The sequence below is a fragment of the Macaca fascicularis genome, chromosome 8 (genome assembly GCF_037993035.2).
Source record: "Macaca fascicularis isolate 582-1 chromosome 8, T2T-MFA8v1.1".
Classification (NCBI taxonomy): Eukaryota; Metazoa; Chordata; class Mammalia; order Primates; family Cercopithecidae; genus Macaca; species Macaca fascicularis.
The window spans coordinates 40932485-41076663 of NC_088382.1; the positions used below are offsets into that span (position 1 = coordinate 40932485).

General features: G+C 46.6%; 1 protein-coding gene, 1 long non-coding RNA gene and 1 other non-coding gene across 10 annotated transcripts; 2 read left to right on the forward strand and 1 right to left on the reverse strand.

Moving 5' to 3' along the window:
- Positions 1-15071: 15071 nt before the first annotated feature.
- LOC123575177 (uncharacterized) lies at positions 15072-64313 on the reverse strand. Of its 8 annotated transcripts, XR_012416354.1 has the most exons (6): positions 63965-64203; positions 41407-41484; positions 38660-38779; positions 24424-24518; positions 22128-22286; positions 15072-18017 (listed from the first exon to the last, which is right to left on the reverse strand). It is a non-coding gene; the product is annotated as an uncharacterized lncRNA (long non-coding RNA). The 8 variants fall into 8 exon arrangements; XR_012416355.1 differs by lacking the exon at positions 15072-18017 and having other exon boundaries at positions 20780-22286; positions 38660-38757; XR_010577248.2 differs by lacking the exon at positions 15072-18017 and having other exon boundaries at positions 20780-22286.
- Positions 64314-108931: 44618 nt separating this feature from the next.
- LOC123575360 (U6 spliceosomal RNA) lies at positions 108932-109039 on the forward strand. Its single transcript, XR_006700656.1, has one exon. It is a non-coding gene; the product is annotated as a U6 spliceosomal RNA (small nuclear RNA).
- Positions 109040-137321: 28282 nt separating this feature from the next.
- Positions 137322-141601, forward strand: ZNF703 (zinc finger protein 703). The gene is made up of 2 exons (XM_005563052.5): positions 137322-137759; positions 138683-141601. Exons 1-2 carry the CDS (start codon positions 137517-137519, stop codon positions 140213-140215), a joined length of 1776 nt encoding a protein of 591 aa, XP_005563109.1. The 5' UTR covers positions 137322-137516; the 3' UTR covers positions 140216-141601.
- The last annotated feature ends 2578 nt before the right edge of the window (positions 141602-144179 follow it).

The window sequence follows — 144179 nt, forward strand, 5'->3', positions numbered from 1 at the left end:
TGAGATCTTTAATTTTTCTTCACAGAGATTATTCCCCAGAGGAAGCAGCTTGCCAGTGAATGACAGCTTTTGTTTGCTCATGTTTTCCTCTCCTCCCAGAGTCAACTTTCAGAATATACCAGGATGTTCCCTCTCACTTGACTTTCTTTTCTTTTCTTTTCTTTTTCCCCACTGGAGGAGAGGGGAGGCTCCACAGCATATTATCCAAAGGCGAGGGGGGTGGGTTTTTTTGTCCAACAGTGAGAGAGGGGAGAGAGGGGCCATTGATCTTTTTGTGTTTTACGTTTTTACTTCTCATGCTGAGATGTAACGGCACTTCATACCTCCTCGGTCGCTGTTGTCTTCACAATGCACAGAACATGTGCCATGTCATCTCATCCTGCTCTTCCTACACAACCATTCCATGGGGCAATACTGGTTTTGGAATTGCCATTTTAGAAGTGAGCAAACAAGACTCAGATCAAGTGACCCAGCTCAAGTCTCATGGGCAGGAAGTGGACAAACCAAGGTCTGAACCAAAGTTAGTGGTTTTTCTACCAGGCTACAAAATGCAATGTTGCAGGGATCTGCCTGCCCCATGAGTGAGTCCTCTCCCCGTGATGGGTAGAGTTCTCAGTGTAGATTGCCTGGGGCAGAACACACTGAGAGTTGCATGGCAACTTTTACCCCATCCACCAACTACAGATCAAAGTCGCTGCAGGCCGGTCTATGAGACCAGGCGTCCAAAGCATCTAAGCCACTGCTCCCGACTCCTTCCACTTCCAGTGGTAAAAAGGACTCAAATAGACTCAATTCACAAACGTTCTATGGAATGCCCACTCAGGGCTAGAATATTGAAGGATTTGGTGCAAGGAAAAGATACCCTCCCTGCTCTTAAGGAGTTTACAGTCCAGATGAGGAGACAAAGCAAGCAGAGAACCCTAGATCATTACAACTGCTAAGAACCTTGGAGATCAGCCATCTAAACCCCGTGTTTAGCCGTAAGGATATGGGACAGTTCAGGAAACTGAGGAATGGATCAAGAGGGGCAATAGTAAACAGTGTTGCATTTCATGCTGAAGAGTACAATGGGGCGGTTGGCGCAGTGGCTTACATCTGTAATCCCAGCACCTATGGAGACCAAGGCGGGAGGATCACTTGAGCTCAGAAGATTGAGACCAGCCTGGGCAACATAAAGAGACTGTGTCTCTACAAAAAAGTGTTTTTTAAAAAATTAGCCAGGTGTGGTGGCGTACATCTGTAGTCCCAGCTACTTGGGAGTCTGACGGTTGAAGGATGGCTTGAGCCCAGGAGGTTGAGGCTGCAGTGAGCCGTAATCATGCCATTGCACTCCATCCTGGGCTACAGAGGGAGACCCTGTCTCAAAAGAAAAAAAAAAGAGTGTGGTGGGGTCTGCAAGCTGGTCAGAGAATGCTAATTGGTCCGGACACATTCTAGAAGAACATAAAATTTGGTCTCCATCTTGAAGCATATGTAGATGGACAGAAAGACAGGAGCCACAAAAGCAGAAGGAAGAAGGCAGACTAAAGTCTAGTGTGTCTGTGGGACAGTGAAGGGCTGGACTCGAGAGATAGGGAGGAGAGGAAAAAACCAAGGCTGAAAATTTGGATGAAGCCAGACCCTGGAGGATCTTCAGCAGTCAGGAGGAACATGCATGCAAAGCCAGAGAGAAGATACTTGATGGTCAGCGTTTCCGGGCTTACTGACCAGTGAAACCCTGGTCCTGTAATTCTCTAAGCTCCAGACCTACCAACCCATCTAAATTGACACCTCCGGAGGCTGGGGGCACACAGAGGTCCTACTGCACACTATGCTCTGAGTCTGGATTGAGTAGTGCTGCCGCGGGGTTCACCTAGAGCAGCACATTCAGGTCATCCGGCCTCCCACCCACCGTTCACCCTTTTCTCATTCCTGCAGCCACCACCTCCGTGTTTCTGTGAGCTCCTAAACCCCAGCCCCTCCTCCCTGGCTCTCCAGGAGGTCCCAGGCAAGGACTGGTTTGACCAAGCTGAAAGAGCAAAGGGTAAAAAAGCCAGGGAGGAGGAGGCTGCTCTGGGGTCAGTAGGATCTCACATTGGCAGACTGGGACATCAGAGAGGAGCCCCTTCCTGCAGGACAGCAGAGACACTCACAGTGAATGGGCATCTGGGGCCAAATTTCTCTAGTGCACGGCGACCCTAAGGGCACGAAAGCCGGAAGAGGACCCCACTGTGTCCCTGGCCTCCTGCTGCACTCCTGTGGCTTGAACATCTCCATCAACTGTTGCTCTTTTTTACCTTGTGCCTCACTTTACCCATTTTAGCCTAAAAACAAGAACGTCTGCCCTCTTCCTTCTTAACCAAGACTGAGATGAGGACAGGTCAGACCCTTCAGACCCATGGTTTCAGGGACCAGGTGTGGCAGCTGTTGCAGCTAAAACTCACAGTGACCGTAGTAATGTTGTCGTTTCTCTGCTTCCAAAAACAAAGCGTGTCTGTGTTCATTAACAGCGCTTTGTTCTTCTAGCAGTTCCAACCTGAACGAGAAGCACGACCTCCTGGGGTTACATCAGCAGCCTGGCCTTCCATCTTCCTCCTCTAAAGAAACATTCCTGCCACCCTGAGCATCAAGGCCTCGGGTTCCTAAAGCCCAAGATGCTTCTTCTCATTTACTTCCCTCGAGGAAGAAAGACCAGCCCATCCACCCTCATTTCCCACCCAAGGGCACCGCGAATGAAGCTTGCCCACCCAACCAGGCCACCGCCATTAATTTCTCTCTGCCCTGCTCTTACATTCTCCTCAAGGTTTTCAGTCCCCTAGAGAAGCTCCCTTCCCTCTTTTCTTTCCCCGTCTTTCTTTTTTCCTTCCTCCAGCCCCCATTTTCACCTCCCTCCACCATTGTTTGAGGTTAAGAAGCATGCTACGGTGTTCCATAAATTACTTGGCAAGAGTAGACAACAAAAACAAAATATAATTCAGATTACAGTCACCCTCCCACTGAAATGATAGTTTATTAAATAAATGGCGATGCTGCCTATCAACCTTGCTGGCAACTGGTCCTCTCATATTCATCATTCTGGGGATGATTTAGGATCCACCTGGGTCCTCCGAGAAGATTCTCCCATCATTTCCTTCCCATCTCTCTGGATCATGCTGCTGGGCTTGGCGCAGTTGACAAATTCCCCAAGTAATCCCTCAAAAGATTGGAGAAATGCTCCGAACGCTCCATTAAATTTATTTTCCATGCTTTAAGAGACCCAAAACTATGTCCAATAAATAAGTGTTCCCTGTGATTTACTGAAATGCTCCTCTGATTTAAAGTTATAGGGGGAAAAATATGGCGCCCCTGGGAGAGAAGGACCAGCCTCGCAAGTGAGACCAGATGTGAGATTTCTGCCCGGGGAGGGGAGAAGAGGGGGAAAAAACCAACCCAAGTGGTGGAGGTTTGAAAGTGACAATGTCTGAACCCAGGTTCTCGGCTTTAACATAAAAAGTCCCCAGTTGAACATTCTTTCTCACAAAATTTATTGTGGTTGTAGTTAGAGGGGGAACCATCAAAAGAGTAATTCTGGCCCTTGTTTTGCAGAGCTCTTTTGATAAATATGATACTTAGAAATATGCCTCCCACTAGACAGAAAAGCCATATAGTTAAAATGAAGTAATCTGTCAGTAAACTCGCTAGAATCAAAGCCAAAATGAAACCTGTAAAAGGAGAAAGGGGAAAAAAATCTCCACTTAGAAACGTTTGAGTCAAGCAGGGGAGAAGGTAGAGATTAAGAATTGTCCTTTATTCAGATATTTTTATCTACGGAGTTAAAAGCGGAGATTTATTTTTAAAAGGGGCTATTTATGTTCCAATCTCCAACAGATGGGTCTGTGTTCCTGCCTCGCTCATGCAGCTCAGGCTCAGCAAAAAAACAGCTTCTCTTCTCAGCTGAAACTTACCCAAAAGAAGGAGGAATAAAAACTTTGGGAAACAAATGTAACCTTTAGAGCTGCTTGGTAAATATTGGAACTGTTTACAATGGAGGCCCAGATGTGTCAAAACCGAGAAACAAACAGGAACCGGGAAAAGCAGATGTGAAGACTAAACATGTCTACATGTTAACCATGTATTGCATATGTGTGTGTGTGCACACGTGTCACTCATGTACTGATTCCCAAAGGACTGGATAACTTCTGCCAAGAAAATTTCCACTGGCTAAGAGACATCATCCATAGGTTATCCCAAATAGTCCTATCTTAGGAGTCCATTTCTCTGAGTCCCTCTTCACGTGATCAATCACTTGTTTAGAAAATCTTTCTCATGGTCAGTAACAGAAAATTTTTACAGTAGCGCCACTGGTGAAATTACCCTCAAAGCATTTCTTACACCAAAAGAAACCAAATGTCATGACTGCATCAGCGACTGGGCTAGCCACTCGGGAAACAGGTTCCCAAGCCTTCAAGAGCTGCCAAGCCATCCCAGAATAAAGCGCCGCTCCTCACCCAGCAGCAGGCTCTGGTCTGTGCAGCTTCCACAAGGCCTCGTCCCAGGAAAAGCCTCCCTGCTTCCCAGGGACTTCCCCATTCCTGTCCCCAAAACAACGCCCGAGGCTGCCAGCCTAGAGAAAGGGAAGTCCCCACCACCCCGTCCCAGGGTGGGAGGCAGGAAGACATTTACCCCCACCTGCCCGACAAAAAGATTAAGACCCACAGTGTGTATACAGCCTCGGGCCAATTACAGTTTTCAAATTCTCCACTCCCTCCACTGGCATTTGTCCTAGAGTGAAATGTGCCTAAAATGAACAGGAGAAAGGGGATAACAGAGGGGTGTCAGGGAAAGGGTCTTAAATATCAGATGACCCCAAATCTGATGCTGGTTCTGCCATAAAGTGTCTATGTGACCTGAGACCAGTGGCTTCACCAACCGGAACCCCAGTTTCTTCCATCTGTGGGAAGCGTTGAACCGAATGACCTCCTGTTTCTCAGACTCCCAGAGATGGTCCCTTTCTCAGGCCCCAGAGCCTCCCCCGCTCCACGGCACCCCTGCAGGTCTGGACAGAGCTGGAGGGTGTGGGGTTGGAACGGCACCTGTGTTTACAATGGTACAATCTGCAGTTTACTGTAATAAAATCATTTAATACATTCATAATTTTTTTGGCAAGGGGTTGTGTTTATGGTGAGCAAGACAGAGAGGGAATGATTGACTAGGGCTGATTAAAACGATAAATCAAAAACGAAGGCGGGAGGACACGAAGAGCACAAAGCCACAGGCAAATCCAATTTAAGTCTCAGGCTCGGTGTCTGTGTGGGAACAGCTTGGCCTGAGGATGAGCCGACCCTGGGGGTGGGGGCCCCGGGCCAGGGTGGGAGTGATGGGGCACAGAATCTGGCAACTCAAGCCAACAGGGTTTATCTTCACCCGTCTGAGAAATCAGGAAATGGTTTTCATTTCCTTGGGCCTCTATCTTCAAAAGGATTTAGGAGAGCTGGAGAATAAAGGAGAGTGTGTGTGTGTGTATGTGTGTGTCAGTCACATACGTGTGCATCCAGGTAGAATAATTTGAGCAAGACCTAGAGGGACTTTCCAGAATCAAAACTGTCTTTAAAGAAGAAAACTATCCTACAAATAAAGTATCTGAAACTCCACTGCTAGCAAGGATTAGCAAACACTTCTGACCTTGCAAATGCTGTCCTTCAGTAACTGAGTGCCTACTGCATGACAGGCACTGTGCTGGGGCAGAAACTATAACAGATTGTTCACTCGACAAATAATGAGCAAGTCCAAGCACTGTCCTAGGCCCCAGGGATAGAAGAATGAAAAAAGAATCTCCGACCGCATAGAACTGCTCTTGTGGGCATTTACCTGCTTGTGAATTAAGCACTATGTTTGCCCCAGAAAAGCAGGCTTCCAGTCAACAGTTGCCTATACAATAGTGTGATAAATGCTATAACCCAAAAGTGTACAAAGGGTCATTAATACTGAGAGGTTGAATTCTGATCCAGGTCTTTATTATTATTATTATTGAACCCTTCTCACTCTCTGACCTCACTGTTCCATCGTTCCACACCCTGCTTCCATACGGACCCATTGTTTAGCTCCCAAATATAAGTGAAAACATGAGGTATTTGTCTTTCTGTGTCTGAGTTGTTTTATGTGGTGTCCTCCAATCCCATCCATTTTGCTGCAGAAGACCTGAATTCATTCTTTTTTACACCTGAATACTATTCCATTGTGTATATCTACCACATTTCCTTTAATCATCCATTGATGGACACTCAGGTTGATTCCACAGCCTTGCTATCATGAATATTGTTGCGATAAACATACGCATGCAGGTATCTTTTTGATATACTGATTTCTTTTCCTTTGGGTAGAATCCCAGTAGTGGGATTGCTAAATTGAATGGTAGTTCTGTTTTCAGTTCTTTAAAAAATCTCCATAATGTTCTCCATAGTGGTTGTACTAATTTACATTCCCACCAACAGTGTATAAGGGTTCCCTTTTCTCCACATCCTCTCCAACATCTGTTTAGGGTTTTTTTTATTTCGTTTTGATCTGTTTTGTTTTTATCTTTTTAATAATCTGAGCTGGGGCTGGGCATGGTCATCCCAGTAATCCCAGCGCTTTGGGATGCCAAGGCAGGAGGATCCTTTGAGGTCAGGAGTTCGAGACCAGCCTGAGCAACACAGTGAGACCCCCATCTCCACAAAAACTAAAACATTAGCTGGGTGTGGTGGCATGCACCTGTGTGGTCCCAGCTACTTGGGAGGTTGAGGCAGGAAGATCGCTTGAGCCCAGGAATTTGAGGCTACAGTGAGCTATGATCACACTACTGCACCCCAGCCTGGGCAACAGAGCAAGACTCTGTCTCAAAATAATAATTGTAATAATAATAATGTGAGCTGGATCTTAAAGGGTGAGAAGAATCACCCTTTCACAGCCAGAAAAGGACAGTGCTCCAGACAGAGATCACCGCATTAGTGAAGGCATGGAGCTTTGGAAGGGCTTCTATTAGGAAGGGGAAGAATCCAAATGCCTAGGAAGGGCTAGGTATTACATTGCTTGTCTGGTTACCAGCTAATTCCTTGGTTAGTTATTTAACAGCTCTCTGAGAGCACGTCTTCAAAAAAAAAGAGGTCAGGAGCCTAGGATTTCGGAGGCTGTTGGGAGATGGGTTGGATAGAGAAGTCAAGACAAACTTCACTTACTTCATAACTTTGCATAGGATGGTGTGGTAGAAACAACTACTGACCACCAAAGATTCATGCTCCCACAACACCATGTTGAGTTGCTTCTTGGGAGCAGATGCCCAGTCTACAATTTTCACCACCCACACACACACCCCAGCCCATGCAGCTAGTGCAGTCCACATGACTGGGTCTCACTAATGGAACATGGGCATAAGGGTCATGCATCACGTCCAGGCCAACGTGGTGTTAGTCTCCAGTGTGCTGTCTCTCCACCCACAGAGAACGCGAAAGTATCCAATGTACTCCCTGGATACAGAACTCTCCATGAGACCTCAGAAGTCAGGTGTTAAAGATGGTGGCATCACAAAATGGCGGCAAGGAGCTCTTCAGGGAGCCACCTTGTAATCCCTGAGGAAGGAGTATAACCTCATGGTAAGGCAGCACCCTCAGCAGAGGGCAAGTTCTAGAGAAGGAAACACAGCTGTGAATCATCTGCAGAGAACAAACATGCAGCTATAGGCAAGGGAGTTTATGGAAGGAGCTTAAGGGAGCTGTATGGAAGATAGACCACAGCAGCCACCACAGTCCACAGTCCACAGTCCACATTGCTGCTGGGATTCATTCACTTAGTCTAAGTCATGCCACCTGGGAACAGCTCCTGCAGGATTTCAGTTCATCTCCTTTCCTAGAGAAATCAAACTCCAGTCCCAACTGTTACAATCCATACTCACCATCCCCCTCCTCTACTACCTATTCTAAATGCCCCTCAGCCCCCACATCTTTGAGGGGACTGAGCCCAGGGTCACCATGCCCTTCTCAGGATATGGCTGCTGTACTTGTCCATTTCCTATCAAAATTAGACAGGGGGATGCCACGAGACATCTTGGGGACTATCATATTCTTCCCTGGCCCCTGTCGTGTGTCAGCAGCCCTAGTGGCCTGATCATTGGGGTCAATTGCACCTGACAGATTGGTGATATCTGTCCTCGCTTTCTCATCTCTTGGCATAAGGAGCCTGAAGTGGCCAGGCATTGGTCATAGCTAGAGCGGACTGGGATTCTTGCATTGCTCCCCAGTTGAAGCACTCCCCATCTAGGAAGCAACACCTTTAGCCCCCCACATGACATTGAGAAGAAGAAATTCCCCACATGGGTCCAAGGGGATGGTGGTAAGCAGGGTCACTTTTACTTTCAGCCTTTAGTTTTTGGTCCAGTGTATCTTACCCGTTGGAGACACTGCAGAACAGTCATTAACGTAGGGTGCATACTGCATCCGGGAGAAGATAGTTTATCTTCACAGGGCAGTATTTCCACTAGCTCCTCAGCTACGCTTTCAAAAAGGGTGATTCTGGCCAGGTGACTCATGCTTGTAATCCCAGCACTTTGGGAGGCCGAGGCGGAAGGATCATCTGAGGTCAGGGGTTCAGGACCATCCTGGCCAACATAGTGAAACCCCATCTCTACTAAAAATACAAAAAATTAGCCAGGCATAGTGGCAGGTGCCTGTAATCCCAGCTACTCAGAGGAGGCTGAGGCAGGAAAATGGCTTGAACCCAGGAGTCGGAGGTTGCAGTGAGCTGAGATCACACCACTGCACTCCAGCCTGGCGACAGAGTAAGACTCTGTCTCAAAAAACTAAAAAAAAAAAAAAAAAAAAAAACCAACTTTTTCTTCACGTATCCTACAACTTCCACACATACTTCACTACATTTTTAAATAGAGGTGAAAAATTATAGAGCATTAATTAATGTTTGTTTTACAATCATGACTCTCAAGATTACTAAGCTAAATGTTTCCAGAGTTTCTGTGTCAGCTTTTTATAGTTTCTCTGTCTCCACTCTTAAGGTTGGTCACCTCTGACTGTGTCAGTGTGATCTGCTTATAGCAGCCTTTAATTTGCTGTTTCTAAATGCAATGGGCTTGGAAACTAAATATCCAGGCATGCTGGAATCGTGTGATAAATAATTGTAACTAGATTCAAGCAAGAGTCCCCTCCTTGAGAAATCTATGAACCTTTGGTGCATGTATTCATTCCACAGTAATTTATCAGGTACACATTATATGCCACTAGGTGCCGGGGCTATAGCAGGAAACAAAATAAACATAAAATCCCTTCCTTCATTGGGTTTACATTCTGTTGGGACCAGAGAAAATCAGAGGCATTTATTTTACATATGCAAAGGCCGTTTTTGGTCACTTACTAGTTCCCTACTGTGTTCCACAGGGGTGGGATTGGTAGATAGTTGAGTGCCCCACGGGTGATATGTTACTGCCCTACTGGCAGTAAATACGTGGTTTCTACAGTACTATTAATAACACAAAGCTGACTGGATGCAGTGGCTCACTCCTGTTAATCCCAGCACTTTGGGAGGCCAACATGGCGGAACCCTGTCTCTACTAAAAATACAAAAATTAGCTGGGCGTGGTGGCACATGCCTGTAGTCCCAGCTACTAGGGAGGCTGAGGCAGGAGAATCACTTGAACCCAGGAGGCAAAGGTTGCATTGAGCTGAGACTGCACCATTGCACTCCAGCCTGGGCAACAAAAGCAAAACTCCATCTCAAAAAAAAAGAAAATAGAATAACACGAAGCTGATAGACAGTTATTAGTTCTATAATTCCAACATATTGTGAATTAAACAGGCATTACTGGGCTGGGCTGGGAACTTCACTACCATCTATACCCTGTTTTCCACAGGCAAATGTATTCCAAGTTCCAGACAACTGACTTTCAAATGAACTTTTGGAACAGAACTCATTTGTAAGTTCCAGACTGCCTGTACTTCTCTATAAATGCACCAAACAGCCAGGGTATATTTGACCTAAGGGTTAGAAATGTGAATGTTGGGATACGAGTTATTTCCCCATTCACTAATGTGAATGCCTCAGGTGAGCCACCAACTCCCTCTGAATTTCAGTTCAGACCCTCATCTGGGTTTCACTAAGATTTTATTAAATAGACAGGAGTTCTGGTATTTTAAAAGTTTGAAGAACATTTTTTAAAAGAATCACTAAGTATTTCTCAAAGCCATGAATAAATAAGTGAATGAAATGAGTGAGTGGGGAAACTTTCCTGACATTATTCCCAACACACCTCAAGTGATATCCTGAAATGAAGAACATTTCCTGGAGGATTGCTTTCTCTTTTTCACTGTGGCTTCTGATCCAAACATTTGTGACAGAAACAGAATGAGTGTCGTCACTTCTGGCAATCCCAACGGAGAATCTGGGCTTTGGCAGGACCCGAAAGAAAAAGATGTTTTAGGGACTGGGCTCAGTGGCTCACACCTGTCATCCCAGCACTTTGGGAGGCTGAGGCGGGTGAATCACCTAGGGTCAGGAGTTCGAGACCAGCCTGACCAACATGATGAAACCCCATCTCTACTAAAACTACAAAAATTAGTTGGGTGTGGTGGTGGGCGCCTGTAATCCCAGCTACTTGGGAGGCTGAGGAGTGAGAATCGCTTGAATGCGGGAGGCGGAGGTTGCAGTGAGCTGAGGTAGCGCCACTGCACTCCAGCCTGGCGACAGAGACCCAGTCTTGAAAAAAAGAAGAAAGAAGTGTTTTACAGGAGCCAGTCTGACAGACTATCAAGGCTGGGAATGGATGGAAATGGCTGAGCAGCATGCACTTATTTTGTTTTTTAAAAAGGAAGCAAACGTGATGCTCAAGAAGAAAATCAAACCAAGAAACGAGCTTCACAAATAATCACTCCTCTCCTCCCCAGGGCCGGGACCAGTTTCACTCTATAGCTATAGAAAAGACTCCCTTCTCCTGACTTCCAGGGGGTGGTGCAGGTGTGCAGCCAGCCCTACTGGGAGGTGGTGCTTGTGCCTCTCAGCTTCTATGACGGGCCCCCAGCCCCGAATCTCAAAGTCACATTGTGCTAGGGATGGCCTTTCTCCCACTGCCCTCTCTTCTTCAGCCCCACCCCTGTCCCTCACCCCTGCCTGCTTTTCTGGGAAGAAGGATGGCTTCAGGGAAAGGCAGGCACCCCAAGGCCTTTCTTTGTGTAGACTACATTAATGGGAAACTCAGAGAAGAAACTCTAGGAGACCTACGGAGCTGTCACCACGTGCACGGGGAGGGAAGTTTTATGTTGAGGACCAGGATGTGAACATACCCATGAATTATCCTTCGCGCCAAGGTAAATTGGATGGAGAAAAATATGTGTCAAGGAGGCGGAGACTGGGCTTGGCCACGATCCTCATAGCACCTGGAGAAAGAGGCTCTCCCTTAAATTCACGTAACTACAAAACTATCCGAAGCCAATGACTCTTTCAGGCTTTCTTGAATAAGAATAACTAGCATGGGTTGAATATTTCTTGTGCTAAGTATCTTACTTGCATTAACCTTCCAAAACTCTATAAAGGTCAGTATTATAACTCTCCCCATGTCAGAGATGAGTAAACTGAGGCACAAAGAGGTTAAGTAACTTGTCCAAGGTCACACAGCTGGGAGTGTGTGACCTGGCTCTGGTCTAAAGTGAGTATTTAGCATAAGCTGCTCGTTTCATCTCAATTACAACCCAATAAAGCATCTACCATTATTACATTTTACAGATGTTAATAGCTAACATTTTTGCACTAACTATAAGCCAGGTATTGTTCTAAGGACTAAGCAAAAATGCGCACACACTCTTTCCCACCATACTACATCATATCGTACCCATGGGAAGTACATAGAAAACTTTAAAGTAAGGAGGAAGGGGCTGATGCATCCCCTCTCCCCTTAGAGAAGGACACATCCGTACTCCCCCAGTGGCATTTGCCAGCATTCAAGAGCAAGATTACAGTGACATTTATAAATAAGAAACTTGCTCTTCATGGTCACACAAAAACAGACTCAATACTTTCTGTGGAGTCTCAGCAGCCTCTAAGAGGAACAGAAACCGGCCAACGCAAGTGCTGTGGCTACTTTTTGTTTTTAAACTTTTCAGGGGTAACCACTGTGAAACTTGTGGTGTATTTCCTTCCGTCTTTTTCTGTGCATCTATAAATAGACCACAGATTTGTAGAGATACATTTTTATATTCTCTCTTATTCACTTAACATTATCTCACAACACTTTTCCTCTTTCTGGGAGGGAATGGGATGTAGTGGTTAAGACCACAGCCCAAATCATCAGAAAGTTTAGGTTCAAATCTTGGCTCTGACACTCTGTGACCTATCAATTCACTGAGACTTAGCAATTTTTTTTTAACTTTTTTCAATCTTATTAAGGTATGATTGATAAATTTGATTGGCGTAACAGCATAAAAATCGTTGAAAAATGATAAATAAAGAAAAAGAACCAAACATACTGCCTTTCCTATGTGAGCTATATATCAAGCTCACCAAAGAGTTGGTGAGGAAAGCACTTCTTTTTTTTTTTGTAAACTTTTAAGTCCGGGGGTACATGCACAGGTTTGTTATATAGGTAAACTGCATGTCACAAGGGTTTCATGTAAGATTATTTTGTCCCACTGGTAATAAGCATAGCATGTGATAGGCAGTTTTTCTGACCCTCTTGTCAGAGGCGTTTGAACCAGAGCACCTCCATCTTGAATAGATGCTGGGTAAAATGAAGCTGAGATCTACTGGGTTGCATTCCCAGGAGGCTAAGGCATTCTAAGTCACAGAATTAGACAGGAGGTCAGCACAAGATACAGGTCATAAAGACCTTGCTGATAAAAACAGGTTGCAGTAAAGAAGTCAGGCAAAACCCACCAAAACCAAGATGGCTACAAGAGTGACCTCTGGTTGGCCTCACTGCTCATTATATGTTAATCATAATGTATTTGCATGCTAAGAGACACTCCCACCAGCGTCATAGCAACGTACAGATGCCATGGCAACATCAGAAAGTTACCCTATGTGGTCTAAAAGGGGAAGGAACCCTCAGTTCTGGGAATTACCCACCCCTTTCCCAGAAAACTCATGAATAATCCACCCCTTATTTAGCATATAATCAAGAAACAACTATAAAACTGGGCAACCAGCAGCCCTCAGGGCTGCTCTGCCCATGGAGTAGCCATTCTTTTCCTTTCTTTTCATCCTTAATAAACCTGCTTTCACTTTACTCTATGGATTCCCCTCAAATTCTTTCTTGTGCGAGATCCAAGAACCTTCTTGGGGTCTGGATCGAAACCTCTTTCCAGTAACATCTCTCTCCCTCCTCCCACCCCACTTCTTTTTTATTTATTTTTAAAGATTTAGGGGTACAAGTGCAGATTTCTTAAGTGAATATATTGCATAGTGATGGTTCCTGGGCTTACAAAGTACTCATCACCCAAACAGGGAACATCGTACCCAATAGGTAATTTTCAACCCTCACCCACCTCTCACCTTTTGGAGTCTCCAGTTTCTATTATTATTCTCTATATTTTCATGTATACACATAATTCAACTCCCACTTATAAGTGAGAATAGGTAGTATTTGACTTTCTGTTTCTGAGTTATTTCACTGAGGATAATGGTCTACAGTTCTGTCCATGTTGCTCCAAAAGATATGATTTCATGCTTTTTCATGGCTGAGTAGTATTCCATGTTATATATACCACATTATTTGATCCAGACATCCACTGATGGACATATAAGTGGATTTTGCTATTGTGAATAGTGCCGCAACAGACATACAAGTGCAGGTATCTTTATGATATAATAATTGCTTTCCCTTTGGGTAGATACCCAGTAGTGGGATGACTGGATCAAATGGTAGTTCTGTTTTTAGTTTGGAAAGCACTTCTGTATAGACGAATTCCAACTCTAAGTGCAGAAGAAATGATAAAATTAGATAATCACCATTTGGCAACCTCTGTTCCAATACTTTTAATAATGTCTTCCTCGTCACCAGATTTTGACTAACAGTCTGTTCCCAATGATTTAGGCTTTTTCCAAGGTGACTTAGGATTTCTCTCGAATGTTCCTCACTTCCTTCTGAGCCCATGAACGTCATGCTTCTAACAGCCTGGCCAAAGTAATGTGCCCTTTTTCTATCATATTCTCAAATTATTTCACTGCCCAATTCCAAAGCTGCACCCACATTTTGGTGTTGTTGTAACAGCACCCCCAACTTCCAGGTAACAAAATCTGCATTGGTTTTCTATGCATAGCAAATCACTATGCACTTAGCAACTTAAAACAATCCCCATTTATTATCTCGAAGTTCTGTAGGTCAGAAGTCTAGAATGGTGTGGCTGGGTTCCCTGCTGTGGGCTTTCCAAGCCTGAAACCAAGGTGTCAACTGGCTGCATTCTCACTGGAGCTTGAGATCCTTTTCCAAGCTCAGTCCCATTATTGGCAGAATTTTGTTCCTTATAGGACTGAAGTTCCTGTTTCCTTCCTGGCTGTTGGGCAGGGACTGCTCTCAGCTCTTCCAAGCCTTGAGCTTTCAGGTCCTGGCCCCATGGCTCCATCCACCTCAGCAGCAGAGAACCCCACCTTGTACCAAACCCTTCTCGAACTTCAAACCTCTCTGATGTCCTTTTCTGCCACCATCTGGAGAAAGCACTCTGCAGGGGCTGACAAGTTTCGGTGGGGCCTACCAAGATAATCTCCCAGTTTTAAGGTAATCTTATGGGTAACCCTAATTACATCTGCAAACTCTCTTGCCGTGCACCAAAGCATGATCACAAGAGTACTACGCCAGGAGGTGAATGTCACGGGGGCTGCTTAAGAACTCTGCCAACCACGCTCTCCCACCGGAAGTGCAACCTGCTTTTCATAGCCCACCTGCCACCCACACCCCAACTCCCACCCTGGGACTGAACATCACCTCTGCGTGTTGTTCTAGCTTCTTGCCCATTGCCTTTTCCCCTCTATCCTGGACAAGGAGGTGACAACCTTGGGTTTGGGAGGGCTGTTTGCTTCTTTATTTGGAAGAAAGAAAGAAACTTAACAGTAAGGGAGAATTATTTCATTTTCCTCTAAATTTTGCATTTTTCTTTTGGCTCCCTTCCTTAATGGGGCTGAGATGGAAGCAGGTGGCCCCTGTGACAGGCAACACTGCAACCCCAGTCATCGGTGCAGGGGCTGGGAGCAGCTCTGGAGTCAGATCTGCCGGGTGTCAATCCTAGTTCTGCGAATGGCCACTGTGACTTTGGGTGAGCTTTTTGTCTTCCTTGTGCCTCAGTCTCCTGGTTTATAACAGGAAGATAATAATAGTGCCTGCTCTACAGGGTTTTTATGAGGCATAAGTTAGTTGATATCTGTAAAGTCCTTAAAACAATACATGGCATAGTTAGCACAAAAGTGTTAGGTATTAACATCTGTAAAATGTGAGTAATAATGGTGGATGCTTTATAGGATTGTGATGGAGATTAAATGAGCTCCTCTATGTTACATACTCACTTTAGACCAGAGCCAGGCACTCAGTAAATGCTCAATAAAAACAGCTGTTACAAAGCTGACCCAAGGGCTTCCTGGCCAATGGACCAGAGGAGAGTTCCCTTAGCATCTAGATATTGGAAAAGCATGCAGAAAACCCATCAAAGTCTCTCCATTAAGTTCAAGATCAAGTCCAAACACCTTACGGAGGTAGAAGGTCATGCAGTATCTGAAACAGACCTCTTCCCTCTCAGTGCTCCACATTTTCTGCTCACTCCCCAAATGGAGTCTTCCTCAGCCAAAACATCTTCTGAGCGCTGCACATCTCCCAACTTTCCCCTCCCCTGGACCCTCTGCCAAGAAGGGGCACTCTCTCCCTGCCACCCCCGGCCTCAAGCTTTACCTGATTTGGTAGTCCACAGTCAGATCGCAGATGAAAAGTCCTTTCCTCTGGGAAGTCATCCTTGACCTGCTGCCCCGCCCACCGCCACACACACACACACACACACACACACACACACACACACACACACAGCCTCTCTGGCATGCTGTGTGTCCCCACCCCCAACCCCAAGGTCTGCCCAAGGTCTGTCTACCCCCCTCCACTCTCTCCCTATCAAAACCCCTCAAACGGTGATGTGATGGCCGGCCACCCCTCATTGTCCCCCACCACATTGCACACTCCATAAGGACTGGCTATTAACATATAAGTCCCCAGAACGTATCTTAGTCCTCCTTGTTGAAGGAAAGGAAGGACATGAGCATCAGAAGATGGCTTTCTGGACCCAGATGTGACTCTAACTAGCTGTGGCTGTGGACCAGTCATTCCCCTTTCTGGGCCTCAGTTTGCGTCTGAGAAACGAGGGTTTGGACATCGCAATTGCTGATATCCCTCCCTGCAGCAACGTCCCACAGACATCTCGGCACAGAGCCAACTAAACCTTAGGCCCCTCCACTTGTCAGGTGCTGGGTTTGGTTCAGAGACGGAGACCCTTTACAAGCCTCTTTGGTGCCTTCTGGATCCTGTAGGTGACCCCATTCCAGGGACGGAAGCTGGTGGAGATTGAGCACTCACACACTTCCAAGTTCAAGTCCAAAGCCAGGCCCTGGTGCAGATGTATCCTTTTTTCTTTACCAGCTTTATTGAGATATAAGTCATATACCACACCAATTCACCCATTTAAAGTATACATTCACCAATATGTGCAACCATTAGAACAGGCAATTTCAAGCCAGGCATGGTGGCTCATGCCTGTCATCCCAGCACTTTGGGAGGCTGAGGCAGGCAGATCACCTGAGGTCAGGAGTTCCAGATCAGTCTGGCCAACATGGTTGAAACCTACGTCTCTACTAAAAATATAAAAATTAGCCAGATGTGGTGGCATGCACCTGTAGTCCCAGCTACTCGGGAGGCTGAGGCAGGAGAGTCAATTGAACCTGAGAGGTAAATGTTGCAGTCAGCCAAGATCACACAATTGCACTCCAGCCTGGACAACAAGAGCAAAACTCTGTCTCAAAAAAAAAAAAAAAAAAAAAAAACAGGCAATTTCAGAAAATTTTCATCCCCAAGAAGAAGACTCTTAGCCAGGAGCAGTGGCTCACACCTGCAATCCCAACACTTTGGCAGGCTGAGGTGGGAGGATCACTTGAGACCAAGAGTTTGAGACCAGCGTGGGGAACATAGCAAGACACTGTTTCTACAAAAAATAAAGTAAATAGCCGGGCGTGGTAGGTCACACCTGTAGTCCCAGCTAGTTGGGAAGCTGAGATGGGAGAATCACTTGGGCCCAGGAGTTTGAGACTGCAGTGAGCTATGATCATACCACTGCACTCCAACCTAAGTGACAGAGTAGTAAGACCCTGTCTCTCTCTCTCTCTCAAAAATAAAAAAATAAAAAAATTTTGAAAAAGGAAGTAGAAGTCTCTCATGCTTTAGCTATTACCCTAATGAGTAGTCCTGCAAGTGTCTCTCTCTCACCCCTTTCTCTCTTTCCCACCGTTTTCTGTCTCTCTCCATCCATCCCTCTCTCTCTGATTTTTTTTGACCCGCATGTGGTAGGTGGAGGAGAATAATGATCAGGAAAAAAAAAAAAAATGCAAGTGTTCTTGTAAATCTCACCCATCTTTTTCCACCCAAAGAGAGAAAGTGGCTGAAGAGCTGTCCTTTATGACAGACCAGGAAGCCGCCAGAGGAGACAAAGCAGCAGTTACCACATCGCTGCTCAGACCTCCTCCAGCCAGCAAGAAGATCCCGCACCCAGGGACAGGACAGGGAGAAGCTGAGGGCTGAGGACCATGTCCCCCAACACCTCCCTATTTACTTTCTCTTCAAAATTGCAAGTCTCTGCTCAAAGCAAGGGCATCCATAGTTCTTCCACACAACTCAGGCGAGATTTTTGTTCAGAAGCTATTTCCTTTAACAATCTGCATTCCTTGAACATAACAAAATGTTTGGACAGGGAAAAAGCTTGAATCATTAAAACAAGGTTCTCAACCAGTTTTAAGATGGGGCAGGGAGTGTCTGGCAGGAAGAAGACGTGGTCATCACACAGGAAGCCCTGGAAAAGTAATGCAGGACAGATGGTAAGAGGGAGGCCAGTCTGGAAACAGAGATAAGAGTTTAGGTTCTGTATCCCCAAGGGAGGCCCTCCCAGGCCACTGCCCAGAAAACCCTCCATCCTCTGTGTGTAAGGCCCGGGCACTACAGAGACTAAGCAAGGCAGGAATCTCACCTAACAAGAGTCTGAACCCCCTCCCACCTCTTACTGTGTGATATGATTTGGCTGTGTCCCCACCCAAATCTCATTTTGAATTGTGGCTCCCATAATTCCCAAGTGTCGTGGAAGGGACCCGGTGGGAGGTAATTGAATCATGGGGTCACGTCTGTCCCGTGCCGTTCTCATGATAGTGAACAAGTCTCACGAGATCTGATGGTTTTATAAAGAGGAGTTTGTTTGCACACACTCTCTTGCCTGCCACCATGTAAGACATCCCTTTGCTCCTAATTCGCCTTCTGCCATGATCGTGAGGCCTCCTAGTCACGTAGAGCTGTGAGTCCATTAAACCTCTTTCCATTTATAAGTTACCCAGTCTCAGGTATGTCTTAATCAGCAGCATGAGAACAGATTAATACACTGTGGTAGCTTGGTAATTTGCAAAGTATTCAGATTTCTGTCTCCATTTGCTCAATTGTGCAAATTGCACACAGCACATAGGGTATCTGATGCCTAATCTGACCCTGTCATTGGCTCATTTCTTTCTCTCTCTCTCTTTTTGTTTTGAGATGGAGTCTTGCTCTGTCACCCAGGCTGGAGTGCAGTGTGGTGATCTCGGCTCACTGCAACCTCCACCTCCCGGGTTCAGGCAATTCTCCTGCTTCAGCCTCCCAAGCAGCTGGGATTACAGGCGCCCGTCACCACACCCAGCTAATTTTAGTAGTTTTAGTAGAGACATGGCTCACCTTTTGAAATGGTTCTATCTCCATAAATGCTAGCACTGTGCCTAATTTTATAAGTATAATTTTTTCCATTGCGTGGAAAAAAAAAATTCTTTACATGAGAAATCACCAACACAGTCAGGACCCAGAGGCACCCAGGGGCTCCCAGAAATGCAACCAACATCTCAGAAGCCTCTGCTGTGTCTTGGCCACAATGCGACGTGCATCATGACGTTTTGGCATAAGAAGCATGGGTACCACTGGGCCTTCCCAGGATCACAATCTTTTCCATGTTGAACCCACAAGATGGGCAGCTCCTGGGAGCACCATGATCCTTCTGTGCCCCCAGCACCCACACAGACCTCACGTGTCCTGTGCTCCCCTGGATGAGGAGGACTCCACGGTGACTTCCTCCCAGAAGCCTGACCCCAGCACCGACGTTTCATATGCAAAATATCAAAGGGTTTTCAGTAACGAACGCATTTCCTGCCAGGGCTCAGATCTGCCTTCTTTGCCAGACACAGGGCTTTGGAACTCAAATGGTGCGGGGCAAGGAGAGAGACAGAAAGTGGGTGTTTGTGAAAAGCCAGGTAAAGTTTACTTGTGGTGGGGATGGGGGGAGGCGACAGGGCCACTGTTTCTGCAGTGATGCTGCGCTGTGACCAGCATCCCCGCAGAGAAGGCTCCAGTCCTCTCACCCCCTCCCGCCTCCCCAGGAACGGCAGGCACACTGGCCCCATACTGGCGGGATTGCTTCTACAGGATCTGCGAAAAGTTAGTCCCTCGAGGGTGGGATTCCCCACCCCTCTTCTTTTTTCTTTTCCCACTCCTTTTCAGAAACAGGGCCTGTGCCTCCACGTCTCCGTTACACATATTGATTCTGACAGCTCAAATTAATATGTCAGATGCTGTGATCCTCGCTGGCGACAGGCCTTTTGACCCTATCAGCGCAATCTGCTTCCCTGATTGAAAATCTCTGCACCTCAAATTGATTCAGAGTTTTATAAACATCCTGCAGCCACGATTCAAGGAAGCCATCAATGAAAAACTTAGGAGAGCTTCATTTGCCTTCTTCTGCCCCCGGCCCCTCCAACCAGCAAAGCAACTAGCAAAGGGACAAAAGGAAGGCTGAGAGTTCCAGGGATCCCCAGCTGAGGTGCTCCCGCTACACACACCCACACACACCCTGCCTGCGTCCAAAAATGCAGTTGAAATGAGCCAGAGATGCCGGGAGCAGTGGCTCACACTTGTAATCCCAAAATTTGAGAAGCTGAGTCGGGCGGATCACCTGAGGTCAGGAGTTCAAGATCAACCTGGCCAACATGATGAGACCCCCTCTCTACTAAAACTACTAAAATTAGCTGGGTGTGGTGATGGGCGCCTATAATCCCAGCTGCTCGGGAGGCCGAGGCAGGAGAATTGCTTGAACCCGGGAGGTGGAGGTTGCAGTGAGCCGAGATCGCCACACTGCACTCCAGCCTGGGTGACAGAGCAAGACTCCATCTCAAAACAAAAAGAGAGAGAGAGAAAGAAATGAGCCAATGACAGGGTCAGATTAGGCATCAGAGACCCTAGGTGCTGTGTGACCTTGAAAAAGTTCCTGAACCTCCGAGACTTGGTCTTCTCTTCATAAAATGACGACAATAAAACTACTCTGCTTGACCCACCAGCATTGCTGTAAGGATGGAGAGAGAGATGCGTTCTGAAAGCACTGATGAAACGCAGGGAATTGTGGCTGGTTGTTCGAACACACTGTGGAGATGGATCAAACAACATCGGCAAAACGCTGATCGCTGTAGACGCTGGGAGACGGGTACGGCACATGGAGAGTCACTAAGCTCTTCCCTCTAGTTTTGTGTATGTTTAAAATTTTCCCAACTAATATTTTTCTTTTTTAAAAGTTTTATTTTTAATTGACAAATAATTTTACTGTATATATTTATGAGGTACAATGTGATGTTTCAATACATGTATCCATTGTGGAATGATCAAATTAGGGTACTTACCATATCCATCACCTCAAATATTTATAATTTCTCTGTGGTTAGAACGTGTAAAATTCTTTTAGCTATTTTGAAATGTACAATACATTATTATTAGCTACAGTCATTTTACTGTGCAACAGATCACCAGGACATGTTCTTCCTATGTCACTGAAACTCTGCCCGCATTTGCCAACATCCCCTTTCCCCAACCACCTCCCCCCCATACCCACACTCCCAGGCCTCTGGTAAACACCATTCTACTCCCTACTGCATGAGTTCAACTTTTTTACATTCCACATATCACTCACTAATTTTTTTAAGAAGATATACGTCAAACCACAAAGTATGTGAGTTTGTGTGTGTGTGTGTGTGTGTGTGTACACCCACACCCAAGAAAAACGACCAGCTGTGGGGAAGAGACAGAGCTCTCTGCATAGGAATTGCCTGTCAGTAAGGATCCCTCTGTGCGGAGCCCTTTCAACTTCCTCCCGTGCCTCCAGTGCCCTCTCGGGACCTCTGGCTGGGTACTTAGCTGATAGGACGACCATTTGTCCATTCACCTGCTGTATGGCACCTTGAGCTAGTGGGGTGCGGGGACTAGAGTGTGCTGTGGTGACCTCAGTCCTCGACACCCAGCACATTGTTGATTAAATCAGTAATGCACCCTGCCAACCACTCGACCCCTCTGCTACCTTTGCCACACGCAGGCCTCCCTGCAGCCAGCCCATCAGGAAGCTTCCAGAACCTTCTGTTTTGTGGCTGCTTTCCCAGTTATCCACAGCCAGCCAGCCCCAAGCCAGGCAGAGTGGACTAGAGGAGACCAGCATCTGATTTAGGTTTCTCTGTGGGTTCTCAGGGTCCAGGGAGGGTCTCAGGACCCTGACCACAGCAGCGAGGAGCGGGTCGTCTACTTGTCAGCAGGTTTTGACAGCAGCAGGCAGAGCAGGCCCCATGATACTGGTTCTCCTATTTCCTCCCCACATGGACAAAAGGAACACGAAATTTCCCCCAAACTTCTCTAGGACCTAAGGGTAACTCACGGGGGTCCCTCACCACCCACTCCCAGAAGGTAGCATCAGACTCCCTCCTTCTACCTCTGCCCACCCCTTCTATCGCCACCTCCACCAGGTCACACTGGGGAGAAAGAGTGGACGGGAGGGAAGAGGGAAGACTGAAGAGGAAGGAGGGGAAGGGGAAGCTGTGATTCTTGTGTGAACTGAGAGACACTGACCACAGCCCACACCTACTGTAGGGCCCCACTTTGGGTCCCAGGATCCATCTCAAGCCACGGGGGCAGTTTTCACCAGTCTCAGTTCCTCTTGGCGAGGGGACGGGCAAGAATGGCACAGGTCATCGGCCTCGAGGGAAGCAGACAGATCCCTCTCACAAGTCACCACCCTGGAGCTCTGGAAAAAGAATGGCCGGCTTACCATCATCTCCTCCCAACTCCTCACCCCTGCACTTCCCAAGTTGTTACAAATCCAAATGCCTTCTGAAGGGTCTCCCTGAGTTCCAGGGAAGCAGAGAAACTACTCCCCACCCACTGCCTCCATATAGGCAACAACAAATAGATGCAACATTCACATCTTCAAATTCAATCTGTCTAGGGCGTTCTCACTCTCCAGCCCTGCCTCCCTGGTCCAGGTGTGTGTGCAGTCCAGGGGAACGCAGGGACAGCCCTAGGCTCAGACCCTGGCTGCTCCATTAACAAATTCCTTCATCTTTCTGTGCCTCGATGTTCTCATCTGGGAAAAAAAAAAAAAAAGGATAAACCAGGCACAGTGACTCACACTCATAATATCCCAACATTTTAGGAGGCCAGGGTAGGAGGATCAATTGATGTCAGGAGTTCAAGACCAGCCTGGGCAACATAACAAGACCTGGTCTCTACAAAAAATAAAATATTCACCAGGTGTGGTGGCACAACCCTGTGGTCCCAGCTACTTGGGAGGCTGGGGCAGGAGGATCGCCTGAGCTCAGGACTTGGAAGCTGCAGTGAGCTATGATCATACCACTACACTCCAGTCCAAGCAGTGATGCAAGACCCTATCTCTAGAAAAATTAATTAATTTTAAAAAATAAAAAATGGAAATAATATTAGTAATTGTATTTGCTTTGTAGGATTGTTTTGAAGACTAGCAAGTTCATATTTTTGAAGTGCTTAGAGCAGTGTCTAATAATGATAAATAAACCCTGTGAGTTAGATCTCATCCTCCTCATCACTATTACTGTTAATTACTGGCTTCCTTAAAATCGACCTTTTTCTTCCCTTCTTCCAAACTGAGCTTACTCACTCCTTAATCTACCAAGGAGTCAGTTCTCAAAATCCAAATTCTTTCTCAAACTCAAATACGATGTTTCTTTCTTTCAAATTCTCCTCCTCCCTACAGACCTGACTCTCATTCACTCATGGTGCCTCATGACCCTCCAGACACAGGATTTGTTTTCCTTGCAAAACCAACAAAATGTCCTTTATTCATCCGTGAGCTTGTATTAATTGTGGCTGCCAGTTTACAAAGTTCTTTTTATTATTTATTTATTTTTAGAAACGGGGTCTCTCTTTGTCACCCAGGCTGAATTGCAGTGGCACAATCATAGCTCACTGCAGCCTCAAACTCCTGGGCTCAAGCGATCCTCCCACCTCAGCCTCCCAAGTAGCTGAGACTTAGAGGTGTGCACCACCACACCCAGCTAATTTTTTCTTTTTTTAAATAGAGGTGAGGTCTTACTACATTACCCAGGCTAGTCTCAAAGCCCTGGTTTCAAGTAATCCTCCTGCCTTGGCCTCCCAAAGCATTGTAATTACAGGCGCGAGCCACTGTGCCAGGGCTAAAAAACTCTTTTACTTACAATATGCCATTAATCCTTGGTGGGGGCTGGGAAAGGGAAGCAGTTTGCTCCCGCCCTTTCCCTTCCCACTTACACTTTGTAAGCAGAGCTGAAGCTGGACTCCTGGCCTATCTGACCCTAAGTTCACGGTTCTCCCGGAACCTCACCTGCCCCTGGTGAGACACACGCCTGAGAACTAATGCTGGGCTGAGAGGAGAAGCCGTGTTCAGGACCCTTCTATTCCCCACTTTAGTGGTCTCTAGAACTGTTCATCTGAACTTTTTGGTTATTCCTAACTATAAAGTGGTGGTGGGGATAAAGGTCAACATGGGAAAATATTTGTGATACATCACTGACTTAAAAATAGGTTATAGTGGCCAGGCGCGGTGGCTCATGCTCGTAATCCCAGCACTTTCGGAGGCCGAGGCAAGCAGATCACTTGAGGTCAGGAGTTCAAGACCAGCCTGACCAACATAGTGAAACCCCATCTCTACTAAAAATACAAAATTAGCCGGGTGTGGTGGCTTATGCCTGTAGTCCCAGCTACTCGGGAGGCTGAGACAGGAGAATCACTTCAACCTGGGAATCGGAGGCTGCAGTGAGCCGAGATCGTGCCACTGCACTCCAGCCTGTGTGAGACAGAGTGAGACTCTGTCTCCAAAAAAAAAAAAAAAAAAAAAAAATAGGTTATAGGCTGGGTGCAGTGGCTCATACCTGGTATCCCAGCAGTTTGGGAGGCTGAGGTGGGATCGCTTGAGGCCAGGAGTTTGAAGCTGCAGTGAGCCATGATCATACCACTGTATTCTAGCCTGCAAAACAGAATGAGACCCTGTCAAAAAACAAAAAACAAAAAACAAAACAAAAAAAAACTTATAAAGTATTATGTGCAACAGGGTTTCATTTTTCTGAAAATACACACATTTAAAGAAGAGACTGGAAGGATAGAACTTCAGCTTTGACAGTGGTAGAATTCATGTTTTATTCTCTTGTTTATCTGTACTTCCTAAATTTTCCACAAAACACATTATTGCATTTTTAATGTAGGAAAAAAATGAGACCTGGGGACAATGGACTCAGATGTCCAAATGTTCTGATGTTCACTGGAGGCTGCAGGGCTTAGCGCTTTCTGCTTACCGAGGAGAAATGACAAATGATAGGCTCTCCCTGCTTGTAGCCCTAAGCCCACAGGCTGATGGCAGCCTCTACATTTCCAGGAAAGCCTTGGTTCCTCCTCAGACTCAGAGTAGGGCTGCCAGGAATGGGCACCACCAGCCCCACTGGGGAGAGAAAGTGCTGTCACCTGCATCACCGTCACCAATGTGGGGCTCCTTCGGGGCCTCGCCAGCACTTGCACACTTTATTTTTTTATTTTGTTTAATTTCCATAGGTTTTGGGGGAGCAGGTGGTATTTGGTTGCATTAGTAAATTCTTTAGTGGTGATTTGTGAGATTTTGGTGCACCCACGACCCAAGCAGTGTACACTGAACCCAATTTGTAGCCTTTTATCCCTCACCCCTTTCCCACCCTTTGCCCCTGAGTCCCCAAAGTCCATTGTATCATTCTTATGCCTTTACATCCTCACAGCTTAGCTCCCACTTATGAGTGAGAACATATGATGTTTGCTTTTACATTCCTGAGTTACTTCACTTAGATTAGTAGTCTCCAATCTTTTTTTTTTTTTTTTTTTTTTTTTTTTTGAGACGGAGTCTTGCTCTGTCGCCCAGGCTGGAGTGCAGTGGCCGGATCTCAGTTCACTGCAAGCTCTGCCTCCCGGGTTTACGCCATTCTCCTACCTCAGCCTCCCGAGTAGCTGGGACCACAGGCGCCCACCACCTCGCCCAGCTAGTTTTTTGTACTTTTTAGTAGAGAGGGGGTTTCACCATGTTAGCCAGGATGGTCTCGATCTCCTGACCTCATGATCCACCCGTCTCGGCCTCCCAAAGTGCTGGGATTACAGGCTTGAGACACCGTGCCTGGCCGTAGTCTCCAATATTAAATCACTTGAACCTGGGAGGTGGAGGTTGGAGTGAGCCAAGATCGTGCCACTGCACTCCAGCCTGGTTGACAGAGGAAGACTCCATCTCAAAAACAAAACCAAAAAAAAAAAGAATAGTCTCCAATCTCATCGAGGTTGCTGTGAATGCCATGAATTCATTCCTTTTTATGGCTGAGTAGTATTCCATTATATACATTATATATACACAACAGTTTATTTATATTGTCATTGATTGATAAACTGGTTCTATATTTCTGCAATTGCACTTATGCATTTTAATCATTTAATCCACTCCACATCCTCAAGGTAAGTGGGACAGTTATCCTTTTCTCCATCCCACAAATCAGGAAACTGAGACCCAGAGAGGTGAGGGGATTTGCCCAAGATCCCACGACAGTCAGAACCAGGGATCCACAGAGCCTGGCTTCCCGGCATTCAGTTTACCGCACACACAGCAGATCCCATAGGCATCTGGGATGGCCCAGGATTTATGGTGGGCATGTTGAGAAGCCACACCAGCCGTCTTGTTTCTCAACTATCTCCCTCAGGTCCTTCTAGGTCCCAACCCTGCCTGGCCTCAGAACTTCCTGACTGGAACCACTCCTGAGCCAGGTGACTGCAGAAGGACCTGGGTATGTTCATTGGCTAATGCAACTATGACAAGAGACCACATGCTGGGTAGATAAAATGACAGTGATGGATTGTCCCACCGTTCTGGAAGCTTGAAGTCTGAGATCAAGGTGTCAACAGGGTTGGCTCCTACTAAGGGCTCTGGGGAAGGATCTGTTCCAGGCCTCGCTCCTTGGATGGTAGGTGACCATGACTTGATGGGTAGGTGGCCTTGGCTTGGTTGATAGGCGGCCATGGCTTGGCAGGTAGGTGGCCATGGCTTGGATGCTAGGTGACCGTGGCTTGATGGTAGGTGACCGTGGCTTGGTGGTAGGTGATCATGGCTTAGATGGTAGGTGACCATGGCTTGGATGGTAGGTGACCATGGCTTGGTGGTAGGTGGCCATCTCCTCCCTGTGTCTTCACATGGTCATCCCTCTATGCCTGTCTGTATCCTAATTTACTCTTCTTATAAGGACACCAGTCATATTGGATTAGGCCCCACCCTAGTGACCTCACTTTAATTTAATGACCCCATTAAAGACCCTATCTACAAAGATAATTATATTTTGAAGTACTGGCAAGTTTAGGACTTCACTATTTGAATTTGTGGGGGAGACACAAGTCAACCTGAGAAGGGTGGGAAGACAAGGAACAACAGGGGAAAAAGCTGGCAGTGACAAGTCCTGGGATTTGGGGCAGGGGTTATAACAGAAGGAAGCTGGAATGATGGGTGCCGACAAGGGCAGGTCGCCCATAGGCTAGTGTGAAACAAGGAGACTGGCCCAGGGCCCAGATGGCCAGTCTATGGAGACTGTCATTCCACTGGCAAGGGAGGCAGGTGCACCATAAAATATTTTTACCTGTAAAGAAGGATTATTATAGGATAATTGCTTTCCTAAGCAAGAAGAAGCAAAAATCAGGAAGCTCTGGGACTTTGGACAAGTCACTTCCATATCAGTAAATGAAGATTAACCAGATGGCTTCCACCTTCCCCTCCAGCACTGATGTTTTCAAATTCTAAGACAGTGAATCTTTCTCCGAATTTCACTGGAACTGATAAGATTTCATCTGGGCCTGGCACGTAGTAGGTGCTCAGATAAATCCAGCTTCCTCCCTCCAGCTGCTGCCTTCCACTCTACAGCTATCATCAACTCCCAGGTCCTCCTTTTGAGTTAAAACAAGAAAGAGGAAGAAGAGGGAGCATATTAGATGCTGGGTGTATGACACCCTTGGGGAAAATGCCCCAGAAACTAATGACAGTGGCTGCCTCCGAGAAGGAGAAACACAATAGTGAGGGGTCAGAAATGAGAGCAATTTTCATCTTCACTGCATATTTCTTTATACCTTTTGCTTTTTAAACCACTTGGATGTATTACCCATTAAATTAATTTTACAAGATTACAAAAGAATGGGATAACCAGTGCACACAGAGTCGTGAGTTTGTGACGGTTCCTGGCTTCTGGTCATCTCCAGCCCAACCTCATCAGCGGGTCTGGTCCTTCGTCTTTATCCTGCTACTGAGCTGCTGACCCCACACGGTACCAAGTAGCCCCTACACAAATCCTATGACGTTCACACCAACCTTGGAGCTAGGGAATAGTGTTGTCCCCATGTTAGAGGGGAGAAAACCGAGGAGCTCAAAAGACAAGAAACTACCCGAAGATCCCACCAGGTGTGTCCAGCTCCTGAAGCTACACTCTGGGCCATTAGTTGTTGCCACTCCAACCCCTCCTGCCCCACATCCACTCCGAATGTGCATGTTCTGGCCCCTCAATGTAGACCAAGGATGTAGAGAAAAGAGTTTGTCTCATTTATTTTTATATTCTCCATCCCTCCCCTTTCTCCACCCCACCCAAAAAATAATAATAGTAGCTTTCCTAGCCCTGAGCAAAAATAAGCATTTGTTCAATATTTGCTGGACTGAATTAAACTTATCAAAAACAGAGTCCCCTTCCAGACCACAGCCTTTGTCGTCGTCATCATCATTATCATCATCGGCAAATGTTTCATGAGGCATCTACACTGTGCTAGGATCTGGAGAAGACTTATAGATGTTTAAGCCTAGCACATCTAGAAAGAGCTTCTAGATAATACTTAAGGTAGGGCAGATTATGGAGCACCTCTGGAAATGTTTGCAGAACTGCCTTTTCCCTCCTCCTATTCCACACACACCCATGCACACTCATAAAATATTCTCAGTTCAGTTAAGATGTTTCAGCCATAAATCCACCACGGTGGGGCAGGACGTTTTATTTAGCAATTACAGAGTTGCATTGCAAAGCAGTTATCAATTCAAGGAGGAAAGGTGCTGGCTCACCTATCTCCTCATCTCCCAGCTCTAGCAGAGACACCTGTCAGAAGGAGATATAGCAGCTGCCTTTCAGGTCCGACATCTCTGAGGCCTGGCTGGGATGAGGCTGGCCCCTGGGGCTGGGCAGGGTGCTTCTAGACAAAACTAGGACTGGGTGACCTCCTCAGATGGGAGTAGGGCATGGCTTTCAGAAGGAACCCCCCACCAAAAGCAGGGAATTCTCCTTCATCCCCTTGATCCTTAAGAGAAGGGGCTTGCCCTGCCCTGTAAACCAGAAAACTGGTCCTAAAGTTTGAGATCAGAAGCATTTTGCTGCTGGAGCTTTCTCAGAGAAGGGAGGTCAGTATTCTAATGCCACGGATAATAGTCAGAGAGTCATTCTCACGGGAACTAAGCTTTGCCTATCACTGTTAAGTTTACAAAACACCTGCTATGCACCAGCTCATTAGCTATTATTTCACAATGGTCCAGTGAGGTCAGCAGGGCAAATGCTCTATACCCCTATGTTCACTTGAGTCACAATGAGATAAGTGACTTGTTCAAGATCACACAGTTAGTTACTGACGTATATTAGGCTGGATCATCTGAGGCTGCCTATGAAGATGGACAACCCCAGTCTTCTCCCTTTGACTTCAGAGGAGAAAGAGAAGGCTTGATTTGTACTTTGGATGACGGAGCCCCCCAGTGGGGTAGGAGTCACTCTGTCCACAGTGACCACACACAGCTTTCAAATCCATAGGTCCCTTCGTGGCTTTGGAAGAGGAGGAAAAGCTGCACCTTGGACCTTCTTTATTCTCCATTCCTTTCTGTCCTCCAGGACCAATGGGGTAGGTCAGCCCCAGTGAACTGTCAAATGACCACTGAAAGAGGAAGTGAGTGCAGAGTGTGACACCACTCACATCCCAGCCCAGACTGTTTGCTCAGCTGGGAGAAGTGTTGCAATTCTTCTTCCTGCACAGATAACAACCCCTTCTCATCGCTTCAGGCATCACCTCTCTCCTCTAGGCTGCGCTCCTACTTGTCAATCTCTGCTTTGACCTTGTTTCCAGTCTCCAGGAAGGACATTTGCATGTAGCTGCCTTGCCCCATTGCAATCTACAAACCTGAAATCAGGGCTGTTCATTCCATTCCCCTTAGGCCCCCACTTCCTCTCACCTTCTCTCTCCCCAAGCTGGAAACCTCAGATCATTTCTGAATTCTTTCTTCCCCTTTGCATTTAAATGGATAGAAGTTCCATCAATACATTTTAAGACTGTTCAGTCTCATTGCATTTCATGCTTAAGCCTCAAAGAGACCTACAGAAACAGCACTGCTGTTCACTCCATGGGCAAAAGCAGGGAAATCCAACCCATTTGCAGTGGGAGTCTCTTCCTCTCCCTCCTCTGTGGCCCTGACTCTAGACTTGGGCTCCAAGATGCTGGAATGGTGTCTGTCCCCATCACTACCCCGCACACAGCACAGTGCCCTGGTAAACACAAGCCCTCAGAAACACTCCCTACACCAGGCACTTAGAACTGAAGAAGTTTTGTTTTGGTTTGGTTTGGTTTTTTGTTTTTTGGTTTTTTGGTTTTTTGCTTTGTTTTGTTTTTTGAGACAAGGTCTCTCGCTGTCAGCCAGGCTGGAGTGCAGTGGTGTGATCATGGCTCACTGCAGCCTCAACCTCCTGGGCTTAAGCAATCCTCCCACCTCAGCCTCCCAACTAGCTGAGACTACAGGCATGCACCACCATGCCTGACTAATTTTTGTATTTTTTGTAGCGATGGGGTTTCAACACGTTGCCCAGGTTGGTCTCAAATTCCTGGGCTCAAGTGATCCCCTCCTGCCTCGACCTGCCAAGTTGCTGGGATTACAGGTGTCAGCCACCATGCCAGGCCAGGAACTTAGAGTTCTTAATACCAGTCTGCCTTCTAGCATTCTCCAACAATGGGGAAGGAAACCAGAAAGCAAACAGAAGGGACAGGTGTTTGGTTTAGGAACCACCTTCACTCTGGCCGGCCGCATTCCATTGTTAAACCTATCTGCTGGTACTCCATTTTTAAACGAGTCTGACTCCATCCATCTACCCAGCCTTACTCCCCAACAGCTTCTGACAAACTTGCTCTGAAATATGGACACACATATCTGGGTCCAGTGCAGTTTAACTCAGGAAGCAATGCCCGCCCTATTGCCCAAGCGAGCAGGCAAGCGGCAGGGTCTTGGGGGTGAGAATCACGAGCCCTGCCTTGCCTCTCTTCTTACCAGTGCTGGAAATGCCATTGACAAGGAACAATCTATACGATGAGATGGGACCTCAAAAGCAAATGCGTCTGGGCACAGTGGCTCACACCTGTAATCCCAGCACTTTGGGAGGCCAAGGCGGGCAGATCACCTGAGGTCAGGAGTTTGAGACTAACCTGGCCAACACAGCAAAACGCCATCTCTACTAAAAACACAAAAATTAGCCAGGCATGGTGGCAGGTGCCTGTAATCCCAGCTACTCAGGAGGCTGAGGCAGGAGAATCGCTTGAACCCAGGAGGTGGAGGTTGCAGTGAGCCAAGATCGTGCCATTACACTCCAGCCTGGGCGACAAGAGCAAAACTCCATCTCAAAAAAAAAATAAAAAATAAAAAAGCAAATGCACCTGGGAGAACTAAATGTTGACTTAAGTTCATGCTAAGGTGTAAATGACTGCTAGCAGGTTCTTTCCTGAGCGCTGATTGATGATAAAGGAGGAGGAGAAGGCACACCCAGAGTTGATGCAGTCAACATGCTTTCGTGGACAGAGCACTGGGCTGAGTCTGGGGCTGGGAGATCTAGTCCCCACTCTGCCTATCATTTATCTGATGATTTTTAGGAATGTTATTCTACCTTTTTGAGCCTCAATTTACAAATCTATAGCAGGGGACAATTCAACCAGGTAATCTCTAAGGTCTTTTCAGATCTGGCAAATTGTGATTCAGCTGTAGCCTCTAGCCTACCTCCATTTGTCTTCTTAACCTCACACTGTGCAGGTAACATTATCATACATATGCCGAAAACTCCTGTTGTTCAGACCAAACAATGCCTCCCAAGCAGATTTAGAAACCAAGGTCATCAAAACCCTGACAGAGAGGAACAGAAGACTGAAGCTCAATATACTCAACAATCCTTTGGAATCACGGGGGTGGAGCTCCGTTAGACATGACATAAGACCCTGTGGTCACACATATGAAATTACAATCATCCCTCAGACTTGTGGAGTGAGTTACTATGAGCCATCCCCTTTCCTATCCCTTTTCTAAGTTGATCTTCTCTAAAACGGTGGGAAGCAGACAGGGCAAGATGTTTCACCCCCATTTCACAGATTGAGAAACTGAGTCTCAGACAGAGGAATCATAGCAAGTGAGTGGCAGCCAAGCCTCCAATTCAGATCAAGTGAGGAGTCCTCATGTCCCACGTGCCCACCACCCACTCCCACTTCCTTTCTCATTTTCCACCTCTGTTTCGAGATACAAAAGTGAGGGAGAAAAAGGCAGAGGGAGGCAGCCCTGCCAGAAAATCTGGGTGAACGGAGAAGTCCACGGAGGCTCAGTCGCTCCTGTCAGCTCTCTCCTCTCCCCCTCCCTTCTCGCTGCCTGGAGCCAGAAACCTCAGACCACCACCTTCCTACTGCAGCCTCCCGCCTGGGACAGCGCCTTGTCCCTGTGCCCCATGAGGCCAGCTTGCTGCAGCAAGCCTCGTGGTGGTTAACTCTCCTTTGCCCCTTCCCCTTCAGCTCCGCCCCACCAAAGCCAGGCCTACTCTGGGATCATTATGAAGCAGGTGACCTCTGCTCATGACTAATTGTGCAAGTAGGGCAGAGGTAAGAACAATCCCAGGAAAGAGGGTGGAGGCGGGGAAAGAGAGAGAAAAATAAAAGAGAGAGAGAGACAGACAGACAGAGTGCTGCTTTAATAAGAGGGTAATTGCCCTGTTTAGGATTACAATCTGCCAGTATTTCACTAAACTTTATGACACATGATGACAAGTTAATAAGCCGGATGCCTCACTGTGTGCCTTAAGCAGATGCTCCATGGGTTACCTCCCATGCCTCCTCATGCAGGGAGGTAACCCCCATAGCCAGAAAAATACACAGGGCCAGCCAAAAGAAAAAAAAATCCCCAGGAAGGTGTGGGAGAAGAGAGCCGCTAAGGTGGGGAAACTGGTTATTTCTGTTGTCAAAATGGCCCCAGCAATAAATCACCATTAATAATACTGTCATCTATCAAAGAGGAGCTCTGGTTGCCAAGGCCTTTGAAGTGGCAGCACCTATAATTTCCCACCTATAAAAGGTACCTTTGTGCATATGTCACGCTGGAAGATGACAAGAGCAAGACACCAAGGAGTTCACACCGTCTCCACGCCCATCCCAATGGCGAACCCTTGGAGTGCCAAGTTGTGCCCACTCCCTCCCTCACGCAGGATGGCCCGGGGCCTGCCTGACTTCATTCACTTGCTTGAAGGCAGAGGGGCTGGGTGAAAGGAGGGGTGGGGACTGCCAGGAGTGGCCGCGTGTCCAGACAGGTCGGGAGCTCCCAGCCTCTCTCACCAGCTAGCCGCGCTGTGATGGGGAGGGACACCTTCCATCCTCCCCTCAGCTCCAACCCCCAAGAGCAAAGGCCTGAGGGAGCCTGAGGTCTAAGGCAGTGTCTGTCAAAAAGGGAGCCCTGCCGGGCATGGTGGCTCATGCCTGTAATCCTAGCACTTTGGGAAGTCGAGGCAGGTGGATCACCTGAGGTCAGGAGTTCAAGACCACCCTGGCCAGCATGGTGAAACCCCGTCTCTACTAAAAATACAATAATTAGCCGGGCATCGTGGCGGGCGCCTATAATCACAGCTACTCAGGAGGCTGAGGCAGGAGAATCACTTGAACTTGGGAGGTGGAAGTTGCCGTGAGCTGAGATCACGCCACTGCACTCCAGCCTGGGTGACAAGAGTGAAACTCCATCTCAAAATAAAAAAGGGAGCCCTAACACAGCATCACCAGGGAGTCTCCCCAGGTGCCCCTGCTAGGGATCGGGAAATTACGGGGGGCATGGGACATGAGGACACTTCACTTGACCTGAGTTGGAAGCTCGACTACCACTCACTTGCAGTGATTCCTCCTTCTGAGACTCAGTTTCTCAATCTGGAAAATGGGGGTGAAAATTCTTGCCCTGTCTACTTCACACAGTTCCACAGAGGAGCAAATTAGATAAGGGATGGGAAAGGGGAAATGAGATGGTCATAGAATCTGCATCTTGATCCAGCTCCCCAGGAAGTGAGTTTCACAGACACAAAGGTTTAAGAAGCGCTGGCCTGCAGTCCTTTCCCCTCTGCCGAACCCGGAGTATGAGTGCTGTAGAAAGGTGGCTAGGGCTGCCTGGCCAGAAATTGATCACCTCAGGGTTCTGGAGGCTGGAAGGCCAAGACCAAGGTGTCGGCAGGATTGGTTCCTTCACACGCCCCCTCTGTGGCTTGCAGGTGGCTGTCTTCTCCCCGCTTCTTCACAGGGGCTCCCCTCTGCACTTGTCTGTGTCCACGTTGCCCCTTACCCAACAAGGACACCATTCCTATTGGACTAGGGCCCACACTAGTGACCTCATTTTAACCTAATTACCTCTTTAGAGACCCTATCTCCAAATACAGTCACAGTCTAAGGTACTGGGGTTAGGACTTCAACATATACATTTTGAGGGGGACAGAATTCAGCCCCTAACAGGCCTTAAAGCTCATCCCAGGATGAGCCCTGACCAGACAAAACAAAAAAAAAAAGGCCCTAAAAGCCACTGAAGCTACTGGCAACATCTGAAACTCTCATTTCCTGATCCTGGGATAAATCTTCTTCTGAATTAACTGAGCCCAGACCTCTGTTCCCCCACTGTACCTCATGGGTGATTTGTCTTTAGATTTAAAATAGCCAGGTGCAGTGGCTTACACCTGTAATCCCAGGACTTTGGGAGGCCGAGGCAGGCGGATTGCAAGGTCAGGAGTTCAAGACCATCCTGGCTAACATGGTGAAACCCTGTCTCTACTAAAAATACAAAAAATTAGCCGGGCATGGTGACACATGCCTGTAGTCCCAGCTAACTCAGGAGGCTAAGGCAGAAGAATCGCTTGAACCCGAGAGGCAGAGGTTACAGGGATACAGGGAGCTGAGATCGTGCCACTGCACTTCAGCCTGGGCAACCTAGCGAGACTCCATCTCAAAAAAAAAAAAATAGATTTAAAATAGAGGTGCTGGGCTCAGTGGTTCATGCCTATAATCCCAGCACTGTCGGGGGGTCGGCTAAAGCAGGAGGATTGCTTGAGGTCAGGAGTTTAAGACCAGCCTGAGCAACATAGTGAGACCCCACCTCCACAAAAAAAAAAAATTTCATTAGCGAGTGTGGTGGCATGCATCTACAAAAATAAAGAAGTAGAAGAAAATAGGCCCACATCCCATCGAAGAGGAGGTTCCACCTTGGTCCTGCCTCCCAGTGAGGTCATTTTGAATGTCACTTAGACTGAGAATCCCAAGATGTCTCTAAAAGTGAACATGTATTGAGCATAAAGTGTACTCTGTCCCTAGCACTGTTCTGAGAACTGATATCATTTCATCTGTACAACTACCTATGAGGCAGGAACAAATAAGGAACAGGTTGGGTAATTTGCTCAAGGTCAACAGTTAGCAAGGGCCAAGCCTGGCCTGGAACCCACGTCTTTGTGACTCTAGAGCCCACGACTTCACCCCCGATGCTTTTCTGCCTCCTCTCTACAGGTGGAGATACCAAGCTAGGAAAGTTTGAGCGGCCCCTGCTGCCTGTGATCACCTACTAGGTGAGTTTAGGAGCTGCTAGGAGTTTAGGACTAGACTTTATCATTTTATGGAGGATTTAAAGCTACTTTTATCTGTGGGGTATTGTTCCAAAAGCAAGGCCATATATCTTTATGCGTTTTATGTAAGTGCATGTGTAGTTTATAGATAGCAAGGTTTGCATGCATTTGTTCTATGAATCAGCTGGGGCTGGACTTCCTGGGAATCACACAGGAAGATTTCAGGGTCTCCTTCTGCTGATGGCTCTCTCTTCCACAGCCGGTCCCTTCCCTTCCCTGGGCTTCAATTTCCACGTTAGTAAATGAAAGTGTTAAGCTATTTCTACAATCCCTTCCTTCATGGGCATTATTGATTCCTAGGAAGCCCTAATGAAGAGAAAGGATGGTAAGAGTTTGCCTAAACGTCTCTGCACCCCATGCCTGAAAACACAAAGCTCAGCCCCGAAGCTTCTACGAATCCTGGGACAAAGAAAAGGACTTCAAGGCCTCATACCTATCAACAAGAGAGATTCCTGCTGCTCCAGCCCCTCCACCCTTTCACCTTTGCACTGAGGAACCCCCATCACCAGGAGGAAGGAAGCCTACCCACAAGGGGGCACTCCCACAGCCCACCAACTCCTGCACCCAGCTGCCCCTGAAATCCTCAGACTCATTTGTCCAGCAGCCTTGACTTTGTCAGGGGTACCAGTCACGTCATCCCTGAGGTGTCTACAAAACCCCGCAGTCATGGGCTCCGTGCACACTCAAGAACACTAAGAAGCTTCAAAAGCTAAGGAGCCTTTTCCCGATGCTTCCGTGGTGTCTCAATGATTCCTGAGGTCTTGATACTCTGCCATGGATTGGCAGTTTGGAAATGGTTTCCTGGTCTGGCTGTCCTAAGGATCCCTGGTTATGTGACTGGGAACAAACTCTTCAACCTTCCAGGCACAGTTTTCTTCTGTAAAATGAGAGGGTTGGGTTGGTTCCTGAGGCCCTGGGGCCTTGTGGCTGAGTTTATCTACCCTCCCCCTGTCCATCCACCTATGGAAGTACTCATAAAGCATTTCACAGCCACAAGGAAAAGGCAAACAAGGTCCCTCAGCCCCCACACATAGAGGAGCTGCACCTGCACCCCTCCCTCAAGGCTGGGCTTCCTCTCCCCAGCACACACAAGCTCTTCTTGGCCTCCCAGCTCTTTTCAGCAGCTCCCCGGAATGGAACGGCCCAGCCATGGCTTCTCAGAGGACAGCTTCTTGGCAGAGCTGGGAGTGGGTGGAGTAGAGCACATTTTTTCCTTTGAGGTCCAAAGGGCTGTCAACCCTCTTCAGCTGCCCTGGGGCCCGACAGCCACAGAGAGAGATTTACGACCTGGATAGCTTTGATCCCAGCCTCTGATAAACATCAGGAACAGCTCGACCCTAAACCCCTGAGGAGAAGGTTTATGGATCAGAATGCAGCCTCCTGGAGAAAACAGCCCAGGAGGGGGTGCCCAGGGACTGATTGGGCCCTTAAAGTTCTCTCATCAAGCAGAGTCACTGCCATCCGCCCTTGCCCTCCGGAGAAAGGGACACAGCTGGGTGACTGAGGCCTTTGAACAAGAAGCAAAGCCGATCGGAGAGAGGTGAAGATCCTGTCAAAGGTTAAACTAGGGAAGGAGTGGAGGCGGTGGGCCCAGGCCTCTGAATTCCCCACCCCCTCTCACCTGTTCTTCCAAACAGCGTTGCCCATGTTTCTCTAAACCACAGACCGAGACAGAGCAGAGAGAGAGTGCGCCAGATAAGATCTGAATGAGAAAGGAATGTTTCATCCATGGGTTTTGTTGTCCCTGTTCTTGTTGTTGATACTGTTGTTCTTGGTGATGATAGGGGTGGTTAATTGCTTGATTATATTTCATCTCTGTCTTCTTTGCGAAAGGACAGGCGGCCAGGAGAGTCTCTGTGTGGTCACAAACCCTTCATGGCTTTTTTCCCGTCCCTTCCACTTGACCATGTGGGATGGCAGGGAATCCACACACCCTCGTGGAACATCCCCTGTCTTGTTGATTGAAAAGAGATCCTAGAAACAGTGCTACATCCAAGGCGAAGGAGGGGCCAGCCAGTCTCCTCTGGATGCCACCTCAGATGGGTGGCCTCAAGCTTAAGGTCTCAGTCACCTCCATAAAACTGTTCCCCTCTGTGAAGCAACTTCTGCTGTGGGGAGTTGGAGAAGAATCTTCTCAAAGCAAGTCCGACAGGTAGGGTTTTCACTCTCCGGGGTCCGGAGTGTTCTACAGACACGGGGAGACATACATCCATCTAAAGAGACACCCTAATAAACCTGCAGCTATTCATTGCACCCAACAAACCAGCCTGTGGCCCACGCATGCAGGAATAAACACATATTTGCTGAGCACCAAATTGAGTCTAATGACCCTGGCCTGTCTCACAGGGTCATCCTGAGAAATAGCTGACGTCGGACGATGAGTGTAAGCAGCTGTTCTCCATTTGCACTCAACAAGAGAAAAGGGCCTTAAATTTCAGTGGGAGGGATTAAGGTTAAACATTAAGAACAGCTTCCTGGCTAGGAGGGTTGTGAAACACTGTAATGTGTTACCAAGGATGCTGTGGACATTCCTCTCGATGAGACTTTAAAGAGGAAGGAGGTTGGTGATCTGTCCAGGAGATTTTTTTAGGAACTTTATTAGGTCATCTGGTCCATCCGCCTGAAGGCAAGGGCTTGGACTAAACACCCACCAAGCGAGGACTGTCTGGGCACAGGAGGGCCTCTACAGTTCCTCACAATCAAATATGCTGAGAAACTCCCTGGGCCCTAGACAGTGAAAAGAGAAACCAGAGTCATCAGCAAGGCCACCCTTTGGGGCCTGATTTCAAGCTTTAGCTAGTGTTAGTCGCCCATAGCAACAAGAGGGAGAAATGTGATTTTCAAACCCTCCGGAGACCAAGACAGTTATTTACCAACCAGCACCAAGTGAAGCTTCCGCACCCACAGAGACAGGACCGTTTCCTGAAAGTCAGGTCAGCCCCTGGCATTCCAAGGGCAAGCAGGTCACCAGTTCTGACGTGTGGGAGCAAAAGGCAAACAATAAGATCACACATCTGGCTGGGCACAGTGGCTCACATCTGTAACTCCAGCACTCAGGGAGGCCAAGGCAGGATCGCTTGAGGCCAGGAGTTCAAAACCAGTTTAGGCAATATAGTGAGACTCCGTATCAACTAAAATAAATAAATAAATAAACTTAGCCTGGCACAGTGGCGTGCACCTGTAGTCCCAGCTACTCGGGAGGCTGCGGCAGGAGGATCGCTTGAGCCCAGGTGCTTGAGGCTGCAGGGAGCTGGAATCGTGCCACTGCACTCCAACCTGGACAACAGGAAGAGAGACCCTGTCACAAAAAAACAAAAAAAAATTTAAAAAAAAAAACAAAAAAAACACGTCTTATTGCCAGTGGAACAATCCACCCATTTCACAGATTGGGAGACTGGGGCCTAGATATGGGCAATGTCTTCACACAGTATACTTTGTATCAGAGTTAGGACTGGAAAACCCTGGTTAGGAGCCTGACTTTATCACTCACTACCTGTGTGACCTCAAGCAAGTCATTTAACCACCTTGGGCCCTCAGTAGCCTCCTCTACAAAGTAAGCAGGTTATAATCAGGAAACCGAATACATGGAGCACTGCCATCAACTCCAGAGCACTATAGAGGGAAAGCGACTGCCCGTGTTACCATCACTCTCACTTCTAGTCCTTTCTGTTCATCTAAGCTGCGTAAATGTAGTCCTCTAACCTGGAGGGGATCCTTCTAAGTTCTCAGATCAACAGAGAAGTAAAATATTTGATCTTTAAAACCATGGACGCTGTCTCATTGGTCTTAGTCATCATCCCATCCAAGCCACTTGTTTTGCAGATGAGATAGGAGAGTATCCACACACACTCAGAGAATGACAGCAGAGAACATCCTAGGCAGAGGTCGGGGTGGGGAGGAAACGCCAAGGATAAGCTTGGTTGACCTCTCAGTGCAGCTCCCTGGCCCTGGGTATAATTTTCAACTCATTAACTTGAAATCCTAGCTATGCTAAGTCATTCTTTGGTCTCCATTTCCTTAGTAGCCTCTGTTTCCACAGCCCCCAAGTTGCCTGGTTCTGGGGTTAGCACCCAGGGGTGGGGGGATCTCACAAAGTCATTCTTGACTAACTTGGTGAACCCTAGGAATTTTCCAGTCTCTCACCATCTTCAGCCCTCCCCATCCACTCACCTCCCGCCCCGTCCCACCCCTGTCTCTATAAGGTCAGTTCCCACCCAAGGCAAGAGCAACTCAACAAAATACAAGGACATTTGGTGAGCAACTATTGTTTGCAAGGCTCTATGTAAGCAGATATTATCTGATTTGACACCCCCCTCCCCCCCCAACCATCATGCAAGATAGTTATCATCGCCCACCTTTTACAGATAAGCAAGCCATGAATCAGAGGTTAACCAACATGACCTAGTGACATAAGCAGCAAAAGTGGCAGATCTGGGGGTTAAATTCTAGTCTCTGAGGCCCCAACGTTTGAGGGGGCAGCTGCTCCTAATCCAGACCTGGGAATCCATCACCCTTCCTGAATGTTTCTGATATTGTCTGCCAGTTCTGATGTCGCAGCCCTCACCTTTACCCCCCCAGGCCTGAGTCCCCTTCTCGGTGAAATCCAATGTCCCCTGGGATCAACAGAGTCCCCTCCCTATTCCCTAATTCCTGGAGTTCCACGGTGAATAACAGACATGCTGTGGGGTGACTTGCTGACCAGGACTTTCAAGCATCCAGATTCTATCACTGTGAGAGCCCGCTGCCTATCCGGAGGGTGCGTCCCCTCACTCCATTGCCTGGATGACACCACACCTTTGGGCCATGATATACCTACAGAAAGGGACTCCTCGCAGGACCTGCCATCCTAGGGCACATCACCTGCCTGTTGTTGCACTTGGCCAGATTCCCCTTAGTCAAGCCCAGACTAAGGCACAGCAAGCAGGCCTGCTGGAGACACCTCCAGATAAGGCCACGGGGGCACAGCAGTCAAGAGAACAGGGCCAGGCATGGTGGCTGATGCCTGTAATCCCAGCTCTTTGGGAGACCAAGGCGGGCGAATCCCCTGAGGTCAGGAGGTCAAGACCAGTGTGGCCAACATGGTGAAACCCTGTCTCTACCAAAAATACAAAAAATTAGCCAGGCATGGTGGTGCACACCTGTAATCCCAGCTACTCGGGAGGCTGAGACAGGAGAATCGCTTGAACCCGGGAGGCAGAGGTTGCAGTGAGCTGAGATCTCGCCACTGCACTCCAGCCTGGGTGACTGAGCAAGAATCCATCTCAAAAAAAAAAAAAGGAGAACAGACTCGGGTCAGACTGACTAGCCGGGAGCTCTTGGACAAGTTGTTCCCTATCTACGCCTTAGTTTTCCCATCTATGAAATGGAAATATCAGTACCTACCTCACAGAGTTCTGATAAGAATTACATGAGCTAATGTTTGTGAGCAATTAGACCAGAGCCTGGCACCTGGTTAATACAACCTACTTAAACAAAAGTAAAGGCCTATACTCTGAAGTTTGAAAACCACAGACCGGGAATCCAGTCACAGGCTCGGGGAATCGTAAGGTTGAAGGGAAACCACCTTTCTCCTAGTGCGATCGTCGCTGCTCCCACAGCACCCACAGGTGAGCACGCAGCCTCTGGAATACCTGTAAGGATGGGGAGTTCACTACCTTACAGGCAGAGTAGCTCAATGTTAAACAATTTTAATATTTTTGTTTACCTTGAACAAAAAGCAGCCTGCCTGTGCTCTGAGTCCCAGAGCCTACTCCCTTTCCCGTGACAGCTCAGTCCCGCATTCCCTCCTCATCCTGCTCTGGGCACCCTCAGCTGTGCTCCGTGATTAGCAGGCGGTTTCCATGCTGGCGGGTCATGCAAACCAACCCAGCGCATTTTTCCCCGCTCCCCACACCTTCTCTCTCCTGAGCCCCCAGGCCAGCATACCAGCACGCACACCCGTGTTGACAGCTCCCAGGGCAGCTCAGCCAGGCAAGGCGTGGTCCAGAGCCAAGTGGATGGTGCCTGGGGACAAAGCAGAGCGTGTGGGCTCTGAGAAAAGCCTCCAAACACATGGCCCAAGACAGAGAAGGGGAGGCTTGTTCCAGAATCTGCCTTAACACCACAAAACAGACAGGTGAGGGGGATCTGAGAGGCACCAAGAAGTCTCTTGCCCCTTTGAAGGGCTTGAGCATCTGGGCTGAGCAGTGCCATCTTCTTCCATTCCTTTGATCAATGTGAAAATGGACGGGAAGGATAATGCCAATGCTTGGGCGCAAGTGAAACTGATATTTTTTTGAGGGGGAGCGGTCAGTGACAGGACGGGTGCCCAGAGTGAAAAGAGATTTTGGCAAACGGAAGAAAGGGCACCACAGGTAAAGACTCAAATAAACTCCCTCCCCCTCTCGGCTTCCCTGGAGGGACTGGAAAGGAAAAGATGGATAATATTGCCCTTAGCCATTGACAGAAATGAACAACACTGAGATACATAACACAGACTCCATTTACAGATAAGGAAATCAGAACTCAGAGAAGTGACGCAGCATGCCCAAAGACACACAGCTTACAACAGGCAGGGCAGAAATCAAACTCAGGGCCACCTTAGTGCTAAGTCCTTTCCACTGTGTGACTAGGTCACACTGCCTCTTCGGTGCTACCAGTGCTGAGAGCCTCATGTATACATACACCATTCATGTAAAATACACACACACACACACACACACACACTCACGTACACATATATACAAATGCACACACACTCACGCACACAAATACACATGCATGCACCCGCATACATGCACACACGCATGCACACACGCACACGTTCGCACACATGTACACACGTACGCACCCACACACATGCACACACATACGCACCCACACACATGCACATATGCATGCACACATGTAGGCATCCACACACTTGCACATGCACACACTCATATACACACATACACACACCAGTAGGCTCACATTTCCTAACCAGGACCTAGAGACCCAACGCCAAGGCTAGGACTCTGAACTCTGAAACCAGATTACCTGGTTCAAGCCTTGGCCCAGTCTCTGACTAGCTTGGTTATGTCTCTGAGCTTCAGTTTCCTGTCTGTAAACTCAGGATAATAACACCTACCTCACTGGGTTTGAGGAATGATGAAATGGGTTACTATTTGTAATGCATTTAGAACAGTGAGCAAGCATGTGTCACACACACAGGAGCGTGACAGAGAGAGCCCAAATAGGGCACAGGAAGCCAGTCTGGGGGTCATCCAGGTCCCCATCTCAAAATACGAGGGTCCAGATGAAGCCCGCACAGCTTTTCCAAGCCAAACATCCTGTAAAGGGGAAACAGCCCGGCTGCAGCTTTGAGCGACGCTCTCCCAAACAAACAGCAAACGCTCCCAGGCTCTCAGAGGCGGCCCTCGGGGGCTCACCGGGGACACAGGGGCTTCATCCCAGCTGCTTTCAAAAAGTTGAGCTGCAGTTTCTAAGTTGCTGAGTGCCCAGCCCAGAACAAGGCGGCATCCAGTAAAACAGCCTTCAGAGGAAGCCAGCAGGGCTCTGTGGAGCCCTGGCCACAGGAATGCCCCAGACCCAGGGTGAGCTTGAGAACAGACACCCCCAGAGAGAGCAGCAGAAGGTGGGCAAAGGGAAGGAGGTGAGGCATAGGAAAGGGGGCGGGGTCCTGAGGGGTACCCCCTAAAGGAAACTGTGAGCCAGGCCTCCCTGAGTCCAGGGCCCCCATGAGCCGCTGGCTCATCAGACACTGACATTCCTCCACTCAGAGTAGGAAAAGCAATTTTTTTGTTGATTTTTAAAAAAATAAATTTAGAGGGTACAGTCGTAGTGGTGAAGTCTCGGCTTCTAGTGTAGCCATAGCTCGAAAAATGTGCATTGCACCTAGAAACTTCTCCACTGGACTCAGTGGCTCACACCTGTAATCCCAGCACTTTGGGAGGCTGAGGCAGGTGCACCTCTGGAGCCCAGGAGTTCAAGACCAGACTGGGCACCATGGCAAGACCCCATCTCTACAAAAAAATACAAAAATTAGCCTGGTTTTGTGGTGCCAGGCTACTCGGGAGGCTGAAGCAGGAGGACTGCTTGAGCCCAGGACATTGAGGTTGCAATGAACCATGATCATGCCACTGCACCCCAGCCTGGGCGACACAGTGAGATCCTGTCTCAAAAGAGAAAAAGTAGTAATTTCTCACCCCTCATGCCCCTCCCCTCCCCTCACCCTTCTGAGCCTCCAATGCCTATCCTTCCACACTCTGTCCCTGGGTTCATATTATTTAGCTCCCACTTATAGGTGGAAATATGCAGCATTTACTTTCTGTTTCTGAGTTAGGATATACAGCTTTTAAATTGGGCTCTTCTCTCATTCAACTATCAGGCAAGGAAGACACAGACAAGAGAGCCCAAGACAGACAGAGACAGAGATGGACAGAGAGAGACCCCTACCAGTATGCAGTGAGTGCTGGGGTTTTCCTCTTAGACATCTGAGGCCTTCTGATTTATTAGCAAACATCTGGATTCCTGATTTCCAGCCCAATGTGGAAAGGAACTGACAACTCATGATCAATTCAGTCCAGCTCAGCAAATGCTCACTGGGCACCTGCCATGGACCAGGTCTCTAGGGAGGCACAAAGATGAATTAGACATGGCCCTTACCTCTAACAGCTTACAGTCTAGTTGAGGAGACAGAGAGCAAATAAATTATTATAAAGGAGATGCGGTCACTGCTAGATGAAAGATTCAAAAGAAATGCCACGGAAGCCCAGGAAACAGAAATGTGGCAAGAAGGCTGAGAAGTGCGTGCGTTTGCTTTCCGGAAAGTGATCTGGAATATTCATCAAAAGACAAACAATGTTCATAACCTTTGACCCAGAAATTCCTCTTTTGAAGGTCTATTTTGAGGACATAATCAGAGGTATGCATGAAGATTTATGTGCAAAGACATATTTATGTCGTTTTTAACAGAAAAACATGGGGGGGAATCACATGTACAAGAAGCATATTATATGTGAAAAGGGTGGAGAGGGGAAGTCTTTCAAGCAGAGAGAAGAGAATATGCAGAGATGTCGTGGCAAGAGCAGCAGCTTCAAGAACTAAAAGGAGGCCAACATAGATGGATAAGAGAGAGAGAAAGAGAGAGAGAGAGAGAGAGAGAGAGAGAGAGAGAGGTGTAAGTGGAGATCAGAGAGCAGGATGGAAACCAAACCATACAATCTTAAAGTTAGGGTTCTGGTGGCCATCCTAAAGGCCATGGGAAAGAAAGCTTTGCCATATTTTCCATGGTGGGGAGTCATGATCATCTGTGTTTCCAAAAGAGCCTCTCGTTGCCCCATGGAGAATGCATGCTAAAGCATCAGGCACCTGTCTAAGTGCTGTACATGTATTTGCTTATTTAATCCTCCTCATCTTAAGAGATAGGGAAGCTGAGACTCAGCAAGGTGAAGCAACTTCCCTAAGGTTGCACAGCTAGTAACAGGCAAAGCCAGGCGGTCTACCCCCAAAGAACTTAACTGCTGTGCTATCTGAAAAGAGGGTAGAGTATGGATATGGGAAGATCAGTCAGGAGCCACTGCAGTGCCTCAGGTGGGAGAGGATGGAAGCTGCGAGATAAGCAGACTGCAAATGAAAAGAAAGGCGAATCAGAAGGACTTGTGATAGAAGAGGGTGATGGGGGTGGGGAGGGGAGACAGAGTGGGAGGGAAGGGCAGGAGTAACCTCCAGGCCTCTCACTTGCGCGTCTCTCATTTGGAGGAAACTGAAGTGTGTTGACTACAGAGACACACACACCATGCACACCCAGGATACGTAGCTGCGTATTGGGCAGAGAGAGAGCAAGAATGAAAGGAAACATAACAAAAGGAAAACAGCGGCTCTCTTTCAGTGATTGGATGATGAGTTATTTTTACTTCTTCTTTATGTATGTCTATATTTTCTAAATCTCTTACAACAGGTATATATTATTTTCATAATCAGAGTAAAATTAGTTAAACCTTCAAATTATGCATCAGGATCTGTTCAGTGTCTATCCTGCGATGTCCTTGGTTGTGCTGTAGGGATGTAGGCTATCTCCATCCACAGGGCATTGTCTATAGGCACCTCTTGAAGTGTATGACCATGAGGGTGTCAGTGTCAGGCAGGAAGTGACAATCACCCTTCCACAAGCCCCCTGGGCTGGCAACCCACTCGGCTCTTCAAAAGCTGCAGAAGCCCAAGGACGGCAGGCTCCGTTCAGAGCCCAAGGGCAGATGTTTGAAGTCAATTCTCAGTAGGAATTCCAGACCTCTCCAAGAGATCTTAGCTTCCTGCAGAGGAGCGAGTAACACAAGTCCAGCAAGACCTAAAACCAACCACGCTGTGGCAAAATGACATGAATTCACTGTGGCCCCTCAGGGGGTAGCAGGAGGGTCTCCCCTGGGCCCCTGAGAATCTCCAAATTCCTGTGTGGCTTCCTCTCCAGGTGCAAGCCCAGGCCTGGCAAGGCCAGGTGGGATGAGGGCAGCTTCCTCACAGACTGGGTGGGAAGAAGAGAACACACCGTTCCTCTAACACCATCCCCTGGAGAACAGGAGGGAGGGTCAGAGCCTGGGGCCTCAGACAGAGACTCCAAGAGGTCAGGAGAGCCCTGGCCTCTGGCCGAGTGATCAGGAGCCTGGGGGGCACCCACAGTATCCCAGGGGAGTGAAGTGAGCTCTGCATGACACTGTCAGGGGTGGGAGGTGCTAAGGAGATGGGAGTTCCACGAGACCCCGGAAGAAGATGGGAGTCTGCCTGGCAGCGGCTTCCGTAGGATGCAGCGGCCTTTGTTGCAGTTAGAGGGACTCCTGGTTTCTGAAAGAGCAGCAGTGGCTGCAGAGTCAGCACAACTTACTTCAAAATCAGGCTGGGTTCCATGTTAAAAAATGGTGATTCTGGCATCCATCTCATGGGGTTATTGAGGTCACAAGACCCCAAGGGGGAGCCACTGTGGTTGGCATATGGACTCATGCAGTAGAGGTATATTCACACAATATCTCTATGGGGTTTGTTGCTGGGTATTGTCTCACAGTGGCCTGTCCCCAAGACCAAAGATTAAGTACACACATACCATACACACAGGTGTCAATATTCACTTTTTTAAAACTTTTTTTTAAACTTTGATTTTTTTTTTCTTTTTAGACAGAGTCTCGCTCCGTCACCCAGGCTAGAGTGCAGTGGCTCAGTCTCCACTCACTGCAACCTCTGCATCCTGGGTTAAAGCAATTCCCCTGCCTCAGCCTCCCACTGAGTCCTAGGACTGGAGGCACCCACCACCACTCCCAGCTAATTTTTATATTTTTAGTGGATGGGGTTTAGAGACGGGGTTTCACCATGTTGACCAGGCTGGTCTCAAACTCTTGACCACAGGTGATCTACTGGCCTAGGCCTCCCAAAGTGCTGGGATTATAGGCATGAGCCACCGTGCCCAGCCTGATTTTTTTTTTTAAGAGATGAGGTTTCATTATATAGAAATCCTCCCACCTCAGCCTCCTCAGTAGCTGAGACTGCAGGCATGCCCCACTGTGCCCCACAATATTCACATAACATAATCATTGAACACATAAATATAATCATAACCACTTAAACACACATATACATGCACAACCTGTTTACTCCCAAACATTCTTGTAGTCACATGTAATTCATCATAACTTAGGACAATTTGTAACTGATCAAGGGCTTGCCACCTGAGCCTTGGCTCATATAATTATCAAGGATTGTCTATCTCATCTTGTGTACTCTCCAAATGATGAGATAGATAATCTAATTATTACTATCCAGTTCTTAAAGGCAATATGACTGAGCTCAGTGCAACTGAGAGACTCCCAAAGACACACAGTGAGTAGCTGGCAGTGTCCAATTTAAATCCAATTCCAAACGAATGCTTCTCCACTCTGTCACACATGTACCCATGACGTGTCAACACTTATATCTCCTACTCAGCAAGTTGAAGTTCCTTAGCTTCCCAAAAGAATGCTTGAATCAACCCATCAGGTGGGAGTAGCTATGAATGAAGCAGAGTCAAATAGAGAGGCACACCCCACCCACCTTCAAGCAGACACACACAGCTGAGACTCAGTTCACCCTTCTTAATTCCCAGCCTTTATCTGGGACATTCTTTCCTCCCAGGTCGTCATCTCCCGATTCCTCTCCCCTAACCAACCCCAGCCCACACACTTGCTCTCCTCTTCTCTGATGACCCACTGTATAGTCTGTTTTTTGTAGCTTAGCCTTCATGGTTCTCTAGTCATTTCTTTGTGCTTAAAATGTAAGAGCTAGGTCTCAAAAAAAATAAAGTAAAAATAAGAGCCAGGGCTCTGCGGTCAGCCAGATATAGATCGAAGTCTTATCTCCCACTCTTCCTAGCTGTGTCCCTGGATATGTTGCTTAACCTCTCTGAGCCAACTCTCTTTGACTATAAAAGGAGGGTATTGATAGTACACACCCCGTAGTTATGAGAACTCTATGTAAAAAAACAGAATCTGACAGAAAGCAAAAGTTCAATAAATATGAACAATGAATATAGTTCTCTTTATTCAGCAAATGGCAAACTCACTGGGAATTGGACATATTCTTTTGGGTACCCCCTAAAGGCCCTGGCACTGTGCTGGGCACTGTGCTGGGCACAACCAAGTTATTCATCAGCTATGTCAGATGAGTTCCGACTCAGTCACAGGCTAGCTGTGGGACTTCGGGTGACGCGTTTCACCTCTCTGGGCCTCAGTTCTCTGAGTTGGTGGAGCTGCGTCAAATTCACTCCTAACCCAGAGTACTGAGTGGATTGGTGAACTACACCCTCAGCTGAAGCTGCAAAGCGGAGGGTTAATTGCACCAGAGGGTGTGACTCAGACCTGGGGTTGGATCCTGGCTCCACCTTGAACAAGTCACATATCTTCTCCAAGCATTCATTTTCTCAATAAAGTGAGGATGGCGATGTCTACTTCACAGTACTGTTACAATAATTAAATGGCATAATGCCTGTAAAACTCCTGGCACGTGATGGATGCACAATAAATGGCCTTGGTGGTGGAAGTTGTTATTATTATTATTATTCCAAAGAGTGAAGGAGGGAGAAGGCGCCGAGAATTCAAGCCACAATTGCTATGACAGCAATGACTTAGGAAAAGAAATGGGTAGTAAAAATGTGAGAAAGTGTCCTTAGGCAAACCCCAGAGTACTCGTGTCAATGGCCTGAGCCCCACACCCTTGCCAGCCCCTACCCCCTCCCCCGCCCCAGTGTGCAGAAAGAAGATAAGCAGCTTGTCATCCTCTATGTGTCGACTGGAAGATCCACAGTGTTGTCTGGGTTTTAGCTCCAGCTTCTCCAGTAGAGGCGCCGGCCAGGTGAAGCACAGACCCCGAGTGGCCCCTATGAAGCACGGCCCCTGTCGGGGCTAAAATCAAAGCCCCCATGCCTCTGGGGACCTGTTCGCCTGCCTGAGGCTCATCTCCAAAGAGCGGAACTGCCTGTCATGGCCCACAGGAGACCAGCGGCCTTCTGCAGTTGCTGGGCTGAACGGGAGCGGCCCAAGCTTGTCTGAGAGCTGTCCCCAAGCCCGGAAGTCCAGAGCAACTCTGTGACTCTCAGTGGGAGGGTCTAAATGGAGGAGAGGGTTAAAAGAATCTCTCAGGGACCAGAAGAGGAGTCAGGCATGAAACCCTTTTCCCAGCTCTGAGCACTTCCAAAGCCTGCCCTGACCGCTCCCTCCCCTGAGGCCACGCCACAGCTGAAGCCGACTCAAGCCTGACTCCTCGCCAGCCCTCAAGTGTCGCCTTGAGTTTGGGGAACTCAGCAGCTCCAAGGTTCTGACCTTCCTGCCAGGGCCACAACAAACACCTGTCACCAGCATGAGTGCTAATGACAGGCCTGAGTGAGTGGCATTAAGGTTAACACCTGCGTTAGTGACGTGCCCTTCGAAGGTCAGTGGTGCCTATTTAAGCAGCCTAGGGGGAGGACAGAGGTAGGGACTAGCCACCATCCAATCTAAGCAGGTGGCTCTATTACTCGTGCTAAAGCTCTCCCCAGTCATCCATGTAATTGAAGTAACTCAGGGGATTTTCTCTCCATCACCCTCGAGCAGAGCAGGAAGAGAGGGACCGGGAGGACGCATTTGCCTTAAGTGGCCCTGCTGACTTGCCGCTGGGCAGGTGGGCTCTCCCTGCACTTAGGGGAGTAGGGGGCTTATTGAGGCTGACACCGTGGCTCCTGGAAATGTGCTTCTGCCATTAACTGTGCCCTAAGCCCTGAGTCACAGCATGAGGTCAAATCTCTCATCCTCTGCTCAGCTCCCAGGCCTGGCCTGCTCTTGCCTGTTCACTCAAGCAAACCTTCTCCCCTGGGGTGCTCCCAGCTCAGCTTCCAGGCCTTCTCATCCTCACTGCCGCATCCTGCCCTTACCACCCTCAGAGTGCCCACCTGTCTCTGTGTTGGGACTTTAACATAGCTCATCGCTTTGGGACAACCGGAGAGATTTAAACAAAAGGCTTGCCCAAAGCAGAAATAATCACCAAAATGTGGGTCTGAGACTAAACGGGAGGAAGCATTGGACATGTTTATAAATGCCACATGCCACAGAGGTGCTTTAGGAGAAGTAAGCTCTGATCATTTTCCTTCTAGTCATTTAACAGTCGAGAAAAATCTATGAAGGGTCTATTTTGTGCCAGAAACTGAAGTAAGTACTGGGAGGAAAAAAAACACACACACAGTGCCCCGCAAAGGGAACTAAGATACAGTTGGGTGGGTAATGTGAATATTTAAGCATCCCTGCTCTGTGGCTTTGGACAATTCCCTCAACTTCTCTGAGCTTTCTCGTTTATAAAACCAAGGTGACAATAAAGCGAGGATTACATGAGCTAATCGCCTTGGCACATAGTTTCCTGCTGCAAAGGAAATGCTGAAAGACACCAAAACAGAGATGCAGACAAGGAGTTCTAGAAGCAAAAAGGAGGGCGAGACCACGGCCCATAGGGAGAAGGAGGAAGGCGTCCTGGAGGTTGAGAAGATTTGGATGCAAGGCAATGAGGATAACACATTCCCATGGAAGGAATGGTGAAATCAAGGACTCCACAGATGAAAGAAGCCACAACAGGGTGTTCCTGATGACGGCATGCCCGGATGGCCCGGGCAATGACCTAATGTAAGAGGAATTTATACAAGGATAGCTGCTCCATTTCAAGAAAATAGAGCAGGTGTTTTGGGGGGGGGGGCGGTGGTAAAACTCCTTATGCTGATTGCTTCGGGGTCTCTGCATGTGATAAATGCCGGGTGGTGTTATGATGGTAAGAAGATGTCAGGAATAAACCAGAGACCTCCCTGCAGATGCCATGGCCAGATGGGAAGACTGGCAGTGTCTGAACGTCACTTGGCCCCAGTGTCCCAGGATTCTCCCAAACCCTGCCTCAAAGGGCCCAGGCACCAAGCACTTCCGTCAGCAAAACAGAGGAGGGAAAAACAATGACTCAGTAACTTTCAGAGTTTAAAGTGCACCCTTTGTCTCCCACCTGCAGTTTTATTACCCATCCCACATAGTACATTTCTCCTCTTCTCACAGGCCTTTAACTCACCTCATGAGACCATTTTCTTTTTTTTTTTTTTTTTTTTTTTTTTTTTGAGACGGAGTCTCGCTCTGTCACCCAGTCTGGAGTGCAGTGGTCGGATCTCAGCTCACTGCAAGCTCCACCCTCCCAGGTTCACGCCATTCTCCTGCCTCAGCCTCCCGAGTAGCTGGGACTACAGACGCCCGCCACCTCGCCCGGCTAGTTTTTTGTATTTTTAGTAGAGACGGGGTTTCACCGTGTTAACCAGGATGGTCTCGATCTCCTGACCTCGTGATCCGCCCGTCTCGGCCTCCCAAAGTGCTGGGATTACAGGCTTGAGCCACCGCGCCCGGCCTGAGACCATTTTCAAGATGGGGAAAACTGAGCTACAGTCACACAGCTTAGCTCAGTGCAGAAACCAGCAGCAGTGATCATGGTAACAGGTCATATTGATACTTATTGCACCCTAGCATAGCACTAGATATGTGCCAAGGCTATTAGTTCATGTCATCCTCACCTTATTATCATGTTTTGTAAATGAGGAAACTCAGAGCGGTTGAGGGAATTGTCCAAAGCCACACAGCCAGTTAATTGGTGGGGCAACTCTCAAACCAGCTGTTTTTAACCCAAGATACCAAGGGCAGTTTTTATCTGCTATACCCAAGTGCAAATGGGCTCAAAGGCCAGGATCCGGACTGCGGCTGCATGAAAGGGACAGTGCCCGCCCATCAGCGAAGGCTGCAGGAGTGTGTGGGGAGTCCAATATACTTCAGAGATCACCTCCCATCTTTGCAGGAGAGAGAAGTTCTCAAGGATAGGCAGAGAAGAAAGCCCCAGGGTTTAACCCTGTATCAGTCAGTCTAAAGGTGGATTTCAGAGTGGGGAGGGCCATGAGAAAAGAAGGGAAATCAAAGCAGTAAACCTTCCCCTGCACAAACGCAGGTAACCAGGAAGGCAACGAGGCCAGCAGCCATGCAACCCTCCACTCATATTTCACAGGCGAGATGACAACAATTGGACATGTCACTCCCGAAAACCAGAAACTCAAAGCAATTTGAGATGAACTTTCAGAATGATGAAACAAATGGCCATCTTTGTGTTATACACCAAATAAATCACACCAAAATGATAGTTGTAATCCCCAAAAGTACACAGAGAATTGATTTTACTGTGACACTTATCATGATGAACGGGTGCACCCTAGGACGGGCCATCTTAAGTGGTGGCTGCTTAACCCCTGCCCTCCCAGGTCTGGTCCCTTCCCTGCAGAGTCCCCCAGCTGTTCTCAAGGCCCCAGCACACAAAGCCTGATTGCCAGGATGAGCCCTGGCCTTGCACCATGGGGCCCACGTAGGTGGACACACCAGCAGCTTCCAAAGCACTGGGTGAGTCCAGACCAAGCTCCCACCTAAGACAGAAAGGGGGGCAGGCGTGGTGGCTCAACCATCCTAGCCAACATGGAGAAACCCCATCTCTACTAAAAATATAAAATTAGCCTGGCACAGTGGCATGCGCCTGTAATCCCAGCTACTCAGGAGGCTGAGGCAGGAGAATCATTTGAACCCAGAAGGTGGAGGCTGCAGTGAGCCAAGATCATGCCAGTGCACTCCAGCCTGGGTGACAGAGTAAGACTCCGTCTCAAAAACTAAAAATAAAATAAAATAAATTTTAGACAACGGAAAGGTGCCTCACTGGCCAGCTGCATCTGAGTGAAGGGAGGAAAGATCTGATGTTTTCCATTAATTGCCTACTTAATCTTTTTCTTTTAACTTTTATTTCAGGTTCGGGGCACTGTGCAGGTTTGTTATATAGGTAAATTGCATGTCATACGGGTTTGGTGTACAGATTATTTTGTCACCCAGTCGATAAGCATAGTATGCAATAGGTAAGTTTTTCAATCCTCACCCTCCTCCCATTCTCCACCCTCAAGTGGGCCCTGGTGTCTATTGTTCCCTTCTTTGTATCTATGTGTCCTCAGTGTTTAGCTCCCACTAATGAGTGAGAACATGCGGTATTGGTTTTCTGTTTCTGCATTAGTTCACTTACAAAAATGGCCTTCAGCTCCATCCATGTTGCTGCAAAGGACATGATCTCGTTCTTTTTCATGACTGCATAGTATTCCATGGTGTATATGCCTGCTGAGTGTCATTACTTACTCCTTATTTTCGGACGGATTCATTGAGGCTCAGAGAGGCCAAATATTAGCCAGAGATTTGAATGAAAGTCTTCATGATTCCAAATGGGTTCTCTTCCCACCACATCCTGCTGCTAAGATCCTTCCCCCAGCTCTGGGCTGGAATTCATACATTCATTCATTCATTTATTCAATCAATCATGGTCCAGCATTAGATTTCAGACACTGGGTCAAGGATACAATAGAGAATAAGACACTATTTCTGCCACACAGAGCTCCCTACAAATACGGAGGGGAGGGGTAGACCATCATTTCACAAATGAATGAAAATAACAATGGTGGTTCATTCTTCTGGGAGACATGCACGGGCTGTGAGAGCACCGTAACAGGGAGCCGCTGGGTCAGCAAAGGCAGGGGAAGCTTCCCCAAGGAACTGACTGGACTGACATCTCATGGATAACATGGTGCCAGCCAGGTGAAAGGACAAGGACACAGTGGGCACCAGGCCTGGAGGCAGCTAGCCAGGAGCAGAAAGAGGAGGTAAGGAAGGCAGGCGGCAGAGGAAGCCAGGGAGGCGAGCGGAAGGATGGGGGCCTGCCAAGCCTGCATAACAAGGGGCTTCTCTCATTGTGAAGCTGTGGAAAGCCACCACCCAGGCTGGGGAGACATGAGCAGATTTGTGCTTCAATAGCTCACTCCAGTCTGACTCAGGGACCCTGCCAAACCTCATCAGGTCGTGGGGAGGCCGAGCTCGTTTCAGATCAGAGGCTGCCAGTGCGGAAAGTCTTGCATCCTTACAGGAATCTTTGCCTTCTGTAACTCATAGTTCAGAACAGTATGGCTTACCGTGAAAGCTGCTCGAAGACAGCGAACAAAGAGTAAATAGAAGATGTTCTATAAAAGAAGCTATAAAAATCAACTCAGAACAAAGTTAAAGAGAGTTAATAATAAATAAAATAGTAATAAATAAAAATGATATTTCAGAGTTATATTGTAAACAAAGTCTTTAGATCTATATTGCCGTGTTCACTATTTTGTTTTGTCAGGAGATTTTTTTGTTTAGTTGTCTTTTTTTTCCTTAATGCAGCTAGTCCCATCCCAGTTCTGCTTGGGCAAAAGCCTTGACTTCATAGAACTTCAGTCTTTCCTTCAACTCTAAAATATCACGATCTTCTGACACACAGAGATTTTATAAGTGATGTACACGTTTATATCAGACAGTGAGTGCTTGTCAAATTCAAGCTCTGGGAATATATGGTCAATCCGACTTCAGAGAGCAAATAACAGGATAGGCCTTCTAGCCCCCAAGCTGCCCAAACACAAGCTCACTGGGCTCTGGAAGCTCACTGGCTTAGAGGAGAAGACATATTTTTTAAGCAAACAGCCATAACCACTTGCCCATGTTTGCAAAGATAAGGAGTAATGGGGCAGTGATCAGAATCTAGCCATTGTAAAATTTTAAAAGGACAAAAAGCAGGAATTAGGTAATGACCTCACAGTAAGTTTCTTCTCTCTTGAATTTTCTAAGTTATAGGTAAACAATGAATCAAACTAGGAAGGAGAGAAGTTTTTCATCATGTTGCTCTCCTGCCCCAAACACATTTAAAGGGGAACAGTGATCATGACATAACTTAGCAAAACCTAGATACAAGCTCCTACCAGATGCCTTTAAACCAGTAATATCCAGATTTAACTAGTAAAGGATGAGAACATGTTTAAAGGGGAAAAAAATATCTCACCAATCCCCAGGGGGTTGACTTAAATTATTTTACAGTAAAGTTATTACATCCAAATACTTATCTAAGTATAAATTCGTATGTTTCTAGCACTTATGCAAATATAAAATAAAAACGAATTTGCAGAATAAACGCAGTTAAAACTACCAAACCTAGAAAATTCAAATTAACAGCATTAGTTTACTATGATGGATCATGAAGCTTTGCAGAAGCTGGGTCTCTGGCATTGAGCTTACCAACAGAAAGACATCATGGTTCTGGTTTTCCCTCATTGTCAGCTCGATTCTTTTGACTTTAACATGATGGACCATCATTTAATCCAGAGGTCAGCAAACATCTTCTGTAAGAGCCAGACTCTAAATATTTTAGGCTCTGTAGACCATACTGTCTCTGTCACAAACTACGCAACTCTGCTGTTCCAGGATGAAATCAGCTATAGACAATACATAAACAGATGGGCCTGGCTGCATTCCAAAAAACTTTATTTACCAAAACAGGTGCCAGGCAAGATTTGACCAGAGGGCCATAGTTTGCTGACTCTAGATTCAATCCATCATCTTTATTATGTCATCATTGGGCCTTTTGCCTTTGAACAACAAATTCACTTTTGACCACTGATTTATCATTTTTATGGACCAGTCAATTCAATAATTCACTCCAAAAGTCAACCTTGAAAAATAAATTAGCAGAAAATTTTCCTTCCCTATTTACTATTCAATAACTGCTAAAGAACTTGTGTGTGGGTCAAACAGATACCTGCACTCCCATGTTTATTGTAGCACTATTCACAACAGCCAAGATACGGAATTAACCCAAGTGCCCATCAACGAATGAAGAGATAAAGAAAATGTGGCATGTATACACAATGGAGTATTATCCAACCACAAAAAAATAAATAAATAAGAAATCCTTTCATTTGCTGCAACATGGATGGAACTGGAGGTCATTGTGTTAAGTGAAATAAGCCGGCCAGGCACGGTGGCTCATACCTGTAATCCCAGTACTTTGGGAGGCCAAGGCGGGCAGATCACTTGAGCTCAGGAGTTCAAGACCATCATGGCCAACATGGCGAAACCCCATATCTACTAAGAATACAAAATTAGCCAGGCATGGTGGTATGTGCCTGTAATCTCTGCTATTCGGGAGGCTGAGGCAGGAGAATCACTTGAACCCAGGAGGCGGAGGCTGCAGTGAGCCAAGATCACGCCAGTGCACTCCAGCCTGAGTGACAGAATGAGACTCTGTCTCAAAAAAACAAACCAAAAAAAAAATAAATAAAAGAAGGAAGCCAGGCACAGAAAGACAAATACCACATGTTCTCACTTATATGTGGGACCTCAAAAAAATGTGGATCTCAGGGAGATAGAGTAGAATGGTGGTTGCCAAAGGCTGGAAAAGAAGTCGGGAGGTGGAGGACAAGATAAGTTGGTTCAGGTGCACAAATACACTTAGATAGAAAGAATAAGTTCTAGTGTTCAGTATTACAGTAGGGAAATTATAATTAATGATAATTTGTTGTATATTTCAAAATAGCTAGAAGAGAAGAATGGTAATGTTCTCAACACAAAGAAAAATGTTTGAAGTTATAAGCACCCCAAGCACCCCAATTTGATCACTACACATTTATACAGGAATCAAAATATCACAGGTACCCCTGAAATATGCACAACTACTACATATCAATTTAAAAATTTTAACAGAATTTTCGCAAATTGCTGTGCCAGGCACGGTGGCTCATGCTTGTAATCCCAGTTTTGTGGGAGGCCAGGGCAGGAGGATCACTTGAGCTCAGGAGTTCAAGGCTAGCCTGGACAACATAGTGAGACTCTATATCTGCAAAAATTTTTAAAAATTAGCCAGACATGGTAGTCCACACCTTGTAGTCCCAGTTACTAAGGAGGCTGAGGTGGGAGGATGGCTTGGGCCCAAGAGTTTGAGGCTGCAGTCAACCATGATCATGCCACTGCACTCCAGTCTGGGCACCTCTGGGTGACCCTGTCTCTAGAAAAAAATAAAGAATTTGTGCAAATGGATAGTTTTTTAAAAGACAGGATTTGAGCCATACACCACTCAGAGTGGGAGGGGTGCCTTTGGCTTCTGGGCACCTACAGTTCCCTGGAGCAAGTGGTGGCTCAGTTCCCTTGCTTCCTTTCTCTACTTGGTCTACATGTTGGACAACAGGTGGTGACACCCTTTTACCCTTGTTGGACATGAGCATATTATTGAAGATCGTCAGCCTCTTTATTTTATGTTCTCTTTATTTTACCATTTATTCATTCAAACAAACCAATAAACCAATAATGACTCAGTACTGCCAACATGCCAGGCACTGTCCTGGGCACTTGAGATCTTAAGTGTAAAAAGACAAAAAGTCCCACTGTCACAAGTTTTATACCCAGTTAGGGAGGGTGAGAGGTGGAGTCAGACAATAAAAATAGAAATAGCGTATTAATACATGCATTGTATTTTTTTGAGACAGGGTCTCACTGTGTTGCCCAGGCTGGTCCTGAACTCCTGGGCTCAAGCCGTCATCCTGCCTCAGCCTCCCAAAGTCCTGGGATTACAGGTGTGAGCCACCACACCTGGCCAAATTATATTATTTTAATGAGATCAAGTTAAAGTCTTTATTAAAGAACCTCAGAAACCACCATCTTTATTTCAGAAAATTATCTTCACTCGTGAAACATCATCCCAAAGAGAAGTGTTAGGTTTTCACCCTGCACGAGAATTCAGCAATGGCAGAGAGGGAATACTTATTTTCTTTGGCCAGTAGGATGGGTTGAACTAACAGGGGTCAGGCTTGCTCGCCAACACAGCAGACACCCCCTGCTGCCCTGTGAGGGGATCACTGCGTGCCCGTGGGTTCCAAGCACAGACGCTCCAGCACTGGAGTTGGGCAACACTGATTGGTCCATGCCCATGACTTGGAATATGCTGCCATTGCTACTTAGATGGCCTTATCTTTGTCACAGCCCTTCACAGCATGGCCAGAGAAGACCAAAGCCAGCCTTAGAATGCCTTGATCAGGTCCTGGCTCTGCCAATGGTTGGTCCATGCCCGTGACCTGGAATATGCTGCCATTGCAGATTAGATGGCCTCATCTTTGTCACAGCTCTCCACAGGATGGCCAGAGACCAAAGCCAGCCTGGGAAGGCCTTGGTCAGGTCCCAGCTCTGCCAGTGGTGACTGTGGACAGGTCAGCCACCCTGTTAAGAGTCTTGATTTCTCCATATGTAAATCTGGAATGACATAAATGCCTTTTCTGTCTTCTTCACAAAATTCCTAAGAGATCCAAATAAGGCGCAGTGTGAAAGCATTTGAAAATTAACCTGCTAAGAGCTGGGTTGGCACCCCTAAAAAATTAGGGTCCCTAGGAAGGGGATTTATGTTGACAAATTTAATAGCCTTGGTCCCCTCCAGACCACCTGGCCCAGTAATTTGCACTGGGTTCCCAGTTCTAGTCAGCCTTGTATCCATACAAAAGCTCTGTAAATGTAATGTAGCCATATTATTATAATAATTATTATATTATTATTACCTTTGCAACGTGTGGAAAAAACTACTGATGACCAAATCTCTAAGATGCTCCCATAGTTGAGTCCTCTTTACAAAAGATAGCCCCTTATCTCTGTTCACATTCATCTTAACTTTATGAACATCATTAGTTACCAAGCCTAAAGATTTTGTTTCTCTTTTATTTTTTCTGGCAAAAATCTCTAACCTTTTCTAGAATAACAATATATATTATTCCCCATTATCTTTTGCTTTAATCAGTTTTAGGAAACTACTCCCCAGTCCTCATTTTTATTGCATTTCCTTCGGGGCTTTGGGAAAGAGAAAACAAAATAAAACTCCGTGGCCCTGCAGACCACGTTTCCAAAGGTCGTGAAGCTGAATATGAATAGATGAGAGAACTTCTCTCCTAAACGTTCTCAAAGTATGCTCCAAACAGACACACGCACTCATCCTATTCAGCAGGCAGGTGCTCAGCCTCGATGGAGAGCACCGAATCAGAACGCCCTGAGCATCATCCCCTCTGAAGCCCTTCCTATAGATAACACTGCCCTACACACACATCACCATCAACAGGATGCTTTACTGAACTCTACTGAGTGACGATCACTCTACGACATACACTCTATGAACACAAACACGTACGCTTCTCTTTATCTTTCTGTTTATCTATCTCTCCAACTGTCTCTGACCACAGACCAGTTGTTCTCAACCAAGGGCCACCCGCATCCCAGCTCATAAGCTCCTGGGGCAACAGCCTGAGGGTTTACAAAGCCCAACAATAACGTGGTTCCCAAGAGGAATAAAACATTGCCCTTCACCCTCCCCACCCCAGCCATCAGGGCACCCCGCTCTCAGGAGGCAGGCACTAGCCAGACTGCCCCAAGAAAACAAGTCCCCTAAGATGACAATATTTTCAATTTGCAATTTGATTTTTTTCTTTAATGTGTCTGTTGTGTGCTTTCCCCTTTGTCAAAAGAGCACAAACCTTTCATTTTGCCGTTTATCTGTCTTGCGACCGGTATGGTGAAAATGTATTGGCTTTTCAGTTAGCGATTACACATCATCACATGCCCAATTTACAACACCATGCCCCAAAGAACAGATGTAATAAAGCAAGGGCAGGAAATAGCAACCTTATAAAACAGAGCTGCCGACTCAAAGGTCTTTGCATGTGTGCAGGAAAGAAAATAGTGCCGACGCGAGGCCTGGGAACTTGTATTTTGCAAACGACTGCAGATGTTCTAGATGTGGCTCCAGTGGGTGGGTGGGACAGAGGGCAGAAAAAGCGGGAGATCCACTTTCCTGGCCCAACGACCACAGCCCTCCAGCCACAGGGCACTGCAGGGAAGGACAGTTCTATCTTTGCACTTAGCCCTCCAAGAAACTCTATGTCCATCCAACCCAACGAAAAACACTTTCAGGACCAACTTTGCAAGGTGAAGAATCCTCATCTAACAGGTCAGGCCACCTCTGTAGGCCTATGGGGTTCTACCTAATGGTTGCAAGAGGTTCCCTGGGACTAGGGTCTTGCATAGAGCCTTCTGATGGCCACTTCCTACTGAGACCCCTCTCTGTCCTTCTCAGAGCCCTCCAGACTGCAGAGAAGAACAACCTCAAAGACCCCAATAAATATTGCCTTGGTTCCATGAGCATATGAACCAAAATTACATCAATTTCTTCTAATGTTACTATTTCTCAATAAAGGCAATTAATGAAATACAGAGCTCCACGTAACTTATTTGTACACTTGCCGTAAATCAGGAAAAGTCTTTTGTCAAGAGGACGGGGCCTTTGTCTTTGGCTCAGACAACGCAGTCCCTCCTCCCAGGGCTAAAGGGCCTCTTCATCTTGACAATTCCACCAGGGGCCTCTTCCCTGCATTCAGGTGGCCTCAGGCCTGCCTTCCACAGCAAGGTGTGGAATTTCATCTTCCTCTGGACCCAGGCTCATCTGTCTGAGGCATTTAGCTCTCACCCCAAAAGTCCAGGTCCCTGCCTGTAAACGGGGTACAAGTTTTCCCAGAGACCAGGTGAGAGGAGAATACAGACAGAACGGAACCCTGCAGTGCTACCGGCACTCCTGTCCTTCCCCTCTCTGTTGTCCCCAGAGCAACCTCCCTCACCTTCATCCCAGCCAGAGTTCAAGGCAGTTTCCCAATCCTTCTGCTGCCAGAAGATGTAGGGTCCCTGAGTCTTCTTTTTGTTATTTTCTTTCTTTTTTTATTTTGGGTTTTTTTGTTTGTTTGTTTGTTTGTTTGTTTGTTTTGAGAGACAGAGTCTCACTCTGTTTCCCAGCCTGGAGTGCAGTGGCCCTATCACGGCTCACTGCAGCCTCAAACTCTCTTGCTCAAGCAATCCTCCTGCCTCAGCCTCCTGAGTAGCCAGGACTACAGCCACTTGCCACTATGCCCAGCTAAATTTTTTTCTTTTTGTAGAGACAGAGTCTTACTATGTTGCCCAGGATAGTCTCGAACTCCTGGCCTCATACGATCCTCCTGCCTTGGCTTTCCAAAGAGCTGGAATTACAGGAGTGAGCCACTGCACCTGACCACCTGAGTCGTCTTGTCTTACTCTCTGTCCCCAGCCATTCCTCGTCCCTCTACTTTCTATTTCTCAGGAGACCAGGGAAGTCCTCATGCTCGTCTCCTCTAACCCAGGTCCCCAACACCCTGCACTCAAACACCACCAGTCTTTCAATGCTCTGAACACACAACACACTCTTCCAGATGCTCAGACACTCATACAATCCACGCTCACACACACACAGACACACATGTACATACACACACACACTCTCATCCACACTTGCACCCACACACGCACACATGCACGCACATAGAGAATCCTGTTTCAACTCCTCCATCCACGCTGATCACTGAATTTGAACTCGGCACCACACTCTCCACCACCTCATCATTTTTACCTGATAGTTTTATGCGTGTTAATCTTCTGTGTCTCCCCCAAGCTCTCCCCTAAACTCCATGAGAACAAGTCAGGAGTCTAGGCTTCCTCCATCCCTGGCTCCCCGGCATTTAGCAAAGGACTAGACCTCAGGCCAGGGCTCACTGACATTTTGCGTTCACTGAGCTGAGAGAGACCCTGAAGATCACCAAGCCCCCGATATCCTCACTCCAAACTAGATGCACTGATTGATTAATTGGTGCATCGATTGTGGCCTGGTTGATTGGCAGGATCTGAAGGCCAGAGTGTAGGACTACAGAGACTGGGCATGGTTGCTGCTCTGAATTTGGCATTTCTGGGGCCCTGCCGCTGAACACCCCATAATGGGAGGGTCACTAGGCATTGCAGTGGCCAGAACTGTGTCCTGACCTCAGACCAACCGAGGTCCCAGGCTGGCTCTGCCTCTGACTTACTCTGTGACCATCGGTAAATTTCTCCAACCCCAGCTCTTCACTGTAAGATGGAAACATTAATAGGCTCCATTTCACTGAGCTGCTGTGGACGCTAAGGGAGATAATATGGGCAGATCATTCAGCACAGGGCCTGGCACATAGCAAAGACCCCATACATGATCATTCTCCTCAAAATCACAAATAAAAAGAAGAGGTAGCCAGGCACAGTGGCTCATACCTATAATCCCAACACTACTGGGAGGCTGAGGCGGGAGGATCACTGGAGGCCAGGAGTTCAAGAACAGCCTTGGCAACATGGCAGAACCTGCCTGTACAAAAAAAAATTTTAAATCAGCCAGACGTGGTGCTGCATGCCTGTAGTCCACACACTTGGGGGGCTTCAGTGAGAGGATTGCTTGAGCCCAGAAGGTCGAGGCTGCAGTGAGCTGAGATCACACCACTGCACTCCAGCCTGGGTGGCAGAGCAAGACCCTGACTCAAAAAAAGTAATAAAATAAAATAAACATTAAAACTAAAAAATAAATAGAAATAAAAAGGTGGAGTGGTTTTGAGTTCTGGACCTGCCATCAGTTGCCTATGAATATTACTTTACTGGATCCTTTGTTTTGTTTTGTTTTGTTTTAGGATTAGTTTGTTTTCTTATTGCCAAAATAAAGATCATAAAGCCTATTTCACTGGACTGTTGTGAAGGTTAAATAAAATTTCAGCTCTGCAGCACCCAGCACCTCCCAACTACCTTTAGCTAGCACCTGCAACTGGAGAGAGGAGCTGCCTCTCTAAGATCTCAAAGCATTTGTTGCTGCTCAAAGCGATTCTCAAAGCAATTCTCCTACTTTTTTTATAAACCAGATCCCAGTTTAGCTCTGTAATTCCAGAGCTGGATTCTCATCCTATTTCACAACTTGGAAAAATTGAGCCATTATTGTCCTCACATCTCCTGAGAAAGATAGGAGGGGCTGTGCCAAGGATGACACGCAGGCAGCCACAGCCATGGGCTGAGCAGGGAAGGGGGGTTCCAATGCCCTCACCCTAAAGGGATGGGATTTTGGTTTAGGGATTAAGAACCAGGGGTGTAGGCCAGGTGTGGTGGCTCACGCCTGTCATCCCAGCACTTTGGGAGGCCGAGGTGGCAGATCACTTGAGGTTAGGAGTTCAAGACCAGCCCGCGCAACATGATGAAACCCCATCTCTACTAAAAATACAAAAATTAGCTGGGCACAGTGGCACGTGCCTGTAATCCCAGCTGCTTGGGAGGCTGAGGCAGGAGAACCACTTGAACCCAGGAGGCAGAGGTTGTGGTGAGCCGAGATCACGCCACTACGCTCCAGCCTGCGGGACAGATGGAGACTCTGTCTCAGAAAAACAAACAAACAAACGAAAATACCCAGGAATGGATGATTGAGGGAAACTTCAGAACACACTCAGGGAATACCTTGAGAAACTGAATAAACAGCTTATTTATTTGTATTTTTATTTTAAAGGTATTTTTCTGATTAGAAGAGTAGTCATAGAAAATATAGAAAAGCAAATATATATGTAACAACTAGGCATATATATATGTATAACATGACTGTTAATACTTTTGCATATTTCTTTATAGGCTTTTTTCTAGGAATATTTTAACACTGAGATCTCTGTGTTAGAAATTTCACATCTGTTTTCCAGTTAGTGTTACATATTATTATACAACTCATTTCCCATCTGATTAGAAACCTCTTTAATGACATCATCTTTAATGACTCCATAAATACTCCTTCATTGGAGACCACTAATTTATTTAACCATTCTCCCACTCTTGGCCATTTAGCATGCAACCAATTTTTAACCCCAACAACCTCTGGAGCGCCATGAGGTTCCGTTTGCAAATCACTGATCTGGACCTAAGGTGACTGGTCTGCAGCCCATGGCCCACATGTGTCTCCTCCCCGCTGCCCCAGCTTCACAACGGGGCCATGATATAATTATAGGATGAAGCATCAGAGCTCACCGTGTTGCCTCATGGCTAATATATCCAGAATTTACATTTTAATGGCCAAAGAGCAGTGCTGTTATTCTCACAGACATTATTCTAGTCAATAAGATAGGTGATTTAAGTTGTAGGAGAATCCATTTTCACTAGAGCTGTGTAAGATTTATTGAATGAAATATGACACATAAATACTGTCTTTTCTTTTTTCTTACCTTTGGTCTGGACTTAGTCCTAACTCTTTTGATGGGAAAGATCAGAAACCTACTCGAACACGCTCTGTAAAAGATAGGATGGTTGCGGGGTATACAGAGGTCTCAAGGGAAACCAGGAAACATTGAATCAGGCCTCGGGGAGGAAGAAACCAGGGATTTGCTCACTCACTCCCTCACTCACACATGATTTCTCTGCTCCTCGTGGGGTCCTCACTCGCTCCTCTCTCTCCCTCCTGACTGGTTTCTCTGCATCTCGGTTCCGAATATATTCAGCAAGCACATAGTCCCAAAATAGCACTCCTTGCCCCAACTTTACCTGGCCTTTCAGCACAGGCACCCAACACCAGCCAACAATTTCTTCCTGGTCCCTGGTTCAGATTTCCCAAAGAGAGGCTCTTATTGGCTTAGGTGTACGTTTTGTTCCAGTCCACATAAGGCTTTCTTGTTCTCTGGCCAGCCCACAGGCCGGCCACTCCTGGCTCCCACACCCACACTGGGTCCAATCAGTTGTGACAAGCGAAGGCAGTGTCACATGGGCCCTGCTCACTCAGCAACACGTGGGAGGACAGAAGAGTCCCTGAAAACGGAGTTTGGGCCAAGCAGGAGCCACTGTATCTAATTCCTTCACCAAGAGCTAGTAAGAGTGTCACTGAGTCAGTGACTGTATTTCCAGAAAGGCTCTAGAAATGCAGCCTTCAGGAATGTGCCAAAAAACGCTCTCTCTTCCCCAACAATCAGGTGGACAAACAACGTGGTTTCCGGAAACCATAAGCTCTGGGTACCCTTTCTCAAGCCCCTGATTCTGGTCAGGAACTTTGAGGCTCCAGCAGGTTCTTCCAATCAGCCAGGACCTGATCTACCTGCAAGCTCAGGGGAACTCCAGGAGCATCTTGGGGTGGGGGTGAAGGTGTCCTGGCAGGCATGGCTGCTGCCTCGAGGCTTCCCCAGGTCACAGTGCAGTCTTCTGGTCTGCAGGAGGCAGTGGTGGTAACTGAAAGCCACTGGACCTCACACCCCAACAAAGATTTCATAAGCAAAACACAATGAGACACTTGTCATAAGGCAAAAAGTTGATACATTAAACAACACTACAATTAGAAACTTTTTATCATAATAACATACCATCAAGAGAGTGAAAAGGCAAGCCACAAAGCAGAAGATAAGTGCTCTCTCTATATATACATATACATATATATGCAACAAATACATTGTAATTAAAATATGGTAAGAACTTTTGAAAATAAATGTCATAAAAAGTGGACAAAAGACTTGAATGAGGGCCTGACAAAAGAGATACTTAAGTGGCTTATAAGTGTATGAAAATGTGCTTAACTACAGTAGCTATTGGGGAAAAGTAAATGAAAAAACAAAATGAGATACCACTATATCTCACCAGAATGGCAAAATCAAAAATACCGACTGCCAATATCAACTGTTGAGGAAGAGGGAAGGTAACAGAAGCATGCTGCTGCCTGGAGGTGTAAATTGATACACCCATTTTGCAAACCTATCTGGCAGTACCTATCAAAGCTGAACCATACATATACCTTAGGAATCAGCAATTCCATTCTTAGGTATATGTCAAACAAACAGAAACACCTGAAACATAAACAAGCATGTGTTGCAACTGGAAAACAACCCAAATGTCTATCAACAGTGGAATGAGCTGGGCACAGTGGCTCACACCTGTAATCCCAGCACTTTGGGAGACCAAGGTGGGCAGATCACCTGAGGTCAGGAGTTCGAGACCAGCCTGGCCAACATGGTGAAACCCCGTCTCTACTAAAAATACAAAAATTAGCTGGGCATGGTGGCGCGCACCTGTAATCCCAGCTACTCAGAGGAAGCTGAGGCAGGAGAATCGCTTGAATCCGGGAGGCAGAGGTTGCAGTGAGCCAAGATCATGCCACTGCACTCCAGCCTGGGCAACAGAACAAGACTTTGTTTCAAAAAAATAAATAAATAAAAAATAACAGTGGAATGGATACACTGGAGTCTAATCATACCATGAGACATTGCACAGCAATAAGAATAAGTGAATGGGCTGCTGCTAAGTACAACCCCATGGGTGAATCTCACAAGTGAGACATGCCAGACACAGAAAAGTACACACTGAATAGTTTCATTGATGTAAAGTTCAAAAACAGGCAAAACTAATCTATGGTGTTAGGACATAGGATTGTGGTCTTTTGGGGACGGGGCAGAGAGAGTATTCTTGGGTACTGGTAATGTTACAATTCTTGATCTTGGTGGTGGTTACATAAGTGTGTTCACTTGGTGATTATTCACTGAGCTGTACATTTATAATTTAGATAGTTTTCTAGATGTATATTGTATATCAACTTTTAAATGTTCATTTTTTTTGCAAAGGTAATTACTATGCCATGTAATACATATAACTATCCCCAAACATTATTAAATTCCATGTGCATGTATAACTCCTGTGAACCAGAGAGGTTAAGTGACTTCCCCAAAGTCACACAGGTTAGTTAAAGGTGGACCCAGTCTCGACCCAGGTTTTAAGACTCCAAGACCAGTTCTCTTTCTACTATAATATTGCTTCCATTTATATATTAAAGCCTCACCCATAACTCCTATTCCTGGCAAGACTGATCAACTATGCCTCCACCTCACAGAAAAAAAAAATTAATATTTAAGATTTTTTTTAAGCCATGAACTAAACTTGATGTAATGAAAGCTCTCTAGTGGGCATTAGCCAAACTCAACACAATTTTGCCTTGCGTGTATAAGTCATTCCTGCAGAAACACCTCATCAAGAAGGCACCAAACCAAGGTGCCCCCCTCCCACCAGCCTTCCCAGACAGCTGCTGCAATGCTGACCTCATGTCTGATAATATAGCCTTGGCAAGGAAGCTGTGTTGCTCTTCACAGACCCATTGTTGCTTTAGGGATCTATTTGGTTCAACTTAAAACAAAAATAAAGAAACAACTACTAAACCGTACTAAATTAAGAGGACAGAGAGTCATCCCACTGGATTTCACTTGGACTTGATGTCCCTCTTGAGACTGTGGGTGTCTCGTGGGAAGGAAGAATAAAGAGATCTGTCCTAGGAAGAATCTAACATCATAGAATTTTAAAGTTGAAAGGCACTTTAAAGTTCAACTTCTAAGATCAGAGAGTAATAAAGGCAATGCTAGAAAGTACATTATAGATTCCAAAATCTTTTTACATTCTCCATTGATCTTCCAGGCAATCATTTATGTAAGATATTATACCCCTTTTAGAGGCAAGGAAATCAAAACTCAGGCAATTTGCAGAGTTACTAGTGGTGGCCTCTTATCTCTGGGCCCTGGCTGGTTGAGCCTAAATTCTAAGCTCTTTCCAGCACAGCACATTATCAACCACACCCAGCTCACTGGGGACACCTGAAATTTATCAACATTAGTTCTCAAGGAGCTTTGGAGTCAGAGACAAGTAAGATTCTAAGAAACACAACTGTTAGCTAGCCAGACTCTTGGGCTAACGAGTTATGTTTAGCCCAGGAGACTGGCTGGTTCCATGCTGAATGTCTGGATTTTTACAGAGATGCCCATGGGTTTGTAACACACTGCACTCATAGAAAGTATCCTCTTCAAATGGATTAATGGCATTCACAGCAACCTGGATAGGATTGGAGACTATTATTCTAAGTGAAATAACTCAGGAATGGAAAACCAGACATGGTATGTTCTCACTCATAAGTGGGAGCTAAGCTATGAGGGTGCAAAGGCATAAGAATGAAACAATAGTCTTTGGGGACTCAGGGGGAAAGCATGGGAAAGAGGTGAGGGATAAAAGACTACCAATTGAGTGCAGTGTATACTGCTTGAGTGATGAGTGTACCAAAATCTCACAAATCACCACTAAAAAACTTACTCATGTAACCAAATACCACCACGTCCTCAATAACCTATGGAAATTAAAAAAAAAAAAAAAAGTAAAAAGTAAACAAAGAAACTATTTGATTACAGTTTAAAAAAAGAAAGAATCCTCCTCAGTCAGCCCTAACTCTAACTCTGCAAGGCTTAACCACTCCAAGGTGCTTACCCACTTGGGCTGTGACCCAGGACTACATTAAAACAAAGGTACAAAGTTAGTGGTGAACAAGGGGAATCCATGTAAAGGATGCATCCCTAGAATCCTTTGTTATTTCTCTCCGTAGATGCAAGTGCTGTCCTGATAGTATCAATAGCTGCAATTAGGTTGGTGCAAATGTAATTTGCATAAAGTAATGGCAAAAACCGCAATGACATTTGCACCAGCCTAATAACAAAGGTCCTACCTGTGCTCTTCGGCAGACTCCTAGGAAGCCACAAAGCACATCTGTGGGAAGGTGGGTGCCAGAGGAAGGGCAGTGAACACACACAGCAGCAGATCCTGGAAAGGGATGGGAAGGCCCTAGGAACTACCCATTTCCCCCTCAGAACACCTCAGAGCCCTGCTACCTGCCTCCGAGGGAGGAGCAGAACCACCTGGAGCCCATTAAGAGGCCTCAGCAACTCCCATTGCCACCCACCCCCCTGAGGGTAGGAAGCTACCATGGAAGCCAGGGGCCTACACAGTATTTACAATATGTGGTACATGGATCAACTTTAAAACCAACGGCACCTGTCATCCCAACATTTTGGGAGGCAGAGGCAGGCGGATAGTTTGAGGTTAGGAGGTCGAGACCAGCCTGGCCAACACAGTGAAACCCCATCTCTACCAAAAAAAAAAAAATACAAAAATTAGCCAGGTGTGGTGATGGGCTCCTGTAATTCCAGCTACTCAGGAGGCTGAGGGGGGAGAATCGCTTGAACCCGGGAGGCGGAGGTTGCAGTGAGCCGAAAGCGCACCATGGCACTCCAGCCTGGGTCACAGAATGAGACTCTAACTCAAAAAAAAAAAAAACTGCTTTTCAACATGAGCTTTTTTGTTCGTAGCCTAGCCCCAAACAATGGCAGGATAAAGGAGACCTCTTCCATCTACACAAATGAGGAAGAAGGAAGACTACTCTCCCTTATGTTAAAAATGTAGCTGCTATAAAGAACTTCCTTTTTCGGGATTCTCTCCCTCTGCACACACATTCTGATTTCCCCCATTACAAACTCTCTTCACCGGGCAAATTGAAAATAAGTAATGGTTTAAATACTGCACTACCACCGCTACCTTAAAAACTACACCCACAGAGCCACTTTGGTGGGCACGGCCGGCCTGCTGGAGGCAGCTTGGAGCCAGAAGCCAAACCCCAAGTAGTCACTCATTGCCTTTTCCTCCCCAAGTTTCCTGAAGTTCTGCTGACTGCACCCTAGAGGCCCCAGCTCCTCCTGCACATGCCATGAGCTCACACACAGCCCTGGGCATGCCATGGGTTTGGCACAAAGGGCTCAGCTGAACCAGTGGAGCTGTTCTTATGGCCAGGAGGACCGGGCCCGGCTGGCTTTCAAAGAAGCCAATTCACAGAGCTTAAGTTCCAACCCTTCCAAAGCCTTTCCCTATAGCAATGGGACCGCGGACGGGCGATTCCCCTGCTGGCTGCTGCCTCTGCAATCAAAAGGAAGAAAAATATCTGGGCCGGGAAAAGTGATTGCCGTAGGCTACAACCCAGCACAGAACAGCAGACACCCAGGCATCCATCAAGAGCAAGTATTGACATTTACTGACTGCAGACAGAGGCTACACTACAAGCTCGGAGGGTTACTGAGGATCAGCCTCAAAGGAAGGCCCAGAAATACCACATAACCTTTGCAGAACATTCTGCAAATCCTAGTCCCTCTGCAAGAGGGTTGGTCTGAAAGGCACAACTATACCAGACACAACAGAATCACATCAGCCAAGATATAAATATATACCATAATCAAAGAAGGGTCCCTTCGCACAGTGGTTCTCAACCAGGGAACTAACTCCCACTCATGGGGGCATCTGGAAATTCAGAGACTGAGGTCTCTGTTGTCAGAGGACCTGAGAGATGCTACTCGGGGGCAGGAACCCAGGATGCTAAGCCTCCAGTGATATAGGAGATCATCTGCTCAAAGAATTGTCCTGCCCAAAATGCCGCTAGTGTCCTTGGTGAAGAAAACAGTATACCTACCATCTCTCGGCCTTAATTCTCAGCCTGATTTTGTCTTGTCACCCTTGAATCAATTTCACATTCTCAAGCGATGCCCTGCAGTCTAGGGGACTCCTTAGCATACATGGGAGGACACTGTGCTGGTCAGTATAGATGCCGTGGGGCACAGTGGTTATAAGCATGGATTCTGGATAGTCTTCCAAAGTCAAAATCCTGTATGTGTGGATGATCATTTTCTCTTCCCTCATAGATTCCTAATGAGGATTCAATGAGATAATGGGCTTGCAGGGCCGTGCTTAGTAAGTATAGTGATGTTTTTCTATTTGAGAAATTTTTGTCAAGGAATCTGGATTTAGATTCTTCAGTAGCAAACACAATGTGGTAAAGTGAAATGAAGACTGGGATTTAGAAAACTGAACCTCAAACCCCAGATCTACTTGCTTTACCCATGAAATCATAGGCCGATCAGCTGACATCTCTGAGCCCCATCTTCTCACATTGAAATGTTCAGAATAACAATAAAGCCTTCACAGGGAGATTATGGGAATTAACCGAAAGGAGGAAGTGAAAGTGACCTGACTGCCGCAGTGAGTGTCAAGCTCCCGTGACATGTTCTATGTGGAACCGCCTAAAACAAGAGCATCACACCCGTGTGTGTTTCCTCCTTCACTTAGGATGGCATCACTTCCTCTGAGATTAAAACTTATCAACACGATGACATATAGAAAAATGTCCATCCTCACTAATAATAAAAGATACATATTAAAATATCAAGAGACCATTTTCACATAACATTGGCAAAGATTCAAAAGGCAGATGATAATCAGTATTGGTGAGGGAAACAAGCTTCTTTATACACACTGTGGGTGGGAATATTAATTGACACAATATTTCAAAAGACAATATGGCAAGATACACCAAAAAGTATGTGTGTGTGTGTATGCATACATACATATAAAGGAAATAATTAGTAATGACAAAAAACTGTATAAAATACTTATTGCAGCATTCTTTACAATGGATAAAAATTAGAAACAGCCTAAGTCAGCTGGCATGGTGGCTCATGTCTGTGATCCCAGCAAGCACTTTGGGAGGCCGAGGCAGGTGGATAACTTGAGGTCAGGAGTTCAAGACCAGCCTGACCAACATGGTGAAACCCCATCTCTACTACAAATTAAAAAATAAATTAAAAAAAAATTAACCAGGCATGGTGGCCCACACCTGTAATCCCAGTTACTCAAGAGGCTGAGACAGGAGAATAGCTTGAACCCAGGAGGCAGAGCTTGCAGTGAGCCGAGATTGTGCCATTGCACTCCAGCCTGGGCAATAGACCAAGACTCCCTCTCAAAAAAAAAAAAAATAGCCTAAATGTTCTTTAATTAAGGATTGGGTCATTAAATAATGCCACATCCATACAACAGAATATATGCAAGTCATTACAAAACATAAGATAGAGCTACACATAGTCTCATGGAAAGATGTTTGAATTAAATTATCTTTAATGTAATGGTAAATAACAAATTACTGGACAGTATATGGGATAATCCCATTGTTGCAAGAACAAATACAAATATTTTATGGAAACATTTCAAAAGTCTGAAAGAGTATACACAAGACCCTTAAGCAGCAGTGGTTATCTCCGGAGAAGGGACCAGGGGTTGGGGGAAGAAAAGATTTTCGATTTATATTTAGGGGTACATTATAGTTACAGGAACATGATGGCTGAATGCCAAATGGCCAAGTGTTAAAATTCAGCTGAAGAGGAGGCCAAAGTCTGTGCATAATTTTAAATACAAATTTTATTATTGCAATTTTGAATTAAAGCTATAGTAAAGTTTTAAGGGCTGACATAGGATGTGGAAACAGTTTTCTTGGGCCGCCAGCTTGAAGGGATAATCCGAGGCCCTTCCGCTGCCCATTTGAGTGGCTGAGGGTTGATCACTTCCACCCATGTGGGTGAGGAGCAAGATGGGTGGAGGGAAGTCTCATTTTTCTCTAACAGCGTCTTTTTCTTCATTTTTATATTCTCTTTTATGTCTGGATCAAGGATCATGTATCATGGATGTTATATGCGATTTTGGAATGTTTCCTCTTTTTGAAATTTTCAGGTGGCAAAGTTGACGTTCTGTCTTTTTTTCATCATCACAAGATGTGAAAGATTTTCAAATGAGACTTTTTCTTGAAAGATTTCTGGCCTCAAGGGAATTAAATATTTAAAAATGAAAAACAGTTCTGAAAGGTTGTTTTATTTAATGTCATGCATGTTGCTACAACCAATAATTCTATAAAAATGAGATTTAATAACATCAGCTAATCTACTCTTTATTTTGTTATTTTTTAGGATTTTATAGTATTTTAGGCTCCCAAATAGGATACAAGAATATAATGTTTTCCCTAAAGTTGTCTAGCTAGCACTACTCCCCTACAACTCCTATTACGTGCCAACTATTCCCGTATTTATGTAACTGTTTGAAAGTTCATGATAATTCCTGTACATAAAAGTGACAACATTCACTTTCACAGTTATTGCAGCTCTTTAGTCTTGTGATAATTATAAAAGCACATTTTGACTTCAACCAATTGATGGAATTTGATGGAATGTACAGCACAAAAGAGATTCCCACTCCAAGTTACACCTAGAGGATTTGCCTCTATTTCAGAATGAATGGTTTGCTATTAATAAATCTGAGTGCCATGCCTTGTTCATATCACTGCTGTGGTTAGGATCATTAGATTCAATGCAATCACACACAAGTTCAAGGATGCAAGAAATGACATTGAAGTCGCCATCAACTATACAGCCTTTGGCAGGCCAAGTCCAGAGCTGAAGCCAAATAGCAGATTTGAGACAAGTAGCAAGGCCAAGGCAGACTTTCCATGCACCCCTAACTTGTTCCTGTCTATATTACTTTTTTACAAGAAGCATGTATTTTCATTATATCAAAAGGATACCTGCACTTGTATGTTTATCTCAGCACTGTTCATAATAGCAAAGAAGCAGAGTCAACCTAAGTGTCCATCAATGGAAAATTGGATAAAGAAAATGTGATCTATGCACACCATGGAATACTATTCATCCATAAAAAATACTATTCACCCATACTATTTGCAGCAACTTGGATAGAACTGAAGACCATTATCTTAAGTGAAACAACTTAGACAAAGGCAAAATACTGCATGTTCTCACTTAATAAGCGAGCTAAATAATGTGTACACATAGAAGCAGAGTGTGGAATGATGGGGACAATGGGGACTTCAAGGGGTGGGAGAGGGTGGATGATGGGAGGTTGCTTGGTGGGTACACTGTGCATTGCTCCAGTGATGGAGGCACTAAAGACCCTGACTTCACCACAGTGCAATACGTCAAAGTAGCACAATTGCACCTGCACCCCATGAATATATACATATACAAATAAATAAAAGATGTATTTAATGATTTTAAACATATTTTTATTAAAATCACACACACACACACACACACACAAGTACCCTACCCCTGAAAAAAAATATGGTGGGAACATTAAATTGGACTTCTAAATTGTTCCCAACCTTTTTGAAAAATGGTTGTTATTTGATCATTATTTGAGTGTGAATCACACACTCTCAGAGCCTGCAGTCTCTACAGTAATCAACATGACCCTCCTTACCTCCCACTCAGATCATCATGGACTTAGTTGTCTCTCTGACATCAGTCTCCCCTCACTGCAAACCACGCTTCAACGCACTGCCAAAGGCAGCTGGCTCCAACACAGACCTCGCTATGTCCAGCCCCCAACACAGAACCGACTATGTCCAGCCCCTGGACGAAACTTTCAATGCCTTCTTTTCACTGACAGGATAAAGCCTAACTCCTTGGGGTAACATTTAATGTCTTCCAAAATATGGCTTTGCCCCGCCTTTTCCATCTTATCCCCGGCCACTCCTCCCTTGCAAACCAAACTCCTGGCATGCTGAACTCTGCTCATCCTGTTCCCTTCCCTAGAACTACTCTTCCTAGTAAACTGGTACTCGTCCTTCAAGATCCAACATCAACATCACCCACTCCGTGATGTCCTCTTCTACCACACCACAGTGGAATAATCTGTCCTTGCCAGTATAGACAGAGTGGACTCCTCACTAATCTGCAAATTCCCAAAAACAAGGACCTCATTGTTGTCACTTGAATCCCCAGCACCCTGCATGGTTCTAGCAAATACCTCCTTTGAGCCAATAGAAGGATCTCAACCAATTTTGAAAGAAAGAGTGAATGAGTACGTATCATTAGTCCCAAATTTTGGTGTAATTTTTTTTTTTTTTTTTTTGACACAGGTTCTCACTCTGTCACCCAGGCTAGAGTACAGTGGCACGATCGTAGCTCACTGCAGCCTCCAACTGCTGGGCTCAAGCAATCCTCCTGCCTCAACCTCGTGAGTAGCTGGGACCACAGGTGTGCTCCACTAAGCCGGCCTAATTATTTTTATTTTTATTAGAGACGGGGTATTGATGTGTTGCCCAGGCTGGTCTCAAACTCCTGAGCTCCTCCTGCCTTGGCCTCCCAAAGGTGCTAGGATTACAGGTGTGAGCCACCTTGATATTACTGGGAATGTTCTGACTAGATTGCAAAGCTAGAGTTAAAATCACTGCACCATTGGTCTTCAAGCCTCACTCTCCAGAGACCTCGGGTTCACAGTAGAGACAGAGGACCACTCTGTCGTCAGGAGGAGTGGTCCCTGCACTCATCCATGTCACGTAGAGCAGATCTTTCCTGTTCCTTCATCCGGGTTCTGTAGGACAGTGTGTTTGTAAAACAGGGGGATGTCTGTGCTGCCGGAAAGAGTCTTGAAAACCACTGTATCAGAGCAAGAGGCCCACTGATGGTGGGCAGGCTTCCTCTCAGAAGGCCGTCCATCAAGTGAGAATGTCACTGAAATAAGTGTTGGCTCCAGATGCCCCTGGGCAAGCCATGCCTCTGTTCCCCCACCTACAAAGCAAGGCTACTGATGCCTGTCGTCTATGTCTGACTTGGGGTGGGATGGGGACGAAGGGAGTTGAGGCATAACAAATATAAAATGTGTAAAGGGCATCAATCTTACATTTACAGAGCGATGGTTTTTTCTTATGTGTACCCTGTGTCCCCACCGTGCAAACCAAGATACAGAGCCATTTCCAGCACTGCAGGACTCCTGGAGTCTCCTCTCACTTAAACCCCCACCACCCAGTGGCAAACACTCTTCTGACTTCTTTCCTCATAGATTTGTTTTGCCTATCTTTATTTAGGCTTCAGATAAGTTGACTCCCAGAGTATGTATTCTTTTGTATCTGACTTCTTTCATTTCACATAATATCCGAAGTTTCATCTGTGCTGCTGTGTATTTATTTGGGTGCTGAAATATCCAAATAAAATACCAAACAGGCCAGGCACAGTGGCTCACGTCTGTAATCCCAGCACTTTGGGAGGCCGAGGCCAGCGGATCACTTGAAGTCAGGAGCTCGAGAGCAGCCTGGCCAACATGGCAAAACCCCGTCTCTACTAAAAGTACAAAAACTTAGCCCACGTGGTGGCACACACCTGTAATCCCAGGTACTCGGGAGGCTGAGGCAGGAGAATCGCTTGAACCTGGAAAGCAGAGGTTGCAGTGAGCCAAGATTGCACCACCGCACTCCAGCCTGGATGACAGAAACTCCGTCTCAAAAACTAAAATAAAATACCAAGTAAGGGAATTATGTAGAATGCATAAAATACAAAAATAGGCAAGACACAGTATTACTAGCTGAGTCTCAGACTGTCTATAGACTATAAACTCCTTGAAGTAAAAACAATGCCTATAATTCAGTTTTGTATTATCCCTAGCTCATGATAGGGGCTCAACAAATGTTGGTGGGATTGAACAGTATTATTACTGCATAGATAATAATCTGGCCTTTATAGCCTGCCTTTTTTTTTTTTTTTTTTTTTTTTTTTTTCCTGAGAAGGAGTCTCGCTCTTGTTGCCCAGGCTGGAGTACAATGGCGCAATCTCAGCTCACCACAACCTCCACCTCCCGGGTTCAAGCGGTTCTCCTGCCTCAGCCACCTGAGTAGCTGGGATTACAGGCATGCCCTGCCACACCCAGTTAATTTTGTATTTTTAGTAGAGACGGGGTTTCTCCATGTTGGCCAGGCTGGTCTCAAACTCCCGACGTCAGGTGATCTGTCCCCCTCAGCCTCCCAATGTGCTGGGATTACAGGCATGAGCTACCGTGCCCAGCCAATCCTGCCTTCTTTTTTTAACCCGAAGCCCAGTGGGCCTCTCCCTACCTCTTCGACCCATACCCGCCCTGCTGAACTCTGTTCTTTGTCTTTCCTTTCTGGGCTATGCCCACATGGTCTGTCCCTGGTTAAGGCTGCGTTGCCTCCTTCTCCAGACGCTGGAATGACTCACAGGCTGGAGGGGAGGGAACTGAGAGGGGGCAGGGCTGAATGGCTCAAAGGCCCCGACAGAAAACTGTCAGGGAAGGGTCCTTCCCAGGCGAGGGAAGGAGCTCCAAGCAGCGTGCGTAGCCCCGGGGGTCAGACAGGAAACAGAGGCGTGTCCAACAGGGCCCCTGGCCTGGGCTCCAGACCCAGGAGCCCCCTGGTCTCAGTCTGAGGCCCGTGACCTTCTCTGGGTGATGTGCACCGTAGCCAAGTTTACAGCTCACCCCAGCTGTCGGGGCACACTGTCACTCCAGCTGTTACTGAGCAATGGATTCCTGTTGCCAAGATATGGATTTGGTTTTAATAACAGTTAGTGCAAACACTGTAAATTTACTGCTGCGAGAGAGAGTTTTTGAAAACGTCCACTCTGGCTATAATTTTTCAGCCGCGCCAGCTGTTTGTGCTCAGCTCATACCTGACATGGTGCTTTGAAATAGCAATCACTGTATTTATAAGAAGGCAAGGACTCATAAATATGTCACAAGTGGAATATACAACGCCATATTTCACCATTTTCTATTTTAAAATTGTGAGTTATGGCTGCAGAAATGCACGCCCATTAAAGGTGATATGATGTATTTTCTGCCTTGTTCAGGAGTCCATCCATCATCAAGACAATAAAGAAAACCGCACTTACTTTTTTCCTGTCGTCTGTAATTTATGATCTCCAAAAAGCTGTAACCTTTTGGCAGGCTTTGCAGAAACCACTGCACTGTTAGCAACTAAATAACCTTTTATAAGGTTTTAAATGTGTTGCTACAGTCTCAATGCACTTGCTGTATTGATCCAGAAGATCTTGGGGGGAAAAGAAGGTAGGGGGAGGAATGGAAGAAGGTGATCTATAACAAGATCGATAACAGCATATAGATTGTTGAAAGATGCTTCTAATGATTTTTGCCAGCCATCATCCTTCAGCATGCCACGCCCTATCTCTTAGGCTTTAGTCTTGTCTGAGAATTGATTGACCTTGCCTCCCAGCTGCCTCCCTCTCTCCCTCCCTCCCATCCAGCAGCCAGACAGGGAGAAGAAAGAAGAATGTATTGGCCACCACAGGCTATTCGCAGAAAAGCTCTGAGAATCACAGGGCTGAAAGGTACGTTCAAGTCTATCTCAGGATACAGATATGGAAACCGAGGCCCAGCGAACGGCTGTGACTTGCCCAAGGCTGAATGAACCCGGATTTGGATGCCTGGATTTCAGCCTACTCTTTTCCAACCCTATCACCCCACCTCTCATGTTTGCCCCAGAGAAAGAGGGAGTGGAGGGAGCAGATGAATGCATTTCTGATGATCTTTGCAGACCTAATAAATCTGCCTGGCAACAAGGTGTGGTGGAAAGATAATGAGCCTGGAAATCACATAGACCCAGGCTGGATCTCAACCCCACCCCTCACTCCCTTGGGCAGGTAACTGACTTCTCTCGGTCTCTGCTCCTCCACCTGTATGAGGGCAATCATATTTACCTTGTAAGGTGGTAAAGAAGATTAGATCTTGTGTCTGGGAGACACCAAGATCAAAGCCTGGCGTGCACGTAGCAGGTGAACAGAAGTGACTGGCTTTGGTGCAGCCCATCCAGCTCCTCCCATCCACACCATTTTCTGGGCTCCCTCCTCTTCCTTTGTCCTGCCTTATCCTCCAGGTCAATGGCCATAGAAACTTCCAGGGAAGAGCCAGCAATGGAGGAAAGTAGGACAATCTTTAACCACAAAATCTTTAGCACAGGAACATTTCCCTGATTGTTGCAGATGAAAGCACTTGGAGTGAATAGGTTGTCTAAGCCTAAGCTGAGACAAGCTCACACAGCATAGTTTCAGGCCTGCACAGTTCCCTTTAGAGGTGCCCACAGGAGGCTGCATGCATGAGCTTTTTTTTTTTTTTTTTTTTTGAGACAGAGTCTCCTCTGTCACCAGGCTGGAGTGCAGTGGTGTGATCTTGGCTCAATGCTGCAACCTCCTCCTCCTGGGTTCAAGCGATTCTCCTGCCTCAGCCTCTCAAGCAGCCAGGACTACAGGCACATGCCATCAAGCCCAGCTAATTTTTTTGTATTTTTAGTAGAGATGGGGTTTCATCGTGTTAACCAGGATGGTCTTGATCTCCTGACCTCGTGACCCACCCACCTTGGCCTCCCAAAGCGCTGGGATTACAGGCGTGAGCTACCGTGCCCGGCCGCATGAGCTTTTAACACTACTTTCTTGGCAGTGATAATTTGCAGATTAAAAAAATATATATGGGGGTGGTGAGGAAGGGGAGGGAGAGCATTAGGACAAGTATCTAATGCATATGGGCTTAAAACCTAGATGGCGGGTTGATAGGTGCAGCAAACCATCACAGGACATGTATACCTACGTATCAAATCCGCATGTTCTGCACATGTATCCCAGAACTTAAAGTTGAAAAAAAAAAAAAATGGGCCTGGCATGGTGGCTCAAGCCTGTAATTTCAGCACTTTGGGAGGCTGAGGCAGGTAGATCACTTGAGGTCAGGAGTTCAAGACCAGCCTGGCCAACATGGTGAAACCTTGTCTCTACTAAAATTACAAAAAAACAAAATAGCCGGGTATGGTGGTGGAGACCTGTAGTCCCAGCTACTCGGGAAGCAGAGGCAGGAGAATCACTTGAACACAGGAGGCAGAGGTTGCGATGAGCCAAGATTGCACCACTGCACTCTAGCCTAGGTGACAGAGCGAGACTCCGTCTCAAAAAAAAAAAAAAAAAAAGTCTCGGTCTGGGCACAGTGACTCATGCCTGGAATCCCAGCACTCGGGAGGCCAAGACAAGAGGATTTCTTGAGCCCAGTAGTTCAAGACCAGCCTGGGCAACATAGTGAGGCTCAGTTTCTACAATATATATATATATATTTTTTGCAACAGAGAGACCTAGTCTCAAAAAATTTTTTTAAAAATATCGTGTGATGCAACCAGTACAGTGGGACTGCAGTACAGTGGATGTGTCTTGGCATATCCACGATCAGGGGATCATCCCACAAGACAGGCCTGCTTTCTCAAAATCAGTGCTTTTCGCCCCAGGAACCTGCTGCCACGGAACATGGGTCCACAAACTATAGTCTGTAAAATAAATCCAACCAGAGCCCATTTATATAAAGAAAGTTTCGTTAGAATACAGCCGTGTTCATTCCATGATGCATTGTGCACGGCTGCTTTCGCAATACAACAGCAGAGCTGAGTCGTTAAAACAGACAGCAGAAGGCACACCACACCTAAAATATATACTCACTTGCCTTTTGCAAGAAAAGTTGCAATCCCCGGTTCTAGACTCTATCCAGCAATGCTGCATGACAGGGAAGGCTTCTTAGTAAAAGGCAATCAATAATTAGTACACATACGGCGATGTATTGTTTACCGAGTGTGCTCATGAACGCGATCCCAGCAATCCTGTGAGACGGAGATTCTCATTATTCCTGTATTACAGAAGAGCATACTGAGACTCAGAGAAGCAAAATAATTTACCCAAGGTCACACAGAGAGCCAGAGGTGGAGCTGGGAGTTGAGGCCAGGCCAGGTGATCTAAGAACCCAAGCATCCCCACTATTCCACCCTGAAGTGGAGAAGCCCTAGGCTGACTCCAGCACTACTACTCACCAGCTGGTGACCTTGGGAAGGTCACTTAGCCTCTCCGGACCCTAGTGTCTTCAAATCCAAAATGAGGAGTCACAAAGCTGAGCACAGTGGCTCACACCTGTAATCCCACACTTTGGGAGGCCAAGGCAGGAGGATCACTTGAGGCCAGGAGTTTGAAACCAGCCTGGGCAACACAGCAAGACTCCATCTCTACAAAAAAATAAAAATAAAAAATCAGCCAAGTGTGGTGGCACATGCCTGTAGTCCCAGCTCCTCACAAGGCTGAGGCAAGAGGATCCCTTGAGCCCAGGAGTTTGAGTCTTCAGTGAGCTATGATTGCACCACTGGACTCCAGCCTGGGCAACAGTGTCAACCCCTGTCTCTAAAAAAGAAAACAACAACAACAACAAAAAAAATGAAGAGTTGTTCATTGGCAAGCCACCAAAATACTCATTTTGATAGATGCTAAGGGACTCTCCAAGCAAAACCCACAACGCAAACAGCCTGTGAAACATCTCCTGAGGCAAAAACCCAGTTTCCCTCGCCTGATCCGACGCCTCTTCCACCCACAGACGGATTATAGAAGAAGCTCCCGGGCAGGCCTGTGGATGGGAAGGAAGGGCGTCAGGAGAGACCTGCTTTGAGGACTGACCCTCCTAAAGCCCTTCAAGTGCTCCTGGCCCCCAAAAAAGCCCCGTCAGAGGGTAGAGACATTAGCAGCAGGCAGGAGAGGTTGCTGAACACACACAGACACCCCTACCCCACACCAACCCCACCGCCGCTCCCTGGTCATGCGGCCTCCTGAGAGAGCAGTCTGCACACTGCCAGGAAGCCCCCACTGCCTCAGTGGTGCTAGGCTGCCTCACACCTGTTGGGCAGGTTGGGGCAGGGGCAGGTAAAAGCAGGAGGGAGAATGCTAGTCCCTTTGTTACAGGAACTGCCATCTCTCTGTGTCAACGTCACTGTCTCTTTCTCTCTTTTCGTATGCTCTCCCAGAGCACCCCCCAAAATCATTATTAACATGATAAATAAAAATGAGAAGCAAGTTATTAAATGTAAAATATGCAAAGTTCCTCCCAGAACTCATCGGGCAGTTCATAAACGTGGCAGCTTAATGTTGCTGCTGATGCAGGCAGCTGATGGAGCCTCGCCGGCTCCTGGCTAATTGAAGCTGTTAAGGAAGTGGAAGACAGAGGTGGTTTCAGGTGGCTTCTCTCCCACCTGTGGGAGGATCGGAAGAGTGGCCCTCAACTAAGACCCAAGACCAAGTCCATAGTCCTCGTCATGTACCCTGCAGCCACTGACGCCAGGGCCAAGGGCCTGGAAATTCCCAACCTAGCCAGATCTCAGAGTCTCCACCTGGACCCCACTTTACGATCTAAGAGGATCCTCACCTCTCATCTCCAGAAAAGCATTTCTTTTCTTCTCTTTTTTTTTTTTTTTTTTTTAAGAGATGGGGTCTTGCTCTGTCGCCCTGGAGTGCAGTGGCATGATAAGAGCTCACTGCAGCCTCAAACTCCTGGGCCCAAGGGATTCTCCCACCTCAGCCTCCCCAGTAGCTGGGACTACAGGCACACACCACCATGTCAGGCTAATACTTTACATTTTTTTTTTTTTATGGAGATAGGGGTCTCACTATGTTGCCCAGGCTGGTCTCAAATTCCTGGCCTCAAGCAGTCCTTCTGCCTTGGCCTCCCAAAGTGCAGACATTACAGGCCTGAGCCACTGCATTCGGCCTAAGAAATGCATTTTCACACAGAGATTGGGGCAGGGTCCAGAAATGGTTTGTTTTAGGGTAACTGGAGGGATTCTGACTCACAGAAGCCCTTGTCCTCAAAACCCAGGCCAAGTAGAAACAACCCATCTGTCTGCCAACAGATATGGATAGCACCTTGTGGCACACACTTGTGATGGTGTTCAGGCATAGGAGGAATAAAGCGTCGATGCCGCAGCGCAGACGGGCCTTGAAAACATGATGCCGAGTGGAAGAAGCCAGGGACAGGAGGCATATGATTCCATTTCCCTGAAATATCCAGAATAGGTCAATCTACAGAGCCAGAAAGTGGACTCACAGCGAGGAACTGCTTAACGCCTGCAGGGTTTTGTTGTGGGGTGAGGAAAGGGTTTTGCAGCTAGACAGAAGTGGAGTTGCACCACATTGTGAGTGACTGAATGCGGCTGAATTGTTCACTTTAAAAGGTTTAATTTTAAATGAATTTCACCTCCATTTTTAAACTGGGGGGAAAACCACAAAGCCCAGGCTGCTTGACCTCCCCACATCCTGTGAAGTTGCGCTCCTTTTCGCGGGCTTCTGATTTTTCCATCAGGAAACTCGATCGAGACCTAGCTCTGTCACCCAGCTCCTTGCCTAGAAGGGGGTGACCCAGGGGCCTCTGGCTTCCCCCTCTTCAACTCATCGAAGCGTCAGAAAGACCTGCAGCCATTTCCTCCAGTCAGCGGGCATGGAAGAGGAGCAAGGGAACCTTTGGGAGGCAGAGCTCAGTACAGCAGAATGAACAGGAGCTTCAAGACCAAAGAAGCCAATGCCGCCACTCCACTGTGATGAAGGGTGAGTAGAAGGCAGGTGGAAGGGGGCATTATTGCAGCTCTGCTTTGCCTGGATTTAGCTGTGCGATCTTGAATAAGACCCTTGAATTCTCTGATCCTCAATTTCCTCATCTATAAAACAGGGATGTAGACATCAGCCTCACCCTCTTCGTGGATTTATTTTAAGCATCAAATGAGATCCTCTTCATGGATTTATTTTAAGCATCAAATGAGATCCTTTGTATATCTGTTATTGATAAAACCAGTGTATTAACCAACAAGCATTTATTAAGGAACTGCTAAATTCCTAGCAGCGTGTTCAGTAATGCCCAGGAAGCAGGGAGTTGGTAGCCAGGTGGAGGGGATGGAGAGTAGCTATGAGGGACAATCCCTGCCTTCTTTATAGGAAGGCAAAACTAACACAAACAAAACCACTAGGAAGCAAAGAACAGTGATCTACGAGCAGTCCTGGTGTATTGACACGGGAAAGATCAAGGATTCTGAACACTGAGAGTTCTAGCCGCACTCTACTGCCAATGCTGTGACCTACTTGGGAGTCATTTAAATATTTTGGTGTTAGATTCCTTGTTTTCCAGGTGAAAGAGTTCAATTAAAAGTCCTCAGCCGGGCGCGGTGGCTCCACTCCTGTAATCCCAGCACTTTGGGAGGCCAAGTCGGGTGGATCATGAGGTCAGGAGATCGAGACCTCCCTGGCCAACATGGCGAAACTCTGTCTCTACTAACATACAAAAACTTAGCCGGGTGTGGTGGCAGGGGCCTGTAGTCCCAGCTACTCAGGAGGCTGAGGGAGAAGAATCGCTTGAACCTGGGAGGTGGAGGTTGCAGTGAGCAGATATCACACCACTGCACTCCAGCCTGGTGACAGAGCAAGACTCAGTCTCAAAAAAAAGTCCTCAGTGCAGTGGCTCACACCACGCCTGTAATCCCAGTATTTTGGGAGGCCGAGGCGGCTGGATCTCTTGAGGTCAAGAGTTCAAGACCAGCCTGGCCAACACGGTGAAACCCCATCTCCACTAAAAATACAAAATAGTCGGGCGTGGTGGTGTGCACCTGTGATCCCAGCTACTTGGGAGGCTGAGGCAGGAGAACTGCTTGAACCCAGGAGGTGGAGGTTGCAATGAGCTGAGATTGCACCACTGCACTCCAGCCTGGGTGACAGAGGGAGAATCTGTCTCAAAAAAAAAAAAAAAAAAAAGTCCTCAGAGGCTCTTTCTAGCTTTAGGAATCTGATACTTAGCCAAATTAAAAGGCAAAAGAAAAACCAGGAAATATGCTTTTATTAAATAAGCCAGAAGATGACTGCTTTTGATATGTAAAGAAGTCAATAGGGGCCAGGCGCGGTGGCTTATGCCTGTAATCCCAGCACTTTGGGAGGCCGAGGCAGGCAGATAGAGGTCAAGAGTTCGAGATCAGCCTTATCAGCATGATGAAACCCCATCTCTACTAAAAATACAAAAATTAGCTAGGCGTAGTGGTGCATACCTGTAATCCCAACTACTCAGGAGGCTGAGGCAGGAGAATCGCCTGAACCTGGCAGGTGGAGGTTGCAGTGAGTCGAGATCACACCACTGCACTCCAGCCTGGGCAACAGAGTGAGAATCCATCTCAAAAAAAAAAAAAAAAAAAAAAAAGTCAATGAGAACAAAGATGACTACCCCAAAAGGAAGAAAAAAATACATAAAGAACACAAGATTCTATACAAAGATTTTCCCACTAATTATGATAAAGAAAAACTAGAAACAGAATAGTTTTCATTTTAATCATGGTAGAGTCACATTACATAGTCATTGATAGTCATATTTTTCATAATATTTAATGATAAAAGAAAGTGTTCATAATCAAAGAGAAAAAAAGAACTTTCATGATTCCAGTTTTGTTTTGTTTTTACCAAAAAAAAAAATAAACAGTCATAAGTAGATGATAAATAGGTCGAAATTAATGAAAGGCTAGAAAGATATACACCAAAGAGTTAACAGTAGTTCTTTCTGAATGTGGATTAATAATTTTATTTCTCCTTTTGTGTTTTTCTGATTTCTACAATGAGCACATTATTTTCTAATTTAGAAAAAATACACATAATCTGCAATACAACAGAAAAGCAAATTCAGGGTTTTACATTCTGTTTCATTAAAATTTAATTCTAATACCAAAATGATAAAAACCTTCACTGAAACAAATTTTCAAAGGTTATTAAAAAATGACTGTTATCTTTCTGAGGCTGTTTCTCCATAACGGCACCCATCTCACTTTGTTGACTAACCTACCTCTGTTCTCAATTACACTTGCAATTCCTTCGAAGCAGGACAGGAATTGAGTCATATCCACTCATGGCACCAGGTGCCATAATAGGTGCTCAATAAATGTTTGCTGTGGGCGGGCACGGTGGCTCATGCCTATAATTCCAACACTTTGGGAAGCCGAGGCAGGCAGATCACTTGAGATCAGGAGTTTCAGACTAGCCTGGCCAACATGGTGAAACCCCGTCTCTACTAAAAAAAAAAAAATACAAAAATTAGCTGGGCGTGGTGGCACATGCCTGTAATCCCAGCTACTTGGGAGGCTGAGGCAGGAGAATCACTTGAACCTGGAAGGGAGAGGTTGCAGTGAGCCGAGATCGTGCCACTGCACTCCAGCCTGGGTGGCAGAGTGAGACTCCATCTCAAAAAAATAAACAAATAATAAGATAAAATGAAATAAATAAATAAATATTTGTTGAATAAAGGGTAAGAATTGAGAGATCATTGGTCTGGAAAAAATTGGACAAGAGGCGATAGAAAGTGAGGTTGGCCTTGAAGGCTGGGCAGCAATGGATATTAATAAATTTATTCATCTACTTAGTGATCCTGCTAGGTCTGAGCACTGCACTGGATACTGTGCCTCGCTGGGAGGAATCGCAGGCTAGGGATAGAGGCAGACTCATGCAAAAAAGATAGGAATAAAATAATGAAGCTAGAACAGGGAACACCAAAGAAGAAGCTGTCCACCCTGCTGGCACAGAGGGCAGTGAGAGTGGTTGGGGAGAGGGACAGGCCATGAGGGCAGTGCTGGAGGGAGAGAGAGGGCAGGAGAAGCCACCCTGCAGCATGCATCACAACTCCATCACCCAGTGACCATCCCCAACTTCCACACAAAGTTCACAGGCAGGGAAGCCAAGGACCTGGAAACGGAAACACCTCCCCAGGAGGGCGTGTCCACACGCCTGCAGCCTGGGTTGGTGTCCCAGCGGGCTCTCCCTGTGTAGCAGTCCATTCTTGCATTGCCATAAAGAAATACCTGAGACTGGGTAACTTATAAAGAAAAGAGATGTAATGAGCTCACCGTTCTGCAGGTTGTACAGGAAGCATGGCGCTGGCATCTGCTTAGCTTCTGGGGGACCTCAGGAAGCTTCCAATCATGGGGGAAGGTAAAAGGGAAGCAAGCGTGTCACATAGCCAGAGCAGGGGCAAGAGAGAGAGGAAGGAACGCCATACCCTTTTAAACAACCAGATCTCATGAGAACTCACTATCACAAAAACAGTACCAAGGGGTAGTGCTAAACCGTTCATGAAGGATCCACCCCCATGATCCAATCACCGCCCATCAGGCCCCACCTCCAACACTGAGGATTACAATTCAACATGAGATTTGGTGGGGACACTGATCCAAACCTATCACTCTATGACCAATATCTTGGACCTCAATATCCAAGTCTGCAAGAATCATGTGTCCAACTCAAACTGGGAAATTATTTTTACCTTGAGAAGAGGTGGTCCTTAAACTGGGGACCCAATAACCATGCTGTCTGCATCACAGTGCCATCACCCCATGGTGATGAAGGGTGAGTGGAAGGCAGGTGGAAGGGGGAGTTTCTCCCTATGTTTGGCTCCCTGACTTTAAAACTGGGGGACCTTACCTGGTGAGTTGGTGGGGCTTCTCCCAAGGAGTTCCCTGAAAGCATGTCTTCTGCATACAGAAAAAGTGTTGTTGCTGTTGTTGTTTTTAATTTTTTAATTTTCACACACTTAGGGGGTAAAAGTGCAGATTTCTTACATGCATCTATTGCATAGTGATGAAATCTTGGCTTCTAGTGTGTTCATCATCCAAATAGTGAACACTGTGCCCCACAGGTAATATGTCAGCCCTCACCTCTCTCCCAGCCTCCCACCCTCTGGAGTCTCCAGCGTCTATTTCTCCCCTCTGTATGTCCATGTATATGCATTGTTTAGCTCTTACTTATGAATGACCACATGCAGTATTTGACTTTCTGATTCTGAGTTATTCCACTTAGGATAATGGCCTCCAGTTTCATCCGTGTTGCTGCAAAGGACGTGATTTTTTTCTTTCTTTCTTTTTTTTTTTTTTTTTTAAGACGGAGTTTTGCTCTTGTCACCCAGGCTGGAGTGCAGTGGCACAATCTCAGCTCACTGCAACCTCCACCTCCCAGGGTCAAGAGATTCTCCTGCCTCAGCCTCCCATGTAGCTGGGATTACAGGTGTGTACCACCACACCTGGCTAATTTCTGTATTTTTAGAAGAGACGGGGTTTCACCATGTTGGCCAGGCTGGTCTCAAACTCCTGACCTCAGGTGATCCACCTGCCTTGGTCCCAAAGTGCTGGGATTACAGGTGTGAGCCACTGTGCCCAGCCAATTTTATTCTTGTTTATGGCTGTGCAGTATTCCATTTTCTTTATCCAATCCTTCATTGATGAACACTTAGTTTGATTCCTTAACTTTGCTGTTGTGAATAGTGCTGCAGTAAACATGAGTGCAGGTATGTTTTTTATACAATGATTTATTTCCCTTGGGGTAGATACCCAGTAGTGGGATTGCTGGATGGAATGATAATTTTATTTTTAGTTCTTGAGAAATCTCCATTCTGTTAGGAAGGGGGGTTTTATCTATGCAGTAAATACCAGTGTCTGCAACTGCAGCTGGCCCTGATCTGGAATGCATTATATGAACACAAGCAAATGTAGATTGTCGTCTTCAAGTGGAGCTTCTCGGGGGGGAGGTAACAAAACGTTGCCACTGGCCTGAAAGTCAAATGAGGCTCTGCATGACATGGTGTGACCTGTTGTCCTGACACGCCGGCCCTCCTCTTCCCTCCCGAGGAGAGAAAGCCCAGGATTGGGTACAGAGCCCATGACTTCAGCTGCTTCCCAGAGCACCCCTGGACAGCGAGGAATCCTCGTGTGGCAGGTCCGTGGTGTTGCGTCATCCCCTCTCCAGGACACATGCACGGCACATTCAGTCGTTCCTCGTGCAGGACTGATTGTCCACCACATGTCTTACACTGGGAGAGGTGCTGGGGGCAGTGGTAACCTCTGAAGGGAGAGCAGACCCAGGTCCAGCCTGCACAATCTTTCCGGGACTGTGGTCAGCCCTCACTACCACCCTGCAGCTCTCCTCCCCTCCACAGACACGTGGAAAGACATCATCGTTGGCTGCTTTTGGGGGGAATGTTTTATGGAGGAAATGGGACTTGAGCAGTCCCACTTTGTGGGAGCAGAAGGTTTCATTACAGGGAAAAAGGCAATCCAGGCAGGGGCATTCAGACCAACCAAGGTACAGAGCAGACAGTGATTCAGAATCCTGGGCCCATGGAGCTGCTGTGGGAGGCGAAGTCGTGAAGGCCCCTCCGACAGCTCCTGCTTATGGGTTGAGAAGACGGCGGGTACCACTCTTCGGACCTCCCCCTGAGAGGAATGATGTGAGGCCTCTTGTTAAAACCTGCTCTGAGCTCTTGCTGTTGGCAGCTCCTAGAGGACGGGGAAAACCTGAAATAGGAATGGCATCCACCCTGCGCGGTGCCCCTCGGGTGAGATCTGCTGCTGCGGGAAAGCACCCGTTCTGACCTGGTGGCAGCTTCCTCTGAGGAGCTCATCCACCGGGAGCATGTTGCCCTGTTCCATGTTCCAGGCAGCACAGTCGGGAAAGAGGACTTAGCTCCGGGCATGCAGGGTGCCCTCCAGGCTCTGCATGTTTGCTGAAGCAGGGACCAGTGGCCGGCACCACAGCACGTCTCATGAGGTTCCCTTGGTCTAGTGTCCCCGCCTACTCAGCAGACAGCACTAAGCGGGGCCCTAAAGTCCAGGAAAGGGACAGGATTGCCCAGAATTGCCCACAGAGAGTGAGTGGGCAAGCTGGCAGGCCCAGGCCTGCACCATCCAAGCAGGGGGAGGAACGTCGGGGATGGGCTGTTTTGACATGGTGGTCACAGGCCTGGCCGTGGGAAGGCCAAATGTCACTTTGGTTGAGTTAGACCAAAGTATCCATTGCTTTTCTTTGTTTTCATTCTCTATCTTGACAAAAGCTTGCATGTGCGTGAGTGTGCATGTGTGGGCATATGTGTGTTTGTGCATGTGTGTGCATGTGTGTGTGCATGTGTGTGCATATGAGTATGCATATGTATGTTTGTGTGTGTGTGTGCATGTGTGTGCATGTGAGTATGCATATGTATGTTTGTGTGTGTGTGCATGTGTGCATGTGTGTATGTGTGTTTTGTTTTACATTGCCACAAGATAAATAGAACCATGACTTACACTTCACAATTCACACAGGGATTTCACGTGCATTTGACAGTTGGAGCATGTGTCCTGATGCCATAATTTTTTCCCCATCTAGAAAGATAAAGGGGTTGGTGTTCATGTTCCCCAAAACCACAGCCCTCTAATGTTATGTCTGTGCCACACCTCCTCTCCCACTGCCTCCCAGCTCCGCCAAAGGGCAGTAAATCACAAAGACTAAGCACTATTCTCAAGGCAGCTCCTGTCCATTCCTTTGGGGCAGGTGTCATTAAGAACTAAAACCAGCTTCTGCCCCCAGGTAAATCCTCCCTCCTTAGCCACACTAATACATCATTTTCCAAACCTCCTGGAGAAGGTAAAACCCTGAACTCTGAGAAGAGGTCAGATGACTTGGACATAAAGATGGGCTTTTCAAAAGAGGCACAGGGATGGGAGTGGCTGGAAGAGAAAGCAGGAGTCCAGTGCATAATGTTACGCTTTAAACCACATGCCTTTTTCCAGACTGGGTTATTAAATTAATTCAGAACTTATGCTCACACTTAAAAGATTTCTGTCATATTTTATGAACACGATGATCTCAGAGTAATTTGCACTGGAAATGTGTCATATTAAATCAGGGGCACTAATAAACTTTATTACTTAAACTCCACATGGATCAGACATGGCAGATAAACCATCTTACTTTTGCACTCATCTTTATACCATAGAAATATGGCCCCTCCTATGGGAAAACATAAATAAGCTTGATAGCCTTTCCTCTGCCCCACCATGAATGTATCCATCTGGGCTGGAGGCATCACCTGCCTGTCCTACTACCCCACGCAGAAGCTTAATGTGGGAGTGGGAAGTTTTGATCCAGGCAGAACGATTTCTTCAGGATTTTAAAATGCTTTCATTTCTGTGGCTTTATCACCTTTTGTTCACACTGGCCTGGCCTTTATCCTGGGCTGTGTGTAATAGCTAAGAATTGGTTTACACGAACAAATATGGTATAAAAAGTACTGACTGGTGAGTTACGAGGCCTGAGTTCTTCTGGTTCTGCTACCAGCTGGCTCTGTGATCTGAGCACAAATCAGACAGGACCGTGTAATACAAAAAGCATAGGCGTTGGGATCAGAGGTTTATTTCCATTTAACAGATGTTTTTTGAAAGCGTAACATGATCCAGGCCCTTGGCAGGGCACTAGAGATGCAAGAATGAGTAAGAATTCAATTAGAATCCCAACAGAGTTATTTGGGAAATGAAGTTAAATTGTTACAAAATATGTGTAGATCTGAACCATTCTACAGATTTAAAATATTTGTGATTGTTTTAAAAACTCATATCAAAACATCTAAGAATAGCCAAGAAAATTAGGAGTAGCATGGAGGGACTTGCCTCATGAGATATTAAATACAAAGTCAATGTATTCAAAATGGTGCGGTGTTAGCAAGCTCGTAAGCTCATCTACCAACTTTCAGTCAACAACCCTGTGGTCATGGGAGTTGAGGTGAAAAGAAGGGAAATGATTGCAAGCCAATATTTGGAGCATGTGGACTTCCCAGGAGTCTTCACCAATGCAGGCAGCCAGGCATCCACCTTTCCCTAGGAAACTGTTAAGTTTTTTCTGAAAAAAAAAAAGGTAAACTGAAGAGTTTCTGAATTTAGAGAAATGGGATCACTGAAGGACAGGCACAAGGTAAAGATAGTACAATAGTAACAATAGAGAAATTTGGTGAAAGTCCATTCTTTACGTGGAGAAACATGAAACTGCCGGCCCTTTCCTGCTCTGTTTCTGGGCCGCAAGCAGCTGGGAACACCCTCACATGCATCACCGGAATTCCGGAGCGGGAGATTGCATGACACTTCCAGGCTAGAAAGAAAAAGACCCTCACATACTAACACTAGTGGGATGCAGTGGTAACCTGATCTCCCCCAGGAAGTCCCTCCCCTACACACAAACAGCCTCCACTTAAGCATGGATACAGGGCCAAGGACCATCAGACCCTTGAGGAAATATTCTCATAGAAGATACGATCAAAAACAAACACAAGAAAAAGAATTTGGAAGGAAAATAGACAAGGCAATAATATCCTCAGAGAGATAAGATGATTTCTCATCCATAAACAAAAGTAAAATGCTATTAAAAACCCCAACTTGAAAACAAGAAAGAGCTCTTGCAAATTTAACCCAATAACCAAAATAACATTATTCGGAAGGATTCAAATTAAAAGTTAAGGAAATCTCCCGTACATTACATTCAACCAAATGGCAACAAAATAGAAAATAAAAGTGGAAGAGATATAAAAATCTGGTGTAAGCATAAAGGGCTAAAATCCAAATAACAAAGAGCTAAAATCCAAATACCAAGAATGTTGTAAAGGTAGAAGAGAAAAATTGTGCGAAGGAAGTTATTGATGGAAAAAATTAAACATAATTTCCCAGAATTAAAAGACATTGAGGGTACTCCAAGTGACTGTTCTAGTGAATGGAAAAAGACCAGCATGAGGGAAATTTCTGTGAAATTTCAGAATATCAAAGATAAAGAGATGATCCCTACAACTTCCATAGCTCAAGATGGGGATGGAGGGAGCAGGTACGTTAAAAGTAATAGGAATCAAAATGGGTCAAACTTCTCAAAAGAAAACCTAGATGTCAGATGATGGTGAATCAATGTCTTAAAAGTTATTGGCCGGACACGGTGGCTCACACCTGTAATCCCAGCACTTTGGGAGGCCAAAGTGGATGGATCACTTTAGGCCAGGAGTTCGAGATCAGCCTGGCCAACATGGTAAAAACCCTATCTCTACTAAAAGTACAAAAATTAGCTGGGTGTGGTGGTGCACACCTGTAATCACAGCCACTTGGCAGGCTGAGGCACAAGAATCACTTGAACCCAGAAGGTGGAGGTTGCGGTGAGCCAAGATCACGCCACTGCACTCCAGCCTGGCAACAAAGTGAGACTGTCTCAAAAAAGTTATGAACAGTCAGATGTGGTGGCTCACACCTATATTCCCAGCCACTCTGGAGGCTGAGGCAGGAGGATCTCTTCGGCCCAGGAGTTTGAGGGTGCACTGAGCTATAATTGCACCTCTACACTCTAGCCTGGGTGGCAAAATAAGACCCTATCTCTTTAAAAAAAAAAAGTTATGAACACAAAAATCCATTTCACTTCTATACAATAACCATGAACAATCTGGAACAAAAATTAAGAAAACAATTCCACTTCCAATAACCTCAAAAAGAATAGAATGCTTAGGAATAAATTTAAAGGGCTGAAAGACTAGTACACTGAAAGCTACAAAATGTTGTTTAAAAAATTAAAGGAGACACAAATAATTGGAAAGACAGTCTGTGTTTATGGACTGGAAGATTTAATATTGTTGAGATCTCAATACTACTCAAAGCAATCTACATATTCAATTATATCTCTATCAAAATCTCAACAATTTTTTTTTGCAAAACTAGGAAAATGTACCATAAAATTCATATGGAATATCTGACTAGTCAAAACAATCTTGAAAAAGAACTAAGTTGGAGGTCTCCTACTTCCTCCTTAGAACATGTCCTACAAAGCCAAAGTAATCAAAATTGTGTGGTACTGACAAAAAGGCAGTGGAATATAATAAAGAACACAAAAATAAATCCTCACATATGTGGTCAAATTATGTTTTATAATTTTGAGACAGGGTCTCACTCTGTTGCAGGGGTGGAGTGCAGTGGCACCATTACAGCTCACGGCAGTCTTGACCTGCCAGGCACAAGTGATCCTCCTGCCTCAGCAACCCCCATAGCTGGGACTACAGACATTTCACCACCACACTGGGCTAGTTTTTTTTTTTTTTTTTTAGAAACAGGGTCTCACTATGTTGCCCAGGTTTGTGGTCAAATGATTTTTTGACAAGGGTACCAAGGCCATTCAATGACAAGACCATTCAACAGTCTTTTCAACCAACGGTGTTGAGAAAACTGGATATCTACATGCAAAAGAATAAAGTTGAACTTTTACCTTACACTGTATACAAAACTTAACTCAAAATAGATCAAAGACTTAAACATAAGCGATAAAACTATAAAACTCTTAGGAGAAAAGTTTCATGACGTTGGATTTGGCAATGATTTCTTGGATATGATGCCAAAGGCACAGGCAATAAAAGAAAAAATAGATTAAACTTCATCGAAATTAAAAACTTCTGTGCATCAAAGGACACTATCGACAGAGTGAAAAGGCAACCCACAGAATGGGAGAAAATATTTGCAAGTCATATATCTGATAAAGGCCAGAATATGCAAAGAATTCCTACAATTCAACAACAAAAAAACAAACAACCCAATTGAAAAATAGGCAAAGGACTTGAATAAACATTTCTCCAAAAAAGATAACAAGTAATCAATAAGCATATGAAAAGATTCTCAACATCACTAATTATTAGGGGAATGCAAATCAAAACCACAATGAAATACCACTTTACACCCATTAAGATGGCTACTAACAGAAAGACAGAAAATAAGAAGTTTTAGTGAGAATATGCAGAAATGGGAACTCTAGTGTGTTGCTGGTGGGAATGTAAAATGGATCAGCAGCTGTGGAAAATGACATGATGTATGAACATAGAATTACAGTAGGATTCGTTAATTCCACTTCTAGGTATATACCCCAAAAAAGTGAAAATGGGAACTCAAACAAAGATTTGTGCATCCATGTTCATAGCAGGATTATTCACTATAGCTGAAAAGTGGAAGTAACCCAAATGTTCATCAGCAGATGAATGGATAAACAAAATGTGGTATATCCATATAATGGAATAGTATTTAGTAATAAAAAGGAGTCAGCTACTGTTACCTGCAACAATATGAATGAAGCTCAAAAAATTATGCTAAGTGCAAGAAGCCAGGCATAAAAAGAAATATTGGCCAAGCGAGGTGGCTCATGCATGTAATCCCAGCACTTTGGGAGGGCAAGGTGGGTGGATCACCTGAGGCCAGGAGTTCAAGACCAGCCTGGCCAACATGGCGAAACCCTATCTCTGCTAAAAATACAAAAATTAGCCAGGCATGATGGTGCACACCTATAATCTCAGCTACTTGGGAGGCTGAGGCAGGAGAATCGCTTGAACCCGGGAGGCAGAGGTTGCAGTAGCCAAGATGGCACCACTGCACTCCAGCCTGAATGACAGAGTGAGAATCTGACTCAAAAAAAAAAGTAAATATTATGTGATTCCATTTATCTGATATTTCTAAAGATGGAAAATCAGTAGAGACAGAAAGCGGATCAGTGATTCCCTGGGACTGGGGGGTCGGAGTGGAGACTCACTGTGAATGGGTCCCTGGGAACCTTTTGAGGTGACAGAAAAAGTTCTAAAACAACTTTAGTGATGGTTGCACAACTGCATAAATTTACTAAACTCATCCAACTGTACACTTAAAATGGGTGAATCTTACGATAAGTAAATTATACCTCAATAAAGTTTTGGGGTTTGTTTGTTTGTTTGTTTTTGAGACCAAGTTTCGCTCTTGTTGCCCAGGCTGGAGTACAACGGCGCGATCTCAGCTCACCACAACCTCTGCCTTCTGGTTTCAAGCAATTCTCCTGCCTCAGCCTCCCCAGTAGCTGGGATTACAGGCATGTGCCACCACGCCCAGGTAATTTTGTATTTTTAGTAGAGACGGGGTTTCTCCATGTTGATCAGGCTGGTCTTGAACTCCTGAACTCAGGTGATCTGCCTGCCTCGGCCTCCCAAACTGCTGGGATTACAGGCGTAAGCCACTGTGCCCAGCCAATAAAGTTGTTTTTTTAAGTCACCCGAATTGGGTATTCTTTCCTACACTTAACTGTGTGACACAAGAGCTTTGTTCTGAAATTCTGAAAGTGAGCAGAGAGGGGTTGCATGGGTGAGGCAGGCAAAATGAAAAAGATCAAATTGTCCACTGAAATGCTTTATGGCACCCACAGGAAAGAATTGCAGGCTTTGGGGGCTGCTCTGTCACACTCCAAGAACAGACAGAGCCAGGGTGGAGCCAGGGTCCCTCCTGCAATGGAGAAGTTATGAGTTATGGGCAGCAACATCCTGCCCTTTGCAACTCACAGGGGCTATTTCTCAACCTTCCCCTGGAACATCAGAATACCAGTGCAAGGTGAAGACGGCCCTGAGGAGAATGTTTTTCCTCACTGTCCCCCTGCCAATTTGCAATGCGCAAAAGACAGAAAGAAGTAGTTAATGGTTAGAGGACAGTGTGTGTGTGTGTGTGTGTGTGTACGCGCAAGTGCGTGTGTGTGTGCGCGCGTGTATGTGTGTGTGTGTGCAGTTAGACCCATATACGGGCCCATTTGTATGTGTGAGGGGTGGGAAGTGGGAAGATAAAAAATGTAGAGTTTCATCACAATTATATTGCACATTTTTAATTATAGGGAAAAGATAAGAAGGCAATGCACTCGAATGCTATTCTTGGTAGGTTGTTAATTTTTAAACTAGGAAATGAATGTTACTTAAAAGAAAAAAAAAACTTTCCTTTTTACATGGGTTGGCCCACATGCAAATTGGCAGACAGAATCTACAAGTAAAGAGAAATGCTTAATTCAGCTTTTGTGTAATGAAATTAATTTTAATATAAATAAGATTTTAAAAGGATAAAGACAATTTAGAATGTTAATTTCAAATTTTGCTTTGCTATTGAAAGAACTATTAGGAAACAGGGAAACAAAAACACTTTCATTGGGCTAAAACAAAAACTTTCACTAACTTCGTTGGTTTGGTGATCAACAAGAGCAATATGATGGTTGTTGTCATCTTTGTTTATGATACCAGAAGATAAGGGAGGCTTAGAGGTCAGAAGTAGACTTCTCTGTGCAGATGAGAAACCTAAACAATGCAAGTCCTCAAAGAGAATTCTTTTGCTCATATTTCCTGAATGGCCAGTTCCATATCACATTAGCCAAATATTTATAGAATTTCCACTTTTTCATTATGCTTTACAGACAAAACAAAGGGTATAATTCATTTGTATGGAAAAAATTCATTGAAATCCAATGTGGTTTGAAGTCAAATGCCATTTACAGGCTATCAACATATGTATGTCCCAGTTTATGCATGTTTAAGATCAACCCATGTGGGTACCAGTTCACGCATGTTTAAGATATGGAGGGTAATTTCTACCTCTCAGGATTGTCTGGGGAATTTTGTTTGTTTGTTTGTTTTTGAGATCGAGTTTTGCTCTTGTCACCCAGTGCAATGGTGTGATCTCAGCCCACTGCAACCTGTGCCTCTCGGGTTCAAGCAATTCTCCTGCCTCAGCCTCCCGAGTAGCTGGGATTACAGGTACACGCCACCACATCCAGCAAATTTTTGTAATTTTAGTAGAGATGGGGTTTCACCATGTTGGCCAAGCTGGTCTCAACTCCTGACCTCAGGTGATCCGCCCACCTCGGCCTCCCAAAGTGCTGGGATTACAGGCGTGAGCCACCATGCCCGGCCTGTCTGGAGAATTTAAGGGTGTAATGTCTGGTAAGGCACTTGCCAAAAATAGGATGACATTCAGTAAATGGTAGATCTTTTCCATCCCATTCCACATCTCACCCATTGTCCACCACCCCACCCAAATACACACACACACACACACTTTACAAGTCTTAATCTGCAAAGTTTCACTGATACATCCCATGGAAAAATTAAATGAACCATTTTCAAGAAGAAATGCCCCACTGCACACAAGAAGACTGTAAAGGGCATTCCTGCTCCCAGGGAAGAGGAGCTGGTGACTGGAAACAGCAAAAGGACACCTTATTCCCCTGCCCTCCCCGTGTGCTGGCAGGAGTAGAATTAGAAGATGCCAGAGCACCCAAATCTGGCTAGGAATCTGCTGAGTGAAAGGCAGAGCCTGGTGAACTTGGCTGATTCTGAGGTCAAGGTTGCATATTCAAGCCCCATAAGGAAGATTTATCCTGGCAACAACCTCCCCCTGGCCCTGGCCCATTCATGGATGTTTCCCATTGCATGGAAGAGCTTTGTCAGGGGGTGGGGTAGAAAAGGCTAAACACAATCTGTTCCCATCTTCATAAAAATAATAATTTTTAAAAACACAAAACATTGTTCCTCCTGACAGTGGGGCCAGATGTCCTTTTCAAATATCAATACCTGGGAGAAGCCGCAAAGAAGCAGAGCTCTGGTGAAGAATCACATGACTTAGGGAAAACATTCAGTTGCTATAACAAGTGTCAAAATATAGTGGTTTAACATGGTAGTTTATTTCCTCTCTCACATAAGAATTCAAGTATAAAAAATTCAAGGCAATAGGGCAGCTCTGCAAGATGAGGAACCCAGGTTCCTCCTAGCATACACCCATGACTGCACAGCAAGAGGTTTCCATTTTGCAATCTAAGATGGCTGCTGTACCTCCACCATTACACACATGTCTCAGCCAGAAAGATTGGAAAGAGCGAGGAAGGAGCAAAGGCAAGGCACAACCCTTCCCTTCTGTTTAAAGGCACAATTAGAAATTTGCACACACGACTTGGGCTCACATCCCAGTAACCAGAACCTAGTAACAGAACGCAGCTACCTAGCTGCAAGGGAAGCTGGGAAATGTAGTCTTTCTGTTGGGTGACTGGCTGCTGAGCACAATTTAGGTGGTGGATTGCTTTCCTGGGGCTGCCATAACAAAGTTCCATAAACTGGGTGGCTTAAAACAACAGAGATTTGTGCTCTCACAGTTCAAGAAGCCAGAAGTCTGAAATCATGATGTCAGCAGGGTTGGTTCCTTCAGGAGGCTCTGAGGGAGAAACTGCCCCACACCTCTCTCCTAGCTTCTGCTGGTGTCTGGCAATCCTTGGCACTCCTCGACTTGTGGCTGCATCATTACGGTCTCTGCCTCCCTTGTCATATGGCCTTTGTGTCTCTGTATCTAAATCTTTTCTTTTATCAAGGCAAGAGCCATTGGATTTAGGGTCCCACTCCCAATCTAGTATGATCTCATCTTAAATTTGATGACATCTACAAAGTTCTTATTTCCAAGTAAGGCCATATTTACAGGTACCAGGAGTTAGCACTTGAGCCTATCTTTGGAGAAGACACAATTCAACCCAACAGAGGGGCTTCCTGCCAAAGGAAGAAGAGGAGAGTGGATACTGAAGAACAGCAACCCCCTTGCTGCAGCACCCCAGGGAGTCGTGCTGGAAGACAGCCACTGTGATGTCAGAATGCACACTCTGTTCCAGTTGCTTACAAGTGAACCTGACCGACATCTTCCTCTGCAGACACTTCATCTTCCAGGCATGTCATATGACCTGTGTCTCCCAGGCTCATCTGTTCTGCTCCCACAGGTCCACGTCTCAAAATGCCCTCCCATGCTCTTCCCCTCAGCCAACACCTAAGGAAGAAGTTGCTCCCATAGGCTTTTCTCCTTGCCCCAGCCCACAGTGGCTGATAGCTGTCACCCTGGGCTTCCATTATGACTTTTATGAAACCTAGGCACTTGCCCTCATGGGCCCTTTTCCCTAAGAGCAAAAACTAATCCTTATTTAAATTTTTGTTTAAATGTTTATATCATGCTGCACTAGGTGTAGTGGTATGCATCTGTAGTCCCAGCTACTCAGGAGGTTGGGCCCAGAAGTTTAAGTCCAGCCTGGGCAACATGACAAGACCCCCATCTCAAAACAAATAAATAAATGTTGTATTAAAAAGCATTTTATGATTACACTTGGTATAAAGATGAATGTATTAATGCTATGCACAAAAACATTCTCTTCAACCTAAAAGATATTTTCCTCATCATTTTAAGGAAATTAAAACATTTCTCCAGATCATTAAAAGTATTATGGGCACTAGGCACTGCCCTGCCTGCTGAACGGATAAGACAACTTTACTGGAAAAGATGCTGAAAGGGACAACAGAAAAAAAAAAACCCAGCCACCAAATCTGACCACAGACTGCTGAGCAGAGAGTGTGAGTACCATCTACCACCTCTTCCACTCCCAACAGGGAGGACACTTTATGTGCTCTCAATACAAATTGGGAATATGCAACAAGGTCTCAAGCCACTGACTGGTCAGAAAAGACAGCCTCCGCCGGCTGTGGTGGCTCATGCCTGTAATCCCAGCACTCTGGGAGGCCGAGGCGGGTGAATTGCCTGAGCTCAGGAGTTCAAGACCTCCCTGCGATGTGGTGGAACCCTGTATCTACTGAAATAAAAAAATTTTTTTAATTGCCAGGTGTGGTGGCATGCGCCTGTAATCCCAACTACTAGGGAGGCTGAGGCATGAGAATCACTTGAGCCTGGAAGGTGGAGGTTGCAGTGAGCTGAGACCATGGGCTCCATGCATTCCAGCCTGGGCTACAGAGTGAGACTCCATCTCAAAAAAAAAAAAAAAAAAAGAAAAGAAAAGAAAAGGAAGAGAAGAGAAGAGAAAAACGAAAAGGCAGCCTTCTCCCAGAGCTGTGAAATAAGCATCCTTCACCTCCCACCATTGTTGTCAAACACAACTTAAAGAGCGGCCACCCATGCAACACAGTGGATACAAAGCCTTTATTAAAGGATGCGAGAAACCTCCCATCCTTCAGCATCATGAACTGTTCAATCCTTTGCCACAAATCTGAACTATCCCAAAATATACTTAATCCCAAACTAGCCTTCCTTCTTATTTTATAACCCATGTAGATTTCAAAACTATTATTTTCTAATGTATTTCATTTCAATTCACAAACTGGTTTGCAAGATATGTTTGCTAGGGTGACCAACTCATCTTGGTTGGCTCAGAACTTTCCTGGTCTTGGCCCTGTTTCATACCAGAAAACCTCTCAGTCCCAAGCAAACCAGGACAGTTGGCCAACCTATAATGATATCTAAGCTTCATCATCCTCTTCTGAATTGTATATGTTTAGACCAACAAGACAAAAATCACCAAGAAATGTTTTAAAGCAGCAATTGTTGTTCTGGAAAGTTCAAGTATGGCCCAATGCAACAGCTCAGCAAGATGTACACAGGCACTCGATATGGCCCAACCAGGTCCCCCTGGCTCTTCAGGCAACGTTGGCATGGGAAGGGGTGGCTATGAGTCATCTCCTTTTTTCCTGGGTTTCTCAGAATGCTCTCTTCCATAAATATTTTAGATGAAGGAGGAGGATTTGGGTTTCTGCCAAAGGAGAAAAAGGATTCCAACAGTGGTTCCCAAACCACAGTGCACTTAGGAATAGCCTGAAGAACTTGTTAAAAATAGACAGGTCTGGGCTCTATCCCCAGAAAGTTTAGCTTCAGAGAGTCTGAGAAACACTCTTGTTAACAAGTACCCTGGCTGATCTTGATGCATATTATTGGTGGACCACACTTTTCAAAACTCTGGATTTGGGGCAAAGCTGTGAATGTTGCTTCCTCTTCTGTCTGAAGTGAAGCAGGACCAGAGCTTACAAGAAAGGAAGGGATAACTGAATGCAGTAATAAAGAGGGAGGCACTTAGTGTCAGGGCTACTGTTATCTAAAAAGCACTTGCTTGTAAATCTTGAGATTGTTGGAATATCTTAGGCAAAGCATATCTGGTTTAATCAGGGTGGCTATGCTTTACATACACATACACCCTGTGTGGTACATAGATCCATACAGCTGTAATGTAGATACAGATAAAGCATACACGATAGCAGCCATGAGGCTGATTTGTATATAACAGGCACTTACAAGCGTTTATATTTATGTGTGTGTGTGTGTGTGTGTGTGTGTATGTCATGGTGGTATGTTTAACATACATAGTAACAAATCAGTAGTCCTGTTTGGATCATGTTAAATCTGAGATGGCCATAAGATAGCCAAATGCAGGTGACAAACAGGCAGTTGGATCTAGGCACCTACAGCTCTGGGATTTGACCAGGGGTCAAGTTAGGAGTAGAGATGCAGATTTAAGGAGTTATCGGCATATAATCCCCAGGGCATCAATAAAACAGAAGCCACAAGGCCTGAGGTTTTCATGCCAAGTCAAGGTCACAGGCCCCATGGCTTTACAACGTGAGCTAGGTTCACTAAATGAAACCAGAAACTAGTAGAGCTTAGGCTATCCATAAACAGGAACTAGAATGTCCTTGTTCATCAGCTCAGGGTACAGCTCAAAGGCCATGTGTAGAAGTCCTTTGCCTCTCAAGGTGAAAACCCTAATTCAAGTTAACCCTCAGCACAGAAACTCATAGGCCCCAGGCTGAGGCAAGCCTAGTTGCCCCATAGGCAGGCCTCCACAACACAACAAAGAAAGAGAGAGAGAGAGAAAAGAGAAAGAAAGAGAGAGAGAGGAAGGAAGGAAGGAAGGAAGGAAGGAAGGAAGGAAGGAAGGAAGGAAGGAAGGAAAGGAAGGAAGGAAGGAAGGAAGGAAGGAAGGAAGGAAGGAAGGAAGGAAGGAAGGAAGGAAGGAAGGAAGGAAGGAAGGAAGGAAAGGAAGGAAGGAAGGAAGGAAGGAAGGAAGGAAGGAAGGAAGGAAGGAAGGAAGGAAGACGTGAACAGGAAAACAATTTCCACAAACAACATCCCCAGGGGAAGGTGCACTGTGCCAAAATCACAAAATATATGAGGAAGTCCAAAATCAGGGCAGGCGATTTACAAACTCCACATTACCCCCATCCCTATCTCTAAAAAAGGAAGAAATCATATCTAAAGAGGTAGGGATAATAGAACAATCTGAAAGGGACTTTGAAATCAGCACAGTCAGAAACAGCACAGTTGGAAACAGAAAATTCAGAGTCTTGAAAAAAAGCAGGACATGCTGAAATTGGTGTTTCGGAATGATTAGAGCAGCAATGATGTGCAGAATTAAATGGAGAGGAGTGGGATTGGAAGCAGCAAGACCAGCCAGGAGGCTTCATGCAGTCTACCTACAGGTAATACTTTCTCTCGCTCCTGAAGTCTTGTAAAATTTAACTGGCGTATCTCTGATGGCCTTATGACCTTACCAACTTTATTTATTGTTTTATAACTGCTTTCACATATATAAACCATATAAAGGAACTCATTGAACTCAATGCCCCTTGGAGTGATGTGTTTGTGTAAATAGCTAGATAGTGCATGGATAGATAGGTGATGGGTGCATGGATGCATGCATCTATGGATCTATATACCACACAGAGTGTACGTGTATGTAAAACATAGCTGCCTTGATTAAACCAGATATGCTTTGCCTAAGATAGTCCAACAATCTCAAGATTTACAAGCAAGTGCTTTTTAGATAACAGTAGTCCTTCCTTCCTTCCTACCTTCCTTTCTTTCATAAATAAATTAACCAACAAATGAACAAGATTCATGTAAGAAACTGATTGAATAGAACCTCTAGCTTGAACTAAAGCACAAAATGAAGCTGATGGCCTACCATTAATTGATCTCCCTAGGACCTGATAGTCTCCCTAAACTGGCTGTCTTCTTCTTATCCCACGGGTACATCATCTATTAATGCATTTAGAAGTCAGCTAAATTCAATGACAGCTTTAAGCCCTGTAGCAATAATGAGAATCTTTTGCTATGTGTAAGTCTCCCTGGTGCAGATTGCTATATAACCTGTCTTCCTTTTCAAATTGATTGTCAGTCCATAAGCATTTGCCTATAGGTTACAACGGGCCTTGACCTAAATCTGACTGCTGTATTCCTAAATAGGTAGAACCCTTCCCCTTCCCTCTTTAAGAAAAAACACCCTAATGCAATGACCAAGCCTTGGGAAACATGAATAACTTAGTGACTTGCACAGGGACACAAACCTGCCATGCTGAATAGCCAAATAGCAAAGATTTCAGGACCCCCTGAGAGGCCTAGAGTCATACTTATCTCCAAAGCATGGTGACAATCATGATGATGACAATGACACAAAGCTGTCTTTTATTGACTATCTAATACTGCTAGGCATCATCCTAGGCATCTTCAATACAATCTGGCATATAATCCTCACAAGAAAAGTAAAAAAGTTACCAGCATGCTGTCTTAGTCTGTTTTATATTGTTTATAACAGAACACCAAAAATTGAATAATTTATAAATAAATGGAATTTATTTCTTAAAGTCATGGAAGAGGAGAAGTCCAAGGTCAAGGGGGTGCATCTGGTGAGGGCCTTCTTGCTGGTGGGAATTCTCTGCAGAGTCCTGAGGAGGCTGAGCATGCTAGCTCAGGTCTCTCTTCCTCTTCTTATAAAGCCACCAGCCTCACTTTCATGGTAACCCATTAATTCATTAATCTATCAATGGACTTCTCCATTAATGAAGGTAGAGCCTTCATGACTCGATCACCTCTTAAAGGCCGCACTTCTTAAAAGTTCCTCATTGGGGATTAAATTTCAACGTGAGTTTTGGAGGTAACAAACATTCAAACCATAGCACATGCCCATTTTGCAGATGAGAAAACTGGAGATGAAAGAAGTTAAATAAATTTCCCATTGTAAAAATCTAGTAAGTGTCAAAGCCAGGATTCAAACCCAGGTCAGCCTGAATGCAGTCTGTGTTCTTTCCACTTCCCGACACTGCTTCCTCTGCCAATGCTCATGCGCTAGCAAAACAACGAGTGGCACTCAGCCACTTTGAGTGATTGTCTCAAGGACTTCAGATGATAGACATGGGCTCTAGAGCTGGAATTGTTTCCCAGGAAACTATAAACACACACAGGCACCAGCTTGCTGTGTTTTGAGTCCAATCTCATCCATGGCTTGCAAGGGAAAGACTATCTCAACCTGGTCTTTCATGCTGCCTCCATTTCACTCTATAGAGAATGAGCTGGTCCAACCCAGTTCCTGATTTTTGTGTCCCCATTGTGAGACCAGCTACTTACCTCCATGGCCAAAACAACTGCAAACAAATAGCTCTGAAATGTTAATGGTCTTCTTGGTGGATACAGAATAAGGCATAATAGGGAAAGACTATTCATAGCATGTTCTAGTACCTGCACTCCATTACCAGTGCAGTCTGGACTCATTGTACTGACTTGCTTTTTAGGCTCAAGTTAACCATAGAATTAATTATTTGAAATGATTTCAAGAAGCTTAAGATGAATTATTTCCTTTAAAATGATTCTACAAACCATATGACCATCAACAAGACAATGGGAGAAGTTGTGACCCATTCATACTGTAGAATATTATACACTTGTAAAAATAGATGAATTACAACTGCTTGCGACAACATGGAGGAAGCTTAGAAACATAATGTTGGTTGAAAAACCAAATCCCAGAAATCTACATACAACATGTGGTCATTTTTAGAGGTGTTTGCAAATTTTTTGACACCCTACCCTTCCAAAGATGGAGGCTAATTTCATTTTTCTTGAATGTGGGCCAGATTTAGTACTTTTTTTTTTTTTCTTTTTAATTTTTTGTAGAGACAAACTCTCACTATGTTGGTCAGTCTTGTCTCAAACTACTGGACTCACACAATCCACCCACCTCAGCCTCCCAAAGCAATGGAATTACAGGTGTGAGCCACCACACCTCGCCTAGTGACTTCCCCCCACCACGCCGAGACAGGGTTTCCCTCTGTTGCCCAGGCTGGAGTGCCATGACACAATCTCCTCTCACTACAACCTCCACCTCCCAGGTTCAAGCGATTCTCCTGCCTCAGCCTACCAAGTAGCTGGAACTACAGACACGTGTCACCACGCCTGGCTAATTTTTGTATTTTAGTAGAGACAGGGTTTCACCATGTTGGCCAGGCTGGTCTTGAACTCCTGGCCTCAAGTGAACCGCCCACCTTGGCCTCCCAAAGTGGTCTTTAACATGAGTCACTGCGCAGCCCTATTGACTCATTTCTAATGAACATGGAAAAAGCGATGGTATGTTGCTTCCATAACTAAATCAGAAAAAGATATCACCACTTCTGCCTTACTCTCTTGTATCATTTATTCTAGAAAAGCCAATCATGACTGGGCACAGTAGTTCATACATGCTTGTAATCCCAGCACTTTGGGAGGCTGAGGCAGGCAGATCGCTTGAGCTCAGGAGTTTGAGACCAGCCTGGCCAACATGGCGAAACCCCGCCTCCACTAAAACACAAAAATTAGCCAGGTGTGGTGGTCGGTGCCTGTAACCCCAGCTACTCAGGAGGCTGAGGCTGGAGAATTGCTTGAACCCAGGAGGCAGAGGTTGCAGTGAGCTGAGATGCTGGCACTGCACTCTAGCCTGGGTGACAGAGTGAAACACCCTTGAAGAAGAGAGAGAGAAAAAGAGAGAGAGAGAGAGAGAGAGAGAGAAAGAAAGAAAGAAAGAAAGAAAGAAAGAAAGAAAGAGGAAAGGAAAGGAAAGGAAAGGAAGAAAGAAAGGAGGGAGAGAGGGAGGGAGGGAGGGAAGGAAGGAAGGAAAGAAGGAAGGAAAGAAAGAAAGGAGAAAGAGAGAGAAAGTGAGAGAGAGAAAGAAAGAGAGAGAAAGAAAGAAAGAGAAAGAAAGAAAAGAGAGGGAGGAAGGGAGGGACAGAGAGAGAGAGAAGGAGAGAAGCAGAGAAAGACAGAGATTGAAGAGAAGCCAATCACTAGTCCTCAAGACCTTTAAGCAGCCTGTGGAGAGGCCCATGTGGAGAAGTACTTGATCTTCCTGCCAATATCTAGCAACAACTTGCCAGCCACATAAGTGTGCCACCTTAGAAGAAGATCCCCCATCCCTAGTCAAGCCTTCAGATAACTGTAGCCCCTACCAACATCTTGACTTCAACTCCATGAAAAATCCCAAGCCAGAACCACTTCCAAGTTCATGATCCATAGCTAAACCACTGCCAAGTTCATGATCCATGAAAAGTTGTAAGATCAATATTTATTGTCTGAGGCCACCGGGTTTGGTGACAATTTGTGATACAGCAATATAAAACTAATAAATGATATGATACCATTTATTTTATTTTTAAATATTTTTTCTGCAGTTTGTAGCAATCATTTTTTATAACTATCAAAAGCAAGAAATTGCTTATACAGACATGTACATGTGATAAACTATTTTTTAAGTGTGGGAATACTAACCATTCCACTGTTAACAACTGTAATGCTTAGATTAAATACATAAAACAATTGTGCAAAAGCATCAGAGAGCAACAGAGTTTGGCAATACTGGTGGGGCCAAGAGTACATAGATAAAGGAAGTGAGGTAAGCCATACATTTGGCTCTGATTTTTCCTTTATGTTACTTGCCATTTTATGATGTGGAGCCATAAAGGCTAAAGGCAGAGAGTATCAGTGAGGCTTGCAGAAATCTCATTAGGCTAGGGAGTCAGAGGTTGGAGTTCAAGGCCTATCAATGGGGAAGGAACTTGGAAAATACTTCAAGATTTTGGTTGAGATTGCTAAATAACTGTGCCCCTAGAAGTGAGTTAAGCTCCAAAAGCAAGGAAGACTATCCTTAGGAATCTTGGAATATCCCCTAGGCACAGTTAGAGGTAGATGAACCCTAACAAAGCTCCTAGACCTATCCTCAATTGCATCAGCATGAAAATGAGAATACCTTATTTCCCTGACATAAGCAAATTTAATAACCTTCAAAGGAAGATATCTATAGAATACAATTTTTCATACATGATGTCTAGATCTCAATTGAAAATTACTAGGCATGCCAAGAAATAGGATCAAATGACTAAAAACCAAGAGGGGAAAAACAATAGAAAAAAAGTGATGCAGATATTGGAGTTATTAAACAGAGACTTTTAAATAACTATTATTAATATGCTCAAGGAAATAAAAGAAAGGACAGAGAATTTTACCAAAGAACTGGAGTCTGCTTAAAAAAAAACGGTCAGGCCAAGGCGGGCAGATCACGAGGTCAGGAGTCCGAGACCAACCTGGCCAACATGGTGAAACCTCGTATCTACTAAAGATACAAAAAATTAGCCAGGCATTGTGGCGTGTGCCTCTAATCCCAGCTACTCTGGAGGCTGAGGCAAGAGAATCACTTAAACCTGGGAGGCGGAGGTTGCAGTGAGCCGAGATTGCACCATTGAAATCCAGCTTGGGCGACAGGGCGAAACTCCGTCTCAAAAAAAAAAGAAAAAGAAAAAAAAGCCAAATGAAAATCTTGGAATCAATATAATAAAATTACTGAAATTAAAAATTGAATAGATGGATTCAATAGCAAATTAGACATAGCCAAGACAAGACAGTAAAGAACAGAGACAAAAGAATGAAAAATGGGGGGAAAAAATCTAATTGTCTGGCCACAGTGGCTCACACCTGTAATCCCAGCACTTTGGGAGGCCAAGGTAGGCAAATCCATTGAGGTCAAGAGTTTGAGACTACCCTGGCTAACATGACAAAACCCTGTCTCTACTAAAAATATAAAAATTAGCTAGGCATGGTGGTGGGTGCCTGTAACCCCAGCTACTCGGGAGGCTAAGGCAGGAGAATCGCTTGAACCGGGAAGTGAAGGTTGCGGTGAGCCGAGACTGTGCCACTGCATTCTAGCCTAGGCAACAGAGTGAGACTCGATCTCAAAAAAAAAAAGTAATTGATATGGGGGCATGGTAAAAACATCTAACATATTTGTAATTGGGACCCAGATGGAGAGAAGAATGGGATAGAACCAATTTTTAAACAAATATTGGCTGCAAATTTTCCAAAAATGATGAAAAACAGCAAGCTACAGTGTAAAGAATTTCTCCTCATGCATAGACGTACACAAACACACACACACATACACACACACCTAGCTATATCACAGAAAAACTGCTGAAAACAAAAAAAGGAAAAATCTTAAAAGCAACCAGAGGGAAAAACCCACATTGTTTTCAAAAGAGCAACAATAAAACTGACAGCTAAGCAAGAGAAAAAATGGATAAAGAAAATTGTTAAAGTGCTGAAAGAAAATAATTACCAACTTAAAATGCTATACTCAATGAAAATATCCTTCAAAAGTGAAGGCATAGTAAAGACATTTTAGGGCAAACAAAAACTGAGAGAACTTCTTGTTGGCATAGCTACATTCAAAGAAATACTGGAAGAATTTTTTCAGGCAGAAGATAATCCCAGATGAAAACAGTAATGCAAGACGGAATAAACAGGCTAGGCGTGGTGGCTCACACCTGTAAACCCAGCAACTTGGGAGGCCAAGGCAGGCAGATCACCTGAGGTCAGAAGCTCTAGACCAGCCAACATAGTGAGACCCTGTCTCTACTAAAAATACAAAAATTAGCAGGACGTGGCAGCGCATGCCTGTAGTCCCAGCTACTGGTGAGGCTGAGGCACAAGAATCACTTGAATTCAGGAGGTGGAAGTTGCAGTGAGCGAAATCGTGTCACTGCACTCCAGCCTGGGTGACAGAGTGAGACTGTATTAAAAAAAATAAAAAATAAAAAAAAGAAATAAACAACACCAAAAAAGTAAAATTTCTAAATTAATATTTACTACATAAAGCAATAACACTAATGTCTTATAGAGTTCAAAATATAGAGAGAATTAAATATGTTAACAATAACACAAAAGGCAGGAGAAGGGTAAATGGAGTTAAAGTGTTGTGAGGTTCTTGCATTGTTCAGGATATGACATGTACAGTTGTTCCTCTGTATCTATTAAGGATTTGATCCAGGACTTCCCACAGACACCGAAATCCACAGATGTTCAAGTCCCTTACATGAAATGGCATAGTATTTGCCTATAACCTACCCACATCCTTCCATATACTTTAAATCATCTCTAGATTACTTATAATACCTAATACACTGTAAGTGCTATGTAAAGAGTTGTTTTATTGAATTGCTTAGGGAATAATAACAAAAGTCTGTACATATTCAATACAGATGACACCATTCATTTTTTTCCCAAATATTTTTGATCAAAAGTTGGTTGAATCCACAGATATGGAACCCATGGATATGGAGGCCAACTCTAGTCATTTAAGATAGGTTATAATAAAATAATGATACATGTTGCAATCTCTAGGCTAATCATTGTGTTCACTTTGGCAGCATATACACTAAAATGGGAAGAATACAGAGAAGATTAGCATGGCCCCTTGAGCAAAGATGGCATGCAAATTCTAGGGTAATCACCAAAGAATAATAAAAGAATGTACAGTTAACAAGCTTTAGAGTAGGGAAGTGGAATAATTTTTTAAATGCATGAATAATCCAAAGAAGGAGAGAAAGGGGAAAAATTAACAAAAAAAAAAAGAACAGATGGAACAAATAAAAAGTAAATTGTAAGATGATAGGTTTAAATCATAGTATCAGTAATTAAATATAAATGATCCAAAGATGCCAATTAGAAGACAAAGATTGTGAGACTGGATAAAAATAAACCTCAAATATAAGGATATGAAAGGAAAAGTTGTGTGGCAGTTTTAAAACATAGCCACAAATCCTTTGGCACCCCTCTCATTAAGAGATGGAGTCTGTCTCCCTTCCCCAATCTGTGTGGGCATGTGGTTCCTTCAACCAATAGAGTACAGAAGAAGTAACACTGCGGGACTTTTGAGGCAAGAGCATAAAAGTCTATGCAATTTATGCCTTGTTTGGTGAAACAGTCACTTTTGGAGCTCTGAGCCCCTGTGTGAGAAATCTGACTACTCAAGTCCGCCATGTTATAAGGAAGTCCAAGTAGGCACTACAATCAACAGTCCTAGCTGAGTCCAGTCTCATGTTAGCCCAGTCCAGGTACCAGACATGTGATTGAAGAAGTCTCCAGATTCTAGTCCCCAATCATTCACATCTTTCCAGCCAAGACTCCAGGCAATGTAGAACAGATATAAAGTGTCCCTGCTAAGCTCTGTCCAAATTCTTCACCCACAATACTTATGAGCATAACAAAATGTTTGTTGGTTTATGCCAGTAAGTTTTGGGGTGGTTGGTTATGCAGCAGCACAAAAATGGAAAAAGTTGAAGCTAAAAGGATGAAAAAGATACATCAAGCTAACAATCAAAAGAAAGCTGGTGTAGCTAGATAAATATCAGACAAAGTAAACTTTAAGGCAAGCAGTTTTACTGAGTGATATTTCCTAACAATAAAGGGATCAATTCAATAAAAAAATTGCAAGTCTAACTTTGTATACACATAATAACGTAGCCTCAAAATAAACAAAGCAAAAACTGACAGAAGAACTAAGGGAGAAAAACTCAGATCCACAAGTACTGTTGGAAATGTTAACATACCTAAGTAAATTTTAAAGTACTGAAGTAATACAAAGGATATTCTCTGATGACAATGAAATTGAGCAAGAAGTCCAAAACAGAAAGATAACTAGAAAATCCCCAGATATTCAGAAATTAAGGAATATACTTTTCTAAATAATGCATGAGTAAAAGTGAAAAAAAACTCATTAAAGTATCAAACTTCTAGTTAACAGAAAAAAAAATACCACTAATAACAAGAAAAGGCAAGTCACAGAATGGGAGAAAATATTTGCAATATATATGTATGGAAATCAGAAAATATTTTGAACTGAATGGCAATGAAAATAACGTATCACAAATTATTGGATGCAACTATAGCCAGGCATGGTGGCTCACTTCTGTAATCCCAATACTTTGGGAGGCCACGGTGGGAAGATCACTTGAGCCTAGGAGTTCAAGACCAGCCCAGCCAACAGCAAAAAGCAAAACCCCATCTCTACAAAAAGTACAAAAATTAGCTGGGTATAGTGGTGCACACCTGTAGTCCCAGCTACTCAGGAGGCTGAGGTGGGAGAATCACTTAGGCCTGGGAGGTCAAGGCCACAGTGAGCAGTGTTCATGCCACTGGACTCCAGCCTGGGCTATAGCACGAGATCTTGTTTCAAAAAAAAAAAGAAGTTATTGAATAAAACTAAAATAGAGACAAAGGGAAATGTATAGCCCACTATAGCCCACTACAACTACCAATATGGCTGAAAACGTTTTTTAACTAACAATACCAAACATTGGAAAACTGTTTGAAGTATCTATTATAACATGTACCTATGTGGTGACATAGCAATTACACTCCTGTTATACCCAAACTTAATGAGTAAATATGTGCCCCAAAAGATGTGGACAGGAGAGTTCATGGCAGGTTTCTTAATAGCCAGAAAATGGACACAACGCAAATGCCCAGGAATAATAAAATGAGTGAACAAATTGCATGGTTATACAGTGGAATACTCCTCAACCACAAAAAAAGAATGAACTACTGATGCATACAACAACATGGAGGAATCTTGCAAATAGAATGTTGCCCGAAAGACAAGAGTACATACTTAACAATTCCAAAACTAATCTACACTGACATATACCAGAACAGTGGTTACCTTGGGATGGGGGTGGAGGGAGGACTGACTGAGAAGGGACATTTCTAGAGTACAAATAATATACCATGACTTAATCCAGGTATGCTTACATAAGTGTATAGTGTGTAAAAATTAATCGAGTTGTACTCTTAAAATCTGTGCATTTTATTATTATGTATGTTGTACTTTAATTTTTTAAATGAAGCTTTTTTGAAAAAGCAAAATGAAAATAAACATAAAATTCCAGAAAGTGGCTGGGCACAGTGGTTCACAGCTATAATCCCAGTACTTCAGGAGGCTGAGGCAGGTGGATCACCTGAGGTCAGGAGCTCGAGACCAGCCTGGCCAACATGGTGAAACCTCATCTCCACTAAAAATACAAAAATTAGGGCAGACGTGGTGGCTTACGCCTGTAATCCCAGCACTTTGGGAAGCCGAGGCGGGTAGGTCACGAGGTCAGGAGTTCGAGACCAGCCTGGCCAACATGGTGAAACTCCATCTCTACTAAAAATACAAAAATTAGCTGGGAGTGGTGGCAGGCGCCTGTAATCCCAGCTACTCGGGAGGCTGAGGCAGGAGAATCACTTGAACCCGAGAGGCAGAAATTGCAGTGAGCCGAGATTATGCCACCGCACTCTAGCCTGGGCAAAAAGAGCGAAACTCCTTCTCAAAAAAATAAAATAAAATAAAACTCCAGAAAGTGGTCATTTCTGGAGCAGAGACCAGAAGATAGAAGAGGAGAGGCTAACATTCATACGTACAATGCGTATACCCTTCTGTATGCATCAAATATTAAATGCTAACACACACATTATATTAGTAAAAACAAATTCTTCAAATATTTACCACGCATGTACTGAACTCTGGAAGAATTTTAAAAGCAAAATGAATATAAATGACTCTCACTGATGTTTAAATACATGAAGACAATTGCATTAATTTAATAAGTGCCCTCCTAGCGTCATGCTGATTGTACCTTCAAGAGACCACTTTGTATGACGTAGGCCATAAGCATGACAGGCATTATTGAATGCATACTGTCTGTTGGGCACAGTTGTGAATGCTTTACATGCATTTAATTGTCATATAACCATATGAGGCCAGTACTGTTATCACCCCAATTTAACAGATGAGGAAACACACACAGGGAGTTCAAGTGATTTGCTGGTGGCCTCACAGCAGGCAAGCAGCCGAGCCAGCATTTGAAGCCTGCTTTTGAATGGCTGTCTGGTTTCAGAGCCTGCTTGCTCTACCTCTGCACCACTCTGCCTCTTTTAAGGAGCACAGCTCCCATTTCTGGGAGTTTTCCACCATACCCCTGACTTCTGAAGAGGACTGAAATGGAGTTGCAGGGTGTCCATAGAGAGGGGGCTTGTGACATGTCTGTAATTACAATGACAGTGAATTGCATTGTCATCACTGACAATGACGGTCATAATAAACATTGAGCCCACATTGTTCTATATCACAGAATATATTAAAAAGTTGCTATGATTAAACAATTAACAAGTTTTTTAATTCCAGATCTTCACTAAGAAATAACCTGGATCGGCCAGACACAGTGACTCCCACTTGTAACTTCAATACTTTGGCAGGCTGAGGCGGGTGGAACACCTGAGGTCAGGAGTTCGAGCCCAGGCTGGCCAATATGGCGAAACCCCATCTCTATTAAAGATATAAAAATTAGCCTGGAGTAGTGGCATGTGCCTGTAATCCCAGCTACTGGGGAGGCTGATGCAGGAGAATCGTGTAAACCAGGGAGGCTGAGGTTGCAGTGGGCCGAGATCACACCACAGCACTCCAGCCTGGGTGACAGAATGAGACTCCCTCTCAAAATAAATAAATGAACAAACTAAGAAATAACCTGGATAAATTATCTTCTCTCTCTGAATTCTCTCCCATCCTTTTCTGGCTTATGGCACCTACAACTTTATATTTACTTATTTTATTTATTTGTTTGTTTATGTATGTATGTATGTATGTATTTATTTATTTATTTATTTTGAGACTGAACCTATTCTATTGCCCAGGCTGGGGTGTAGTGGCACGATCTCAGCTCACTGCAAGCTCCACCTCCCGGGTTCACGCCATTTTCCCACCTCTGCCTCCCGAGTAGCTGGGACTACAGGTGCCTACCACGACACCCGGCTAATTTTTTGTATTTTTAGTAGAGACGGGGTTTCACCGTGTCAGCCAGGATGGATCACCTACGACTTTATAAATGCTTGAGCATTTGTTTCTGATTCTTCTTTGTCTTCTTGTGGGGCATGTTACTTAGACATGGAAGATGCTGAGTAAATATCTTTGTAATATCTGTGAAATAGCTGAGTCCATACATGACAAATAAATAAAGATGACGTCAAACATCCAAGGTCTTTGCAAAAGCTCCCACATGTCCCTTGGCCTTGCCCGTCATATTCACTGCTGTAACCCTGAGATTTAGAAAAGAGCCTGTAAGTTGTAAGTGCTCACTCAATACCAAGTTTTGGTTGAATGAATGAAAGCAGGAATGACAGATAATTCTGGCACTTTGTAAAATATCTGTAGACCAAGCCTCATCTCTGTGAAAGGCCTTGCTGACACTGGAACGGGTCGACATGTCTACCAACTCAGAGGGATAAGGAAGAGGCACTACACTGCTGGGTCCTGATAAGAGAAGAAGGCATCTACAATGCTGGAGTGGACAGCAGGCTGGAGGGAGAATCCTTTTAAGAAAACCCATGCATGCGGCGGGTGCGAGTCTCCCAGGTTTTCAGTGAGCGGTTCTTACCATGCACAGGGGAGGATAGGGATGAGGGTAAATGTCTTGAGTATCTCTGAGAATTTTCTTTTTTCATCTTTTTTTTATTTTTCTGAGATAGAGTCTCGCTCTGTTGTCCATGCTGGAGTGCGGTCACAGCTCACTGTAGCCTCCAACTTCTGGGTTCAAGCCATCCTCCTGCCTCAGCCTCTTAAATGGCTGGGACCACAGGCACACCACCACACTTGGCTAATTTTTTTTTTTTAATTTTGTAGAGACAGGGTCTCACTATGTTGACCAGACTGGTCTCAAACTCCTGGCCTCAAGCAATCCTCCTGCCTTGGCTTCCTAAGCCCAGCGAGAATGTTCTTTCCTTGACTACTAAGAGTTCAGCAGTGTCTGCCAGGCTGAGCAAGTGGAGCTCCAGGGTCAGGTGGGTGGAAGAAGTTCCGTCCTCAGTCTCCCTGCTCCACTCCTGTCTCTTGTTTTCTTTTGGGAATTCTTTCTCTAGCGATGGGGAAGGCATGTGATGGCCTTTTTAAGGATAGAACATCACGAGTCATCTGGAACTGCCTCTTGGGGAAAGACTGTTCTCTTCCCTTAAAAAGCATGCCTTGTTCTTCCAGGAGAGATGCTTGCCTTCCTTCCTCCCCCTCCTCTCCACCCTTCCCTTCCCACTCTAGCCTCTCCTTCAAGCTGTCTTGCATCCTCTTCTCCCTACTCCTGCCTTTTTCTCTGGTCCTCAGCGGGGAAAGCCAGGAGCCTAATCTCAGGAGCAGAAAAAATCTCCAAACCAATACACAGAGCCCAGGAGAAATGATCTGAAGCAAAGTGCTTCTCAGGGGCTCGTGCAGCAGAAAATCAGAACCTGATCATCTGGTCTGATGTGTCTGTTCCTATCCTTTGGTTGCAGAAGATCAAGTTCTGGCCATCACACATGTTGATGTCTGATACAAGGCATTGCTTAGCAAAGCCCTGAACTCTGCCTCCCACCACCACTCCCCTGGCTAAGTGAGGTCTGGGGGGCTGACATCGGCCTGGCCTCATCACTCTCTGACTCTCAGACTCAGAACCTAGTATCAGGGAGATTTCATCCCAAGACCTCCTTGTCTTCTGGGGGCCTTCATTCATTCACAACATTCTGAGTGAGTTCTTATGTCACCTGCCTCAACAACTTTGCTTCTCCACTTCCAGTTATTTCTATCTTGGTCCATTTTACCGGCTCCTTCTCTTTCCACCACTTTTCTCTCTGTCTCCTTCATTTCTTCCTGTTCTAGGTGCTTCACATGGCCCTGTCTGCAGGCACCTCTCTCGTTTCTGTCCCTGGGAGCGTTCTCCTCCATCCTCCCTCCTTCCTGGGGACTCTGGGAAGTGCCTGAGTGTGGCCTTGCAGGTTGCACCACCGCTTTCATCCTGATCCAGGTGGCTGCAATCCAGTACAGGATTTACGCTGCCCTGACCCTGAGCCGTCAAGAAGGAACAGCCAGATTAATGGGGTGGGCGGGCTGGGGTAATAATCGTTTGTTTGATGTGACAAGCCTGATAGGCGTTGATTTACTTACAGACTGATGGGCTTTTAATTGAGCACGCCATCCCAGTCACTTCAAAGGCAGGGGAAGTTGACAAGGGGCCCCTTTCACGAGGACTCCTGGTGACTGACAGGCCCCCTCTGCTAAGACTCCCGCCTGGCCCAGGACCGGCCCGGGCAGCCCTCACCCGGCTCTGTACCAAAGGAACACATTTTCTGTAACTCAGAAATAGCCTTTTGTCTACTGCCGAGGAAGGCGGCCCCTGCTCGGAAGGCCTCACATCTCTCAGAGGGGTGAGGAATAAGGAGGAATGGGGGAGCCTGAGATGGGGCTGCAGAAAGGGCCTGGAGGAGGTAGGGGAGATTCCATGCCCTTGATGTGCAAATGGCTACTTTGTTCTGACCTCCTGTGTTGAGCCAGCCTCCTCCACCTCACTTTCTCCACCTTCTCCTCACTTCCTCCCAGTCTCTCTCTCTCTATATATATATATGTGTGTGTGTGTGTGTGTGTATTATATATGTATATATGTATTATATATACATATATATGAAAATATATATTTATATATCATTTATATTATATATACATATGTAATATATATGAAATATATATTCATATATGACATATATATGAAAATTATATATATGTATTATATGTATAATACATATACATACAATTTTCTACTTTTTTTCTTAAATTAGAGACTGGGTCTCATTATGTTGCCCAGGCTGGTCTCAAACTCCTGGGCTCAAGGGATCCTCCAACCTTGGCCTCCCAAAGTGCTGGGATTACAGGCGTGAGCCACTGGGCCTGGCTGCTCCCTCTTTTCAAGCCCTTCTTTTTGTATTATCCTTCCCAGTTCTCGGGCCCCTTCCTTCTCCCGCTCTTTCTCCTCCCACTTCCTCCTTCCTTCTGCCTCACAGGAGAGGCCAGAAAAGGTGGAGTCAGCTCCTAATGTCCCTAGAGTAGTGGCCCATTCACAGCAGCCCCCTCCTCCCTGACAACCACCCTCTCTCCCCCAGGCTGTAGGCTGTGAGGCCTTCAGACCAGGACACCGTTGGACGTGGAGGCGGGGCCTCTACAGTAAACCCCTCTCTCCTATAGATAACACTACAATGAACAGGGGCCACAGACACCCAGGCCTAAGGCCAGGGACTCAGGTTCAGTGCAGTTTCTATCTCATTCTTGTTTGGTCCGGAAGATGCTAGGCCAAATGTGATTAATATTAAAACAGAGGTTTTATTCTGTTTGAAATGTTAGAAAACATTCTTTATCAAGGATGTTCTGTCGAAATGGATTTGCTTTGGTTTTGTTATGTTCAAGTCCCATAGGACACAGTCCCTGACCTCTAGGAAGAGGGACCTTCTACATCAACCCCCAAACTTCATCACTAAGTGGGGAGTGGGGATGGAGGGGAGGTCAGTGAGACTCCCACCCTGCAGGAGTTTGAGTTCTAAGTCAGGCCCTTTTAGTGACTTCCAGAGACAGTAGGCAAGCCCTGTTCCCTGCATTCCTCTTTTTTTCCCTGTGGTAACTTACCCAGGCACGCAGAGCCAGGCCCTGGCTAGAAAGACCATGGTAATAACTTACATTTGCATGCCACCATTTCATTTGGAAGGGACCTTCTTTTTTTCTTTTTCCTTTTTTTTTTTTTTTTTTTTTGAGACTGTCACCACGCTGGAGCGCAGTGGCTCGATCTCGATTCACTGCAACCTCCACCTCCCGGGTTCGAGCAATTCTCCTGCCGCAGCCTCCCGAGTAGCTGGGACTACAGGTGTGTGCACCACGCCCAGCTAATTTTTCTATTTTTAGTAGAAATGGGGTTTCACCATGTTGGCCAGGATGGCGTCAATCTCGTGATCCACCCCCGCCCCCCACCGCCCCTGCCGCCCTGGCCTCCCAAAGTGCTGGGATTACAAGCATGAGCCACACCGCGCCTGGCGGCACTTTCACATATATTATCTTAATTAGTCTTTTAACAACTGTGGGAGGTAGATAAGCGCAATGTTATTATGCCCATTAGACAGATGATAAAATTGAGACTCAAAGGATGATGTGCTCCTAAGAGGCAAAACTGAGTCTCAAACTGGGGGATTCTCCTGCTTCTTCTTCCACCGCCCCTCACTGCATCCCAATGACTATTGCCCCATTCCTCTGGAAGCTGCATTTTCTCACTCTAAACAGATAGGTGGTTTGTTCCCATTTCCCTTTGTCTTTTTCCCCCTTTGTCTTTTTCCCCCTTTTAGGTCCTTCCCCACCCTCCTGGCCTCGGTGTCCAGAGTCAGAGAGCCTCCAGCCCTGACCTTACAAGGCAGAGCTCTCCCGCTGGTCTCTGTTTCAAAGCTCACTTACAAATGTTGCCTGGGAGCCTGATGTTCCCTCAAGATTTGCTGCCCCCACCTCTCCTCTCATCCATAGAAGGGCCATAGGTGAGGTGCCTGGGCCTTTGGTTCTCTGCTGTTGAGAACGTGTTCACCAAGGTAGCTCATGACCTGTTGGAGGGGTATTTCCCACTGCAGATCTAAGCCCCAGGGCTGACGCTTGAGAGAAATCAATTAGCTCTCCCTTCTCTGCCTCTATGCCTTGAATCTAATATTTTCACAGAAATATTAATGCCCTGAGATATTATGGCTTGTTTACACATTGGTCCCCTCACTAGAGAGTCCAGTCCTTTAGGGCAAATACATATCTGTTCATCTTATATCCCCAGGGCTCAATGGTGCCAGTTTAGCTGAAATGTTTGTTGTTGAAAGTTTTGTTGGCCCAGACTGTGTGGTGGTTCATGCCTGTAATCTCAGCACTTTGTGAGGCCGAGGAAGGGGAATTGCTTGAGCCCAGGAGTTTGAAACCAGCCTGGGCAACAGGGTGAAACCCCATATCTACAAAAAATAAAAAAAAAATTAGCTGGGCATATTGGCATGCTCCTATAGTCCCATCAACTCAGGAGGGTCAGGTGAGAAGATTGACTGGGCCTGGGAGATCAAGGCTGCAGTGAGCTGTGAGTGCACCACTGCACTCCAGCCTGGGTGACAGAGTGAGATATTGTGAAAAGAGAAGAGAAGAGAAGAGGAGAGGAGAGGAGAGGAGAGGAGAGGAGAGGAGAGGAGAGGAGAGGAGAGGAGAGGAGAGGAGAGGAGAGGAGAGGAGAGAAGGGGAAGAGAAAGGGAAGGGAAGGGAAGGGAAGGGAAGGGAAGGGAAGGGACTAAGGAAGGAAGGAACGAACCAAGGAAGGAAGGAAGGAAGGAAGGAAGGAAGGAAGGAAGGAAAGAAGGAAGGAAGGAAGGAAGGAAGGAAGGAAGGAAGGAAGGAAGGAAGGAAGGAAAGAAGGAAGGAAGGAAGGAAGGAAGGTTGGTTTTGTGTGAAAGGCCAAATAGTGGACTGGTGGAGTCAAACAGCTTACGAGAATTTGAATCCCAGCTCCACTGCTTGCCAGCTACTGTTGGACAGGGCATTTAAATGTTCCATGCCTCAGTCTCCTCATCTGTAAAATGGGACAAAAATAGTACCTATCTCATAAAGTTACATTATGAGGCTTTCATGAGTTAATAACATATTTCATCTCATCCACAATGCGCTGTTAATTTAGGTCCAACAAAGAAAGAAGACAACTGCTGTTAAATAATCAGTGACACGGTGCCTTTTTTATCTGTGTCAGAGATGTTTAAAATGTAGGGAAAATGCATCTTAGAATTGATTAGCAATGCCTGCGTGAAACACACGGAACAGTCGTTGGCACACAGAGCCTGCTATGAGAGTGAGAGCTACTGTCTGTCATTGCTGTTGAACTGAATTCTCACAAGAACCTGATGATGAGTTCACTTAATCCTCGTTTTACAGATGAGGAAACAGAAATGCAGAGAGCTGAAGTGGCTTGACCAAGCTCACTCTGCCAGGTAATACTCAAAGGCATTTAAACCTGCCTTTGAGGTGCAATAATCTATAGTGATTATAGTCACTGGCAGCGGCCCACCAAGCTACCAGGGAGTTAGGAGCTGCGTTTTGTTCTCAATTGCATTCTCTTTCCTTAATCTAAGCTTTGTTTCCCCTCTGGTATAATTAATCTCCTTATTCCTCCCCCTCCTCATTTTTACTTGGCTCTGATCTTTCTACCTTTCTGCTAATGGTTTCAGGTTTTACTGTATCTGCATTTGAAATTGTAAGCAACTTCAGATCTTTCATGGTGGTGGAAGGAGTATAAATAAATATAAAGGCAAAAACTGGCTTTTTTTTTTTGAGACGGAGTCTTGCTCTGTCGCCCAGGCTGGGGTGCAGTGGCCGGATCTCAGCTCACTGCAAGCTCCACCTCCCGGGTTTACGCCATTCTCCTGCCTCAGCCTCCTGAGTAGCTGGGACTACAGGCGCCCGCCACCTCGCCCGGCTAGTTTTTTTTGTATTTTTTAGTAGAGATGGGGTTTCACCATGTTAGCCAGGATGGTCTCGATCTCCTGACCTCGTGATCCACCCGTCTCGGCCTCCCAAAGTGCTGGGATTACAGGCTTGAGCCACCGCGCCCGGCCCAAAAACTGGCTTTTAAAGATGACAGGTAGCAAGAAAAAAGATAGAGAGAATATGCCCACAATCACATGTGGGGTGTGTAGGCTCCACGTGGACACCCTGAGGGACAGCCCAGCCAGTGCCCACCCAGACACCCTGCCCCCTGGCTCCCTCCAGCCTTCCGTGAGAGCCTCTGATGCCAAGTGCCTTGACAAAAATGCAGAAAGCTCCACATGCCTCTCAAGCCAGTTATTGGCCACACCAGACTCTTTCTCCCATGAACCAGCAAGACACTATGGTGTGGAGGGGAGGTTTGATGGGGGAGGGAAGTGGTTACAATTAACTGTTCTAGAACCTTCTCTGGCTCTGTTTGGCACCTCTAAAGAAGCAGCAGCTACTTGAAAGTGTAAGTTTCTAGCTTGCTATTGCAATGAGTCTGAGGCAAAGGAAGAAATCCTGTTAGCTCCAAAAGGAACCCATGTAAAAGGTATATCACTGTTTTTACCATCAAAAAAAAAAGTCTTGGCCAGGTACAGTGCCTCACACCTGTAATCCCAACATATTGGGAGGCTAAGGCAGGAGGATGCTTAAGGCCAGTAATTCGAGACCACCCTGGCAACACAGCGAGACCCCTTCTCTACAAAAAAATGTTTAAAATTCACCAGCATAGTGACACGCACCTGTCATCCCAGCTACTCTGGAAGATGAAGCAGGAGGATCGCTTGAGCCCAGGAGTTTGAGTCTGCAGGGAGCTAAGATCACAGAACTGCATTCCAGCCTGGTCAACAGAGCAAGACAGTGTCTCTAAAACAAGGAGAGGAGAGGGGAGGGGGGGAAGGGGAGGGGAGGGGAGGGGAGGGGAAGGGGAAAGAAGAAAGAAAGAAAGAGAGAAAGAGAGAGAGAAAGAGAGAGAAGGAAAGAAAGAAAGAAAGAAAGAAAGAGAAAGAAAGAAAGAGAAAGAAAGAAAGAAAGAAAGAAAGAAAGAAAGAAAGAAAGAAAGAAACAAAGAGAAAGAAAGAAAGAAAGAGAAAGAAAGAAAGAAAGGAAGGAAGGAAGAAAGAAAGAAGGAAAAGAAAGACTTGCTTTAGAATGTACTTTATTTGGGATTTTGTAGTAGTCTCCCTACAACCTTAAGTGGCTGTCACAGGTCACGGGAAGATGCCACTCCTGAATCATTCCCCCAAGTGATGAGCACCAATATTCTGCTACTTCCGCCAGGCTTGCCACGCTCACCTTAACAGATAATGAATGAAATATGTCACAGTATTGTACTGAGTTTTTTCCTCCCAAATAGGGAGGCCATGGGCCAGGTGGAGGGCTGTATTTGTGAATTTGCTTGAGTTTGTCCAGAGGGCATCAGGAATGGTTGGGGAGGAGATGGTTTCTCCCAAACTTCTCTCCACTCTCCCACATGGCCTGTGACCTATTGAGTTAAAGGCTGGGTGAGGAAGAGGTTTTTAAAAGGACAATTGCATTTGGGAGGTTTGCCAGGGCAAGGATGGAGAGCATGCCATCCTTCAGTAGCCTGAATGCAGCCTACAGTCCTTCCAGTTCCGAATAAAATGTACTCAAGGCCCAGATCCATCAGACAAAGAAAGATACATCAGTAGAGGAGGGGCAAGATGAAAATGGGAGTCCGGCTCTTCATTCACGCACATGTAGTTCATCTCTAAGGCTTCCAAGAAAGCGGCCGCACACCAAATCCCTTCCGATTCTGTCTGTATCTGAGTCTCCTGTGAGATAATCCTCTTAATGGAATATTTAAGGAATCGGATATAAATCACCAACCTTTTATCTCACCTGCAGATTCATATACCATAGGACATATTGTGTATATGTCTATCTACATATAGATGGTTGCAGCTGCTTTTATGAGTGGATATTGCCAGTATCAATATGTTTTCCAATATCTAAACCTATTTTTTTCCTGGAGATATGGGTGCAAAAATATAAATTTTAGAGCTTGGAGCCCAGAAAATAGATGTACCTAGAGACGTTTCAAAATTAAAACACACATCCTTCTGAAAATCTTTTTTGTCATTTGCAGCCACTACAAATGCCTATTGTTATGATGCACTCATAAATAACTTGATTTTGGCATATGCTTTCATACCATACAGAAAATGAATAAATTAAATTTGATTTACCACCTTTTTCATTTTTATTAGCACTACTCTGAAGAGTTTATGTAAGGGACGTGCCAGAGCAGTTATGCCAAATGTTTTAAGGCGTTGGTATTGATATTATATAAATTAAGGTGTTTTAATTTGCATTCTTTAATTAACTAAATACTGGCAGAAAAATAAAACACAAGGGCAGCCCTGACTTATTGCCTCTATTAAACTGCTGACATCTCCAAAAAGATGCTTTAAGTAATTCAATCCAGGCGGTGGGTGGGAGGGGGATATTAACACTCTCTTATTTGGCAAAACCTATTGGGGTTAAAGAAACCAATACCATGCTTTCTTGCAGAGTGGTAAGGGACTGGGTGTGTTCTATGGTCTGAATTTGTGTCCCCAAGGAGAAGTTAATTAAATGCTTTTAATTCTCTGTCCTGAGCATGGCGGGCTGCTGGGTGCAGGGCCCTGGAGGCCTCTGCTGGCTGTCTTTGCCCCCAGGGCTGAATCCCTGACAACTTGAGAAGAGACAAACTGGTTGAATTAATTAAGTAGATTCCATATCAACATAATTTTACGAGAAACAAAAGGAATCATCCAAGACCCTTCAGGAGAGCTGGCTGCTTCCAGTCCATCCTCTTCATCATACTTGGGCCCCCAAACCATGAAAATAAGCTTTCTCAAAAGATGTGCAAAAGCTACTCACCATAGCAAAGACATGGAGTCAACCTCAGTGCCCATCAACAGTGGACTAGATAAAGAGAATGTGGTACCTATACACCACGGAATACTACGCACCCATAAAAAAGATGAAATCATGCTCTTTGCAGCAATGTGGATAGACCTGGGGGCCATTATCCTGAGAATCAGTGCAGGAATAGAAAACCAAATATTGCATGTCATCACTTATAAGTGGGAGCTAAACATGGGGTACACATGGAAATAAAGATGGGAAGAATTGACACTGGGGACTACTAGAGGGGGAAAGGAGGGAGGGGGGCAAGGGCTGAAAAACTATTGGGTACTAGGCTCACTACCTGGGTGACGGGATCAACCATACCCCCAAACCTCAGCATCGTGCAATATCCCTATGTAACAAACCTGCACATGTACCCGCTGAATCTAAAATAAAAGTTGAATATTTTAAAGAAAGAAATAAAAAGAAAAAGGCTATCCGAGCTTTAAAACATTTAAAAAAAATAAAATTAAAAAGATGTGCCGGGAATACTCTAACTCCCTTCCAAAGCCTGCGTCTCATCACCACCTCCTGAGACTTTTTTAAAATTCCCCATCTCAGAGGAGACAGCACCTTCTTTCTCGGCTAAGTAAATGCTTTCTTTTCCCTCCTTCCCCTCATATGTTCTTGATTTTTGCTCTGTTTCTCCTCTCTCTCCTGTAGGACCAAAGTAAACTCTGCTAAGTTCTCATCTTCTTTAATTATCCCTCCAGATTTTTAAGAAGGAGCAGCTCTAAGGAGAAGATTACTTTCACCAGTTGATAGCCATAGAAAAGGAATTGATCCCAAGCATAGGCAAGACAACTGCATTTGTCTTCCCTAAGGCCACTGAATCCTTAGTGAACCGTCTGTACAATAGCCTTTACTGTTCTCTTGACATTCTGAGGATGTCTGTCTTGCATTCTTCACCACATCTGGGAAGCCTCATGTCTAGTGGCCTCATCGATACCTGCTAAGTTGACCTGAGACATCACACAGGCATCATGGGGCTAGGGAGTGGAATTCACCTTCTCCTGGCCCCCACTTGACCTCGGCATTTTCATACAATAGTGTCTCTTGTGAGAGGGCCCAATAAGAAGCAGTTCAAGGGCACCCCAAGCCCTATTGCCCAAGTCTCTGAGTACCGTTATTATGCAATGTCCTTACCCCAGCTTTCTTCTTAAAACAAGTCTCGCTCTTAAGAGTGGAGTGCAGTAGGGTGATCTCAGCTCACTACAGCCTCTACCTCCCAGGTTCAAGCGATTCCCCTGCCTCAGCCTCCTGAGTAGCTGGGATTAGAGGCACGCACCACCACGCACACCCAGCTAATTTTTGTATTTTTAATAGAGATGGGGTTTCACCATTTTGGACAAGCTAGTCTAAAACTCCTGACCTCAAGTGATCCACCTGCCTCTGCCTCCCAAGATACTGGGATTACAGACGTGAGCCACCACGCCCAGCCCTGAATGGTTTTTTTACTTTTTATTTTTTAAGACAGGGTTTCACTGTGTCACCCAGGCTGAAGTGCAATGGTGTGATCACAGCTCACTGCAGCCCCGAACTCCTAGGCTCAAGGGATCTTCCCACTTCAGCTTCCCAGTTATCTGGGACTATAGGTGTGCACCTCCACGGCTGGCTGCTGCTTTTTTTTTTTTTTTTTTTTTTTAATTTTTGTAGAGCTGAGGTTCTCCTTGCTTTCTTACCCAGGCTGGTCTCGAACTCTTGGGCTCAAGAAATCCTTCCACCTCAGCCTCCCAAAGTGCTGGGATTACAGGCATGAGCCACCACCACACCTGGCCCTGGATAGTTTGCTTTATTTGTTCAAGGAAGAAAGGATAAATTCCAGCATTTAATAAGGAAAACAATTCTCTTTTGCCAGCCTCCAATCCCATCCTCCCTAATTAAAAAAAAAATCTCACTTTCTTGTCGTTTCCCATCTTGCAGCTCTTGTCAGTTGTTTTAAAACATGTCTCCTGTCATCAATAAAGTCATCATTATGCATTTTGACTGCAGTGATGAAAAATTCACCCAGTTTAGAGAGAGGACAGAGACCTGGGAGAGCCCATTCAGGCCTAATGGGAAGTGAGAATAAACATAAAGAAAAGGACACATTCGACTCATGGTTTTTAACTGCTGTCGCTTTTCTGGTTCTGGTTGCTTTGATTTTGTTGTTGTTGTTGTTGTTGTTTGGTTATTTGTACATTGGTTGATTTCTTTAAGGAAATTAATTAGAAAAACAAACACACCCCGGAAGAAAGCAGTGGTGCTGACCTCATCAATGTCAGGCCTCGAGAGACACGGAAGGAGCGCCTCAGGATGCCCGGTGACTGTTCTTCAGCACACGGGGCAGCGGGTGACACAGATGCACGGGCAGGAACTGGAATTCTTGCTAGAAGTTTACTTTAGACATGCTGGAATTTCCACTTATCCTGACTCTACAAGCACATCAAGACACTGACCAGTCCTGATCCTTCTTCCCAGTGTCACAGAGTCAAGGTCACTAACAAAGAGTGAGGCCCAAGCCCGGGACTGATGGTGAAGAGATGAAAGTTGGGCTTCAGCTACTGGGGAGGCTGAGGTAGGGGTATCGGCTGAGCCTGGGAGGTCAAGGCTGCAGTGAGTCAAGATCATGTCACTGCACTCCAGCCTAGGCAACAGAGCAAGACCCTGTCTCAAAAAAAAAAAAAAAAAAAAATTGGAGGCTTGATCTGTGAGTCTTTGCAATGAGAAGCTGTGTAAACCAAAATGCCTAGTGAATGAGATGCTCTGCTTTACTGTTTTTTTTCTTCGTAAATGGTTGATAAAGCAGAAGATTCTCAACATCTCTCAACATCCCTTTGTACCTTTAAATTTTGCAGGCAATACCTATGCAAAAAATAAATAAAAACAAGGACAAAATAAAGACAACTTTCCTGCCCTGGTGAGTCCTCTACTAACAATAGTTATTTATTTCATGCTTTGGTATCTTCCAGGGCTTCACAGTTCTCATTCGGGCAATTCACGGTTAAGACTGAAGACGAACCTCTGCTGACACTACCAAAATCATTTCCTATATTTACTGTCTTTGACACAACCTTTGCCTTTTTATGAACATGATCCAAAAAGGTCTGGATAAACCAGAGTTTTAATTAGGTTTCAGTTACTGGAAATTCTGCTTTGCTAAAATATCTATTTGTCAATATCCTGGATTCTTTTAGGCTAGCTTTGATGTATTCCTCTCCTCCTTCTTCTTCTCTTACTAAAGGATGGAGAGGGTGGGAAGGGCATGATATTTACTTAAATCCAAAGATGGAAATGCAACCACTTCCTCTATGAGCCTTTATAGTTCTCCAAATGTCTGTGACCAGAAGGTCCCAGAAGTATTTCCTGTGTATTCGTGCTTACACCCCAAAGCTGAATTTTTTTTTTTTAACCGAGTCTCACTCTGTCACCCAAGCTGGAGTGTGGTGGTGAAATCTCAGTTCACTGCAACCTCTGCCTCCCGGGTTCAAGTGATTCTCCTGCCTCCGCCTCCCAAGTAGCTGGGACTACAGGCACGCACCACCATGCCTGACTAATTTTTGTATTTATTAATACAAAAATTATTATATTATTATTTTTTTTGTAATTATTAATAATAATTTTGTATGTTGTAGAGATAGGGTTTCACCATGTTGGCCAGGCTGGTCTCAAAGCCCTGACCTCAAGTGATCCATCTGCCTTGGCCTCCCAAAGTGCTGGGATGACAGGTGTGAGCCACCGCAGCTGGTCCCAAAGCTGAATTTCTAACACACTCCAAGGCTACTCTACCAATTTTCTTAAAACAGAGTTGTTCTGAACGCATATAGCTTTTGACCCAACAATTTTACTCCTAGGAATTTCCCCTATACTCATGCCAGCACACATTGAGAATAAATGACATATATATATATATATATATATATGACATTATATATATACAATGACATATATAGTTATGCACTGCAGGAGCAAAAGGTTAAAGCTATCTAAATGTTGGCCGGGCGCAATGGCTTACGCCTGTAATCCCAGCACTTTGGGAGGCCGAGGCGGGTAGATGATGAGGTCAAGAGATGGAGGCCGTCCTGGCCAACGTGGTGAAACCCTGTCTCTACCAAAAACACAAAAATTAGCTGGGCGTGGTAGCATGCACCTGCAGGCCCAGCTACTTGGGAGGCTGAGGCAGGAGAATCGCTTGAACCCAGGAGGCAGGAGGTTGCAGTGAGCCGAGATTGAGCCACTGTACTCCAGCCTGGTGACAGAGCAAGACTCTGTCTCAAAAAAAAAAAAAAAAAAAAAAAACTATCTAAATGTCTAGCAGAAGGGGACTAGCTAAATAAACTGTGGCATATCCATGTAACAATACTGTGAAACTGGAAAAAATAAATAAACAAAACATAGAAGCCCTTTAAGCAATCTCTAAAATATATTATCTTTAAGAAATAAAAATAAAATAAATAAAAAGCAAGTACAGAATAGTTCATATAGTATATTCCCATTGATTTATAAAAGGTGGAAAGAAGCCAGGTGCAGTGGCTCACGCCTGTAATCCCAACACCATAGGACGCCAAGGCAGGAGGATCACGTGAGCCCAAGGCTTCAAGACCAACCTGGGCAACACAGCAAGACCCCTATCTCTACAAAAACTTTTTAAGAAATAGCTGGGTATGGTGGCATGCACCTGTGATCCTAGCTACTTGGGAGACTGAAGTAGAAGGATCACTGGAGCCCAGGAGGTTGTGGGTGCAGTGAGTTGTGATTGTGCCACTGCACTCCAGCCTAGGTGACTGCACCAGACTCTATTTAAAAAAAAAAAAAAAAAGGTGGGGGCAATTCACAATTGCAGATATATGGAACCAGCCCAAATGCCCATCAATCAATGAGTGGATAAAGAAATTGTGGTACATATATATATATATACACACACACATACATATCACAATGGAATACTACTCAGCCATAAAAAGGAATGAATTAATGGCATTCACAGGAACCTGGATGGAATTGAAGCCCATTATTCTAAGTGAAGTAACTCAGGAATGGAAAAGTGAACATTGTATGTTCTCACTCATAAGCAGGAGCTAAGCTATGAGGATGCAAAGGCATAAGAATGATACAATGGACTTTGGGGACTCAGGGGAAAGGGTGGAGGGGTGAGGGATAAAAGACTACAAATTGGGTTCAGTGGATACTGCTTAGGTGATGCGTGCACTGAAATTTCACAAATCACCACTAAAGAACTTACTCATGTAACCAAATACCACTGGTTCCCCAAAAACCTATGGAAATTAAAAATGCGGTCGGGCACAGTGGCTCACGCCTATAATCCCAGCACTTTGGGAGACAGAGGCAGGCGGATCACCTGAGGTTGGGAGCTCCAGACCGGCCTGACCAACATGGAGAAACCGTCTCTACTAAAAATACAAAAAAATTAGCCAGGTGATCTCTGTACGCACGCCTGTGATCCCAGCTACTCAGGAGGCTGAGGCAGGAGAATCACTTGAACCAGGGAGACAGAGGTTGCGGTGAACTGAGATCGTGCCATTGCACTCCAGCCTGGGCAACAACAAAAAAAAATCACCACCACTAAGAACTTATGTAACCAAATACCGCCTGCTCCCCAAAAACCTATGGAAATAAAAAAAAATTTAAGGATTGGGGGAGAAAATACATATATATGTATTTGCCAACATGTGAAAAAATACTTCTGGAAGGATGGGCAATAAACTCAAAGCATTGATGCACTGCGAATGATCAACAGCTGGAAGGTTTTTTCCACTCGTAGCTTTAGAAATGGGTGCCATGGGAATGCACTTCATTATAAATAAATAAAACGCATTTTTCGACAACATTAAAAAGAATTCTAAATCACTTTTAAAGGGGGCTTGTTATGTAAATCCCCAATCTGAATGAACCATTATACTTTTGGCCATGGGTTTGGTTGGGGCCGCGCTCCTCAGGCCCCCTTCTCCAAGCAGAGGCTGGCAGAGGGCCACTGAAATAAACACTCCTCGAAATTTTCCTGACATCTTGGAATTTGGTTTTATCAAATACAACTTGCGACCATCAATCCATTTCCTGAACAGCTCCCCCTTTTTCTCGCATTGTGTTTGTTGAAATGAGTTGGGAGCTGCCCATTCCAGCTTGGAAGACTGGTCTAGAAAGGGGCACATTTTGGTCAAGCCTAGAGGCTTACTCCCTAGAAATGTGGTCACGGAAACATCATCACCTTCACGACTGAAGCCACAGCAAGGGTCAGAAGCAAGTGACACTCACAGCCTGACACCCAGCAAGGTCTTCTGGAGGGTCTGAGGTTTCCTGTGGTTCTGGCTGGCGGTCACTCAATGCAGGAAAGGGCAGGATGCTGGGGGGCACAATGCCATTGGGTAAGCATGGGCCCTGCTTCTTCTTTCAGGGGCCTTTCACTCTAATACTGGATTCCCCTTCCACCCAAGTGACAGAAGGTGCATAAACACGCCTAGAATAATGCCTGCACTCAGAAGCTGCTCGGTAAACGTTAGTGGAAATCTGAATTTAACTTGAAGTAAATGCACTTAAAAAAGAAGTGGGGGTCCGGCCCCGCCCTACAACTCCCTGTTGTTGTTCGACTAGGGGGACGCCATGTCCCTGAGCTCCCTCACCTCCTCCGCCTCCGACCAGGACCAAGATTACGATTATCCGAACTAGTGGGGCAGCCGCTTCAAGAAGCTGGCAGACATGTACGGTGGTGGGGAGGACGACTAGGCCGCCTGCCTGCAGGGCTGGGGACCAAACGTCAGGCCACAGAGCACCTCCAAGGGGTCTCAGTCCCCCTCTTCAGCCGAGGACTTTGGAGCTTGTCAGGAAGTGGCCGTCGCAACTTGGAGGAGATAGGCTATGAGTCGGATGTTAGAGCAGTTGATTCCTTAGCCTTTCAGGATGGAGGAATGTGGGCAGTTCGACTTCAGCACTGAAAACCTCTCCGCCTGGGCCAGGGTTGCCCCAGAGGCCAAGTTTCCAGAAGCCTCTCACCTGCTGTAAAATGCTCAGCCCTGTGTCGTGGGCCTGGGCCTGCTGTGACTGATTCACGGTGCCTTTCTCTCTGGAATGGAGCCCCTTCTTACGCCTCCTGGTGCAACTTAATTTTTATTTTTTAATGCTATTTTCAAAACGTTAGAGACAGTTCTTCAAAAGCACAGCCCGGAGCTGCTGGGCCCACTGGCCGTCCTGCATTTCTGGTTTCCAGACCCCAAGGCCTCCCATTCGGATGATCTCCGTGTTTTTATACTGAGTATGTCTAGGTTGCCTCATATTTTTTATTTTCCCTGTTGCGTTGCTGTAGATGAAGGGTGAGGACAATCGTGTAGCTGTACTAGAACTTTTTTATTAAAGAAACTCTTCCAAAGAAAAAGAAGTGGGGGTCAGGAGCAGTGGCTCAGGCCTGTAATCCCAGCACTTTGAGAGGCCAATGAGGGCAGATCACTTGAGGTCAAGAGTTCGAGACCAGCCTGGCCAACATGACCCCGTCTCTACTAAAAATACAAAAATTAGCCAGGCGTGGTGGCATGTACCTGTAATCCAGCTACTCGCAAGGCTGAGGCAGGAGAATAGCTTGAACCTGGGAGGTTGAGGTTGCAGTGAGCCGAGATCATGCCACCGCACTCTAGCCTGGGCAACAGTGTAAGACTCCATCTCAAAGGAAAAAAAAAGTGGGTGGGCCAGCGCAGTGTCTCATGCCTGTAATCCCAGCGCTTTTGGTGGTCGAGGCAAGAGGCTTGCATGAGGCCAAGACCAGCCCTGGCAACACAGCAAGACCCCAATCTCTACAAAAAATAAAATAAAAATGAGCTTGGTGTGGTGGCATGCACCTGTAGTCCTAGCTACTCTGGAGGCTGAGGTGGGAGGAGCACTTGTGCCCAGGAGTTTGAGGCTGTGATTGCACCACTGAGGTCTAGCCTGGGCAACAGAGTGAGACTCTATCTCAAACAAACAAACAAACAAAAAATCAGGGAGCAACTGAAAGATGGGTGTACTAAGCAGGACTTCAGTTAGGGCCTCCTCACTTTTTTATTTCTTAATCTGCAAAAGGAGCATGCAGATGCAGAGAGGATAGGAACGTGCAGCTGCTGAATGTGCATCATGGAGAGACGGACGTGGGGCTTGCTGGCTTCCTCTGGTCTTTACCCACCACGAAATCGCCTTGAGCCTGCACCTACCAAGTGGTCCATAAACAGTAATTGAATGCATGATTAATTGAGTTAATCAACTCAATCTAATCCATTAATGGAATAAATGGAAGTTCCCCTCACTTCCTTCTCTGCCTCAGTTTTCTCTCTCCCCTACTTCTCATTTCTCAAGATGAAAGGAAAATCTGATGGAGAAGACCAGCCCTCTGGAAAATGATTAAAGTAATTTGTCTTCAGTTTCTCCTGCTGCTCTCTCCGACTTTAAGTCTCCCCCTCCTTCAGTCCTGCACTCTGTAGAGTGGCTCGGGAACCAACTATCTGTACTTGAATCCTGCATCTACCACTTTCTAGCAGTGTAACTCGGGCAAGTTGCTTAACCTCTCTGGGCCTCACCTACAAAACAGTACCTTACCTATAAAATAGGCATAATAATAGTGCTCACCATGGTTTGTTGTGAGAAGTAAATGAGTTGTTACAGGCAAGGTGCTCAATACAGTGTCTAGCAGGCTAAGTGTTCAATAGATGTTATTATTATCCTGGGAGGAACACTCACTCTGCTAACCACAATTGGCTGATAACAAGGGTTTGACGCCTCCCAGCAACATTAGCGACTTAAAAGAGGAATCTCTAAGAAACTCGAAGGCCCAAAGGAACAAAGCAGTCAGGGGTGACTGCCCAGGGCTAGGGTTGACGTATCAGGGCAGGTCAGGCTAAGGAAGGAGAACTTCAAAAGCACACCTACTCCATCTCCCTGGCCTAGCTCCCCAGGGGCTGATAGGAGATAAACCAAACCACCCTCTTCAAAGCAGCTGCTCAAGGACCCAGATCAAACGCACAGGCTTGGAGATAAGCTTCAGTCCGCACTTCCTTTTGTCCCTTCCTCCCCACCACATCTCTAGAGGAAATTCTTAGGTGAGGAAAAGGAGTTCATTCTTCCTTCTTTTATCAAAAGAAGTCAGTTCTCTGTCCACACAACAACGGGTGGCAGAAGGCAATAGACCAAGAACCGGGGAAGGGACTGAGAAGGCCTCATTCTGTCCCCACTCTGCCAGTCTTCTGCTGTATGTGACTTTGGACTCTCCCTTACGCTCTCCGAGCCCATTTCCTCATCTGTCAAAAAAGGATAATAACACCTGTCCAAAGGAAAGAAAATTGCTGTGAGATGCTGGACCCAAAAATGCGTTTGGGGCCAGGCACAGTGGTTCACGCCTGTAATCCCAGCACTTTGGGAGGCCAAGGCAGGAGGATCACCTAAGGTCAAGAGTTCGAGACCAGCCCGGCCAACGTGGGGAAACCCTGTTTCTACTAAAAATACAAAAATTAGCTGGGCATGAGGGTGGGCACCTGTAATCCCAGCTACTTGGGAGGTTGAAACAGGAGGAGAACGGCTTGAACCTAGGAGGCGGAGGTTGCAGTGAGCCAAGATCATGCCACTGCCCTCCAGCCTGGGCAACAGAGAAAGACTGTCTCACCAAAAAAAAAAAAAAAAAATGCATTTGGGAAAAGATACTGTAACATGTTTATATATCAACATTTTGAAAAATACAATCATCCATCTTAAATCTTTTGGGAATACAGTGAGGTTTGATATAAATAAATAGCCCTACTTTTGTAAAATTCTTCATTCATCAGAAACATTCACTGGGTACTAACTGCACTGAGACTGCCTGGATTTGACACTCCAGGCTCACCTCCTACCAGCTTGGGCCTTGGGCAAGTTACTTAACCTTTCTGTGCCTGTGAAATGGCAGTAACCATAGGACCCATCTCCTAAGGTTTCTGTAAGGATTAAATGAGAGAATGCATGCAAAGTGCTTAGAACAGCGTTTGGCACTCAACGTTGGCTACTGTGGTGATGGTGAACCGCTCTGTTAGGCAATAAGTACACAAAGAGGATGAGGAAAACAAGAAGCATTCACAGTCCAGTGGGAGATCAGACAAAGAAGCAAATAGTGGCAGATGCCATGTGATAGGTGTAATAATAGAACATAATACCAACTGTGAGAATGTGGAAGAGGGAGCCTCTTGAGTCATCGGTGGGGCGGGTTTCCTGCAGGGCTGGCTGTCCTGGTCTTAGCCTGCTTGCTCCCACTGTTCCCTGGTGCCCCTCTCGTGCCCCAGGCTGTGTCTGAAGTCGGGGGATGGGGCAGACAGAGGAAGCGCCTTCAAGTGCCCTGAGTGCAGTGTGCTAAATCAGGGCTCCTGGCCAAAGCAGTAATTGCCAGCCGCTGAAAGATATTAAGCGCCAGGGAGGAAAACCAAGTTCTCTATGAGGCAGACTTTTCAGAGTTCTTACAGCTTGTAAAAAAAAAAAAAAAAAAAAAAAAAATTTTTTTTTAAATGTAAATAGTTACCCAGTGAGATATTATTTCATGTTGTTGCCATTAGGGTTTGAGTGTTATGAAGAGAGAGGAGAGAGAGGCGATCATTCAGGCAATTCTGCCTCAGCAAGGACTGAAAACTACACATTAACCCCACACAACAAATCTACTCCCTCTAGGACTTAACCTGACTAGAGCATTTTTTCCTGGGTGGTGAATTTTATGTAAATTGAAGGAGTGAAAAAAAATCTATACATATTCACAGTTTCCTAAAGGATTTTCTTGATGGTTTCTAGGGAGGGGTGGGCTTTTTAAATTTTTATTATTTTTTTTTTTAAGACACATTGTGGGCCAGGCGCGGTGGCTCATGCCAGCACTTTGGGAGGCTGAGGCCAGCAGATCACTTGAGGTCAGGAGTTCGAGACCAGCCTGGCCAACAGCGTGAATTCCCATCTCTACTAAAAATACAAAAGTATTAGCCGGGCATGATGGTGCATGCCTGTGATCTCAGCTACTTGGGAGGCTGAGGCAGGAGAATTGCTTGAACCAAGGAGGCGGAGGTTGCAGTGAGCCGAGATCACGCCACTACACTCCAGCCTGGGCAACAGAGCAAGGCTCCGTCTCAAAAAAAAAAAAAAAGAAAGAAAGAAAGAAAGAAAAAGACACATTAGACTGGAGGCTGGGGAGGGGTTACTTTCATTTCTGTAGAATTCAGAGACAATCTGTGCTTTTCTGCTTGGGTTCTCAGTGCTAAATCTGGTGCTGATGTGGCTGCTCCCCAGAGCAATTGCTCCTCAGACACAGATGATGCAATCAGTTGCAGCCATCATTTACCTTCAACTTCCTTTGTGCCAAGCATGAAACAGGTGACATGCGTTGTCTGCTTCTGGTCTCCCAACTCTGAGGTGGCCACGCTTCCATTTTACCCTGGAGGAAACCGAAGCTTAGGGAGGCTCACTGGCCCAGGGTCCCCACAGCAGCCTGGCTCTGGGTCTGACTCCCTTCAGCTTTAACTGGGAATGATAGCAACACCTGATGTTTATTAAGCGCCTGACATACGGAACTGTCATTCTTCACCACAGTGTCATAGGGGCACTCTCAGGCAGCCCTCTCCCCTGTCCCATTTTAATGGTGGCTGCTCATTCCTAGGGCCATTTGAGAAGGGCCTGGATAAAGGAAGGCCCCTGAGCCGTGCATCTGCCACTTTTTGGCAGGGGGAGAACCTGTGCCATATGTCCTGCACAGGGATGTCTTACTCGGGCTTTCCAACCACACGCCCCTCAATAAACACAGCCCATCTGAATACTGAGCCACATTCCCTCCCAGGTGACAAGCCATTCCTCTGAAAACTACACTTGCCTTCAGGCCCCGAGGGCCCCATTTAGTGCTCTGTATAGGTTAGCATTTCAGCTAAGTGAATGGTGAATCCCGATTGTAATAATCATCTAGTAGTGTTTTAATTAGGCCTCTGGCCTGGCTACGCATGGTTTTTCATTTTTCCTCCTACGAAGTTTGGATGAATCCAGCCAAAGAAACCCTGCTACCCTGACCAGCAGCTCAAAGTGTGTCCCTCCTGCCTTGCATGTTTTCGGAGGTGTGTCTTACCCACTTCCCAGGAGGTGGGAGCAGGCCAATGTTGTGTGCCCCTGTCAGTAATTACCACTGGGGGCTCAGGGAGTGAGGTGTTCTTAACAGGACAGTATAGATTTGCCTAGGCAAATTCCCCATCACAGCCGGCCAGCCTGTCCTTACCTCCTCTTCTCTCCCTTTCTTTCCTTCATTCACTACCTTTTTCCTTCTCTTTTACTCTCCAAACAGAGAGTGAATATTCTATTGTCCTCTCCCTTCTCCCCGCTCTCCTTTCAGCTGCCTCCTACTCCCTCTGTGTTTTTCAAATTCCCAAATACTTCTTCCCTCTCCCCTCCCCTTTTCCTCCTGATTTATTTCCCATTAATCATTTCTAACACACATCTGCTCAGGCCCTAGAAGGATCCCTTGGCTCCCTCTCACAGCTGGGCTGGTTACAATAATCAGGGGGTCTTTCATCTTTCACAGCCTCCTAGGTCTCCCCTCTACCAGCTCCTCCTCCTCTGCATTCCCACAAAGACCAGCCTCTCTGCACCCTGGCTTCCTTCTGCCCTTCTGGCTCCGCACAACAGACTCCCCAAGGCCAAATGGCTTGTGGGTGAACGCAGCCCTGCAGTGGACTTTTACAGGTGGTGTTGGCAGTGATGGCAATGGCTGCGCACAGAAGTCGGCATGAGAACCCTGCCACGATCAAATAAATGAGATCACCCCCTCCCTTTTCATTCCCGCACCCCTCTTGCTGCAATGTGGGATCCATCTCCCAGTAAGAGTACCCCTTGCCATTCGGTGTAACATGATTTTACCAAGATTAAAATTGGGGAACATGTAATTACAGCTTGTGTAATTTCTAAGCATTCTATTTGTGCTGCCCAAAAAACAGTAGGGATCCAGGGAGCGTGCTTAGTTTCGGGTATGACTGATACTGCCTGGAAGTGGAGTCTGCTGTCTTCTCTATTGGGCAAGATACAGGATCGTGATAGCTATTTCCTTCTGTTTGAAGAGCTCCTTTGAAATCACCTCTCCCCATCTTGGGTTCTCAGGTCGTCTCAAGGCGTCGGTCAGCGCGGCAGAGTCGGGAATCTGCCATCCTAGAGCAATACGCCCTGAGTGACAGGCCTGACAACGGGAGTGATGAATTGGGACTGGAAAAGTGGTGCTGGGAGCCAGGCAGTGACACCAGCGCGCCTCCACTGGCCGCCGAGCGCATGGAGAAGTGGGCTCCCCAGAGGCCCGCGCCCAGAGGACCAACTTCGCCTCCGGAAAAGCGGCCGATCCGGAACTTGGATGTCAGGACTATGACTACGTAAAATCTCTGCCCAAGGCAAAGCTAGCAATGCACACTTTATCAGAAAGGCGCAGGGAGTCGGGAAGGGTATTGTTATTTTTAATTAAAAGTTTTTATCCCGAAATTTCCCTGGGGAAAGCTAGTGCTTTTTCCCCGGAGTGAGAAGGATTGGGGGGGGGCGGAGGAGTTGTGCCCCCGAGCAGCGGTTAGAGAGAGATCCCCCCGAGCAGCGGTTTGAAAGAGATCCCCCCGTCCAGGGACACCCGCCTCGCCCGTGATCTCGGTCCCTCCTCATAGCAGCTGGGCGCGGTACAGTGAGGAACTTTACGACCCTCAGCAGGACACGGTGAGAAGCCTGAAACACACCAGACACCGAGCCTCTAACGCAGGGTGCAGGCACAGCGCGCAAAGCCTGGGGTCCCGCGCTTGGTCGCCGACCATGTCACTCCAGAAGGGAGACAAACTTGCAGGCTTCAGAGAGGACGGGCTGAAAGTAGTTGGAGCTGCCTACGCCGCGTCCCGAGAACAGTGGGTGCCTCCGAGGCTCGGACGCTTCCAAGTGAACACACCAAGGGGAGGCCAAGTAGGGGAAGGAGAGCGGGGCCGAGGAGGGCCCGAGCAGCTCCGGAGAAGGACCCGGGCTCCCGAGGCGAGGCTCGCCCCCAGGCGGCCTCTGGGAGAGGCTTGGACTCCAGCGCCCCGGAGCCCGCGCCGTGCGATCCCTCCCACCCCCCACCCCACCCCACCTCGGACACACACGGCTGGCGGGGTGACAGCCCCCGCCAGCATCACCCGCTCCCCCCCCCCCCACCCAGTGGTGAGAAGGGAGAGAGGAGAGAGAACGGCCGGAAAGGAGGACGGGGCACAGAGCTCAGGATCCCGGAGAAGTCCCGTCCCAGGAGGGACCCCAGGGCGAGGAAGGCCCAGTCGGGGGGAGGGTAGGAACCCTGGGAGCGGCCGAGGCCGAGGCGGCGCCGCCGCGCGGCGCGGCCCCTTTAAGGCTCTCCCCGCCCACCGACGGAGCCGGCCTCCGCCCGCCGCTCTCTCCGCCCTGGGGTCCCGGCGAGAGCTGCGATTGGGCGGGCGCGGCGATCCCTTTGAAGTGTGGCTGCCGATCGCGGCTATTTGACGTGCGGCTCGCGGAAGGCGAAGGTTTTTGTGTTACTAGCCCGGGCCAGCGGCGGTGGCGGCGGCGGCGGCGTCGGTGGAGGAGGGGAGGCGGCGAGGAGGCGCAGCGCCCGCTGCACCGCGATCGACGCTGCGGAGCGAGCCCACCCGCCCCGGGAGCTCGCCTCCCCGGTGCTCCCCCGCCCTCCCCGCCCCCCCAGCGGAGCTGCCTCCTCCAAATGAGCGATTCGCCCGCTGGATCTAACCCAAGGACACCCGAAAGCAGCGGCAGCGGCAGCGGCGGCGGCGGGAAGAGGCCGGCGGTGCCGGCAGCGGTGTCCCTCTTGCCACCGGCGGACCCCCTGCGCCAGGCGAACCGGCTCCCGATCAGGGTCCTGAAGATGCTGAGCGCTCACACCGGTCACCTCCTGCACCCGGAGTACCTGCAGCCGCTGTCCTCCACTCCCGTCAGCCCCATTGAGGTCAGTCCCCGGCCGCTGCCCCGCGGCGCCGGCCCCATTCCTCCCACCGTGGCCAGGACCCTGACCCAGCTCCCTGCGCCCCGGGGCCCGGTGCGACGCCCAAGTCTTGTCACGCCGACGGGCTGAGTGATGAGGGGCAGAAAACCGAGGGATCAGAGCCCACCAGGGCCTCCCCAGGCTTCCCCGTGGAAGGATCTCCTTCCACGCTCGCCCTTCGGAGCTCCGTGTTTTCTCTCGGATTGGATTTGCTCCTGGAGTCCCCTCTGGGTCCTTTACTTTTCCTCTGATCCCCAGTTTTCAGCCAGGAGGTGATCTCTGCTGGGCCTTCCCCGCCCCCCACGCCGGGCTGTTTTCTTTGAAGCTCTGGCTGCCCGGGTCCCACTCCGCCTCTATCCCAGCCAGTGAGGGTGCACGGCGCCCGTGCGCTCCCGATCCCGGGTCTTTCTTCCTGCCTCTTCCCTGGGTGCCCTCCCCGGGAGGGAGGTGCTACGGAGAGAGCGCCAACTGCAGCCCCTCCTTTAGAATCCGCGCTCCCCGCTCCTACACCGCTGCGCCATTGCCAGAAACCCGTCCCAAGCGAAGTTGCCCCAAACTAAAGGAATAAGTTTTTTTCCTGGGCCTGGAAGAGGGGGACATTAGAGGGAAGTGGCGAGTCACAGCCCCGACTCCAGAGACGTCACCTTCTCCGGCAGAGGTCCTGGGTGAACCCCTTCCGCAGGGCCTGCGGCGCACCCCGGGACCCAGCGGCAGTGTGGGCGCAGTTCCGCCAGATGCCGCACCCGGCCCGGCCCTCGCTCGCAGACCCTCTCCCCAGGCCCGCCCCGCCCCGTGGCGCCGCCGCCCAGCTCCCCCGGCGCCCCCGCTCGCCCCGCAGGCCTCTGGGTCTCACTCCTTCTCCCTCCCCCTGCTGCTGTCTCCCACAGCTGGACGCCAAGAAGAGTCCCTTGGCGCTGCTGGCCCAGACCTGCTCGCAGATCGGCAAGCCGGACCCGCCGCCCTCCTCCAAGCTCAACTCGGTGGCGGCGGCGGCGGCCAACGGGCTGGGAGCGGAGAAGGACCCCGGCCGCTCAGCCCCGGGCGCCGCCTCTGCAGCCGCGGCCCTGAAGCAGCTGGGGGACTCCCCGGCCGAGGACAAGTCCAGCTTCAAGCCCTACTCCAAGGGCTCCGGCGGCGGCGACTCCCGCAAAGATAGCGGCTCCTCCTCGGTGTCTTCCACCTCCTCCTCGTCCTCCTCGTCCCCGGGAGACAAGGCGGGCTTCAGGGTCCCCAGCGCCGCCTGCCCACCCTTTCCCCCGCATGGAGCGCCGGTCTCCGCGTCCTCGTCCTCGTCGTCGCCCGGCGGCTCCCGCGGCGGCTCCCCGCACCACTCTGACTGCAAGAACGGCGGCGGGGTTGGCGGCGGGGAGCTGGACAAGAAAGACCAGGAGCCCAAGCCCAGCCCGGAGCCGGCAGCCGTGAGCCGCGGCAGCGGTGGGGAGCCCGGGGCGCACGGTGGCGCTGAGTCCGGGGCCTCCGGGCGCAAGTCCGAGCCGCCCTCGGCGCTGGTGGGGGCCGGCCACGTGGCGCCGGTGTCTCCCTACAAGCCGGGCCATTCGGTGTTCCCGCTGCCGCCTTCCAGCATTGGCTACCACGGCTCCATTGTGGGTGCCTACGCCGGCTACCCGTCTCAGTTCGTGCCTGGCCTGGATCCTAGCAAGTCCGGCCTCGTGGGAGGCCAGCTGTCTGGGGGCCTAGGCCTGCCGCCCGGCAAGCCCCCCAGCTCCAGCCCGCTCACCGGGGCCTCCCCGCCCTCCTTCCTGCAGGGATTATGCCGCGACCCCTATTGCCTGGGAGGTTACCACAGCGCCTCGCACCTCGGCGGCTCCAGCTGCTCCACCTGCAGTGCGCACGACCCAGCCGGGCCCAGCCTGAAGGCGGGGGGCTACCCGCTGGTGTACCCCGGGCACCCGCTGCAGCCCGCCGCGCTGTCGTCCAGCGCCGCCCAGGCCGCGCTCCCCGGCCACCCTCTCTACACCTACGGCTTCATGCTGCAGAACGAACCGCTGCCGCACAGCTGCAACTGGGTGGCGGCCAGCGGGCCGTGCGACAAGCGCTTCGCCACCTCGGAGGAGCTGCTCAGCCACCTACGGACCCACACGGCCCTGCCGGGAGCCGAGAAACTTCTGGCCGCCTACCCCGGGGCCTCGGGCCTGGGCAGCGCCGCCGCCGCCGCTGCCGCCGCCGCCTCCTGCCATCTGCACCTCCCCCCGCCGGCCGCCCCCGGCAGCCCCGGGTCGCTGTCCTTGCGGAGTCCACACACTTTGGGGCTAAGCCGGTACCACCCCTATGGCAAGAGCCACTTATCCACAGCGGGGGGCCTGGCCGTGCCGTCCCTCCCCACAGCCGGACCCTACTACTCGCCATACGCGCTGTATGGACAGAGACTAGCTTCAGCCTCGGCGCTGGGATACCAGTAACTACAGCTCTTTCCTCCACCCCAGCCCCCTCACCCTCCTCCCTCTCCCTCCCCTCTCCCCACCTGCCGTCGCCGCTGCAACCTCCACTACTGCTTGACCCTGCCGGGATTCCTCACCCAACCCTTCCCCACCGGACTGTGTATTTATTTACTATAATGTTAGCTTACAAGCTGGGAATATAAGTGCATTAACGGCCCACATGAGTCAGTGGTATGCAAAAAGTCTGTGTTCCCCCAAATAATAATATTAATCCCACAAATAACGACATGATCCCCGCCCCTCTTCCTTTCTGTTATTTTCTTTTTCTTAGATGTAAGTTTTACATTTTTTATTCCTTTTCCTCTTTTTTTGGTTTTTGATTGGTTTGGTTTTAGGGAGAGGAGGGAGAGTTGGGGTCTTTGGGTTCTTCTAGACGTTTTGTTTTCCCTTCCTGGGGAGTTTCTTGCATGAGTCTTAACTTAAAACTACGTTTCCCCCTTCTCTTTTTCCCTCTTCCCCCTTCATTCCCTCTTGTTTCCTTCCATTTCATGTTCTGTTTTTGTTTTTTTGTTGTTGTTTTGTTTTGTTTTGTTTCCTTTGTTGTACAAGTAACAGAGAGGAGATTTTTTTTGTAACTCATTTTGGGGGTGGAGGGAGCCACCTGGGTGGCAGGGGCCCTGGAGCTCTATTGACCTAGTACACTGCTCCGGGACTCCTCCCCCGCCACCCTCCACGCATAGGGTCCTTGGTCTGGACCCTGCCCCCCAAACGTAGGGCCTTGCTCCCCTACCTTGCTCTGAGCACGGAGAGTCCTGACCCCACCAGCAGGCTCGCCCCCAGAGAGGCCCAAGTGGTCTCACAGAGCCTTGCCGTCTACCGTCACCTTCCAGACTCCCGCCCCTAACACCCAGTGGCCACAGTGCGCCTGTCGGGGCACCTGGAGCGCTCACCTGGTTGAATTCAAAGTCCCAGAAGGCCCTGCTGGCGTGAAGCCGGCCCCTTACATTTTGCGAAGTGCTTTATAGTCCTTGTTTTTCTCTCCCTCGTGGGGGCAACGACCCCACCCCTGGCGGTAGGGGTGGGGTGGGTGACTCTCGCTAGATCCCTCCAAAGCAGACCGGTGGCGATGTCAGCGGACGTCACGAGCTCGTTAGCTGCGTTCGGGGAAGCTTGGGGCGTCAGGGAGCGCTCGAATCACGGCAGCCCCCGCCCTCTCCTAGGCCTGGCCCGGCAGAGCACCCCAGAGTAGACCCCGCAGCGACTGGGGTCTTCTCCCCACTCCTCCCTCCTTCTGGTCTGATGCGGCAGCGCGGGGGCTGCGGGGGCTGCGGGGCCTGTTTGAGACGAACAGAGCTCTCCCTTGGTAAGACTTATTTTGTTAATAAATGGAATACTTGGCTATATTCACACCGTGGTGTGCTTCTGTCTTGCCTCGCCCACACTCTTACTTCCAGACACCTAAGCAGATGCCCTTTTTTTATTCTTGTTTAAAACGCCTTATGGTTTCCTTCTGTGATTTCCGTTCAAGGACGAGTTTAATGCCTTTCCTCAAGAAATGGCGGAGAAAAAACAAAACTTCTGCCAACGCATTACAAATAACATAAAACCACCTTTTAATTTTTTTCCCCCAGTTGGTTATGTAGCTCCTAGCCTCACTTCAAAGGCCTTGACATTTCCTGGGGCCAGGGTGGAGGGCGTGTGTAAAAGTGGATTTTCCTCTGGGCCCAGATGCGAGGTGCTAAGGGGGCTAAGAAGGGACCCCAGGACCCCAGCACCAAGGGCTCCGGCAGAAACTCCTGCAGCGCAGTCCTGGAGCCCGGCGGCCTGGCAGGCAGAGACGACATGCCTTTGGCGCCACCTGGTGGCAGGAAGATGAGCAACAGGCCTCGGAGAGAAGCCGCAGCCGGCACCAGCCCCGACGGCACCTTGATTCTTCCATCCTATGAACGCGAAGGATTCCTACCTGCTGTTTCTGCGGGGCATTTCCTCTCTCCTGACCGCAGGGTAAAGGCATCTGTTGAGAGGGTTGCTTCTCAAGGCTTGGGGTCTCCCTTCCGCCATCGCTGGGTTGTCGATCTGGGTCATCTGTGCCCCGGAAACTTTTCGAAGCGGGGTTTGGGTTTTGCTGAGAAGATGCCACTTTTCGAAACGGGGTTTGGGTTTTGCTGAGAAGATGCCACGATGATTCAGGACCTTGAAGCCACTCTCAGTCCGGAGGAGTCGGGCCCCTGGGACTGACTCGTCCTTTTTCTTGAGTTCGCACGACTGACACTGGCCTCTGCATCCTCCGGCAAGAAAGGGTGGGTGCTGTTTACCGACGTGTTGGCCAGGATGCCTGCCCCCTATGCCAAAGACAGGCCCTGCGCGAGTGTCCAAGGTGGGAGGAGAGAAGGGACAGCTCCGGCAGGCCGAGCCACGTGCAGCCCAATGCAGACTCGCTGCCCTACCCCCAGCAGCGAGAGCGGGGTACGCCCGCCAAGGCCCGGCCGCTCAGGCTCCGGCTGCCAGACGCCAAGACCCTGCTCCATCCAGCCCCGGCGCACACTCCTTGCGCATGGGCCTGGGCGCGCAGGGTCAGTTGAACGCGCTGCAAAACCGCCTCCTGCGCCTCTTCCTGGCCATGCTCCTCGTGGGATCTGCTTTTGGGGTTGTGCCGTTTGCTTTTTCTGTAAGGATGCGACTTTGGAGTTCGTGCTCCGAAAGGTGCATGCTTTTGAAACGTCTGTGGCCCAAGGTCAAGTGCGGAGCGTAGGGTGGGGCCGCTTTCTCTACGCTGTTTTTGGTTGTCCACAAACTCGACGACAGACCGGGCGGGGTGTGTGTGGGGGGGAATCTGGCAAAAGGAAAGGGATCCTGGGCTGCTCCTACCACTGGGCCCTGGGAAACCCGAATTAGAGAAAGTGCCCTGAGACCAGATCAGAGTCTTCCTGGGAAACCAGGATTATCCAATTTCTCGGGATTCAATCTGGCCCGAATCTTTAAAAGAACTAAATGTAGCAACTCGTGGCCTTATTGTTTTTCTGTTGTTTTTTTCGTTATTATTTCTTTGTCATCTTCCCTTCCTCTGAAGGCCCCTCTTTCCTTCAGAGACCCACCCCCTCACCATGTTTTTTAATGCCTGCTAAAAATGATGGAAATGGCTCCCTCTGTAGGGCGACTTAAATTTTTCTTTCTTACACTTCAAGTCTTCAGACCTCCCTATCTAAAAACCAAAGGGCTCCTCTTGTTGGGAGGAAGGAAGGAAGGGATGTAGTATCTCCCCCAACCAGCAAATTCCTTATACCAAAAGAAACTGTTCTAAAAGGTGTTTGGCTTATACCATAGGTGTGAGAATGCAATTAGAGAACTCCTTAGACTACAGAGTTTCCCCCATAAAATTATTGGTGGCCTTTGGTGACTGGGAAGTTCACTGCTGGGCCTGGTTGGAATAGGCTGCCCCCAACTACCATTGTGGCCGCAAAAGGCAGGTCATGTAGTCTGGAGTGTCCAGTTCTACTCTGAGAAGAGGGCTCTCTCCACCTAAGAAATGTGACAATTTTAATAAGCTGATGAAAAGTTTGTTACTTTCAATAGCTTAATTCCCATTAAACAAAGTTGCCATCTTAATGGAGGTGGTGCTCCCCTATCCAGTGCTTATTTGCACAATTAATACCTCCAGCAACCCTTTGTTTGAGGGTTACCTCCACCTTCCATTTCTCCACCTCCTTCTCTTCCCAGCCCTCCTCCGCCTTTCTCCTAATCTCTCCCAGGCGCCAGAAATGGGGCCCGTGTTCCCAAAGCACCAGGAAGGGTGGAAGCCACAGGGCTGGAACTTGAGACACTGGACGTTCCTGGCTCCAGGTCCTATTTTCACACCTCTTGCCTGGTTATTTTTGTGGCCTTGTGGCAGCCATGGGAGGAAGGGAGGAGAAGAAAGGGGAAAGACTCACCCTCAGATATAGGCTGGACTCAAACAAAACGTGTGGTGTTAAGTTTTTAACTTCCC

Bases quoted from the DNA above. Each gene is read 5' to 3' on its own strand.
- ZNF703 (XM_005563052.5), top strand. From the start codon at position 137,517: ATGAGCGATTCGCCCGCTGGATCTAACCCAAGGACACCCGAAAGCAGC. The intron at 137,760-138,682 runs GTCAGTCCCCGG...TGTCTCCCACAG, and splicing joins CTCCCGTCAGCCCCATTGAG to CTGGACGCCAAGAAGAGTCC.